The sequence below is a fragment of the Rhinolophus sinicus genome, chromosome 2, assembly GCF_057876585.1.
Source record: "Rhinolophus sinicus isolate RSI-liver-muscle chromosome 2, RSI-T2T, whole genome shotgun sequence".
Taxonomy (NCBI): domain Eukaryota; kingdom Metazoa; phylum Chordata; class Mammalia; order Chiroptera; family Rhinolophidae; genus Rhinolophus; species Rhinolophus sinicus.
In genome coordinates, this window is record NC_142502.1 from 109477348 (window position 1) to 109621526 (window position 144179).

At 39.2% G+C, this 144179-nt stretch overlaps 1 protein-coding gene, 2 non-coding genes and 1 pseudogene across 3 annotated transcripts; 3 read left to right on the plus strand and 1 right to left on the minus strand.

Moving 5' to 3' along the window:
• Positions 1-3409: 3409 nt before the first annotated feature.
• On the minus strand, positions 3410-5202 carry LOC109438959 (small ribosomal subunit protein eS4, X isoform-like; annotated as a pseudogene).
• A 331-nt stretch (positions 5203-5533) lies between these two features.
• On the plus strand, positions 5534-5605 carry TRNAA-AGC (transfer RNA alanine (anticodon AGC)). The gene has a single exon. It is a non-coding gene; the product is annotated as a tRNA-Ala (tRNA).
• Positions 5606-56790: 51185 nt separating this feature from the next.
• Positions 56791-56862, plus strand: TRNAA-AGC (transfer RNA alanine (anticodon AGC)). Its single transcript has one exon. It is a non-coding gene; the product is annotated as a tRNA-Ala (tRNA).
• A 36998-nt stretch (positions 56863-93860) lies between these two features.
• Positions 93861-105102, plus strand: ZSCAN23 (zinc finger and SCAN domain containing 23). Its single transcript, XM_088795916.1, is given in 4 exon segments — positions 93861-97562; positions 99112-99596; positions 99850-99997; positions 100338-105102. Coding segments are annotated over 3 exon segments (1146 nt in total). The 5' UTR covers positions 93861-97562; positions 99112-99188; the 3' UTR covers positions 100928-105102.
• Positions 105103-144179: the final 39077 nt, after the last annotated feature.

The window sequence follows — 144179 nt, forward strand, 5'->3', positions numbered from 1 at the left end:
TTCTGCTTCTAGCATTGGGCAGGTGGGGGCGGGGCGAGCTCTGGGAGGGGAGGGAGGGGGCGGCTAGTCTCAGTGCCTAAGGTTTCTGTTCTCTGCTCGGTAGTGAGGGCTTAAACCACCGTTTTCAGCCTTCTTCCTTTAGTCTTTTCTATTAGGTCTCTGTCATGAGTGTTGGGTTCAGCCGTGTTATATGCTGCCCCCTCAGCCCTGTGGGCCATAAGCGGAGCCCTAGCAGTCCGAGTTCTTCTCTCTCCCGCAGCTGCGGTGGTTCCGGGAAGCAGCGAGCTCGGAGCACTGAGCTAGGTCTGCGTCCTATGCCTGCGCGGCTCCATCTCTGCACTTCTCCCTTTCCTCCTCCCTCGCTCGTGCGATTCTCCCACCTGTAGGTGATTTCGGTAGTGGGCCTCTTCGTCTTGCCTGTCTGCTGTGCAGGGAGTCCTTTGTGGAGTTATTGTTGTTCAATTCATTGTAAATTCAAGGGGAGCTTTACAGAGGCTCACCTCACGCCGCCATTTTGATGACCTGCTTTTGGATAGTTTCTTAGAAATGGGATTTATAGGTCAAAGGGTGAATAAAAATATAATTTATCTAGATACTGCAAATTTCCTTCCCTTAAGATTGTATCACTTCCCTTTCCTATCAGCAGTCCATGAAAGGACCAATTTCTCTGCAACCTTGACAACAGAGTATGCTATCTGACTTTTGGAGTTTAACCAATCTGATGGGTGAAAAATGATATCAGAGTATAAATGTAGATGTATTTCCTTTATTGTGAGGGAACTCTTCTCATATGGATAAGAACCATTTGCATTTCCTTTTTTGTTAACTCTATTCATATCTCTAAACTACTTTTTTCTGTAGGTTTGTTGGCCTTTTCCTTTTTATTAAAATTTTTATTTATATATGAGAAATAGTAACCATTTATCATGATATAAATAGCCAATAAAATTTTCTATCTTATTATTTAAAATTTTCTTTGCTTATTGTGTTTTTCAATTGAAAAGTTTTTTCTTTAAGGTTTATACAATCATATTTATTAATATTTACAATATTGCTTTTAGATTTTGAGCCATATTTAGGCAATTTTGTTACTCCTTAGGTTATAGAGGACTTCATCCACATTGTCTTTTTGTGCTTGTATGGTTTCTCTTTTTTTAACACTTAAAATTTTAATACATTTGGAATTTATCCTGGTGTGCAGGGTGAAGAATGGATTCAATTTTATTCTTTCCCATGTGATTATCCAATTATTTCCACATTACGAATTGAGAAGGTCATCTTTTCCTTGTTGATATGAGGTACTGCCTTTATTATAAACTATTTTTCTTTGCATCTGGGTTTATTATAGGACTTCTATTCTCTGTGCTAATAACAAACTACTGCAATTATAGAGGTTCTATCGTATGCTTTAATGTTTGCTGCCCCCCTCCTGGCTTTTGCTCTTATATTTTAGGGATTTCCTGGATATTATTAATTGCTTGTTCTTCTTTATAAAAATTGCTCAGTTCCAGAAAGAAAAAAGATGTTACTTTTTAATTTTAATTGGGATCGCATTCAATTTATAAATTGTCTTAAGAGAAAGTGTCATTTATATAAAGTTGAGTCTTTTTCTACTGCAATATGGCATGTTTTAAAAACGTTTAATATATATTTGTGACTTCCAGGATTGTATTATAGTTTTCTTCATATAGGTCTTGGAAATTTCTAGTTAAGTTTATAACCAGGAATTTTTGTCTCTTTCTTTCTAAATTTTCTTTCCTTTCCCCCTTTTTTTTGTAGTAACTTTTTTTCATTTTGGGAGATTTTTCAGGTATATAATCATAACTCTGAACCATAATATAGTTTTCCTTGATTCTTTCAATTCTTATGCCTTTACCTGTCTTGTAATTGCTTTTACAACTGTCTCCAACCTGACAATAAATAGCAGTGGTAATAGCTGGCATCCTTAATTTGTTCCTGCCTTTAGTAGCAAAGCCTCTAGTGTTTCCCAATGAATGAAATGCTTGCTTTTGAATATATATATATATATATATATATATATATATATATATATATATACATTCAAAAGAGTATATTTATAAATATACTCTTGGAATACACACACACACACACACACACACATATATATAAAATTGAGAAGTGTCTATCAATTCTTGTCTATTGAGTGCTTTAAGCGTATTTGTATTAGTTTCTTAAGGCTGCTATAACAATTACCACAAACTGGGTGGCTTAAAATAATAGGAATATATTCTCTTACAGTTTTCTAGGCTGGAAGTCCAAAATCAAGGTGGCAGCCGGACCATGCTCCCTCTGAAGTCTCTAGTGAAGAATCCTGTTTTGTCTCATTTTAGTTTTGGTGGCTCCCAGCAATCCTTGGCTTATAGTTGCACGCTTCAGTCTCTGCCTCCGTCATCACATGGCCTTCTTCCCTCTGTGTGTCTCTGTCTCTTTTTATAAGGACATTAGTCATTGGATTTAGAGCTCACCCTAATCCAATGTGACCTCATCTTAACTAATTCTATCCACAAAGATCCTATTTCTAAATAAGGTCAATTTTTAGATTGCAAAGGGACATGAATTTTTGGAGTATATTGTACACCCACTACAATATTAAATATTTGTTGACTTTTGTCAAATCCTTTTCTCCATTTATGGAGATATCATGTATGCTTTTTCTTTTTATCTCTACGATGAATTACATTACTGTTGTTAAAGATAAACCAGAGCTGGACAGTAGCTAAAATGGTCAAAACAGATTTCATTCAGGAATATTGCAATAAGGGAAAAGAGACTTCAGTATAGAACCAGGATCAACTCCAAATACAGCATGGGTAAGTGAGACCTATAGCTGAGTAGCAGGGTGGGGGTCCATGGATAGAACACGACTAAGAGGAAACATCAGGGGTAAGGTAGGATTTTGGACAAACCAATCCAACAGAATCCTGACTGAAGGCAGGCCAAGGTAATCAAACATCGCCTGATGGATGGAAGATGATGAGGAACCCAATTACATATCAAGGGTGATCAGATATGGAGGATGGGGGATTCTGTTCTGTCTTTACTCTTACCCAAGAATTGGACTAGCTAGATAACTTACATGAGTTAAACAGAAATAATTTTACCTAAGACAGATACACCCTCTAGCTAAACCAACTTAGCAGGACTTTTGTTATAACTGGACAACACAGAGATGAAAACAGAAATCCAAAAGTAAAGGGCTAGTTAAAAAAGAGTTCAGGGGACCCTGAATACAGTTTGGTCAAGGAGAGAATCTTTTTCACTGTCTTCCTTAATAATGAGTGATTTTTGTATTTCTGGAATAAACCCAACTTGGACATCCAATATTAGTATTTTTAATATGCTGTTGGGTTCTGTTTGCTAATAATTTTGTTTAATATTTGGGCATTAAGTTTCTTATATTTCATTTATGAAATTGGCCTGTAGTTTTCATTTTTGGTGCAAACTGAAAAAGTTTGTGGTGAGTATTATATTCACTACAAAATTAATTGGAAGTTTTTTTTTTTTTCTATTTCTGCGCTTTGAATAATTTAGGTAACATCATGATTTTCTCATATTTAACAGTTTGGTAGAATTTCCTTGTGAACATATTTGAGTCTGGTGCCCTTTTTCGGGGGCATGCCAATTCAACCATTTCCCCCCCCCCCCAAAGTTATGATTTGTTTGAACTTTCTGTCTCTACAAGGATTAATTTGGGTATGCTGTATTTATCTACAAAATTCACTTCATCTAAGTTTTTAAATCATTTGCTGAGTTATGTTACGATGTTTCTTATGATTTTTAAAAAGATCTGTTTTGATGGTTATTTCCTCTAGTCAGTTCTTTGTATATTTGCACTTTTTTTCCTTTTTGGTTAGGTTGGCTAGAGGTTTGTCTATTTTGACTTTTCAAATATCCAGATGCTTTGCTTATTAGTTCTACTTTTTAAACGATTATTAAGTTCATTGGTGTAACATTGGTTAGTAAAATTAGATAGGTTAGTAAAATGTACAATTCTGTAATACATCATCTACATATTGCATTGTGTGTTCACCACCTAGTCAGTTCTCCTTCCATCGCCATATAATTGATCCTCTTTTCGCTCTTCTACTTTTTTCTTTTTGCTATATTATCTTCAATTAAGTACAAAGACTCTGCTAATCATGTCACCTGGAGATCATTTCACCCACTGCTCTGTTTGGCCGCCAGTCTCGTCTCATCTCTCTCTTCCGCAATGGTGAGGCAGACACCCTTTCCACGGGGAAGAGAAGTCCATGGCTTGTTGTGTTTGCCAATAACAAAAATGTTGGAGAGTTGGGTGGCAAAGCTGTTGCCATTGGCCTCTTCACATGAACCACATCAAAAGAACCAGGGTGTCGCTCTCTGTTGGTGATCACACTACTTCTTCCCAGGTTGGCACCTCCGGTCACCATGCACAGGTTACCAGTGTCACGCTTGATGAAACCAGTAATTTTGCCGGTTTCCAAATCGATATGAATGGTGTCGTTCACCTTGATGAGGGCACCAGGGTAAGGATGGGTCACAAGATGCAGGATTCCTTTTGTGCCCACAAAGATCTTTCTCACTGCACCACTCGAACTTGGCCTCCTTGGGTGTAACACGCAAAGCGACCCTTGGTGTCGCAGGTCAGACGGAAGTTCTCTCCTGTCTTGTGGATGCTGATGACATCCATCCATCAAACCACCGGGGGAGGTTACGTCTGTTCGGACGTTGCCAACAATCTCAATGAACCGCTGCTTGCAGACCTTCTGTACGTCATCTCCTGTTAGGGCACATTCAGTCTGTTTCTTAGGAAGATGGTCAGAGGGAGACATTCTCTCAGCTCGTGGGGACCGGTGGATGGACAAGGAGCACACACATCGGTCAGTTTATCCACGTCCAGTGCTTCGGAGCTGCTACGCGCTCCGGACGCTTATTGGGACCATGAGCCGTGGCTGCGCTGGGTGCAGACAGAGAAAGAGCTCCCTCTCTACTTTTGGGAGGGTGGTTGAACCAGTCCAGCTGCACGGAAGGCTGACGAAGGGTTAACGAGCTTCGCAGGGCTGAGTGGTGGGCCCGCCGGGGGGCGTTCGTCGCGCACGCGTCCTCTCTCCTCTGCCGCAGACACCAACCGCTCTGAGTTTGTCCTTCCGTTTTTCCTCCGCCTCTGGAACTAATATGGTCTCTCGTTTTGTATCCCCGCATTATGCTTTGTGACTTTTTGCAGCTCTTTAAAGCATCCGGGAAAGAGGGGAGGAGAGAGTGAAGACTGGAGAGAAGACGTTTCTCCCCGGGCTCTTGTAGAGGCGGGGGAAGTGAGTCCAGCCTGGCAGGAGCAGACACACGCCAGGACTGCCAACCCGCGCTTCAGGTCTAGGATGCAGTGTACTCTTCTTTCAGCAAGACGGGACATAGGACGTGTATGTAAAATTTCGGAAACGGCAGAATTACGTAGAGCGGATTTTGGCTTGGTACCAACTTGTGCCAAATGGCTGTATTCTGTCTTGAATACATTTCCTGGCGCAGCGCGCTGCCAGGGGGTGTAGCTCAGTGGTAGAGCGCGTGCTTAGCATGCACGAGGCCCCGGGTTCAATCCCCGGCACCTCCAGCTTTAGTCTTCAGTTTTTCACTCTTTTCCTTGCTCACAAGAAAGTGAAATTCTCACCATGATTTGCTACCGGTCTCTGCTCCCCGGGCTGAGCAACACCAATCGCGGCTGCGGGAGCAAAAGGAGGAGATGGAACGAGAAGACGGACTGCGCGCTGACCAGCTCGAGGTTCCGAAACCGTGACGAGCACGTCACCACACGGACCTTTGGTTCCATTTTGCAGTATGATTAATAAATCAGGAAAGAAAAGATAAGGAGGCAAAGATTGAACAAAAGACAAACACAGGCCCTCAGACAATTCGTGTCAGTTTTTTGTTTGTGGTTGTTTTTGTTTTCTGAGCCGCGTTGATCATGATCAGACTGCAGGTTTAGCAAGAAGAAAAGCGGAACCTTCCAAACTGGGAAATAAATTCATCTTCGTCAGTGAATAAGCAGAAATGACACTTCGGCCGAAACAGCCGAACTATATACTTCCATGGGGAAGTATATTTGGCTAAAGATCTCAAAATTCACGGATCAATTTCTCCTTCTGTTCTGTCTTTACTTTCACCGAGAATTGGACTGGCTAGGTAATTTACAGGAGTGAAACAGAAATAAGTTTACCTGAGACAGATGCGCCCTCTATCGGGAAGCAATTTACCAGACCCTTGGTCAGCTGGTCAGCGTGGACCTCGGACCCAAAGAGCTGGTGATACCTGAGAGTGTGTTAGAAATGCAGAATGTCAGCTGCATCCCCGACCTACTAAACTAGAAACCGCATTTCAACAGGGTCTCCAAGTGATCCCTTTGCATATTAAAGTTTGAGAAGCACTGGTTTGAGTGCTGTGACCTGGATTAAGAAGGTATATAATATAAATACATCACTGTATTTTTATTTTTTCCCAATTTCCTATTCCAATGTACAAAAAATAATTGCAAAAATGTATTTCTATTCTTGAACCATTTTTTTTGTTCTAATCATTAAACTTGTTCCCCCCTCCATGGTAATATGATATTAATATTTTTAATCAATATACATAATTGAATTTGATGTGAAGTTTCTTTTGCCTCTTAATACAAATTTTGCAAGTTTTGCAATCAAGATTGTGCTTACTTCCAATATGAACTGGGAAGTTGGTATCTTTTTTTCTGTTTGGCAACATTTTAAACAAGATAAGATTTTGTAATCATTTCAAAACTCAGAGCTGCCTCCTCTTCCTCACCAAATCCTCAGGAACTTTTGTGTTAACCCCCTTTTGTATACTAAATCCTGTGATAGATTTGAAGATCCAAAACCCTTAGCTACTGCAGTGAAAGTGTGGACTGGTAGGGCAAGGACTGGGAAATCCATGGTTCCCTGAGTATAGAAAATGTCAGACCACCCCCTCTCCCTGTGAAGCGATTAGGGAATTTCCAAAGGAGAAATTCAGTTCCAAAAGACATGCTTTCTCAGGTTAAGATGTCTTGGCTTTCAGATTTACTTTTTCAAGGAAAGACTCAGAGCTAGTGCTCAGGAACCAGACTTTATTTAATGGGAGCAACAGGCCATTTTGTGTTCTGTTGAAATATTTTCTCTCCTTTCTTTAAGATTTTTATTAAAAATATAGCTAACATACAATATTATATTAATTTCAGGTATAAACCATAGTCATTCAACATTTATATATCTAAAGAAGTGATCACCATGATAAGTCCAACAACCATCTGACACCGTACCACACTATCACAATATTATTGACTATATTCCCCAAGCTGTACATTTCATCTCCATGACTTATTTGTGTTATACCTGGACATTAGGACTTCTTATTCCTCTTCACCTTCCCCCCCTTTTAAAATTTTTCAATTACAGTTGACGTTCAATTTTATTTTATATTAATTTCAGCTGTACAGCATAGTGGTTACACATTTATGTATGTAATTTAAGAAGTGATAACCCTGATTAGTCTAGTATCCACCTGGCACTATTCATAGTTATTACCATATTATGGACTATATTCCCTATGTTTTGCTTTACATCACCTTGACTATTTTGTAGCTACCAATTTGTACTTCTTAATCCATTCACCTTTTTCACCCTGCCCCCCAACCCCTTCCCAAACTATTACCCCAATAAATCTAGTACCCATTTAACACCATACATAGTTATTACAATATTATTGACAGTATTCCTTATGGTATACCCTACATCTCCCTCACTACTTTGTAACAACCAATTTGTACTTCTTAATCCCCTCCCCCCTTTTCACCCACACACCCCAGCACCCTTCCTATGTGGCAACCATCAAAATATTCTCTCTATCTATGAGTCTGTTTCTGCTTTGTTTGTTAGTTTTGTTCTTAGATTCCATGTATAAGCAAAATCACATTACATCTGTATTTCTCTGTCTGAAACTCTACTAAGCACAACACCCTCCAGGTCCATCCATGCCACCAGAGATGGCCAGAACCCATTCCCTTTCATGGTTGAGCAATATTCCATTGTGCATATGCACCATCTCCTCTCTATCCATTCATCCACTGATGGCACCAAGGTTGTCTCCACATCTTGGGCATTGTAACCAATGCTGCAATGAACATATGGATGCAAAAGACCCCTCAAAGTCATGTTTTGGGTTTCTTCCAGATAAATACCCTAAAGTGGGATTACTGGATCCTTCATTATCTCTTCTTATAGCCTTTGTTTTAAAGTCTATTTTGTCAGGTATAGTATTGCTACCCTAGCGTTTTTGTTGTTGTTTTGTTTTTCCATTTCCATTTTCATTAAATATTTTTTTCCATCCCTTTACTTTCAGTCTGTGTGTGTCTTTTGATGTGAAGTGAGTCTTTTGTAGGCAGCATATGTAAGGGTCATGTTTTCTTATCCATTCAGCCACCCAATGTCTTTTGATTGGAGCATTTAATCCATTTACACTGAAAGTAATTGTTGATATATATGTAGCTATTGCCATTATATTATTCATAATTTTGATTTTTTTCCATCTTAAAGATGTCCCTTTAAGATTCCTTGTAATACTGGTTTGGTGGTGATGAACTCCTTTAGATTTTTCTTGTCTGGGAAGCTCTTTTTCTGTCCTCTGACTTTACATGATAGCCTTGCTGGTTAGAGTAGTCTTGGTTGTAGGCCCTTGCTTTCCATCATGAATATTTCATGCCAATCCATTTGGCCTGTAAAGTTTCTGTTGAGAACTCAGCTGACAGTCTCATGGGAGTTCAATTTTGATTGGTTCTTTTTTATGGTTTCTATGTTCTTTTCTTTAATGTTTCTATGCTAGCTATCTCTTTGTTGAAGTTCTCACTGAGTTCCTTGAGCATCTTTATAACATTTTTTTGAACTCTGTCTCTGGTAGGTTGCTTACGTCCATTTCATTTAATTCTTTTTCTAGATTTTTCTCCTGTTCTTTCACTTGGGACACATTTTTTGTTTCCCCATTTTGGCTGCCTCTGTTCATTTGTTTCTATGTATTAGGTAGATCTATTATGTCTCCCAGCCTTGGCCGAGTGGCCTTATATAGTAGGTGTCTTGTGGGGCCCAGTGGCACAGTCTCCCTGGTCACCTTCTCCAAGTGGTCCAGGAGTGTCCTTTGTGTGGGTTGTGTGTGCCCTCCTGTTATAGCTGAGCCTTGATTGCTATTGGTATGTTAATGGGTGGGATTGACTCTTAGGCTTACTGTCTGTGGGGTTTGGCCACATCCAGAGCTTACCGGCTGCTGTGCAGGAAGCTTACCCCACTGTGTGGGATTTTCCCCAGCAGGCTGTGGTGCCTGTTGAGACCACCCTTTGTGTGTGCCTCTTGTAGGGCTAATTGGGTAGTGCTCTGCTGTGGTGTGATGCCAACTTCCAAATATGTTGGTTCTGGGGCCTCTTGGGAGGGGCTGCAGTGCTGGCCCAGTTCACCCACTGCCTGTGACTGTTGGGGTACTACTTGGTAGGAGCTACAGAGCAAACCACAGTTGTCTTTTTACTGTGCTAAACCTGGAGGTGTGTGGGAGAGGCCATGCTACAAAGCGAGGCTATCTACCACCAGTCCTGGGCCGGGGGCAGCTCCATAAAAAACCAGGACACCTAGATGCCTGCTGCCACCCACTCGCTCCCTTAAGGTCCAGAAACTTATAAAGCCTCATGCAGTCCATGAGTTGGGTGAGGCAGGGTCTCAGGGAGTTACTAGGCTGGGAAGAGTTGTGATAACAGATTAATGTAAATTCTGGTTTGATGCCAGAATTGGAGCTACTCAGTAGAAGTCTCAGAGCACACTGAGGTCAATTGCCACCAACCAGGGGCCTGCAGACCCCAATAGTTTTCCAAGAAAGAGTGCAATGTAGATGGGGCTGGCTGCTTGGGAGAAAGTGCCTCTGGTGCTGGTGGAGTTGGTTGGGGTGCAGTCCCAGTGAGTCAACATTGTGCAGCAGTGGAGCTCACCAGGCCAATCAGATTCAGATTTAGCCATGGTGGGGTCAGGCTCAACACATGAAAGATCATGTCAGCCTGGTGGCTGCATGGGAAAATAAGCTCACAGAGAGAAAATGCTGACTATCTTCCAGTCTTCCCCCCAAATCCACACAACTCAGTTTGCCCTCCTGTAAGTCTCTGATGCCTCCCAAGTCAGTGTCCCTCCACCAGAGCTCAAGGTGAGTGTCTGCCTGTGAGAGAGACTGTGTGCAGCCCCTTTAAGAGGACATCTGGGTTTTCTGCAGCCTTCCTTCCCACCGGTATGGTCAGAATTCCCACTGTTTTCCACAGCCAGATGTTGTGGGGACTCCTCTTCCTGGCACTACTATTCTGGGCTATAGATCCTGGTGTGGGTCTGGGGTCCCTTCCTCCTCCAGGGGGAACCTATACAGCTGAGATATCCCTCCAGATTCTCAACTGCCACATGGAGGTTTGGGGCCTGTTTTGCATCTCCGCCTCTGCTACCAGTCTTGACATGGCTTCTTTATATTTTTAGTCACAGGACTTCTGTTTGGCTAGATTTTAGATGGTTCTCCCGGCTGACTGTTCTATAATTTAGCTGTAATTTTAATGTGTTCATGGAAGGACACAGGCACAGTGTTTATCTATTCTGCCATGTTGGATCTCTTCCTTCTCTCCTTATTTTCAAAGTACAGTTTCACAATGTCTTTTTGCCACTATACCCACAGTGTCAGGGAAAATATTCACATACTCCAACCATGGAAATTCATCAAGTTGAGAAAGAAAATAGATAAAACATTAAAAAGAGTAGTACAAATTATTACCATTGCTTTTTTGTATTATATTCAGGCTCAGGCCCAAATGGAAATACTTTTTTCCCTTTCAACTTCTCCAAAGAAATTCACCTCTGTAATTTAGGAGAGAAAAGGATACAGTGAAAAAACCATAGTATGTATGAAAAAACCAAGTAGTATGAGAAAGCCATAGAAAATATAGGATGAAAATTTCAAAATATTATATGCCAATAAAAACAAATAATGTGACAAATTGAGGTACTTCTTTGAGAGAAAGTTGTGTTTAGTTTTGACCCAGGAAAGAGTGACTTATTTAAAAAAATACAATGTAGATGAATTCTGGAAATTTAACTATGTTTTATTTGGGGGTTTTATCCTTCAACAATCTCATCTTTTGTTTAGCTTTCTTCAGGAAGTAATTAAAGATTAAGAAGCTGTGAGAGTAAAGGGGGTGTGGCCATGTGTGTGAGACCATGTATGAATTTGTGAGAGATGGCAGTTGGGCAAGACCATTGGCTGCCTAGGAATGTGGGAACAGACACTATTCATTAGGCTATTCAGTCTCTCTGACTCAAAAGGCAATGCTTTATTTTCCTCAAAGACATATTTAACAGAGGAAAAAGATTACTGAATCCTTTACTAACTACTTTAGTAGGAGATTCTTCATATTCAATCAAGGTGGAAGCAAAAGAACTAAGCCTCCCTGTCTATGGCAACAAATTGAGATGTTGTAAACACCAAAGCAAAGCATGAGTATGAATTCAAATTCCAGAGAATGACATAAAATCTCTTACATGAAAACTCCACCACTTTTGGTCTGTCAACTTTGTGTATGTGTGTTTTAGCTAAGACCTCTATCATGTCACATAATTATCATTTCTTCTAGTTGTAGGAACAATTAAGATCGAGTCTCTTGACTTTTTCTGTCTGACTTATTTCCCTTAGCATAATAATCTCAAGATCCAACTATGTTGTCACAAATGGCACTATTTCATCTTTTCTTATGGCAGAATAGTATTCTATTGTGTATATAGACCACGTCTTCTTTATCCAATCATCTATCAAAGGACACTTTGGTTATTTCCATGTCTTGGCCCCCGTAAATAAAGCTGTAATGAACATCACTGATATGTAGGATATAAAAACTGAAAACAACAAAGGAGCAAGACAAACAAAGAAAAAAAACTCATAGACACAGACAATTGTTTAGTGGTTACCAGAGGGTAAGGGGGGAGGAGGATGGTAGATGAGGGTAAAGGGGATCAAATATATGGCGATGGAAGGAGAACTGAGTCAGGGTGGTAAACATGCAATATGATATACAGATGATATATTACAGAATTGTACACTTGAAACCTATGAAACTTTACAAACCATTGCCACCCCAATAAAGTTTAATTAAAAAAGAAAAAAGATCTAGTCTCTTAGCAAGCTTAAAGTTTATAGTACAGTATTGTTGTCTGTAATCCCTGTACTGTGTATGAGATCTCTAGGACATATTTATCTCCTAGTTGCAAGTATGTACCCTTAAACAACATCAGCCTCTTTCCCACTCCCCAGTCTTTGGTAACCACCATTCCACTCTCTGTTTCCTCAACTTTTTTTGTTTGTTTGATTCCTGCCCCCCCCTTTTTAAGTTCTACATATAAGGGATATCATAGTGTTTGCCTTTCTCTGTCTGACTTACCTCATATCTTTAAGGTCCATCCATGTTGTTTCAAATGGCAGGATTTCCTTTTTTCCTCATTGCTGAACAGTACATCATTGTATATATACCACATCTCTTTGTCCATTCACCTGGGTCTGTCAACTTTTAAAACACAGCACCCAAACAGTTACAATTTTCTCCCTGGTCTTAGATGCCTTAGAAATGTACTTCATATGTCTTCAGGTTTCCTGAATACAGTGATTGGGTACAAATGTGTTCTATCACTTGAGATAAATGGTTATTTCATCAGAAGAATTACATATTTAGAATTCATCCAACTATTTCCCCGTGAATAAATGTTTCAATCATGCTGCACATAGACAATCTGAATGTTGTCACAGAAAATAAATAATTTTGGTGTTCAGTGTACCTTGGGACAAACAGAATTAAAAAAACAAATCAAAATCTCCTTGTGAGGAACTTCTGGCAATCTAATTGGTAGCTAGGTTTCTTCAGGTGCAATTTAGAGGATAATTACTCAATGATTCTAGAAATTTTCCCACATCAAAAAGCCTAGATAGATATGACATCATAGAAACGGCGGCATGAGGTGAGCCCCTTGAAATTTCCCCTGGAATTTACAACAAATTGAACAGCTATAATTCCACAAAGGACTCCCTGTGCAGCAGAAAGGCAGGACTAAGAAACGCTCAACTGAAATCATCTAAAGGTGGGCAAATTGGGTGAACGGGGAAGGAGTGAAGCGGAAAGTGGGGAGATGCTGGCCACGCAGGTTCAGGACACAAGCTGGAGCTCTCTGCATTCTGGAGCCATGGGAGAGGGAAGAATTGGGACTGCTAATGGCCCACAGTCCGGCCTGAGGGATCAGCATATAACACGGCTGAACCCAAAGCTCACGGCAGAGACCTTGGAGAAAAGACTGAGGAAAGAAGGATGAAAAGGAGGTTTAAGCCCTCACTGCCAAGCAGAGGATGGAAGGCTTAGGCACGGAGCCTAGCCAACCCTTACAGACCCTCCCAGGCTTGCCCCACCCCCACCCTCCCAGTGCTAGAAGTGGAACAGTGTCAGATCAAAGGAACAGAATATTTGCAGTTCTGAGACTGTGGCCCACAGCCAAGGACTTGCAGCCCAATAGTTCTGGTGAAGGGGAGGGAGCCCTGGGTGGAGGACAGGCTCTTCTGGTGGTCACCACCGCAACCTCTCACAACCCACTCCGCTCCCACTTCCACTTATCTGGGGGGATTCCTGTAGGGGTAAACAGAGCTGCTGAGATACACAGTCTCTGAATCTGGTGCAGGAACAGCTTCAGAATTTCAGAAGCTTTCCACATCCTGCAATGGAGGCAGTGCCCTGAGACCCAGACAGGGCTCACAGAGGAGAAGCCCACCTTCCAGGGAATCCCCACATTGTGTGTGAAGCTGGAACAGAGCAGAGAAAATATACCACTACAGCATGAGAGAGAACTAAAGGCTGTAGTTGGGAAAAAAAATAAAGCATTCTACCAACACATACTGGAAAACAAAGAAAAGACCTCTTCCTACCAACCTGTTGCAGAACCCACTCCTGTAGATGCCTAGGATGAGAAATAATAATTCACTAATCGCCATGAATAACCAAGGTAACAAGGTAGCTCAGAAAGAGAATGAAAAGTTCCCAGGAAATGAACTTAAAGACATGGAAATATGTGACTTAAATGACAGAGACTTCAAGATTGTAGTTCTTAAAAAACTCAATGAGATGCAAGAAAACATAGACAGGCAATGCACTCAAGAAATGCACTCAAAGAATAAAATGAACATTTTACCAGAGAGACTGAAATTAAAAAAACAAAAACAAATAGAATTTCTGGAGATGAAGAACTCAATGAAAGAAATGAAGAATGAAATAGCCAGCTTATATGATAGAGCTGACCAGATGGAGGAAAGAATCAGTGACACTGAAGATAGAAATCTGGAAATGACACAAATTGAAGAAAAGAGAGATTTGAGACTTAGAAGTGAAAGAACTCTATAAGAACTTTCTACTTCCATTAGAAAGAGCAATATAAGAATAATGGGCATACCAGAAGGAGAAGAAAGAGAGAAGGGAAAAGAGAATATATTCAAACAAATAGTCGAAGAGAACTTCCCAAACTTGTGGAAAGAACTGGATCCTCAAACCCAAGAAATATACAGAACACCAAATTACCTCAATCCCAACAGGCCTTCTCCAGAGCACATTGTATTGAAGCTATCAAAAATTAACAACAAAGAAAGAATCCTCAAGGCATCCAGGGAAAAGAAGATGGTAACCTACAAAGGAAAGCCCATTAGATTATCATCAGATTTTTCAGCAGAAACTCTATAAGTCAGGAGGGAGTGGAATCAAATATTCAAACTATTGAAAGGGAGAAATTATGACCCAAGAATAATATGTCACATCCTTTAGATATGATGGAGGAATAAAGACTTTTCCAGACATACAGAAACTGATGGAATTTCCTGACACCTAACCTGCACTACAAGAAATACTGAAGGAGGTTTTTCAATCTGAAACAAAAAAGCAAAAGAATACAAAACTATGAGTAGTATTACAAACAGACAAACAGAATCAGGAAATGGCAACCCCTACACCAAATAGGACACTACACACTTAACATAGGACACTATAACATACAGGGTAAAGAAGGAAAACAAAAAAAAACACTTAAAGAAAGAGGAAAAAGGCAGCTTTCTACGACAGTGCAGAAATCAACTCACAGCATAAATAGGGATAATATGTGACAGCAAAAGCATAAAAGGGAGGAGAGCAAAGGTCTAAACTGCCACAAGGGAATGGAGAAAGTAAGTATGCTGAAGAAAATGGAATACTCTAAATGTGAAGCTTTCTTTTACATAAACTTAATGACAACCACTCAAAAAAAATCCAGAACTGAAATATATACTGTAATAAAAGAAGAAACAGGGAAAATCATAGAATACCACCATGCTGAAATAATACACAGCAACAAAAAGGCAAAGAAAGAATGGAGACACAATCTTACAGAAAAGTAAAGACAGAATGATAAGAAATCCTCACATATCAATAATCACCCTAAATGTAAACAGTCTGAACTCACCAATAAAAAGGCACAGAGTAATAGATTGGATCAAAAAAACTAAACTCAACCATATGCTGCCTCCAAGAGACATCTCAGCTACAAGGACAAGTATAGACTAAAGGGAAAGGGTGGAAATTGACACTCCAAACAAATGGTATCCAGAGAGAAACAGGTATAGCTATACCGATATCAGATGAAGCAGACTTCAGGATAAAAAAGGTAACAAGAGACAAAGATGGACATTGTATAATGATGAAGGGGACTGTACAACAGGAAGACATAACAGTCATCAGTATTTATACCCCCAGAAGACACTAATAAATATACCAGGCTACTACTAACAGAACTAAAGGGAGAAGTTGACCAAAATAGAATTATAATAGGGGACCTAAATACAACATTGACATCTATGGATAGATCATCCAAACAGAAAATAAATAACGAAATATCAGCCCTAAGTGACAAATTTGATGAAATGGACATAATTGACATCTATAGAGCACTTCATGCTACAAGATCAGACTATACATCCTTTTCATGTGTACATGGAACATTCTCTAGGATACACAACATATTGGACTTAAAACTAACCTCAGAAAATTTAAGAAGATTGAAATCATACCATGCATATTCTCTGATCACAAGGCTTTGAAATTGGATACCAGATGCAAAAAAAAGCAGGAAAAACCACAAATATGTGGAGATTAAATAACATACTTTTAAAGAACAACTGGATCAAAGAAAAAATTAGAGGAGAGATCAAAAGATACACAGAAACAAATGACAATGAAAATACATCCTACCAAAATTTTTGGGATGCAGCAAAAGCAGTTTTAAGAGGGAGATTTTTATCATTACAGGCCTATCTCAAAAAAACAAGAATAATCACAGGTAGATTAACTCATGTTACACCATAAAGAACTAGAAAAAGTGAAATCACATGGTTCTCTGCTTTTTCTGTCTGACTTATTTCACTGATATGTGGTATATAAACCAAAAACAACAAAAGAACAAGACAAACAAATGAGAAACAGAAACTCATAGACACAGACAATGGTTTGGTGGTTGCCAGAGGGTAAGGGGGGTGGGGGGTGGGAGATGAGGGTAAGGGGAATCGAATATATGGTGATGGAAGGAGAACTGACTCTGGGTGATGAACACACAATGGGATTTATAGATGATGTAATACAGAATTGTACACCTGAAATCTATGTAATTTTACTAACAATTGTCACCTCAATAAATTTAATAAAAAAAGAAAAAAAAAAGAACTAGAAAAAGAATAGGAAATGAAACCCAAAGTCAACAGACTGAAGGAAATAACAAAAATCAGAGCAGAACGAAATGAAATAGAGAACAAAAAGACAATAGAAAAAAATTAATGTGACAAAGAGCTGGTTCTTTAAAAAGATTAACAAAATTGACAAACCCTTGGCTAGACTCACTAAGATAAAAAGAGAGAAGACACTAATAACAAAATCAGAAATGAAAAAGGGGAAGTTATTGGATGACACAGAAACACAAAGCATCATCCAAGAATACTATGAGGACTTTATGCCACCAAATTCAATAACCTAGAAAAAATGGACAAGTTCTTAGAAACATATAGCCTTCCAAGGCTGAACCATGAAGAACTGGAAAATCTAAACAGACCGATCACCAGTAACGAAATTGAATCAGTCATCCAAAACCTTCCCAAAAGCAAAAGTCCGGGACCAGATGGCTTCACTAGTGAATTCTACCAAACCTTCAAAGAGGACCTAATACCAATCCTGCTCAAACTCTTCCAAAAAATTGAGGAAGAGACAGTACTCCCTAACTTATTTTATGAAGCCAACATTACCCTGATACCAAAACTGGCAGGGACAACACAAAAAAAGAGAACTACAGACCAATATCTCTGATGAACATAGATGCAAAAATCCTAAATAAAATTCTAGCAAATCGAATGCATCACGAGCAAGTGGGGTTCATCCCAGGGGCACAAGGATGGTTCAACATATGCAAATCCATCGATGTGATACATTACATAAACAAAATAAAGCACAAAAATCATATAGTTATATCAATTGGCGCAGAAAAAGCATTTGACAAGATGCAACATCAATTTATGATTAAAACACTTAATAAAATAGATATAGAAGGAAAATACCTTAACATAATAAAGGCCATATATGACAAGCCCTCTGCTAATCTCATAATTAATGGAGAAAAACTGAAGCCCTTTGCTCTACGTTCAGGAACACGACAGGGCTGTCCCCTGTCACCTCTACTTTTCAACATAGTGTTGGAAGTCCCTGCCAGAGCAATCAGGCAAGAGAAAGAAATAAAACGTATCCAAATTGGGAATGAAGAAGTTAAATTGTCACTCTTTGCAGATGACATGATGCTATATATAGAAAACCCTAAAGACTCCACCAAAAAGCTATCAGAAACAATCAACGAATACAGTAAAGTTGCTGGCTACCAAATCAACATACAAAAGTCCATTGCATTCCTATATACTAACAATGAAATCTCACAAAAAGAAATAAAAAAAGCCCAATTTCTTTTCCAATTGCAGCAAAAAGAATAAAATATCTACGAATAAACTTAATCAAGGATGTGAAAGAACTATATGCTGAAAACTACAAGACATTTTTAAAAAAAAATTGAAGAAGACACAAAAAAATGGAAAGACATTCTCATGGATTGGAAGAATCAACGTAGATAAAATGGCAGTATTACCCAAAGAAATATACAGATTTAAAGCGATCCCCATCAAAATTTGAATGGCGTTTTTTAAAGAAATAGAACAACAAATCATCAGATATGTTTGGAACAACAAAGACCTGAATAGCTAAAGCAATCTTAAGAAAAAAGAACAATGCTGGATGTATCATACTCCCTGACTTCAGCTTGTACTACAGGGTAACAATAATCAAAACAGCATGGTATTGGCAGAAAAACAGACACATAGACCAATGAAATAGAATTGAGAACCCAGAAATAGAATCACATAAATATTGACAGATAAATGTTGACATAGAAGCCAAAAATATGCAATGGAGAAAAGACAGCCTCTTCAATAAGTGGTGCTGTCAGAATCAGAAAGCCACGTGGAAAAGAATGAAACTGGATTGCTATCTGTAACCATGTACCAAAACTAACTAAAAATGGATCAAAGACTTAAACATAAAACTGGAGACAATAAACTGCATAGAAGAAAACATAGGTTCTAGACTTAAGGACCTTGGGTTCAAAGAGCATTTTATGAATTTGACTCCAAAGACAAGGGAAATAAAGCTAAAATAAACGAATGGGACTCTATGAAACTTAAAAGCTTCTGCACAGCAAAAGAAACTATCAACAAAATAAAGAGGCAAGCAACTGAATGGGAGATTTTCGCAAACAATGCCTCCAATAAGGGGCTAATATCAAAAATATACAAGGAACTCATGCAACTCAACAACAAAAAAGGAAACAGGGTGGGGGGTGGGAGATGAGGGTAAGGGGGATCGAATATATGGTGATGGAAGGAGAACTGACTCTGGGTGGTGAACACACAATGGGATTTATAGATGATGTAATACAGAATTGTACACCTGAAATCTATGTAATTTTACTAACAATTGTCACCCCAATAAATTTAATTAAAAAAAAAAAAAAAGAAAAATGGGCAGAGGACCTAAAGAAACATTTCTCCAAAGAGGACATAGAAATGGCAAATAGATGTATGAAAAAATGCTCAACATCACTAATCATCAGAGAAATGCAAATAAAACCCACAATGAGATATCACCTCACACCAATCAGAATGGCTATAATCAACAAGACAAATAGTAACAAGTGTTGGAGAGGCTGTGGAGAAAAAGGAACCCTCATACACTGTTGGTGGGAATGCAGACTGGTGCACCCACTATGGAAGGCAGTATGGAGGTTCCTAAAAAAATTAAGAGTAGAATTACCATATGATCCCGCAATCTCTCTCCTGCATATCTCCCCCAAAAATCTGAAAACATTTATCCATAAAGACACATGTACTCCAATGTTCATTGCAGCTTTATTTACGGTGGCCAAGACATGGAAACAACCAAAATGTCCTTCAACAGATGAACGGATAAAGAAGTTGTGGTGTATATACACAATGGAATACTATTCGGTGGTAAGAAAAGATGAAATAGGACCATTTGTGACAACATCAATGGATCTTGAGATTATAATGCTAAGTGAAATGAGTCAGACAGAAAAAGCAGAGAATCGTGTGATTCCACTGATATGTGGTATATAAACCAAACACAACACAAAAACAAGACAAATAAATGAGAAACAAAAACTCATAGAGACAATAATTTAGTGGTTATCTGAGGGCAAGGGGGAAGGAGGTGGTAGATGAGGGTAAAGGGGATCAAATACGTGGTGATGGAAGGAGAACAGACTCTGGGTGGTGAACACACAATGTGATTTACAGATGACGTAATACAGAATTGTACACCTGAAATCTATGTAACTTTACTAACAATTGTCACCCCAATGCACTTTAATTTAAAAAAAGTCTTATAGTTTTCAATATATAAGTCTTTCACATCATTGGTTAAGTTTATCCTAGGTGTTTTATTCTTTTTGTAGCAGTTGCAAAAGGAATTGTTTTCTTTATTTCTTTTTCTGACATTTCATTGTTAGTATACAGGAATGCAGTGGACTCTTGTACATTGATTTTATAGGTGGCAACTTTACTGTATTCTTTGATTGTTTCTAATAGCTTTTTGGTGGAGTCTTTAGGGTTTTCTATATATAGCGTCATGTGATCTGCAAAAAGTGACAATTTAACTTCTTCATTCCCAATTTGGATGCCTTTTATTTCTTTCTCTTGCCTGATTGGTCTGGCAGGGACTTCCAATACTATGTTGAAAAGCAGAGGTGATAGGGGACAGCTCTGTTGTGTTCTTGAATATAGAGCAAAGGGCTTCAGTTTTTCACTGTTAATTGTGATAGTAGATGAGGGTTTGTCATATATGGCCTTTATTATTTTGAGGTAATTTTCTTCTATACCCATTTTATTAAGTGTTTAAATCATAAATCGATGTTGTATCTTGTCAAACGCTATTTTTGCTTCATTGATATAATCATATGATTTTTGTCCTTTATTTTGTTTATGTGATCGATTGATCAATTTGCATATGTTGAACCATCTTTGTGCCCCTGGGATGAACCCCATTTGGTCGTGATGGATAATCTTTTAATGCATTGTTGTATTCGATTTGCTAGAATGTTGCTTAGGATTTTTGCATCTGTATTCATCAGAGACATTGGTCTGTAATTTTTTGTGTGTGTTATCCTTACCAGGTTTTGGTATCAGGGTAATGTTGGCCTCATAAAATCAGTTAGGGAGTATTGTGTCTTCTTCAACTTTTTGGAAGAGTTTGAGCAGGACAGATAATAGATATTTGATTGTTTAGTAGCATTCACTAGTGAAGCCATCTGATCCTAGAAATTTGCAATCTTGAAATCTCTGTCATTTAAGTGACATATTTCAATGTTTTCAAGTTCATTTTACCAAAAGTTCTCTTTTTTTTTCCTTAGCTGCCTTTTTACCTTTGTTATTCACGACAATTAATGAATTATTATTTCTCTTCCTGGGCATCAACAGGAGGGGTTCTGCAGTAGGTTGATATGAAGAGATCTTTCTTTTGCCTTCCAGTAGGATTGCAGGAATGTTTTATTTTCTCTCCCACTGCAACCTTTTATTTTCTCTCATGGGATTGACTTTTATTTTCTCTTGTGCTGTTCCAACTTCTAATGTGATGGAAGGTGGGCTTCGCCTCTGTGAGTAGGTCTCCTGGCACCACCTCTGTAGGAGGATGTGGATGGTGATAGAGTTCTGAGCTTCTGAAATTTCAATGCTGCCCCTGCAGCCCGATGCAGAGCCTGTGTGTCTCAGCAGCTCTGGTATCTGCCCTGGTATCTGCCCAGAAATGTGGAGGCAGGGTGAGCTGTAAGAGGTGGCCGGTGCATTTGTGGCTTTGAGGAATGGTGACTACCAGCCCACAGCTCTCTTGCCCTTATAGCTTTTTCCCTATCACCGGAATCAGACAGTCTCACTGTGTATCTGCAGCTGTGGAGACCAGTTCTAAGGGCTATAGATGTTCTGTTCTTTTTCTTTTTTTAATTAAAGATTATTGGGGTGACAATTGTCAGTAAAGTTAAATAGATTTCAGGTGTACAATTCTGTATTACATCATCTATAAATTCCATTTTGTGTTCACCACCCAGAGTCAGTTCTCCTTCCATCACCATGTATTTGATCCCCCTTACCCTCATCTCCCACCCTCCTCTCCCCTTATCCTCTGGTAACCACTAAACTATTGTCTGTGTCTATGAGTTTTTGTTTCTCATTTGTTTGTCTTGTTCTTTTGTTGTTTTTGGTTTATATACCACACATCAGTGAAATCATATGGTTTTCTGCTTTTCTGTCTGACTTATTTCGCTTAGCATTATAATCTCAAGATCCATCGATGTTGTCACAAATGGTCCTATTTCATCTTTTCTTACCACCGAATAGTATTCCATTCTGTATATATACCACAACTTCTTTATCCATTCATCTATCAAAGGACATTTTGGTTGTTTCCATGTCTTGGCCACCGTAAACAAAGCTGCAATGAACATTGGAGCACACATGTCTTTATGTATAAATGTTTTCAGATATTTTTGGGTAGACACCTGTAGTCACACAACAGCCTAGCCAACTGTCCCCTGTGTCTTTCCTTAAGGAAAGAAGAGTCTGTGAGACTGTGCCTTTCTGGGTCATTGTTCCATCCTTATGTTTACACCTTATGTCTCTCTGTCTGGTCCCCAAAAGATAGTTTGCAGCCAAAGACGGGTAAGATATCTCACGGGAGATACAACCTAAGCCAGGCGGAACTGAGTGGGGACCCCCAATGAGCTGCCTTAGAAAAATATGGGAAGGGGCCTTGCCTCCCCTTCTCCCTGCCTGGGAATAGCTGTTGCCAGCCCTGCCTTTTCCCTGGCACCTGTTTGTGAGAGAAATTACAAAAACAATAAAGATCAGTTCTCTCCACTTAGCTCAACAGAACTGTTACAAAATAAGAGACTTGACACTGAGAAGGTACATACCTTAATTAGGACATTGTGGGACCTTGTGCTTCAGCTGTTGACTGACAAAGGGTGATTGAGATAAATATTTTTCTGTTATGATGTATGAGTTTCAGAGACTGTGTAAGAGACAATGTTGCTTTCTCTTGTTTTTGTATACCTATTCAATAAAAACCCCCAGTCGGCCATATTCTGGGCTCCAGTCCTCTGAGACTGAGAGACCCCTGGCCTTCGGAGAGATTTAACTGCATTAAGTCTCTGTTCGTTTCTTTCTTAAAAACTTAACCCAAACCTCCCCTTCTCGCACCCTCATTGCCCGTGTTGCGCTGGACGCGACAGACACCCAGGAGAGGGATTCCTGGGTCTTATGGTAATTCTATTCGTAATTTTTTGAGTAACCTCCACACTGCCTTCCAGAACGGCTGCATCAGTCTGCATTCCCACCAACAGTGGCATCCTTGGTTAAGTTTATTCCTAGGTATTTTATTCTTTTTGTTGCAGTTGCACAAGGAATTTTGTTTTTTTTTGTTGTTGTTTCTTTTGTGAGATTTCATTGTTATTATATAGCAATGCAATGGACTTTTGTATGTTGATTTTGTAGCCAGCCTCATTACTGTATTTGTTGATTGTTCCTAGTAGCTTTTTGTGGAGTCTTTAGGGTTTTCTATATACAGCATCATGTCATCTGCAAAGAGTGACAATTTAACTTCTTCATTCCCAATTTGGATGCATTTTATTTGTTTCTCTTGCCTGATTTCTCTGCCGAGGACTTCCAACACTATGTTGAAAAGCACACAAGCCCTGTCGTGTTCCTGAACGTAGATAAAAGGACTTCAGTTTTTCACCATTAATTATGAGATTAGCTGAGGGTTTGTCATATATGGCCTTTATTGTGTTAAGGTATGTCGGGCGGGAGACCCTGCTCGCTATGCCATTTGTCGTGTGCGGAGGCCTTCTTGCCGTGCCATCTTTCAGGCGGGGTGGCCTGCAGGGTCTCTGCTCCCGCTCCCCACACAAGAACGCAGGATATGGTGAGGCCAAAAAGGAACACCCACGGAGCCATAGGTAGGGGAGTCATACCACCATGGTCTCACTGGAGGCTGGGCCCACCAGACGCCGACCTGCCGTCCGCTTTTCCGCCAACTGACCAACCGACGACTCTTCTCCACTCTCTCCTCTGTTCCTCTCTCTCGGCTCTCCTCTTCCGCTCTCCTCGGCTCTCCTCTTCTGCTCTCTTCAGCTCTGCTCGGCTCTGCTCGGCTCATCGGCAATCCTCGGCTCTCCTTGGCAGTCCTCCGTAGTCGCAGCAGTTATACCAGCGGCCAATTGGCTAACCGGCCACAGCCAACGGCCAATCAGCCACAGCCGACGGCCATTCACCACCCGAGCCAGCACCCCTTCACATGAGGCCGAGAGCCTGTAAACTACTCTCTGGGGCTCTGTCCCCACACTCCACCCCTACAGGGTCTTGCCTCACAATCTACGCGACAAGCGTCTTCCATGAGGGTCCCTGTGCCGTATTAGCCTACTGACACCTACAGACGAAAAGAAACGATAGTCTTAGGAACCAACAACGGCAAATCCCTCCCATCTGGGAGGATACATGCTAGCTTTTTGTCCTGGGAAAGGAGGGTCGCTGCCACTGGCACCTTTCCCGGTTTGTGGTACCAGACCTTTACGGCAGTACTTGGGGTCCCTTGTATAGTTTCAACATGTAACAAAACAGGGGACCCCATAATAGGCCATAGTGAGAGCACATAGTTTCCTCGCAAAATCATCCCGGTTTCGGGACCTCTGTATACTACAGTGACTTGTGGTGGCCATTCAGCCACCACCCCTGGTGTCACTTGCAAATCATGAGTCAAACCAGCCCCCCATGGGGCTATCAGACCCAACCACCGACAGTGGGGGCTTTTGACCTGCCACGGCCAAGTCCATTGCTGCTGTTCCCCTGCTTTCAAGCATGTGGGTGCTGGCAGCAAAATGTTCCCATTTCTGCCGTAGCCTGGCTTTAACAGAGTCTCACTACTGGTAACTTGTAATAACACCCAAAAACTTGACGGATAAGCCAGGGCCTTGGACCTTTTCCTCATTCACTGCCCAGCTGCATGACTTCAGGTGGCGGAGAAGAGAGGGAGCTGCTTGCTCTAAATCAGAAAGAGAATCTGAGGTTAACAGAATGTCTTCAACATAATGAAACAAGGCCACAGAGGATGGGTGATCCCACTGTGCCAAATCCTGGGCCACAAGCCCGTGGCAGATAGTGGGGCTGTGCAAGTATCCTTGTGGAAGGACTTGAAAAGTCCACTGCCGCCCATCCCACGTAAAAGCAAACTGCTCTTGACACTCGGGTGCAATGTCAATGGAGAAAAAAGCACTGGCCAAGTCCACTACATAGTGATATGTCCCCAGGCGGACAGTCAGACGATCCATTAAATCATGAATTGAAGGCACTGCAGCGTGCAAGGGTGGCATCACCTTATTTAACTCCCTATAGTCCACAGTCATTCGCCAGGTCCCATCTGGCTTCTTGACAGGCCATACTGGGGAGTTAAAGGGATTGTGCGTTGGCCTCACTATATGTGTCTTTTTCAATTTCAATATTGTACGACCAATCTCCTCCTGTCCTCCTGGCAGGCGGTACTGTTGCACTGTAACCACACGCCAGGGCTGTGGCAACACTTGAGGAGGGTGGTGAGCATGACCGCGTGTCACCACTTTCACCACCTGGATCTGGAGACGGAACTCTCCTACCGACGTCTGTAAGCTGAGGCCATGTAGCACGTCCACCCCTAGAATATACTCCGGAATGGGGGAGACATAAACCTTGTAGGTACGAGGAGGAAGCTTTCCTATACCCAGTGGTAAGGAAATGGCTTTCACAGTCACAGTTTTTCCCCCGTAGCCATCAATGCAGACTGCTGGTCCAGAGAACAGTTCTGGGTTCCCATAAACGAGACTGCAGTCGGCGCCAGTGTCAACTAGAGCCAAAACCCTCTGTACATTCGAAGGGGACCAATGTATGGACAGTTCCACGTGGGGCCTCCGGTCCCTGCTCGTCCCCTCTGACCAGGTACCTTGGCCCCACCCCTAATCAAGCTGCAAGGGGTCAGCCTCAAGCGGCTGCATGAAGTCCTGGAGGGACACAGGTCGCGTTTTCCCAGGCTCCTCCTTTATGTTTCTCCGGAATTGTTGTTCCGGACGCAACTGTTTCCAAAGTTCCAGCAGGAGTGCATTGGGTTGTTGGTCTATTTTCTTCCTATCAACCCCTGCTGCCACGAGATCACGCCATATCTGTGCGCGTGTTACTCTCTGAGGCCCGCGACCTCGCCCCTTTTACCTTTGGTTTGGGCTTCAACTGTGCGGACCTCCTGTCTTAACTTCCTTCGCCTTCGGCTTTCAACATCCCCTAGGGTGGCCATGGCAGTTGTAACTTCACGGATCCGCCGCCCTACATACGGTGTAAGAATAGCAACCAAGGATCCAAAAGCACTCGCAGGTGCAGTGTCCAAAACCAGATCTCTCATGCTGGCAGTAAAAAGCTCGTCATCTGGGCCCTGCACGTTGAGGTTAAAAATAGCATGTCTCATACCCATTTCATGGATTATTTGCGTAAGTTCTGTATATGACTGCCATTGACTCACAGTGTCTGGCAGCTTGCCAGCCTGTTCCCATATGGTGCGTACCGCAGCTGTGAGCCTCGCCATTAGAGAATGGTTGCCCTGGTTGTTGGCCAATCTATGGCAGTTTTGTAACGTTTGTCGCAGGGACGGATGCACTGTCACGAAGGCTAGCTTTTCCATCTCGCCTGGGGAGCAGAGAATGCTGTCTACTCCCTCATCCCATAAACGTAATAGCCAAGCTGAGACTGGCTCTCCAGGGCTCTGTCTGTACCGCCTCCCTAGCTCCTGCAGCTCAGTGGGAGTGTATGGGGTGTAGGTTGTGAACTCAGTCACAGCTGGGTTGCCGGCAGCAATGCCCCCAGGGCCCAAAGGTTGCTCACGTTTTACCCTTTGCTTAAAGATTGGCTGGGCTTGGGGGTTGGGAGCTACATTGTCTCCACTTGCTTCCTCCGCCTCTGCCTCAGAGTCTCCACTTTGGGGCCCCTGTTCTAACAGGCGTACCTGGGCTTCCAGCGCTTCCAACCGGGACACCTGGTTCGGCACCCGGGCCACTTCATTAAGCCCATTTTCCGTGTTGAGACTCAAGGCCTTGAGGAACATCCAGCCCACGCGGCCGGCTGTAGCCTTCTCCTCCTCCGGCAACCGCTCAGCCAGAGCCTGCAGGGCCCTCTCCACACTGGCCGGAGAGTCGTCCATGTCCTTCCACCCCTCCATGGGGGTCCAACTCCTGAGAACAGTGGCCACCGGACACCATACACTGTGTGGGGGCCATACATCCTCCTGCCCAGAGTCAGACGCCATTCCTACCTGGTCGGAATCCTGCTCACCGTGCCAGGTGTCTGAGTGGGTGGAGGCCTAGGTGTAAGATGTCCACCACCCTCGGAGCTTAAGGCCACAGCAGATCACCAAAATGAAGGCAATGCTGTCCATGGCCAAGAGGGAGGTGTGCCATCTGGAGGCTCGAGTCTCCCAGGCAGATCGTGCCTCCCGCTCCCGGTGTAGCTCCTCGCGGGCATCCTGAAGCTGAACTTTTGTACGCATAAACTGCTCGACCATCCTTCGGTAAGTTTCGGCTAGTACCATACCCTGCTCGCTGCGCCATTTGTCGTGCGCGGAGGCCTTCACGCCGCGCCATCTTTCAGGCGGGGCGGCCTGCGGTGTCTCTGGTCCCGCTCCCCACATAAGAACGCAGGATATGGTGAGGCCAACAAGGAACACCCACGGAGCCATAGGTAGGGGAGCCATACCACTATGGTCTCACTGGAGGCTGGGCCCACTGGACCCGTGACCTGCCGTCCACCTTTCTGCCGACCGACTGACGACTCTTCTCCACTCTCTCCTCTGTTCCTCTCTCTTGGCTCTCCTCTTCCACTCTCCTTGGCCCTCCTCTTCCGCTCTCTTCGGCTCTGCTCGGTTCCTCGGCAATCCTCGGCAATACTTCGTAGCCGCAGCAGTTATACCAGAGGCCAATGGCTAACCGGCCACAGCCGACGGCCAATCAGCCACAGCCAAAGGCCATTCACCACCTGAGCCAGCACCCTTCCACATGAGGCCGAGAGCCTGTAAACTACTTTCTGGGGCTCTGTCCCCACAAGGTATTTTCCTTATATACCTATTTTATTAAGTGTTTTGATCATAAATGGATGTTCCATCTTGTCAAATGCTTTTTCTGCATCAATTGATATAATCATATGATTTTTGTCCTTTATTTTATTTATGTGATGTATCACATTGATGGATTTGCGGATGTTGAACCATCCTTGTGCCCCTGGGATGAACCCCACTTGCTCGTGATGAATAATCTTTTTAACACATTGTTGCAATCGATTTGCTAGAATTTTGTTTAGGATTTTTGCATCTGTAGTCATCAGAGATATTGGTCTGTAGTTTTCTTTTTTTGTGTTGACTTTACCAGGTTTTCGTATCAGAGTAATGTTGGCATCATAAAGTGAGTTAGGGAGTACTGTCTCTTCTTCAATTTTTTGGAAGAGTTTGAGCAGGATTGGTATTAGATCCTCTTTGAAGGTTTGGTAGAATTCACTAGTGAAGCCATCTGGTCCCGGACTTTTGCTTTTGGGAAGGATTTTGATGACTGATTCAATTTCTTTACTGGTGATCAGTCTGTTTAGATTTTCCAGTTCTTCATGGTTCAGCCTAGGAAGGCTATATGTTTCTAAGAACTTGTCCATTTCTTCTCGGTTATTGAATTTGGTGGCATATAGTCCTTCATAGTATTCTTGGATGATCCTTTGTGTTTCTGTGTCATCCAGTAATTTCCCCTTTTTCACTTATGATTTTGTTTATTAGTGTCTTCTCTCTTTTTATCTTAGTGAGTCTAGCCTAGGGTTTGTCAATTTTGTTAATCTTTTCAAAGAACCAGCTCTTTGTCACATTAATTTTTTCTATTGTCTTTTTGTTCCCTATTTCATTTAGTTCTGCTCTGATTTTTGTTATTTCCTTTCTTCTGCTTTTTCTAGTTTCATTTGTTCTTGTTTTTCTAGTGCTTTAAGGAGTAACGTGAGGTTATTTTGTTGGGATTTTTCTTGTTTCTTGAGATAGGCCTGTAATGATATAAGTTTCCCTCTTAAAACTGCTTTCGCTGCATCCCAAAAATTTTAGTAGGATGTATTTTCATTTTCATTTGTTTCTATGTATCTTTTAGTCTCTCCTCTAATTTCTTCTTTGACCCAGTCTTCTTTAAAAGTATGTTGTTTAATCTCCGTGTATTTGTGTTTTTTCCTGCTTTCTTTTTTCAGTTCATATCCAGTTTCAAAGCTTTGTAGTCAGAGAATATGCTTGGTATGATTTCAATCTTCTTAAATTTGCTGAGACTGATTTTATGTCCCAATGTATGGTCTATCCTTGAGAATGTTCCATGTACACAAGAAAAAAATGTATAGTCTGATGTTTTAGGATGAAATGCTCTATAAATATCAATTGTGTCCATTTCATCTAGTGTGTCATTTAGGGCTGCTATTTTGTTATTTATTTTCTGTTTGGATGATCCATCTGTAGCTGTCAATGATGCATTTCGGTCCCCTAGTATAGTTGTGTTTTGGTCAATTTCTCCCTTTAGTTCTGTTAGTATTTGCTTGGTATGTTTTGGTGCTCCCTTCTTGGGGGCACAAATATTGATGACTGTTATGTCTTCTTGTTGTATAGTCCCCTTAACATTATGAAATGTCCATTTTGTCTCTTGTTATCTTTTTCACCCTGAAGTCTGTTTCATCTGATATCATTATGGCTACACCTGATTTTCTCTGGATAGCATTTGCTTGGAGTGTGAATTTCCACCCTTTCACTTTGAGTCTATGTTTGTCCTTACAGCTGAGATGTGTCTCTTGGAGACAGCATATGGTTGGGTTTAGTCTTTTTATGCAATCTGCTACTCTGTGCCTTTTTATTGGTGAGTTCAGTCCATTTATATTTAGGGTGATTATTGATATCAGAGGATTTTCTATCATTCTACCTTTGGTTTTCTGGTAAGATTGTGTCTCCATGGTTTCTTTGCCTTTTTGTTGTTGTCTATTATTTCTGTGTGGTGGTATTCTATGATGTTTCCCTCTGTTTCTTCTTTTATTAGAGTATATTTTTCAGTTCTGAATTTTTTTTTAAATTTATTGGGGTGACAATTGTTAGTGAAATTATATAGATTTCAGGTGTACACTTCTGTATTACATCATCTATAAATCCCATTGTGTGTTCACCACCACGAGTCAGTTCTCTTTCCGTCACCATATATTTGATCCCCCTTACCCTCATCTCCCGCCCCCCACCCCCCTTACCCTCTGGCAACCACTAAACTATTGTCTGTGTCTATGAGTTTCTGTTTCTCATTTGTTTGTCTTGTTCTTTTGTTGTTTTTGGTTTATATACCAAATATCAGTGAAATCACATGGTTCTCTGCTTTTTCTGTCTGACTTGTTTCGCTTAGCATTATACTATCAACATGCATCCATGTTGTCACAAATGTTCCTATATCATCTTTTCTTACCGCCGAATAGTATTCCATTCTGTATATATACCACAACTTCTTTATCCATTCATCTAACGAAGGACATTTTGGTTGTTTCCATGTCTTGGCCACCGTAAACAAAGCTGCAGTGAACATTGGAGCACACGTGTCTTTATCTCTAAATGTTTTCAGAATTTTTGGGTAGATACCCAGGAGAGGGATTGCTGGGTCATATGGCAATTCTATTTGTAATTATTTGAGGAACCTCCACACTGCCTTCCATAACGGCTGCACCAGTCTGTATTCCCACCAACAGTGTATGAGGATTCCTTTTTCTCCACAGCCTCTCCAACATTTGTTACTATTTGTCTTGTTGATGATAGCCATTCTGACTGGGGTGAGGTGATATCTCATTGTGGTTTTGATTTGCATTTCTCTGATGATTAGTGATGTTGAGCATTTTTTCATATGTCTATTTGCCATTTGTATGTCCTCTTTGGAGAAATGTCTCTTCAAGTCCTCTGCCCATTTTTCAATTGGGTTGTTTGTTTTTTTGTTGTTGAGTTGCATGAGTTCCTTGTATATTCTGGATACTAGCCCCTTATCGGAGGCACTGTTTGCAAAAATCTTCTCCCATTCAGTTGGTGGCCTCTTTATTTTGTCAATGGTTTCTTTTGCTGTGCAGAAGCTTTTAAGTTTCATATAGTCCCATTCGTTTATTTCAGCTTTTACTTCCATTGCCTTTGGAGTCAAGTTCATAAAATGCTCTTTGAACCCAAGGTCCATAAGTTTAGTACCTATGTTTTCTTCTATGCAGTTTATTGTGTCAGGTCTTATACTTAAGTCTTTGATCCATTTTCAATTAACTTTGGTACATGGTGACAAATAGCAGTCCAGTTTCATTCTTTTGCACGTGGCTATCCAATTCTCCCAGCACCATTTATTGAAGAGGCTGTCTTTGCTCCATTGTATGTTTTTAGCTTCTTTGTCAAAAATGATCTGTCCATATTTATGTGGTTTTATTTCTGGGTTCTCAATTCTATTCCATTGGTCGATGTGTCTGTTTTTCTGCCAATACCATGCTGTTTTGATTATTGTAGCCCTGTAGTACAAGCCAAAGTCAGGAAGTGTGATACCTCCATTATTGTTCTTTTTCCTTAAGATTGCTTTGGCTATTCGGGGTCTTTTGTGGTTCCAAACAAATCTGATGATTTTTTGTTCTATTTCTTTAAAATATGCCATTGGGATTTTGATGGGGATTGCATTGAATCTGTATATTGCTTTGGGTAATATGGCCATTTTAACTATGTTGATTCTTCCAATCCAAGAGCACAGAATGTCTTTCCATTTCTTTGTGTCTTCTTCAATTTCTTTCAAAAATGTCTTATAGTTTTCAGCATATGGGTCTTTCACATCCTTGGTTAAGTTTATTCCTAGGTAATTTATTCTTTTTGCTGCAATTGCAAAAGGAATTGTTTTTTGTATTTCTTTTTCTGAGATTTTATTGTTAGTATATAGAAGGCAATGGACTTTTGTGCGTTGATTTTGTAGCCAGCGACTTTACTGTATTTGTTGATTGTTTCTAATAGCTTTTTGGTGGAGTCTTTAGGGTTTTCTATATATAGCATCATGTCATCTGCAAAGAGTGACAATTTAACTTCTTCATTCCCAATTTGGATGCCTTTTATTTCTTTGTCTTGCCTGATTGCTCTGGCAAGGACTTCCAACACGATTTTGAAAAGCAGAGGTGATAGGGGACATCCCTGTCGTGTTCCTGAACGTAGAGCAAAGGGCTTCAGTTTTTCTCCATTAATTATGAGATTAGCAGAGGGCTTGTCATATATGGCCTTTATTATGTTAAGGTATTTTCCTTCTATACCCATTTTATTAAGTGTTTTAATCATAAATGGATGTTGTATCTTGTCAAATGCTTTTTCTGCATCAATTGATATAATCATATGATTTTTGTCCTTTATTTTGTTTATGTGATGTATCACATTGATGGATTTGCGGATGTTGAACCATCCTTGTGCCCCGGGGATGAACCCCACTTGGTCGTGATGAATAATCTTTTTAATGCATTGTTGTATTCGATTTGCTAGAATTTTATTTAGGATTTTTGCATCGGTATTCATTAGAGATATTGGTCTGTAGTTTTCTTTTTTTGTGCTGTCCTTACCAGATTTTGGTATCAGGGTAATGTTGGCCTCATAAAATGAGTTAGGGAGTATTGTCTCTTCTTCAATTTTTTGGAAGAGTTTGTGCAGAATTGGTATTAGATCCTCTTTGAAGGTTTGTTAGAATTCACTAGTGAAGCCATCTGGTCCCGGACTTTTGCTTTTGGGAAGGTTTTGGATGACTGATTCAACTTCGTTACTGGTGATCGGTCTGTTTAGATTTTCCAGTTCTTCATGGTTCAGCCTTGGAAGGCTATATGTTTCTAAGAACTTGTCCATTTCTTCTAGGTTGTTGAATTTGGTGGCATATAGTCCTTCATAGCATTCTTGGATGATCCTTTGTATTTCTGTGGTGTCCGTGATAACTTCCCCTTTTACGTTTCTGATTTTGTTAATCAGTGTCTTCTCTCTTTTTATCTTAGTAAGTCTAGCCAAGGGTTTGTCAATTTTGTTAATCTTTTCAAAGAACCACCTCTTTGTCATATTAATTTTTTTTTATTGTCTTTTTGTTCTCTATTTCATTTAGTTCTGCTCTAATTTTTGTTATTTCCTTTCTTCTGCTGACCTTGGGTTTTACTTGTTCTTCTTTTTCTAGTTCTTTAAGGTGTAACATGAAGTTAATTATTTGGGAGTTTTCTTGTTTCTTGAGATAGGCCTGTAATGAGATAAATTTCCCTCTTAAAACTGTTTTCGCTGCATCCCCAAAATTTTGGTAGGATGTATTTTCATTGTCATTTGTTTCTATGTATCTTTTGATCTCTCCTCTAATTTCTTCTTTGACCCAGTCCTTCTTTAAAAGTATGTTATTTAATCTCCATGTATTTTTGTTTTTTCCCCGCTTTCTTTTTACAGTTGATATCCAATTTCAAAGCCTTGTGATCAGAGAATATGCATGGTATGATTTCAATCTTCTTAAATTTGTTGAGACTGATTTTATGTCCCAATATATGGTCTATCCTTGAGAATGTTCCATGTACACTAGAAAAGAATGTATAGTCTGATGTTTTAGGATGAAGTGCTCTATAAATGTCAATTATGTCCATTTCATCTATTGTGTCATTTAGGGCTGCTATTTCGTTATTTTTTTTTTTTTATTTTTTATTTTTAATTAGTTTCAGGTGCACAAGACAAAGCAAAACTTAGACATTTATCATTTATATCCCTCACACTGTGTGAACCCCCCTCCCCCCATCCACTATCCCTCTGTACGTTCCCAAAACCTCTCACCTTCCCCTTATCCCCACCACCCCGCCCCTCTAGCAACCCTCTGTTTTTCCTCCATGTTTCCAAAACTGTTTCTGATTAGTTCATTCACTTATTCTTTTCTTTAGATTCCGCATATAAGTGAGATCATATGGTATTTGTCTTTCTCTTTCTGACTTATTTCACTTAACATAATGTTCTCTAGGTCCATCCATGTTGTTGCAAATGGTAAGATTTCTTTCTTCTTTATGGCTGCATAATACTCCATTGTATAAATGTACCACAGTTTCTTAATCCAGTCATCTACTGATGGGCATTTCGGTTGTTTCCAGGTCTTGGCTATTGTATATAGTGCTGCAATAAACATAGGAGTGCATAAAGATTTTTGAATTGGAGTTTTGGATTTCTCCGGATAGATACCTAGGAGTGGGATTGCTGGATCATAAGGTAGTTCCATTTTCAGATTTTTGAGATATCTCCAAACTGTTTTCCATAGTGGCTGCACCAATCTGCATTCCCACCAACAGTGCACCAGCGTTCCCTTTTCTCCGCATCCACGCCAGCACTTGTTGTTTGTTGATTTATTGATGATAGCCATCCTGACTGGGGTGAGGTGGTATCTCATTGTGGTTTTTATTTGCATTTCTCTAATGGTTAGTGAGGTTGAACATTTCTTCATATGTCTGTTTGCCATCTGTGTGTCCTTTTTAGAAAAATGTCTCTTCATGTCCTCTGCCCATTTTTTAATTGGGTTGTTTGTTTTTTTGGAGTTGAGTTGAGTGAGTTTTTTATAAATTTGTGATATTAACCCCTTATCAGATATATCATTGGCAAATATATTTTCCCAATCAGTAGGATCCCTTTTTGTTTTATTGATGGTTTCCTTTGCTGTGAAAAAGCTTTTTAGTTTGATGTAATCCCACATGTTTATTTTTCCTCTTACTTCCCTCGCGCGAGGGGATATATCAGTAAAAATCTTACTCCGGGTAATGTCTGTGAAGTTTCTTCCTATATTTTCTTCTAGGAATTTTATGGTTTCAGATCTTACATTTAAATCTTTAAGCCATTTTGAATTTATTTTTGTATGTGGTGTAAGGAGGTGATCCAGCTTCATCTTTTTGCATGTGTCTGTCCAAGTTTCCCAGCACCATTTATTGAATAGACTGTCTTTACCCCACCGTACATTCTTGCTTCCATTGTCATAGATTAAGTGGCCATATAGGCATGGATTTATTTCTGGACTCTCTATTCTGTTCCATTGATCTATGGGTCTGTTTTTATGCCAGTACCATGCTGTTTTGATTACTGTAGCCTTGTAGTATAATTTGAAGTCAGGTATTGTTATACCTCCCACTTTGTTCTTATTTCTCAAGATTGTTGAAGATATCCGGGGTCTTTTGTTATCCCATATAAATTTTAGGATTATATGTTCTATTTCTGTGAAAAATGTCGTTGGTAGTTTGATAGGAATTGCGTTGAATATATATATTGCCTTAGGCAGTATGGACATTTTAACTATATTAATTCTTCCTATCCATGAACATGGTATGTGTTTCCATCTATTTGTATCTTCTTTCATTTCTTTCTTCAGTGTCTTATAATTTTCTGAGTACAGATCTTTTACTTCTTTGGTTAAATTTATTCCCAGGTATTTTATAGTCTTTGGAGCAATTGTAAACGGAATTGCTTTTTTAATTTCTCCTTCTGATGTTTTATTATTGGTTTATACAAATGCAACTGATTTCTGAATATTAATTTTGTATCCTGCTACTTTACTAAATTCATCTATCAGCTCTAATAGTTTCTTGGTGGAGTCTTTAGGGTTCTCTAAATATAGTATCATATCATCTGCATATAATGACAGTTTTACTTCCTCCTTACCGATTTGGATGCCTTTTATTTCTTTTTCTTGTCTGATTGCTGTGGCTAGAACTTCCAGCACTATGTTGAATAGAAGTGGAGAAAGTGGGCAGCCTTGCCTTGTTCCTGATTTTAAGGGGAATGGTTTTAGTTTTTCCCCATTGAGTATGATGTTAGCTGTGGGTCTATCATATATGGCCTTTATTATGTTGAGATATGATCCCTCTATTCCCACTTTCTTAAGGGTTTTTATCATGAATGGCTGCTGAATTTTATCAAATGCTTTTTCTGCGTCAATTGATATGATCATATGATTTTTATTTTTCATTTTGTTAATGTGGTGTATCACATTAATTGATTTGCGGATGTTGAACCACCCTTGCATGCCAGGGATGAATCCCACTTGATCATGGTGTATAATCTTTTTAATATATTGCTGAATTCTGTTTGCTAGTATTTTGTTGAGGATTTTTGCATCTATGTTCATTAGCGATATCGGCCTGTAGTTTTCTTTTTTTGTGGTGTCTTTGTCTGATTTTGGGATCAGGGTGATAGTGGCTTCGTAAAAAGTGTTTGGGAGTCTTCCCTCTCTCTGGATTTTTTGGAAGAGTTTGAGGAGAATAGGTGACAATTCTTTTTGGAACGCTCTGTAAAATTCACCTGTAAAGCCATCTGGTCCAGGGCTTTTGTTTGTTGGGAGATTGTTGATTACTGATTCAATTTCCTTGGTGGTAATCAGTCTATTCAGGTTTTCTGTCTCCTCTTGAGTTAGCCTTGGGAGGTTGTATGCATCTAGGAAATTGTCCATTTCTTCCAGGTTGTCAAATTTGTTGGCATACAGTTGCTCATAGAAATTTCTTAGGATTTTTTGTATCTCTGCGGTGTCTGTTGTCACTTCTCCTCTTTCATTACTGATTTTATTAATTTGGGTCCTCTCTCTCTTTTTTTTAATGAGTCTGGCTAAAGGTTTGTCAATTTTGTTTATCTTCTCTAAGAACCAACTCTTGGATTCATTGATCTTTTGTATTGTTTTTCTGGTTTCTATTTCATTTATTTCCGCTCTGATCTTTATTATCTCCTTCCTTGTACTCCCTTTGGGCTTATTTTGTTGTTCTTTTTCCAGATCCCTTAAGTGTGAAGATAAACTGTTGATTAGTGATGTTTCTTGTTTCTTTAAGTAGGCCTGCAGTGCTATGAACTTCCCTCTTAGGACTGCTTTCGCTGCATCCCATAGATTTTGGGTCGTTGTATTTTCATTTTCGTTTGTCTCGAGATATCTTTTGATTTCTTCCTTGATCTCCTGTTTGACCCATTCATTGTTTAGTAACATATTATTCAGCCTCCATGAATTTGTGTGTCTTCCAGTCTTTTTCCTGTAGTTCATTTCTAATTTCATAGCACTGTGGTCAGAGAAGACAATTGGTATGATTTCAATTTTCTTAAATTTATCCAGACTTGCTTTGTGGCCTAACATATGGTCTATCTTGGAGAATGTTCCATGTGCGCTTGAGAAGAACGTGTATTCTGCAGCATTGGGGTGGAATGCTCTGAAAATATCGGTTAAATCCAAGTGGTCCAATGTGTCATTTAAGGCTGTTGTTTCCGTATTGATTTTCTGTCTGGAAGACCTGTCCCTTGTTGTCAGAGGTGTGTTGAAGTCCCCTACTATGATAGTGTTACTGTTGATCTCCATCTTTATGTCAGTCAATATCTGTTTTATATATTTAGGTGCTCCTATGTTGGGTGCATAGATGTTTACTAGAGTTATATCCTCTTGTCGAATTGATCCCTTTATTATTATATAGTGTCCATCTTTGTCTTTTAATATTTTCTTCATTTTAAAGTCTATTTTGTCAGAGATAAGTATTGCAACTCCAGCTTTTTTCTCATTTCCATTTGCATGGAATATCTTACTCCAACCCTTCACTTTTAGCCTGTGTGTGTCTTTTGATCTGAGGTGAGTCTCTTGTATACAGCATATACAAGGGTCTTGCTTTCTTATCCATTCAGCCACCCTATGTCTCTTGATTGGAGCATTTAAACCATTTACATTTAAAGTGATTATTGATAAGTACATAGTTATTGCCATTTTTAAATTTGTGGATAAATTGTTTTCGTCTTTCTTCTATTTACAGAAGTCCTTTTAGTATTTCTTGCAATGCTGGCTTGGTGGTAATGAATTCCTTTAGCTTATTCTTTTCTGGGAAGCTCTTTATCTCCCCATCAATTTTAAGTGATAGCCTTGCTGGATAAAGCAACCTAGGTTGTAGGCCTTTGTTTTCCATCACTTTGAGTATCTCCTGCCACTCCCTCCTGGCCTTCAATGTTTCTGCAGAAAAGTCATTTGATAGTCTTATGGGAGTTCCCTTGTATGTAACCCTCTGTCTTTCTCTTGCTGCTTTTAGGATTCTCTCTTTGTCTTTAATCTTTGCCATTTTAGCTATAATGTGTCTTGGAGTGGACCTGTTTGGGTTTATCCTGGTTGGAACTCTCTGCACTTCCTGGACTTGTATGTTGGTTTCCTTCATCAGGTTAGGGAAATTTTCAGACATTATTACTTCAAATATGTTCTCAATCCCTTGTTTCTTCTCTTCACCTTCTGGTATTCCTATGATGCGCATGTTGTTGCGCTTGATGTTATCCCATAGGTCTCTTAAACCATCTTCATTGTTTTTTATTCTTTTTTCTTTCTGTTGTTCTGTTTGGGTGATCTCTGCTAACTTGTCTTCTAAGTCGCTGATTCGATCCTCTGCTTCATCTAACCTGCTGTTAATTCCTTCAAGTGAGTTCTTTATTTCGGTAACTGTGTTCTTTAGTTCTAACTGGTTGTTCGTTATGATTTCTACATCCTTCTTGATGTCCTCTCTAAGTTCCTTAAACATTCTTATCATCAGTATTCTGAACTCTGTCTCTGACAGTTTGGTTACCTCTGCTTCATTTAGTTCCATTTCTGAAGGTTTCTTCTGCTCTTTTATTTGGGATATGTTTCTTTGTTTCCTCATTCTGGCTGACTCTCTGTGTTTGCTTCGATGTATTAGATAGGTGCCCTGGAGTTCTTAGTTCTTGCTGGATTAGTATATAATAAATGTCCTTTATATTTGACTTGCACTACTTCGTTCTTCTCCCCTGCATGTGCTCTAAAAGTGACTCTTGTGTTGTGTATATTGTCCTGTTAAAGAAGATCCTTAATTGCTTTTCGCTTGTGAGTAGGTGGAGTTAACTCCTAGGCTGACTAGTTGTAAGACTTGGCTTTGCCCACGCAGGGTATTCTGCTGCGTGAGGATTGACCGCTTAGATGTGGTTTGCCCTTTGGCCTCTATGTGCCTGTAAAGAATCCCCTCTGAGTGTGTCACTTGTAGGTCAAACCCGGTAGTACTCTGGCTTGGTCTGGAGTTGGCCGCTGGGTATGTTGAATCTTGTGCCTCTTAAGCTGGGCACTGGTAGGGCAATTACAGAACAAAGCAAATCACCAAGCACAACAATAACAACAAGGAAAAAGTCAAATACATTCACATGTAAAAAAACAATCGACAACCCCCTCTCGACATAGGCAAAGATGTCAAAAATATAAAGACAAATCAACACCGAACAAAAACAAACAAACAAACAAAAAACAAACAAACAAACAAACAAAAAACACAGCGCCAGTTGTGGCTTAAGCCCACCAAGTAATCTCCAAGTTGTTCTCTGCTGTAGCACAGAATCCCCACTCGACACAGGCAAAGATGTCAAAAATATAAAGACAAATCAACACAGAACAAAAACAAACAAACAAACAAAAAACAAACAAAAAGCAAACAAACAAACAAAAAACACAGCGCCAGTTGTGGCTTAAGCCCACCAAGTGATCTCCAAGTTGTTCTCTGCTGTAGCACAGAATCCCCACTCGACACAGGCAAAGATGTCAAAAATATAAAGACAAATCAACACAGAACAAAAACAAACAAACAAACAAAAAACAAACAAACAAAAAACAAACAAACAAACAAAAAACACAGCGCCAGTTGTGGCTTAAGCCCACCAAGTAATCTCCAAGTTGTTCTCTGCTGTAGCACAGAATCCCCACTCGACACAGGCAAAGATGTCAAAAATATAAAGACAAATCAAAACAGAAAGAAAAGAAAGAAAAAGAAAAAAAAAAAAAAAAAAAAAAAAAAAGACAGCGCCAGTTGTGGCTTAAGCCCACCAAGTAATCCCCTGCGTATTGTGCAGGTAGAGCCGGTCACCTGATGCCCAGAGTGACTCTGAGGCTGCAGCTTTAGATGCGTGGGGCTGAGGGGTCTGGACAGTAGGTTTTACAAAGTCAGTGCAGTTTCTGCCCTTGCCGGCACATATGCACACCGAGAATAGCACCACCAGCCCTGTGTCCAGCTCTCCTGAGTCTTAGGGCACCTCTTCCCTGTGTGTGTGTGTGGCCGGCAGGGAATTCCTCAGCTGCTGAAAGCTGAGTGCTGTATATACCACTTACTGCTGATCCCTGGGAGTGCCTCCGCCGATGTAATTGCCACGCCCTAGGCAGGCCAGAAAGGGTGGGGGCTGGGGATGGAAAGAGGGGTCTTCTCTTTCCCAGCCCAGCTGTGTCACACCCCACCCACAGGCCAAAAACGGTGGTATCTGGGGGTGGATGAGTCTTCTGTCTCCTAGTCCAGGGCAAACCACACTCTTCTCAGCCTCTTCCCTGGACCAAAGCCAGCGGCCAGTCTTCCCTTAGCCCAAACCCCAAGGCTCCTCTGTAATCTGACACTGCTCTTCAGATCAGGAGCCAGTTTAAGTCTCTGGAAGGGTGGGGGTAGGATTGGAAGAGCGGGGGGAGGGGCCCAGGTATGGAGTTTAATAGTCTCAAATGCTAGATATCCTCCCTCTGCGGGAGGGAGAGGTCTGCTCTGGGACGCAAAGTAGAGTCCGGCACTTGGCTTTTGTGTTCTCTCTTTTGTCCTGGGAACCCCTGCGTCTCTGCAGCTGGGGATGTGTTTACCCCGCTCTAGGCTGGCTAGAAAGGGTGGGGGCTGGGGATGGAAGGAGGGGTCTTCTCTTTCCCAGCCCCGCTGTCTTAACACTCTTCCCGCAGGCCAGAAAAGGTGGTGGCTGGGGGCGGAAGATTCCCAGCTCCTAGCCTCCTCCCTGGGCCCGCCTGTCTTCCCGGAGCCGGGGCTCCAAGGCGCCTATGTAATCTGCCGCTGCTCCTTAGTGCAGAGGCTAGATCAAGTCTCTAGAAAGGCGGGGGCAGGGTCAGAAGAGCGGGGGAAGGTGCCCAGGCACGGAGTCTGTGTTCCTTGTCCGGCCCAAGGACCAACTGAGGTTATTAGCTGAAGTTAATGCTGGATATGCTGCCCCTGCAGCGGGAGAGGTCCGCTGTGGGACGCAGGGCAAAACGCCCACCTCGTGGCTTCCGGGCTCTCCTCCGTCCTGGGATATCCTGCGTATCTGTAGCCGTGGGTGTGGGCTGGAATTTCACAGGCACAGGTGCGGAGCAGATTTCCACAACCCGAGGGTGGGGGCCGAATTTCTACCGCCACAGGTGTGGACCGCGATCCCAACCCGCGTCCCCACCGCCGCCGCAGGTGCGGCGCGTCTCCGCTCCGCTCCTTTCCTTCTTCCCCTGCTCGCCCAATTTTTCCCCACCTGCAAGAAATCCCTGCGCGAGTCTCTTCGCTGTTCTGCGTGATGAGCAGAGAGTCCTTTGATGGGTTATAAGCTTCCCGTTTCTGATAAGATCCGACGGAGAACTCAAAAAGTGCGCCCCGCTGCCGCCATTGCTATGACGTCACTCTCCTCGTTATTTATTTTCTGTTTGGATGATCTGTCCATAGCTGTCAATGATGTATTTAAGTCCCCTAGTATAATTGTGTTTTGGTCAATTTCTCCCTTTAGTTCTGTTAGTAGTTGCTTGGTGTATTTCGGTGCTCCCTGATTGGGGGCATAAATATTGATGACTGTTATGTCTTCTTGTTGTACAGTCCCCTTCACCATTATGAAATGTCCATCTTTGTCTCTTGTTATCTTTTTCACCTTGAAGTCTGTTTCATCTGATATCATTATGGCTACACCTGATTTTCTCTGGGTACCATTTGCTTGGAGTGTCAATTTCCACCCTTTCACTTTGAGTCTATGATTGTCCTTGTAGCTGAGATGTGTCTCTTGGAGACAGCATATGGTTGGGTTTAGTTTTTTGATCCAATCTGCTACTCTGTGCCTTTTTATTGGTGAGTTCAGTCCATTTACATTTAGGGAGATTATTGATATGTGAGGATTTCCTGTCATTCTATCTTTAGTTTTCTGGTAAGGCTGTGTCTCCATGGTTTCTTTGCCTTTTTGTTGTTGTCTATTATTTCTGAGTGGTGGTATGCTATGATGTTTCCCTCTGTTTCTTCTTTTATTTCAGTATATATTTCTATTCTGGATTTATTTTGAGTGTTTACCCTTAAGTTTATGTAAAAGAAAGTTTGATATTTAGAGTATTGCATTTTCTTCAGCACGCTTACTTTCTCCATTCCCATATTCCGGTTCAGGCCTTTACTCTCCCCCTTTTTGAGTTGTGGTTGCCACAAATTGTCCCTGTTGATGGTGGTCGAATAGCCTCCTTTAGTATTTCTTGTAGTGCAGGTTGTGTATTAGAAAATTCCCTCAGCTTCTCTATGTCTGGAAAGGTCTTTATTCCTCCTTCATATCTAAAGGATATCTTTGCTGGATTATTATTCTTGGCTCATGGTTTCTCTCTTTCAATAGTTTGAATATTTGGTTCCACTCTCTCCTGGCTTGTAGAGTTTCTGCTGAAAAATCTGATGATAATCTAATGGGCTTTCCTTTGTAAGTTACCGTCTTCTTTTTCCTGGCTGCCTTGAGGATTCTTTCTTTGTCGTTGATTTTAGACAGCTTCAATACAATGTGCCTTGGAGAAGGCCTGTTGGGGTTGAGGTAACTAGGTGTTCTATTTGCTTCTTGGATTTGAGGGTCCAGTTCTGTCCAGAAATTTGGGAAGTTCTCATCGACAATTTGTTTGAATATATTCTCTGTTCCCTTCTCTCTTTCTTCTCCTTCTGGTATGCCCATTATTCTTATATTGCTCCTCTGATGGAGTCAGAAAGTTCTTGTAGAGTTCTTTAATTTCTTTTAAGTCTCAAGTCTCTTTCTTCTTCTTTCTGTGTCATTTCCAGGTTTCTATCTTCGATGTCACTGATTCTTTCCTCCATCTGGTCAACTCTACTACCTGAGCTGGTTATTTTATTCTTAATTTCTTCTATTGAGTTCTTAATCTCCAGAAATTCTATTTGGTTCTTTTATAAGATTTCAATCTCTTTCATTAAATGCTCATGCTGTTCTTTGATTGAGTTTCTGAGTTCATTTAACTGCCTATCTGTGTTTTCTTGTATCTCGTTGAGTTTTTTCAGAACTGCAATCTTGAATTCTCTGTCATTTAAGTCACATATTTCGGTATCTTTAAGTGCCTTCTCTGGAGATTTTTCACTTTCTTCTGAGCTATCTTGTTGCCTTGGTTATTCATGGCGATTACTGGTTTACTATTTCTCTTCCTAGGCATCTACAGGAGTGACTTCTGCAACAGGTTGATAGAAAGCGGTCTTTCTTTTGTTTGCCAGTACTTGGTAGAATATTTTATTATTTCTCCAACTGCAACTTATTTTTCTTCTCCCACATGGTAGTGGTATGTTTTCTCTGCACTATTCCAACTTCTCACACAATGGGGGGATTCCCTGGGAGACGGGCTTCTCCTCTGTTAATAGTTCATCTAGGTCACAGGGCGCAGTGTCCCGGTGGGTATGCGCAGATCTTTTGATGTTCCAAAGCTCTTCCAGCTCCTGATTCAGAGCCCGTATGTTTCAGCAGTTCTGTTTACTCCTGCAGGGATCCGCCCAGATAGGTGGGGTCAGGGGCGGGGTGAGTTGTGAGAGGTGGCCCAGAGCAATGGCGGCAACCACCACCACAGCCGGTCCTGCTTCCACAGCTCTCTCCCCTTTGCTGGAACTAGTTGGGCTGTGAATTTGTGTTTGCGGTCCACAGTTCTCAAAACAGCAAATTTTCTGTTGTTTTGATCTGACACTGCTACTGTTTCGCTTCTAGCACCGGGCAGGTGGGGGCGGGGTGAGCTCTGGGAGGGGAGGGAGGGGGCGGCTAGTCTCAGTGCCTAAGGCTCCGTTCTCTGCTCGGCAGTGCGGGCTTATACTACCGTTTTCAGCCTTTTTCCCTCAGTCTTTTCTCCGAGGTCTCTGCCGTGAGCGTTGGGTTCAGCCGTGTTATATGTTGTCCCCTCACCCCTGTGGAGCCCTGGTGGAGCCCTAGCAGTCCGATCTCCCTCCGCTGCGGTAGTTCCGGGAAGCAGCCAGCTCGGCGCACTGAGCGAGGTCTGCGTCCTGCACCCGCGCTGCTCCATCTCCGCGCACTTCTCCCTTTACTCTTCCCTCCACTCGCGCGAATCTTCCACCTGTAGGTGATTTCAGTGGGTCGTGGGCCTCTTCGTCTTGCCTGTCTGCTGTGCAGGGAGTCCTTTGTGGAGTTATTGTTGTTTGATTCTTTGTAAATTCCAGGGGAGCTTTACAGAGGCTTACCTCATGCCGCCATTTTTCCGGAAGTCCCCACATTAGTATTTTCTATGGTCTTTTTGTTCCCTATTGCATTTAGTTCTGCTCTGATTTTTGTTATTTTCTTTCTTCTGCGTTTTCTAGTTTCATCACTTTCTTGATTTCTGTTTCTTTTTTAACCGTTCGCTGCCCCTTCTCATTCTCTCACTGCCCGTGTTGCGCTGGACATGACACTTTCCCTCTCTTGAAGATGGCTATTTCTCATTGTGGCATAATAAGAAATACATTTGTCCTTTGTCCCAGGTTCCTAGTAATGAGCTCCTAAAACCCTTGTAATTTCCTACATTAGAGGAATGTCTTTTGTTACTCATAAGTTCTTTTTTTTGAGCACACATGAGTTTATGCTAGTAAAGTGAGTTAGGATGAGGCTGGTCACCAGAAAGACTGAGTGATTATAGGGTTGCAAATTTCAGCCCTCTCCACCAGCTTCTGAGAGGGTGGGGGCTGGATACTAAACTGTATACAAACTCTTGAAAAAAAAAAAAAAAAAACCAACCAAAACTCTTGATCAATTAGATTTAAATTTTCATGTTAGGTTTGTGAATTCATCCATATGCTAGGAGGGTGGTGAACCTCAATTCCATGGAGATAGAAGTTTTTGCTCTTAAGACTCTTTCAAACCACATACTATGTGCCTCTTCATCTGGATGTTAATCTGTATTCTTTATAATATATTTTATGGTAGATGTTTCTCTGAGTTCTGTTAGGTGATTTAGCAAATTAATTGAATCCAAGGAGGAGGACATGGGTACTTCCAATTTACACCAGTCAGTCAGAAGCAGAGGTAATAATCTGGACTTGTGACTGGCATCTGAAGTGGGGGCACTCTTGTGGAACTGGGCCCTTAACCTGTGTGATCTGACACTAACTTCAGGAGATAGTGTTAAAGCTGAATTAAATTTGTCGGACACTCAGTCAGTGTCCACTGAGAATTGGAGAATTGCTTGGTGGTATTGGAAAAACACACATCAGACTCATTTTTACTTTCACTCTTAATATATCCTACATTTTTTCCCTTTCACCTTTCATACTCAATTGATGTCCTAGCTTTGTATATTATTGTAAAAAAAAAAAAAAAAAAGAAGCAATTAAGTAGAAAGCTTCTTATCTTCCCATTATGAACATCTATAAAGATATACTCTGCTTCTCTGCTGTTACTGTGCACAAAATATATTATGATTTTTTGAAAGTTATACTTGTGTTTCTGACCCTACTCTCTGTTTAGTTATGAAGAATATCTTCCTGTAATTATTTGTTTTCTTTCCTATTTTTTATCAGTTTCTCCCTGCACAAACACATGCTCTCATACTCTTACCTAAAAACAAACCAAAATCAAACAAAACAAAGAAAAAAAGCAAAACAAAACTCCACTGACTCTACATTTGCCTCTAGATACTGTTTCATATCTCTTCTCTTTCTTTTGTTTTTAAACTAATAGATTTTATTTTTTAGGGACAGTTTTAGGTTTACAGAAGAAATAAGCAGAAAGTACAGAGAATTTCTACATCCTCTTTTATCTCTCCTCCCCCGGCAAATTTCTCCTATTATTAATAGCTTGTATAAGTGTGGTATATTTGTTATAATTGATGAGCCAATATTGATACATTATTATTAACCAAAGTCAATAGTTTACATTAAGGTCTGTTTTTTTGTGTTGTACATTCTATAGGTTTTGACCAATGTATGACATGTATCCACCATTGCAGAAAGTTTTACTGCCCTAAAAACTTCCTGTGCTCTACATATTCATCAATCCTCTCTCTCCCTGAACACCTGGCAATCAGTGATCTTTTTATTGTCTCCATAGTTTTGCCTTTTCCAGAATGTCATATAGTTTCAATCATACGGTATGTAGCCCTTTCAGATTGGCTTCTATTATTTAGTGTTATGCATTTAAGATGCACTACTCTATGCCTTTTCTTGGTTTGATAACTCATTTCTTTTTAGCACTGAATAACATTCCATTATATGGGTTACCACTGTTTATTTATACATTCACCTACTGAAGGATACCTTGGTTGCTTTCAAGTTTGGGCAGTTATGAATAAAGCTGCTATAAATATTTGTATGTGGGTTTTAATATGGATGTGAATTTCAAACTCATTTTGGTAAATACCAAGTAGTATGAATGTTGGATTATATGAGGTCTGAATTAAGTTCACAAACTTGTTGCAATGGTGTTTTTAGCCTTTTTGATATCAGAGGGATTATTCTTTATGAATTTGTACCAACTGGACCAACAGTTAACCAAGTTTACTGCGAAAGTGCTGAAAAGGCTGCGTGAAAGTTAGATGAGAGCGACCCGAACTTTTTGCCAACAATTCATGGCTCTTGCATCACAACAATGCACCAGCTCACACGGCACTGTCTGTGAGGGAGTTTTTAGCCAGTAAACTAATCACTGTATTGGAACACCCTCCCTACTCACCTGATCTGGCTCCCAATGACTACTTTCTTTACCCAAAGACAAAGGAAATATTGAAAGGAAGACATTTGATGACATTCAGGACATCAAGGGTAATATGACAAGAGTTCTGATGGCCATTCCAGAAAAAGAGTTCCAAAATTGCTTTGAAGGGCAGACTAGGCTCTGGCTCGGTGCATAGCTTCCCAAGGGGAGTACCTCAAAGGTGACCGTAGTGATATTCAGCAATGAGATATGTAGCACTTTTTTTTCTTTTTTTTTTTTTAAGATTTTATTGGGGAAGGGAAACAGGACTTTATTGGGGAACAGTGTGTACTTCCAGGCCTTTTTTCCAAGTCAAGTTGTTGTCCTTTCAATCTCAGTTGTGGAGGGTGCTGTTCAGCTTCAAGTTGTTGTTCTTTCAGTCTTAGTTGTGCAGGGCGCAGCTCAGCTCCAGGTCCAGTTGCAGTTGCTAGTTGCCGGGGGCACAGCCCATCATCCCTTGCGGGAGTCGAATCGGCAACCTTGTGGTTGAGAGGATGCGCTCCAACCAACTGAGCCATCCGGGAGCTCAGCGGCAGCTCAGCTCAAGGTGCCGTGTTCAATCTTAGTTGCAGGGGGCGCTGCCCACCATCCCTTGCAGGAGTCAAGGAATTGAACTGGCAACCTTGTGGTTGAGAGCCCACTGGCCCATGTGGGAATCGAACCGGCAGCCTTTGGAGTTAGGAGCACGGAGCTCTAACCGCCTGAGCCACCGGGCCGGCCCCATGTAGCACTTTTTCTAGGATGAGTTTGCGAAGTTAATTGTCTGACCTTCATATAGTGAAAGTATGTTTACTTTATAAGAAATCACCAAACTGTCTGTGGCTATATAATTTTGCATTCCTATCAGCAATGAATGAGGGTTCCTGTTCCACATTGTTTCCAGCATTGGTATTGTCAGTGTATTAGATTTTGGCCACTCTAATAGGTTTGTAATAGTATCCCATTGTTTAATTTGCAATTCCTTAAAAACAAATGATATTGATCAGCTTTTCATATGCTTATTTGCCATCTATATGTCTTCTTTCCTTTTCATTAAAGTTTATTGAGGTGACAATCGTTAGTAAAGTAACATAGATTTCAGGTGTACAATTCTGTAATACATCATCTATATATCACATTGTGTTTTCACCACTCAGAGTCATTATATATCTTCTTTGGTGGGTACCTGTTCAACACTTTTGTCTACTTTTAAATTGGGAGGTTTGCTTTATTGTTGAGTATTAAGATTTATTTGTATATTTTGTATACCAGTCCTTTATCAAATATGCGTTTTGCAGATATTTTCTCCCAATTTATGGCTTGTTTCTCATTCTCTTAACAATGTCTTTTTCAGTGTAAAAGTTTTAAAATTAAATGGATCCAAAATGTAAGACCACATTGGTCTGGTAAAATCTGCACATGTGCATCACCTTCACAATGTCCTGATCCCTGCCCTGAACAGCTAGTGCTGCATTGCCCAGGGGCACTCTTGGCTACTGAGCAGCCAGCACCACCCCCACAATCTGTGAAAGGCTTTTCAGCAGTGGAAGGCCCACAGTAGTCCGGGGAACATTTGGTGGTGGGCAGTGAGCTACCACTTGCATTGCAGCCTCTCTTGGGCAGCTCTCAGGAATCTCTGAGCCCAATGTGAGTGGTGGCTGGCTACAGTCTTCTCAGGGCATTTTGCAAAGCTGTCACAGGCCAGGCACTGGCACAAGAACTGAATCCACATTAACCTTGTAAAAACCACTGGAAACGCCTGTGACTCCCTGGGACTCCACTCTGCCCAGCTACTGCTGCATCACCAAAGGCATTGTCAACACCAAGTCCAACAGCTCAGCTTGCGCATCTGAGGAAGCTCTTCCAACAGCTGGGCCTTATGACAGTTGGCAGGTGACAAAAGACCTAGGGAGCCCTGGGCCTTTTGATAAGCTACCCTAGGCCCAATACTACTGTAGGCAGCTGGTCTTAGTTCACAGTGAGGCCACCCCCACATGTCTCCAGGTCCAGCACAGGCAGCAGCCAACCACATATAGCTTTGTGGCTCCTACCACGTAGCTGTGGGCCAGGAACAGGCAAGGCTGAAATTGGCCTGTATGGGGCCCCTCCCAAGAGACACCAGAAACAACACACCTAGAGGTCAGCTTTAGATCTTACCAGAGCACTATCTGGTTAGCACTAAAAGGAGCATACACAAAGGGTGGTTTCAACAGGCAAAAGGGCCCACAAGATCAAATCATCCTCTAAGGGGACAGCCACACACAGCAGCTCATGTGCTGTGAGTGTATCCAGTTCTCACAGTCAGTCAGCCTGGAAGTCAGTCCCACCCACTGATGCACCAATGGCAATCAGGGCTCAACTACAACAGGAAAATACAAACAATACACACAACGGACACTCCTGGAACACACATACATAGGAGACTATGGCACTGGACCACACAGGAAATCTACTACATTAGGACACACAGCAAATACTGAGAGACATAAGAGATCTACCTAATACATAGAAGCAAACACAGAGATGCAGCCAGAATGAGGAAACACAAAGCATGTCCCCAATAAAAGAAAATGAGAAACCTCCAGAAATAAAACTAAATGAAATGGAGGCAACCAATCTATCAGAGACAGAGTTTAAAACACTGGTTATAAGAATGCTTAATAAACTTAGTGAGAATTTAAAAAAAGATATAGCATATAAAAAGATTTAGAAACCATACAAAGGAACCAGTCAGAAATGAAGAATACAATCATTGAAATGAAGAATACACTAGAAGGAATCAATGGCAAATTAGATGGAGCAGAGGATCATATCAGCAATTTAGACAACAAGGTAGCAGAAAAGACCCAATCAGAACAATAACAACAACAAAGGAATAAAAAAAATGAAGGTAGTTTAAGGGACTAGTGGGACAACATTAAGTATAACAACATTCACATCATAGGGGTACCAGAAGGAAAAGAGAGAAAGCAAGGGATCGAGAACCTATTTGAAGAAATAATGACCAAAAACTTCCCTAACGTGGTGAAGAAAATAGACATACAAGCCCAGGATCCACAGAGATGCCCAACAAGATGAACCCAAACAGGCCCACATATAGACACATGGTTTCACAGGTGAATTTTACAAAGCATTAAAAAAATAATTAACACCTATTCTCCTCAAACTATTCTAAAAAATCCAAGAGGAAGGAAGGCTCCCAAACTCATTTTATGAGGCCACCATTACCATGATTCCAAAACCAGACAAAGACATTATAAAAAAAGAAAACTATAGGTCGATATTCCTAAAGAAAATAGATGCAAAAATCATCAACAAAATATTAGCAAACAGGATTCAGCAATGCATTTAAAAAAAAAATCATACACCACGCTCAAGTGGGATTCATTCCTGGTATGTAAGGTTGGTTCAATATCTGCTAATCAATCAATATGATACACCACAGAAACAAAATTAAAAACAAAAATCATATGGTCAGACCAATAAATGCAGAAAGAGCATTTGACAAAATCCAGCATCCATTTATTATTAAAAAAAAAAAATCAAAACAACAACACTCAGAAAAACTGGACTAGAGGGTGCTTATCTCAACATAATAAAGGCCATATATGACAAACCCACGGCTAATATCACACTCAATGGGAAAATCTAAAAGCAAGTTTTCTTAAGATGAGGGACAAGACAAGAATGCCCACTTTCACCACTTTTATTCAACATAATACTGAAGTCCTAGCCACAGCAATCAGACAAGAAAAAGAAATAAGAGTCATCGAAATGGGAAATGAAAAGGTGAAACAGTCATTATTTGCAGATGACATAATACTATATATAGCCAACCCCAAAGATTCCACCAAGAAACAATTAGAACTGATCAATGAATGAAGTAAAGTATCAGGATACAAAATTAACATTCAGAAATCCATTGCATTTATATACACCAATAATGAACTATTAGAAAGATAAATTTTTAAAAATCTTATTTATAATTGAATAAAACAATAAAATACTTAAGAATAAATTTAACCAGGGAACTAAAAGACCTGTGCTCAGAAAATTATAAGACACTGAAGAGAGAAATTTAAAAATAAATACAAATAAATGGAAACATATACCATGCTCATGGATACAAAGAATTAATATAGTTAAAATGTCTGTACTACCAAAAGCAATATCTGGATTCAATGCAATCCCTATCAAAACACCAATGGCATTTTTCACAGAACTAGATAAAGTAATTCTAAAATTTATATGGAACCATAAAAGATTAGCCAAAGCAATTATGAGAAAGAAGAACAAAACTGGAGGTATCACACTAGCTGATATCAAACTACACTACAAGGCCTTAGTAATCCAAACAGCATGGTATTGGCATTAAAAACAGACACATGGATCAATAAAACAGAACAGAGAGCCCAGAAATAAATTCATGCCTATATGGTCATTTAATCTATGACAAAAGAAGCATTGAGATCAAGACAACCTATTTAATGAATGGTGCTGGGTAAACTGGATAGATACATGCAAAAAAAATAATGTGAAATTGGACCATCTTCTTAGCCATATACTAGCATAAACTCAAAATGGATTAAATACTTATGTAGGACCCAAAACCATAAAACTCCTAGAAAAAAATATAGGAAGTGAACTCTCAGATATTAGTCTTAGTAATATTTTTACCGATATATCTCTTTTTTTTTTAATTAAATTTATTGGGGTGACAATTGTTAGTAAAATTACATAGATTTCAGGTGTACAATTCTGTATTACATCATCTATAAATCCCATTGTGTGTTCATCACCCAGAGTCAGTTCTCCTTCCATCACCATATTTACCGATATATCTCCATGGGCAAAGGAAACAAAAGAAAAAAATGGAATACAACAAACTAAAAAGTTTTTTCACAGCAAAGGAACCCATCAACAAAACGAAAAGAAATCCTATTGAACGGAAAAAGATATTTAACAATCACACATCTGATAAGGGGTTAATATCCAAAATTTATATGTATAAAAAAAACCTCATACAACTCAACACCAAAAAAACAAACAATTCAATTAAAAAATGAAGAGGACCTGAATAGACATTTCTCCAAAGAGGATAGATAGATGGCCAATAGGCATGAAAAGATGCTCAGTGTCACTAATCATCAGAAAAATGCAAATCAAAACCACAATGAGATACCACCTTACTCCTGTCAGAATGGCTAGCATCAATAAATCAAAAAACAACAAGCGTTGGCGAGGTTGTGGACAAAAAGGAACCTTTGTGCACTGTTGGTGGGATTGCAAATTGGTGCAGCCACTATGGATGTTCCTCTGAATATTAAAAATGGAACAACCTTAACCAGCAATTCCACTCCTGGGTATTTATCCAAAGAAATCCAAAACACTAAGTCAAAGAAATATATGCACCTTCATGTTTACTGCAGTGCTATTCACAATAGTCAAGATATGGAAACAACCAAAATGCACCTCAATAGATGATTGGGTAAAGAAATTGGGGTACATTTATACAACGGAGTAATACTCTGCCATAAAAAAGCATGAAATCTTACCATTAGCAACACCATGGATGGACCTAGAGGATATTATGCTCAGTGAAATAAGTCAGTCTGAGAAAGACAAATACCATATGATCTTGCTTATGTGTGGAATATAAAGAACAGACTAAATTAACAAACAAAACAGAAATAGTCTCATAGATACAGAGAGCAAACTGATGGTTGATAGAAGGGACAAGGGTTGGCGGGATGGGTGAGAAAGGTAAAGGGATTAGGAAGTAAAATCTGGGAGTCACAAAATAGTCACGGGAATGTGAAGTGCAGTATGAGGAATACAGTCAGTAATGTAAAAACTATGTATGGTGTCAGACTTTTTTTGGGGTACTAAACTTATTGGGGGGATGACTTCATAAATTACATAAATGCCTAACCACTGCACTGTATACCTGAAACTAATAAAAGATAATGTTGAACAACAACTATAATTTAAAAATACATATATAGTCACAGGATACAAAGTACAGCACAGGGAATACAGTCAATGTTATTGTAATATCTATGTACAGTGTCAGAGGGGTAGTAGACTTGTCGGGGTATCATTCTGTGAGGTGTGTAAATGTCTAACCATTATGTTTTTTTGTACACCTGAAACTAAAAATTAATTAATTTATCAATTTTTTTTTCATGGATTGTGTTTGGGCCAAACCTAGATACCTACATTTTCTTCTACTCATGTGTTATCTTCAAGTTTTATAATTTTGAAATTTAGAATTAAGTCTATAACCCATTTTAAGTTAATTTTTGTGAAAAGTATAATGTCTGTGTTGTGTTATTTTTTTGCATGTGGAAGTCAACCTTGTTTCAGCACCATTTGTTGAAAAGACAATCCTTTCGCTGTTGTACATCCTTTGCTCTTTTGTTAAAGATCAGCTGACTATATCTCTGCATCTTTTTATGACAAAAAATTCTTGAATCAATTGTTTATAATTAATGTCTCCTTTTCCTTACCTCATTGTCTCCACAAAGTACTCCACCATCGCTTCTATTTCCTCTTTTTAAATTGAGTTCAAGGTGTTAGAGAAAAAATTCAACCAAGTAAATGTGAAGATCTAATTAGCTTTATTAAGTGATTCATGAAACAAGCAGCATCCCATCTAGCAGATAGAAAAGAGGTCCAAAGAGCTGTACAAAATGGGAGATGTTTATAAGCAGAAATGGGGCAAAATGAGAAAGTTAAAAAAGGTGGATCATTTTAGGCAAGGTCACCTTGGTTTGTGGGAAGACAGAGGCTCTTATGAGGCAGATTACCTCACTATTTCTTTTTCTTTAAAAAATTTTTAAAAAATTTTAATTTAAAAATTTTAATTAGTTTCAGGTGTACAAAATAATGTAATAGTTAGACATTTACACCCCTCACAAGTGATAGCCCCCCAATCTACTACCCCTCAGACTTCGTATATAACTGTTAAAATTCCATTGACTCTATTACCTATGCTGTACTCCACATCCTATAAAATTATAGTTGACATTCAGTATTATTCAGCTTCAGCTTCAGGTGTACACTGCAGTAGTCAGGCATCTACACTGTCCATGAAGTGGTCTCTCTATAAGACAAGTGCCCATCTGACACCGTACAAAATCTTTACAATATTATTGATTGTATTTCCCAAAATGTCTTTTGTATCCCCATGGCAATCTTGTGGTTACCAATTTGTGCTTTCTAATCCCTTCTCCCTCTACTTCAGTATTGACCAGGAAATTCCAGACTGATTGGCTTACAATACCACTCATGGGAGAAACTGCAGTTAGGTTAGGTATTAAGTGTTGGTGGGGCTTATCACAGTGACTCCATGATGACATATGGTCATATCTTTGTGTCTATTTCACTAAACCTGCATTTAAAGAAGTTGTCACTCATTCTCTTTTTTTCTGTTTATATATACAAGGTCAGACATTTAAGTTCGCGAACTCATCCTAGAAAAAGTGATACATACCTCATTGCTGAATATCACTACGGTCACCTTCTAAGTACACCCCTTGGGAAGCTATGCACTGACAAGTGCCTAGTCTACCCTTCAAAGCAATTTTGGAACACTTTTTCTGGAATGGCCATCAGAACTGTTATTGTATTACCTTGATGTCTTGAATGTCATCAAAATGTCTTCCTTTCAGTATTTCCTTTATCTTCAGGTAAAGAAAGAAGTCATTGGGGGCCAGATCAGGTGAGTAGGGAGGGTGTTCCAATACAGTTATTTGTTTACTGGCTAAAAACTCCCTCACAGAGAGTGCTGTGTGAGCTGGTGCATTGTTGTGATGAAAGAGCCATGAATTGTTGGCATAAAGTTCAAGTCGTCTAATGTTTTCACACAGCCTTTTTAGCACTTCCAAATAGTAAACTTGGTTAACTGTCCAGTTGTTACAAATTCATAATGAATAACCCCTTTGATATAAAAAAAGTTTAGCAACATCATTTTAAGTCTTGATTTGGACTGATGGAACTTTTTTGGTTATGGAGAATTGTCTGACTTCCATTGTGCACTTTGACACTTTGTTTCAGGGTCGTACTGGTATATCCATGTTTCATGACCAGTGATAACATGGCTCAAAACATTGCCAAAAGGTCTTGGCAAACTTCAACTCTCCTTTGCTTTTGTTCATTGGTGAGCTCCTTCAGGACCATTTTTGCACACACCTTTCTCATGCCAAGATGTTCAGTTCAGATTTTCCTGTTTCTCTATCGATGTTTACTCGGTCTGCTGTGCTTCTCACAGTTAGCTGACAATTCTGACGCACAATTCGATGAATTTTTGGAATGTTTTCATCAGTTCTGCTCATTACTGGCTGCCCTGACCTCTCTTCATCAGTGATGCATTCTATCTCCTCAGAAAAATGTTTAATCCATTTGTACACTGCCGTTCTCTTCATGGCATTATCCCCATAAACTTGGACTAACATGTCCCTGATTTCACTTCCACTCTTGTGATGTTTAACAAGAAATTTAATGTTTGTTTGCTGCTCTACTTCAAGCTCAGACATTTTCGCCAAGGCACACAAAAACATGCAACAAGAGTAATGAATGCCACTCAACAAGATACCGGCACACGTCGACACGAACACAGCTGTGAGACACTGATATAACAAGGTTATGAAACCTTACCGAGCTGTTTGTACAGTGCTGCCAATGTAAGCACACGGTGGCTAGTTCATGAACTTAATTGTCAGTCTTTATATATGAGGAGGAACTGAGGCCTCCTACTGACATAGGAATGAGCCATTTTAGAAGCAGATCCTCCAAACATAAGCCTTGAGAGGACTGCATGTCTTGCAGTTACACTAAGTTCAATTTCATGAGACTCCTGGGGCGGTAACAATTCAGTCAAGCTACTCTGGAGTTTCTGACCTACAGAATGTGTAAAATAATAAACATTTATTTTTTAAATTTTGGAGTATTAGTCAGCAGTAGATCACAATAGATACTCACAGCAAGCCATTTTTCACATTACTCTTAGAAATATAATTGTTATTTACAAAAAAGATAATTTTTATCTGTTCTCTTAAGATTCCAGATTGTTGTGAGAAACCCCATTCCTTGAAAATCAAATAGGAACGCTAAATTAAAATGTGTCTCTCCTGTCATGTTTCTCTTTTTATCTTGAAAAAAAAAATCTGAAGTCTTTAGGTAGACCTTGTAATATGTCTAATCCACCAGAGGATCACGGACCTACCATTAAAACATTCACTGGCAAAAGGAAATGGAAAAACTATAATTATTTTAGGCCACTCAAGACTTACACAAACTGTCTGGGCACATAATCTCTACTACATGAATACAATTTAGGTTCTCTTAGTAACGTAAAAGAATGAGAAGTGCTGGTGTAATCTTGTCAAGCTGACCACTCCAGCCTCCTCCCCACCTTGCTCCTCCTCCCAACTCCTACCTTTCTGAATTAGTAACCTCCACTCCTGTACGCATGTTGTGTCTCCTCAGCTCTCCCTCTCGTTTTCCCTTGGCGTTCCTATCCATTCTTCCAGATTTGCTCACAAGTCAGCGTATTCGGTAACCTTTCTGAACTAGGCAGTGATAAAACCTTCTCGATGAGAGTCCCTTGGTGAGAAATGGGTCCGAAAGTTCAGAGAACCATTCCCTCCGCAGAAAATAAAGCACCACTTGAGTAGAGGTTTAAACTCAATCTTAGAAGCAACGCGTTTCTAACTTCCTACCAAAGAATCAGAACACGACCTGAGGATTCGTATTCTCTGGATTTGATTTGTATTCCTTGGATCAAATGAGTTTCAGAAGGCCGCAGGAAGCAATTCAGCATCTTTGCCTTTTAGCCCTCCCAGTTGCTAAGAGGAGAAGGGATTTATTTTTGCAATCCCTCCGTTAGCTTCTTGTTTTCTAAGAAAACGGTTTCTGGCATGCGGGAATGCGGTGCAGAAATGGGGAGGGAAATTTGGTGTCATTTGGTAGGTTTCATAGTTAATTACAGTCATTGGCAAAGCATTTTTTAATTTTCCTGTAAGGATTTGCTTTTGTCCTGCCTGTCTTTTGAAAAAAGAGAAAAACACTCAGAAAAGGAGGGTCCAGTAGAATGTTTTTTACTGAGATTTCCGATCCCATTGTGTTCTCATCAGTCACTGAATATCTGCAAAATACAGGGTAATCAGAATTACTTGGTAATAGATTCCTATGAAATAGAGGTATAAAAATTGTAATTTTTGTTTGCAAGAGAGCAAATTAAATTTTCTTTAGAAAAAAAAGTAAATTTCTGTTTTTATTTCATGAAAGTAGGATAGAAAACAAAAGTTCCAGCCGAAGGGGATGTAGCTCAGTGGTAGAGCGCATGCTTAGCATGCATGAGGTCCTGGGTTCGATCCCCAGCATCTCCAGCTTTTCCTTCTTGCTTGATTACTCAGGAAACATCTTTCTTCTATGTTACAACCACAGACCCATTTCTGTAGAATCTGAAAATTAATCATCTTGCCTCCAAGTACTTATAATTTGCTCTAGCTGTGCTTGTAACACTGTCCTTTTAAAATTTGATTCCTGTCCATCCTCAGCAGGGTTTACATACAGTCTTCCACACCCCGAAATCAAGAGTGACTGGTCCCTATTCCATGAACAATAATTATTGACATTTATCCATGTAAACTAAACTAGAAGATTTGCGAACGAATTAGTATTTTCCAGTAGTTTTCGTGCTGGGGTTTTGGGTGGGGGGTGAGGCGGTAGGCTGAGCTCCTATTTCTGGTTTCACATTTTGAGGCTGTCAAAAGAAATAATAAATAGAGCCACTTTAAAATGGAGCCAGAGCTGCCATGCTGGAGGAACTGCTTTGCACATCTCATGTCTCAAACCTTTGGAATGTTAAACCAGGACAAAATAACCTTTGGACTGGACCTAGGGCAACATTGTTCCAAAAACTGCTTACAAGATAACAGGATAGCAGTTATGATGACTACTGGACTGAAAATTAAAAACATTGTTTAGAATTAACATCACTATGTTATGTGCACCAATAGAAATGCCTTCCTTCTACTGATGTAACTGTCCCCCTCTTTCCCTTCTCATAAATACGCATTGCCTTTGTCTCCTATTTGGGCTTCTGCCTGAATTAGTGCTTCCTGAATAGATATTCTTACTGATCTCAAATAAATTGCTGATTTCCTTTCAATTTGAAAAATATTTCTATTTTTAGGTAGCAAGACCAAAAAGCAGAAAGATGGATTTTAACAGGAGCTTTCTAGAAAGAAAATATACATTTCCCAGTTCAGAGACTATGAAAATATTGGACAAATCTAGTTCCTGAGAACATAACGTTTCTCTCAGAAATTGAAGACGTAGGAGTGAAATAGAAGCATTCCAAAACAAACATGCTTTTCCCTTAGTACATTTTGTCATTGAGTGCCTAATGTTCACATTGTGGGGGATTGGAACACTTCTGTCCTGATCTCTTGTAATCTCAGGGTTTGCCTCACTGATTCTAACACAACTCACTTCCATTCTCTCAAAAAAAAGTCCACTTCTCTTTCTAAACCAAATCCACAGAAAACTGTTTTCTAAATTTCCTTCACTTGCTAATGTGACAGGGTGTCACAGATTGGAAGTTGAGACAAAAGAACCAACATACAAGAGATGCTGCGTTCCACCAGGTAATGACTTTCAACAAAATACACGTAGTTAGCCAAAGAAAACCCTTTCCCACACGTGTCCTTTTTTTCTCAGACAGGCCGCCTAGCTGCTCCAGGGTTGTAGGAGGCCCTTGCCTGCCTGTGGTTAAGCCAAAGGCTCATGAACTCGACTGGGAGGAGGTACTAAAGTCTTACAGGTACAGGAGCTCAGTGCCAAAAAATAATAATGGCTATCATCCTTTCTGTTAGACTCTTTAATGGTTATTTTATTTTTTATTTTATTAAATTTATTGGGGTGACAATTGTTAGTAAAATTACAAAGATTTCAGGTGTACAATTCTGTATTACATCATCTATAAATCCCATTGTGTGTTCATCACCCAGAGTCAGTTCTCCTTCCATCACCATATATTCGATCCCCCTTACCCTCATCTCCCACCCCCCACCCCCCACCCAACTTACCCTCTGGAAACCACTAAACTATTATCTGTGTCTATGAGTTTCTGTTTCTCATTTGTTTGTCTTGTTCTTTTGTTGTTTTTGGTTTATATACCACATATCAGTGAAATCACATGGTTCTCTGCTTTTTCTGTCTGACTTGTTTCGCTCAGCATTACTCTCTCAAGATCCATCCATTTTGTCACAAATGTTCCTATATCATCTTTTCTTACCGCCGAATAGTATTCCATTGGGTATATATACCACAACTTCTTTGTCCATTCATCTATGGAAGGACATTTTGGTTGTTTCCGTGTCTTGGCCACCGTAAACAAAGCTGCATTGAACATTGGAGCAATGTGTCTTTATGTAAAAATGTTTTCAGATATTTTGGGTAGATACCCAGGAGAGGGATTGCTGGGTCATATGGCAATTCTATTCGTAATTTTTTGAGGAACCTCCACACTGCCTTCCATAACGGCTGCACCAGTCTGCATTCCCACCAACAGTGTATGAGGGTTCCTTTTTCTCCACAGCCTCTCCAACATTTGTTACTATTTGTCTGGTTGATGATCGCCATTCTGACTGGGGTGAGGTGATATCTCATTGTGGTTTTGATTTGCATTTCTCTGATGATTAGTGATGTTGAGCATTTTTTCATATGTCTATTTGCCATTTGTATGTCCTCTTTGGAGAAATGTTCTTCAAGTCGTCTGCCCATTTTTCAATTGGGTTGTTTGTTTTTTCGTTGTTGAGTTGCATGAGTTCCTTGTATATTCTGGATACTAGCCCCTTATCGGAGGCACTGTTAGCAAAAATCTTCTCCCATTCAGTTGGTGGCCTCTTTATTTTGTCAATGGTTTCTTTTGCTGTGCAGAAGCTTTTAAGTTTCATATAGTCCCATTCGTTTATTTCAGCTTTTACTTCCATTGCCTTTGGATTCAAGTTCACAAAATGCTCTTTGAACCCAAGGTCCATAAGTTTAGTACCTATGTTTTCTTCTATGCAGTTTATTGTGTCAGGTCTTATGCTTAAGTCTTTGATCCATTTTGAATTAACTTTGGTACATGGTGACAAACAGCAGTCCAGTTTCTTTCTTTTGCACGTGGCTATCCAATTCTCCCAGCACCATTTATTGAAGAGGCTGTCTTTGCTCCATTGTATGTTTTTAGCTTCTTTGTCAAAAATGATCTGTCCATATTTATGTGGTTTTATTTCTGGGTTCTCAATTCTATTCCATTGGTCGATGTGTCTGTTTTTCTGCCAATACCATGCTGTTTTGATTATTGTAGCCCTGTAGTACAAGCCAAAGTCAGGAAGTGTGATACCTCCATTATTGTTCTTTTTCCTTAAGATTGCTTTGGCTATTCGGGGTCTTTTGTGGTTCCAAACAAATCTGATGATTTTTTGTTCTATTTCTTTAAAATATGCCATTGGGATTTTGATGGGGATTGCATTGAATCTGTATATTGCTTTGGGTAATATGGCCATTTTAACTATGTTGATTCTTCCAATCCATGAGCACGGAATGCCTTTCCATTTCTTTGTGTCTTCTTCAATTTCTTTCAAAAATGTCTTATAGTTTTCAGCATATGGGTCTTTCACATCCTTGGTTAAGTTTATTCCTAGGTATTTTATTCTTTTTGCTGCAATTGCAAAAGGAATTGTTTTTTGGATTTCTTTTTCTGAGATTTCATTGTTAGTATATAAGAAGGCAATGGACCTTTGTGCGTTGATTTTGTAGCCAGCAACTTTACTGTATTCGTTGATTGTTTCTAATAGCTTTTTGGTGGAGTCTTTAGGGTTTTCTATATATAGCATCATGTCATCTGCAAAGAGTGATAATTTAACTTCTTCATTCCCAATTTGGATGACTTTTATTTCTTTCTCTTGCCTGATTGCTCTGGCAAGGACCTCCAACACTATGTTGAAAAGCAGAGGTGATAGGGGACATCCCTGTCGTGTTCCTGAACGTAGAGCAAAGGGCTTCAGTTTTTCTCCATTAATTATGAGATTAGCAGAGGGCTTGTCATATATGGCCTTTATTATGTTAAGATATTTTCCTTCTATACCCATTTTATTAAGTGTTTTAATCATAAATGGATGTTGTATCTTGTCAAATGCTTTTTCTGCATCAATTGATATAATCATATGATTTTTGTCCTTTATTTTGTTTATGTGATGTATCACATTGATGGATTTGCGGATGTTGAACCATCCTTGTGCCCCGGGGATGAACCCCACTTGGTCATGATGAATAATCTTTTAAATGCATTCTTGTATTCGATTTGCTAGAATTTTATTTAGGATTTTTGCATCGGTATTCATCAGAGATATTGGTCTGTAGTTTTCTTTTTTTGTGCTGTCCTTACCAGGTTTTGGTATCAGGGTAATGTTGGCCTCATAGAATGAGTTAGGGAGTACTGTCTCTTCTTCAATTTTTTGGAAGAGTTTGTGCAGGATTGGTATTAGATCCTCTTTGAAGGTTTGGTAGAATTCACTAGTGAAGCCATCTGGTCCCGGACTTTTGCTTTTGGGAAGGTTTTGGATGACTGATTCAATTTCGTTACTGGTGATCGGTCTGTTTAGATTTTCCAGTTCTTCATGGTTCAGCCTTGGAAGGCTATATGTTTCTAAGAACTTGTCCATTTCTTCTAGGTTGTTGAATTTGGTGGCATATAGTCCTTCATAGCATTCTTGGATGATCCTTTGTATTTCTGTGGTGTCCGTGATAACTTCCCCTTTTACGTTTCTGATTTTGTTAATCAGTGTCTTCTCTCTTTTTATCTTAGTAAGTCTAGCCAAGGGTTTGTCAATTTTGTTAATCTTTTCAAAGAACCAGCTCTTTGTCACATTAATTTTTTTTTTTTTTTATTAAATTTATTGAGGTGACAGTTGTTAGTAAAATTACATAGATTTCAGGTGTACAATTCTGTATTACATCATCTATAAATCCCGTTGTGTGTTCATCACCCAGAGTCAGTTCTCCTTCCATCACCATATATTCGATCCCCCTTACCCACATCTCCCACCCCCCACCCCCCACCCCCCACCCCCCTTACCCTCTGGCAACCACCAAACCATTGTCTGTGTCTATGAGTTTCTGTTTCTCATTTGTTTGTCTTGTTCTTTTGTTGTTTTGGTTTATATACCACATATCAGTGAAATCACATGGTTCTCTGCTTTTTCTGTCTGACTTATTTCGCTTAGCATTACACTCTCAAGATCCATCCATGTTGTCACAAATGTTCCTATATCATCTTTTCTTACTGCCGAATAGTATTCCATTGTGTATATATACCACAACTTCTTCATCCATTCATCTATCGAAGGACATTTTGGTTGTTTCCATGTCTTGGCCACTGTAAACAAAGCTGCAATGAACATTGGAGCACACGTGTCTTTATCTCTAAATGTTTTCAGATTTTTTGGGTAGATACCCAGGAGAGGGATTGCTGGGTCATATGGCAATTCTATTCGTAATTTTTTGAGGAACCTCCACACCGCCTTCCATAACGGCTGCACCAGTCTGCATTCCCACCAACAGTGTATGAGGGTTCCTTTTTCTCCACAGCCTCTCCAACATTTGTTACTATTTGTCTTGTTGATGATGGCCATTCTGACTGGGGTGAGGTGATATCTCATTGTGGTTTTGATTTGCATTTCTCTGATGATTAGTGATGTTGAGCATTTTTTCATATGTCTATTTGCCATTTGTATGTCCTCTTTGGAGAAATGTCTCTTCAAGTCCTCTGCCCATTTTTCAATTGGGTTGTTTGTTTTTTTGTTGTTCAGTTGCATGAGTTCCTTGTATATTCTGGATACTAGCCCCTTATCGGAGGCACTGTTTGCAAAAATCTTCTCCCATTCAGTTGGTGGCCTCTTTATTTTGTCAATGGTTTCTTTTGCTGTGCAGAAGCTTTTAAGTTTCATATAGTCCCATTTGTTTATTTTAGCTTTTACTTCCATTGCCTTTGGAGTCAAATTCATAAAATGCTCTTTGAACCCAAGGTCCATAAGTTTAGTACCTATGTTTTCTTCTATGCAGTTTATTGTGTCAGGTCTTATGCTTAAGTCTTTGATCCATTTTGAATTAATTTTGGTACATGGTGACAAATAGCAGTCCAGTTTCATTCTTTTGCACGTGGCTATCCAATTCTCCCAGCTCCATTTATTGAAGAGGCTGTCTTTGCTCCATTGTATGTTTTTAGCTTCTTTGTCAAAAATTATCTGTCCATATTTATGTGGTTTTATTTCTGGGTTCTCAATTCTATTCCATTGGTCTATATGTCTGTTTTTCTGCCAATACCATGCTGTTTTGATTATTGTGGCCCTGTAGTACAGGCCAAAGTCAGGAAGTGTGATACCTCCATTATAGTTCTTTTTTCTTAAGATTGCTTTGGCTATTCGGGGTCTTTTGTGGTTCCAAACAAATCTGATGATTTTTTGTTCTATTTCTTTAAAATATGCCATTGGGATTTTGATGGGGATTGCATTGAATCTGTATATTGCTTTGGGTAATATGGCCATTTTAACTATGTTGATTCTTCCAATCCATGAGCACGGAATGTCTTTCCATTTCTTTGTGTCTTCTTCAATTTCTGTCAGAAAAGTCTTATAGTTTTCAGCATATAGGTCTTTCACATCCTTGGTTAAGTTTATTCCTAGGTATTTTATTCTTTTTGATGCAATTGTAAAAGGAATTGTTTTTTGTATTTCTTTTTCTGAGATTTCATTGTTGGTATATAGGAAGGCAATGGACTTTTGTGCGTTGATTTTGTAGCCAGCAACTTTACTGTATTCGTTGATTGTTTCTAATAGCTTTTTGGTGGAGTCTTTAGGGTTTTCTATATATAGCATCATGTCATCTGCAAAGAGTGATAATTTAACTTCTTCATTCCCAATTTGGATGCCTTTGATTTCTTTCTCTTGCCTGATTGCTCTGGCAAGGACTTCCAACACGATGTTGAAAAGCAGAGGTGATAGGGGACATCCCTGTCGTGTTCCTGAACGTAGAGCAAAGGGCTTCAGTCTTTCTCCATTAATTATGAGATTAGCAGAGGGCTTGTCATATATGGCTTTTATTATGTTAAGGTATTTTCCTTCTATACCTATTTTATTAAGTGTTTTAATCATAAATGGATGTTGTATCTTGTCAAATGCTTTTTCTGCATCAATTGATATAATCATATGATTTTTGTCCTTTATTTTGTTTATATGATGTATCACATTGATGGATTTGCGTATGTTGAACCATCCTTGTGCCCCGGGGATGAACCCCACTTGGTCGTGATGAATAATCTTTTTAATGCATTGTTGTATTCGATTTGCTAGAATTTTATTTAGGATTTTTGCATCGGTATTCATCAGAGATATTGGTCTGTAGTTTTCTTTTTTTGTGCTGTCTTTACCAGGTTTTGGTATCAGGGTAATGTTGGCCTCATAAAATGTGTTGGGGAGTACTGTTTCTTCTTCAATTTTTTGGAAGAGTTTGTGCAGAATTGGTATTAGATCCTCTTTGAAGGTTTGGTAGAATTCACTAGTGAAGCCATCTGGTCCCGGACTTTTGCTTTTGGGAAGGTTTTGGATGACTGATTCAATTTCGTTACTGGTGATCGGTCTGTTTAGATTTTCCAGTTCTTCATGGTTCAGCCTTGGAAGGCTATATGTTTCTAAGAACTTATCCATTTCTTCTAGGTTGTTGAATTTGGTGGCATATAGTCCTTCATAGTATTCTTGGATGATCCTTTGTATTTCTGTGGTGTCCGTGATAACTTCCCCTTTTACGTTTCTGATTTTGTTAATCAGTGTCTTCTCTCTTTTTATCTTAGTAAGTCTAGCCAAGGGTTTGTCAATTTTGTTAATCTTCTCAAAGAACCAGCTCTTTGTCACATTAATTTTTTCTATTGTCTTTCTGTTCTCTATTTCATTTATTTCTGCTCTAATTTTTGTTATTTCCTTTCTTCTGCTGACCTTGGGTTTTACCTGTTCTTCTTTTTCTAGTTCTTTAAGGTGTAACATGAGGTTATTTATTTGGGAATTTTCCTGTTTCTTGAGATAGGCCTGTAATGAGATAAATTTCCCCCTTAAAACTGCTTTCGCTGCATCCCAAAAATTTTGGTAGGATGTATTTTCATTGTCATTTGTTTCTATGTATCTTTTGATCTCTCCTCTAATTTCTTCTTTGACCCAGTCCTTCTTTAAAAGTATGTTGTTTAGTCTCCATGTATTTGTGTTTTTTCCCGCTTTCTTTTTACAGTTGATATCCAATTTCAAAGCCTTGTGATCAGAGAATATGCATGGTATGATTTCAATCTTTTTAAATTTGTTGAGACTGATTTTATGTCCCAATATATGGTCTATCCTTGAGAATGTTCCATGTACACTAGAAAAGAATGTGTAGTCTGATGTTTTAGGATGAAGTGCTCTATAAATGTCAATTATGTCCATTTCATCTAATGTGTCATTTAGGGCTACTATGTCGTTATTTATTTTCTGTTTGGATGATCTATCCATAGCTGTCAATGATGTATTTAAGTCCCCTAGTATAATTGTGTTTTGGTCAATTTCTCCCTTTAGTTCTGTTAGTAGTTGCTTGGTGTATTTCGGTGCTCCCTGACTGGGGGCATAAATATTGATGACTGTTATGTCTTCTTGTTTTACAGTCCCCTTCACCATTATGAAATGTCCATCTTTGTCTCTTGTTATCTTTTTCACCTTGAAGTCTGTTTCATCTGATATCATTATGGCTACACCTGATTTTCTCTGGGCACCATTTGCTTGGAGTGTCAATTTCCACCCTTTCACTTTGAGTCTATGCTTGTCCTTGTAGCTGAGATGTGTCTCTTGGAGACAGCATATGGTTGGGTTTAGTTTTTTGATCCAATCTGCTACTCTGTGCCTTTTTATTGGTGAGTTCAGTCCATTTACATTTAGGGTGATTATTGATATGTGAGAATTTCCTGTCATTCTATCTTTAGTTTTCTGGTAAGGCTGTGTCTCCATTGTTTCTTTGCCTTTTTGTTGTTGTCTATTATTTCTGTGTGGTGGTATTCTATGATGTTTCCCTCTGTTTCTTCTTTTATTTCAGTATATATTTCAGTTCTGGATTTTTTTTGAGTGGTTACCCTTAAGTTTATGTAAAAGTAAGTTTGATATTTAGAGTATTCCATTTTCTTCAGCACGCTTACTTTCTCCATTCCCATATTCCGGTTCAGGCCTTTATTCTCCCCCTTTTTGAGTTTTGGTTGCCACAAATTGTCCCTGTTGATGGTGGTCGAATAGCCTCCTTTAGTATTTCTTGTAGTGCAGGTCGTGTATTAGAAAATTCCCTCAGCTTCTGTATGTCTGGAAAGGTCTTTATTCCTCCTTCATATCTAAAGGATATCTTTGCTGGATATATTATTCTTGGCTCATGATTTCTCTCTTTCAATAGTTTGAATATTTGGTTCCACTCCCTCCTGGCTTGTAGAGTTTCTGCTGAAAAATCTGATGATAATCTAATGGGCTTTCCTTTGTAAGTTACCGTCTTCTTTTCCCTGGCTGCCTTGAGGATTCTTTCTTTGTCGTTGATTTTAGACAGCTTCAGTACAATGTGCCTTGGAGAAGGCCTGTTGGGATTGAGGTAACTAGGTGTTCTATTTGCTTCTTGGATTCGAGGGTCCAGTTCTGTCCACAAATTTGGGAAGTTCTCATCGACGATTTGTTTGAATATATTCTCTGTTCCCTTCTCTCTTTCTTCTCCTTCTGGTATGCCCATTATTCTTATATTGCTCTTTCTGATGGAGTCAGAAAGTTCTTGTAGAGTTCTTTCATTTCTTTTAAGTCTCAAGTCTCTTTCTTCTTCTATCTGTGTCATTTCCAGGTTTCTATCTTCGATGTCACTGATTCTTTCCTCCATCTGGTCAACTCTACTACCTAAGCTGGTTATTTCATTCTTCATTTCTTCTATTGAGTTCTTAATCTCCAGAAATTCTATTTGGTTCTTTTTTAAAATTTCAATCTCTTTCGTAAAATGCTCATGCTGTTCTTTGATTGAGTTTCTGAGTTCATTTAACTGCCTATCTGTGTTTTCTTGTATCTCGTTGAGTTTTTTCAGAACTGCAATCTTGAATTCTCTGTCACTTATGTCACATATTTCTGTATCTTTAAGTGCCTTCTCTGGAGATTTTTCACTTTCTTTCTGAGCTATCTTGTTGCCTTGGTTATTCATGGCGATTACTGGTTTACTATTTCTCTTCCTAGACATGTACAGGAGTGACTTCTGCAACAGGTTGATCGGAAGAGGTCTTTCTTTTGTTTTCCAGCGCTTGTTGGTAGAACGTCTTATTATTTCTCCAACTGCAATTTATTTTTCTTCTCCCACACGGTAGTGCTCTTTTCTCTGCACTGTTCCTGCTTCTCACACAATGGGGGGATTCCCTGGGAGACGGGCTTCTCCTCTGTTAATAGTTCGTCTAGGTCACAGGACGCAGTGTCCCGGTGGGTATGCGGAGAGCTTTTGATGTTCCAAAGCTCTTCCAGCTCCTGATTCAGAGCCCGTATGTTTCAGCAGTTCTGTTGACTCCTGTAGGTGATTTCAGTCGGTAGTGGGCCTCTTCCTCTTGCCTGTCTGCTGTGCAGGGAGTCCTTTGTGGAGTTTCTGTTGTTCGATTCATTGTAAATTCCAGGGGAGCTTTACAGAGGCTCACCTCACGCCGCCATTTTTCCGGAAGTTGACTCTTTAATGTTTTGAACTGACAGCCTTGGGTGGATCCAGTGCTGTGCCACTTGACTCTTTAAGAAAAAACACAAAATTAGTGTGTGGGTCTTAAATAGGCCTGTGAAAATGGGGTGCCCTGAAGCTTACACTCTGTTAGCTGCTATTAACTTCATGCTAAGTCATCCTGTGCTGTCATTCATTGAGTAATTTTTCTGCCTTAATTGTAATTATTTTTGTTTAAGTAATTGTTTATTACAGGCCTGTACTAGTGTGTCTCTAACATATCTTTAAAGATATTAGAACACTTTGAACTAATTTAAAATAGTAGCCATAGCATCTACCAACTAAGAAGTCAATAGGAAATAGTTCACAGACTTTTTCCTTGCTTTTTCGTCATGTTTTCAAAGTGGCTTATTATCCACAATCAAGGCCAGCAGTTGTGAAATACCAAGGGTTTCACATAGTATCCTGCTCTGAATTGTAATTATTCCTCTCCCCACTTCATTCTCCACCTTGTAGTGTCTTTTGTTGTCACTTTAGGTTATCAGACTATGATCAACTTGATTGAAGATTGTTTTTAAGGTTTCTCTATTCTAACACATGAGAAGACTCTCCTTTAATTTAATCAATAAAAAAAAGTTTTAGGTACAATTTAAGAATAGTGCCTTAACTAAATTATTTTATCTGGTAGGTAAGGTGTGTGCTGGGTAATGAGAGGAATAAAATAAAACAGAAACCAATATAGTTTCCCTGAGCCCTCAGGTTTCTTTAAACCTGAAGCAGTGGTTCTCCAACTTGGCTGCACACTGGAATCACTTGCCGAGCTCTAAAATTTCCCGATGCCTGGATCTCACTTTGAGAGATTCTAGTTTCATTTGTCTGGAGTATAGAATGGACACTGGCATTTAAAAAATTGCCCTCAGTGATTTGAATATGCAGTCAAGGTTGAGAACCACTGGCCTAGAAAGCCTCTATTTAAATTATTTCCAAATACCTATACAGGTAGGAGGAGGCATAAGGGATGTACATCTGCCAGGTTTATTCCTTTCTCAGTTAGGTTAAGCTTATGTAGAGACACTGACCACTCAGATAGTCACAGATACATGACTGATGTAGTCAAGGGCAGAGGAAAGTGGCCAACGGGATGTAACTTAAACTAATTACTCCACATACAGTTCTATGAAGTAGACAGAAGTCAGTCTCTCTCTCTCTCTCTCTCTCTCTCTCTCTCTCTCTCTCTCTCTCTCTCTCTCTCTCCTACTACAGTTGCCCAAGGACTATGAAATGAGAACTGCCGCTCTCTGAGATCCCTGGTTTGCAAAGCTAATCCCTGGGAATAAAGTGGATCATGTAATAATTCGGAGCCTTCTGGGATATACTCTAAGCCCTGCTCCCCCAAACGTAAATCTGGAGATTATGTCTATTGCCTGAGAGACTCTGACCTAGACTTAAAGCAAGGAAAAACAATAAATTTCCTGAAATGAAGTTACCTCATGGAAAAGGAAAAGTTGAGATTGATAACTTGGGGCTAAGACTTGTTTTAGTTTATCATATGACTCTAGGTCCCTGGTAGGAAAATAATGTTTTTAACAACATTTTAAGAGATGACTATTTTAACTAGGTAAAACCAGACCTCATTTTCTGTAGTTTTTCTTCCTAAAGAATATTGAGGAGCAAATGTAGAAAGAAAGGAGGCTATTTTCTCTGAACACAGAAATGAGCAGAGAGCTGAAAGCTGGGGAAAATTCTTCTATTTGCTGATCTTTATTCCTTGGCATTGAAGAAAAAGGCTAAAAAGACTCCTTTTACTTACCAGCACTGAAACCTTACTTTGTGTCAGGGCGCGAGTGTGTGTGTTTGTGTGTGTGTGTGTGTGTGTGTGTGTGTGTGTGTGTAGGGAGGCTGGGAAGGGGAGAGAGAGAGAGAGAGAGAGTGAGAGAGAGAGAGAGAGAGAGAGAGAGAGAGAGAGAGAGAGAGAGAGAAGTTTGTTTTAAGGAATTGGCTCACACAATTGTGGGAGCTGCAAGTCTGATATCGGCAAGGCAGGCTGACAAGCTGGAAATTCTGGAAAGAGCTGATGTTGCAGTCTTGAGTCTAAAGGCCATCTGGAGGCATATTTTCTTCCTCTTTGGAGGAACTCTGTCTTTTCATTCAATTGATTGGCTGAGGCCCACTCACATTATGGAGGGCAATCTACTTTACTCAAAGTCTATTGATTTAAGTATTAATCACATCTAAAAAAATGTTTTCACAGCAACAATTAGACTGGTTTTTGACCAAACAACTGGACACCATAGCCTAGCCAAATTGACACATAAAATTAATCTATCACACTATCATACTGCAATTTTCTTGTGTAATATTTTATCTTCCAAAAGATTGCCAGTTCTCTAACCGAAGCAATAATCCCTGAATTTATGAAGAAATAAGAATCATGTTAAGGAGGAATAGAACACTTTCAAAATATATTAATATATTTCCAGTTCTTGTAGCACAACGTTGTTACTTAAGAAAACATTCATCTGTGGTAAAGACTAATATATATATGTGTATATACATATATATATTTATTTTTTTTACTTTACTTTGCTTTCAAATACTCCAGGGAAAAAAAGTATTAAGATAGATTAAATAAGAATGGCAACATCTGGATAGTTCAAGATGATGATGGGCAAATGCAATTCTTTATATGACTCTCTTCTTTTTTGTTTGAAAAATTTTATAATAAACTGCTTAAAAAGAAACAATGAAGAAGCAACAAACTACTATTACAAATGATAGGAGAATTCAGAAAAGTGGATGAGTAATAATATTAAAAAATGTATTATCTTAATATTTTAAAAATATTAGAATATATATTTGAAGGAAAGAGCCCTTTGTTTCAGTTAGGAAATCATTTAGCTAAAAGTAATAGGAAAGCAAACTAGCAGGAGTTTAGTTTTCTTACATGGCACAAAGTATAGAAATGTTGGCTGCAGATAAGTGTAACTAAAAAAAAATTCAGAATGTCAAAAAGAACATAAAGTCAAAATACATATGTAAACTGGAAAACATCTTTTACTGATACAGATTCAGCAGCTCAATGACATCAGTAGAGGTGTCCCGTAGAAATGTCTTTCCATCATAACCACAAGATGGATACTGAATCTCCACATATCATTACTACATTCAAGGCAGGAAGGAATGGGGGAGGAGTTGACACCACTCACATATATATTATCTTTATCAGGAAAGAAAAGGGTCTCCCCAAAATCTCCCAGTAGACTTTAACTTATATATTTTGGGCCAGAACTAGACACATGGCCACCCCTTGACATAAGGGAGGCTGGAAGAATGGACATCTCATTTTTTGAGTTCACAGAGTGTGAGGTGATCAAAGGAGAAGAGGATTGAAATATGGGGATTGCAATAGCCACTTTACAGTTTCTACCCACTTAACATTGCAACAGAAGGATTAGCTTCCCAGTAATGAACAAAGTAGCAAACGTGCTAGGTGCATAAAAAAGCAATATTCATATTTTGGTATTCTAAATAAGCTATTCACCAAAAAATAAAAAATTAAAGTAAATGTAGGAGACAGAGAAAAATTATACTGGAGAGAACTAATATGCTCAGATAAAATTTCCTGTGCTTAATCCATAAAGGGTCTTATTTTTTCCCCCAAAGTTTTCTTTTAGGGAAAATTCTAAGTTATTTGGAATGGTTGTTTCACAAAGTGAGGAAATTTTACATTGTTATGCCAAGTCATTGTCTATACTTTCCCATTTTTATTTGTATTATCTTTTAAAAAGATTTTTATAAAAAATATAGCTAACATACAATATTATATTAGTTTCAGGTGTACACCATAAGTATTCAACATTTATATACCTAACTAAGTGATCACCCTAAGTCCAGCAACCATCTGACACCGTACCCCGCTATTATAATATTATTGACTATATTCCCTATGCTATACACCCCCATGATGTATTTGTTTTATACCTGGAAATTTGGACTTCTTGTTCCCCTTCACCTACCCTCTTTTTAAAATTTTAAATTACAGTGGACATTCAACATTATTTTACATTAATTTCATGTGTACACTGTATATACTTATTACCATATTATTGACTATATTCCCTATTCCTTAATTAACATCCCCATGACTATTTTGTAACTACCAATTTGTACTTCTTAATCCCTTCCCCCTTTTTACCCTTCCCTCAACCCCTTTTCCATCTATCACCCTGATAAATCTAGTACCCATCTGACACCATATAGTTATTACAATATTATTGACTATATTCCTTATACTATACCCTACATACCCATGACTACTGTGTAACAGGTACTATTTGTACTTCTTAATTCCTTCCCCTTTTTTCACCCACCCACAACCACCCTCCCATTTGGCAGCCATCAATATATTCCCTGTATCTATGAGTTTGTTTCTGTTTTGTTTGTTTGTTTATTTGTTCTTTAGATTCCGCTTATAAGTGAAATCACTATGCATCTGTCTTTCACTGTCTGACATACTCCACTCAGCATAATACTCTCCAGGTCCATCCATGCTGCTGAGGATGGCAAGAACCCATTCCCTTCTGTGGTCAAGCAATATTCCATTGCATATGTGTACAACCACCTCTTTATCCATTCATCCATTGATGGACACCCAGGCTGCCTCCTTGGCCATTGTAAACAATGCTGCAATGAACATGTGGGTTCACTTGTCCCCTCAAAGTAGCATTTTGGGTTTCTTCGGATAAGCACCCAGAAATACGATAACTGGGTCTTTCTTTGTCTCTTGTTATAATCTTTGTTTTAAAGTCTTAAATAATTTTTTTTTTCATCTTAAAGAAGGCCCTCTAACATTTCTTGTAATACTGGATTTGTGGCCATGAACTTCTTTATTTTTTTCTCGTCTGGAAAGCTCTTTCTGTCCTTCAATTTTAAATGATAACCTTGCTGGGTAGGATAGTCTTGGTTGTCGGTTATTGCTTTTGATCACTTTGAATATTTTCTGCTTCTCTTTTCTGACCTGCAAATTTCCTTTTGAGAAATCAGCTGACTATCTTAAGTGAGCTCCCTTATAAGTATCTAGTTGACTTTCTCTTGCTGCTTTTAAGATTTTCTCTTTGTCTTTCACCTTTGGCATTTTAATTATGATGTGTCTTGGTGTGGGACTGTTTAGATTCATCTTGTTTGGGACTCTATGCACTTCCTGGTCTTGTATGTCTATATCCTTCACCAGGTTAGGAAAGTTTTCAGTCATTATTTCTTCAAATAGGTTCTTAATCCCTTCTTCTCTCTTTTCTTCTGGTACCCCTATGATGTGAATGTTGTTATGCTTGATGTTGTCCGAAAGGTCTCTTCAACTGTCCTCATTTTTTTAAACTCTTTTTTTTTTTTTTTTTGCTGTTCTGATTGGGTGTTTTCTGTCACCTTGTCTTCCAAGTCACTGATTTGATCCTCTGCTTCATCTAGTTAGATCTGCTGCATTTCCCAGTCTTTGCGGAGTTACTTTATGTAGTAGGTGCCAGGTGGGGCACTGGCATAGTCTCCCTGATCACCTGCTCTGGGTCCTCCAAAAGTGTCCCTTGTGTGGATTGTGTGTGCCCTGTTATAGTTGAACCTTGATTTCTATTGGCATGTCAGATGGTGGGATTGACCCTCAGGCTGACTACATCCACAGTTTATGGGCTGCTGTCGGGTGGGCTAACACACAGAGTGGGATTTGTGCCAGTGGGATCTAGTGTCTATTGAGATCACCCTTTAGGTTTGCCACTTGTGGGGCTAATTAGGTGGTGCTCTGCTGTGGTCTGAAGCCAACCTCCAAGAATGTTGGTTCTTGGGCTTCTTGGGAGGGGCTCTGGTACAGGTCAAGATCAGCCACTGTCTGTGACCAGCTGGGGACTACCTTGTAGGAGCTACAAAGTGATTCATGGTTGGTCACTGCCTGTGCTCAACCCAGAAGCAAGTGGGTGAGGCAACTGCTGAAGATGGCTGTCACCTGTACTGGGCCTGGGGTAGCTCTGCCAAAAGCCGGAACACCGCAAGGCCTGCTGCCACTTGTCGGCCCCCATAAGGTTCAGCCACTTTTGATAAAGGCTTGTGAAGTATGTGAGTTGGGTGATGCAGGGTCTAGGGAGTTACCAGAGTAAAGTGAGCGGAGCTCACCAGACCAATTCAGATTCAGATTTGGCCATGAACATGGGGGGAGAGCTCAACACAGGAAAGATGGCACCCACCTGCTGGCTGCACGGAGGGGGACCCCACACAGAGAAAATGGCAACTGTCCCTACAGTCCTTGCCCTGAAGCCAGACAACTCAGTTTCTCCCCATATGTCTCTGACATCCCCTAAGTCACTGTCCCTCTGCTGGAGCCCAGGGTGAGTGTCTGTGAGTGAGTGAGTCTGTGCACTGGCCCTTTAAGAGGACATCTGAATTTTCCACAGCCTTACATTCCACCTGTTTGGTCAGAAACTCCACTATTTTTCACTGCCAGATGTTGTGGGGACTCCTTTTCCTGGCACCAGTACTCGGGGCTGGGGAGCCTGGTGTGGGGCTGGGGTCCCTTGCTTCTCAGGGGAATCTCTGGGGCCAAGGATCCCTCCTGATTCTCAACCACCATATGGAGGTTTGGGGCCCGTTTCGCATTTCTGCTGCTTTTACCAGTCTCTATTTGGCTTCTTGTTTATATCTTTAGTTATAAAATTTCTGTTCAGCTAGACTTCAGACAGTTCTCCAGATTGATGGTACTCCAATTTAGTTGTAATTTTTACATGTTCATGGGAGAATATTATAATCGATGTCATGTACCTATTACCTAGATCTTTCTTTTTCTAAGAACATGATTTAGAAGTATGGTTGAAGCATTACCCCTCACTTTCCATTCTCCTTCCTCTCTCCATAAAAATAACCACCGTCTTGAGGTCTATATGTATCCTTTCAGTCTACATTTTTATCTTTTACTATGTGTACGTATATCTATAAAAATTTTACAGCATTTACTGAAGTCACACTGTACATATTTGTTACAATATCCTTTTTATTCATCATTATGTGTTTAATGCAAATTCCTTATGATAGGAGATACATCTTATTTACTTTAATTGTATAATCTATTGAAGAACATATCATTTTATTTCCAATATTGCTTTACAAGTAACAAACATCATTGTACATATCTCCTTGGATAAACTTATAAGGAGTTGCTAAGTTATACATCTAAAAGTGAAATGCTGAATCATAAAGTAAGGATACCTTCTGCTTTTCTATACTAATAGTACACATTTATATTCTTGAAAACAATCTATGATAATATCTATCTCCCACTATCTACCAACCCTTAGCATTATTGAACTTAAAAAATATTGCCAATAGATGAAGATGGAAACATCCTTCAAATTTGCATTCTCAGATTGCTAGTGAGATTTGATACATCTCATATATTTATTGGCCTTTTATGTTTCTTTATCTGGGGATTGAGTCTTTATATCCTTTGTCCAATTTTCTTTTTTTTTTTAATTTTAATTTTATTTTATTAAATTTATTGGGGTGACATCACCAATTTTCTGTTGATTGTTAAACTCTATATTTACATTATCCTTCATTAGTTTACTAAGTGATGAATGCCTCTTTGTCTTAAAATTACACTACAGTTTCGTCTTGCTCTGCCACCTGAATGTTAACATTGAAATTCATTGGGCTTTTCATTAGACACGGTGAATGCTGAGGTCTCCCCAGTGCTGATTCACAATAGAGGTGTTTCATCTACTGAGCATGATCAATATCTCACTTCTCTTGTTCAACAATACAGTGATTGTTAAATGTTTTAATTACAGATATTGACCTACAAATTTCCATGACATTGTTGCTAACACTTTCGATCTCTCTTATTCTTTTTAAAGTCATCCGAGTATTATTTACTATCATAATTTAAATTAATGTATCTTTAAAAAATTAGCTACAGATTTTTCTATTTGTTTAGCTCACCATTGTTTTTTACATCTCAATGCTTCTTGTTCAGTTCATGTTTTTTCTTAGGATAAATTATTTCACGTTTATCTCAAGTAAGGTCTTAATTTATGGCACATTTTAAAAAGTCTTTATTTAATCCTTATTCTTGGTTAACTGTTTAGCTGGATATAGAATTTTATCCTCAAAGTCATCTTTCCTTAGCACTGTATTCATGTTATTACATCATTTTATTTGTTGTTATCCTCTTTTAGTTTCTAGTGCTACTGATGAAAAACCCACTATAAATCTAGCTATTATTTCCTTTATTATAAAGAAAACTATGTAGGGTGGCTCAGGTGGCTGGAGCTCCTGGAGCTGCGGTCACCAGTTTGATTCCCACGTGGGCCCGTGGGCTGCACCCTCTGCAGCTGAGATTATGAAGAGCAGCTCTCCCTTGAGCGGGGCTGCTGTGCGTGGCCAAAGGTTGGCGTGTGCTGTCGAAGGCTGCTGTGTGCTGTCAGGGGCTACTGTGTGCCACTGGGAGCTGCTGGCAGCCAGTGTGAGTGGCAGGCAGCCGTTGAGAGCTGCCCTGAGCTGCTGTGAGCAGCTTGATGGACGGACAACTGGCGACCGACTGCGGAGTGGGCGGGAGAAGCAGAAGAAGGGGAGTGGGAGAATAAATAAATTAATTAATTAAAATAAATAAATAAATAAATAAATAAATAAATAGGAAAAAAAAGGAAACTATGGTAAATTTAAAAATAAGATCAGATTATGAGATTCTCCCATAAAGTATGATGAAAGCTTATAAGAAGCTAGTGCTTGCCAGCAAGAAGAAACAGAAAAATAAATGTTTCAAAGCAAGTATATTTTCAGTTTCCCTATAACAGAAGCCATTTTTCACTGAGCTCATTCTGTAGGGCCCCCCTCTGCAACCACCACACATACCTTTTATTTCTATATTTGCCTTCAAAATACCTTCTCCTGCCTACCGACTCTTCCTACTCTGTCCCCATATCTCTAAATCGAGCCCCCAACCCACCTTAATCTTAGATCTCATCTACTTTTCTTATTTCCCCCATTCTCTCACTTCCTGCTCTTAAAACCCTCTCTCCGGCTCCAGCTTGCTTTGTGCTCTTATCTCACAGTCTTTGCTTTTACTCCCTCTTTAGTATTAAAGAGGTTTTCAAGTACTACTTGAACAGTATATATATATATATATATATATATATATATATATATATATATATATATATATATCCTTTTTCTAGCAAAAATAAAATAAATTAGAGGAAATGACAAAAAATGTATTAAATTGGGCAGTGTGCACAGTATTATGTCTAAATCATATTACCAGCCTCTGTTGGTGCTCATCTATCATCTTGTACTTCTTTTATTATGATACTTATAACATTTATTAAAATTTCTTGTTTTTTTTAAATCATCTGCAGCCAACTTGTACCTACTTCTGATAGGGTAGGCAGATAGATAGAAATGAGCAGAAGAAGGAGAAATTTAGCCCCAGTTAGAAAGCCTCTTGCTGTGCCTCCTACTTGGTCATGACCCTTTGCAGCTGCATAGCAGGATTCCAGGCTTATGCATACCCCTTAAATGATGTGATTACACATGCCTCTAAATCAAAGGGGTATGTTTGCACACGCCCCTACATAAAAGAAATGCATTGTTAAATGCCAAAAAAGAGAGTACTAGTCACCTATGGGGGGCGGGGGGAGAGATAAGAGAAGGGAGAGGGGGAGGCATTTCCACCCCTAGAAATAAAAGCCTTCGTGCAATGTAAGGTGAGGCTTCTTCCCTCTCTTGGGTCAGCCCGTTCCATGTCATGGAGTGTACTCTCTTTCACTAATAAACTTCTGCTGTTCATGCTGCACAAAATTCTGTCTCTTGATTGAATTTGTTCCTTCAAGAAGATGAAGAGCCGAGGTTCAATGTCATTTCCTCGTAATACTTATACCCTTAGAACTGAGGATGAAAAAGGGGCCACAGGTTAAACCTGACAAGGTCAGGAGATGGAAAATAACCACACAAGATGGTGTGAACATAAAAATAAATCATAACTAAGATGGGCCATGGCGGGAAGTCACATCTTTAGCCTGAAGCTTCATAAAACTTCATAAAGTCAATCTTCACCTTAAGTGAGTCTGTCTATTTTCTTTTTGCACCTAAGATGACATCCTTGGAATGTCAGCAATCCCTTTTTCCAGAGCAGGAAAGTACTGAATCCCTCATTATTATTCTTGTCCCTGGATTAACATCTCTATAAGAACTATTAACTATCCTGTACCCTCCTGTGTGAAAGAAGTACCTGTCTCCCCAATTTACTTTTATCCAATCCCAGAGATTTCCCTGCTTTGCTTTCTCCCACCCCCTTAATCTACCACCAGTGGACTTCATGTAACTCTCCTCCTTTGATTCTATGTATAAAATAAGATGCAAACCGCCATTTTCCAGAGGATTTTATCAATCCGTTGAGACTTTGCTTCCCAACGATTGTTGTCAGTTTGGCTCAAATAAACTCTTTTAAGTTTTCTCTTAGGCTGAATGTTTTCTCGTTGACATGATTTGGCAGAGTGGGCAGGATTCCAAAGAAGCCCACCCAGGACTACCCTGCAGACCTGAATTCCAAGCTAGGTACCAGCAGGAGCAAATTGTGCCCCACCAGCTCCCTGCTTCCAATTGGGTGAACTTGGGTGAGCTTTTTTTTTGGAATTCCAGACCTCACTGTTTTAAGGGAGGAGGCCCTGACTTTATTTGAGCTGTTTCTTTTCTTTTTTTTTCATTCTTTTTTATTTTATTTTATTAAATTTATTGGGGTGACAATTGTTAGTAAAATTACATATACTTCAGGTGCACAATTCTGCATTACATCATCTATAAATCCCATTGTGTGTTCATCACCCAGAGTCAGTTCTCCTTCCATGACCATATATTCCATCCCCTTACCCTCATCTCCCACCCCCCACCCCCCGCCCCCCTTACTCTCTGGCAACCACCAAACTATTGTCTGTGTCTATGAGTTTCTGTTTCTCATTTGTTTGTCTTGTTCTTTTGTTGTTTTTGGTTTATATACCACATATCAGTGAAATCACATGGTTCTCTGCTTTTTCTGTCTGACTTGTTTCGCTCAGGATTACTCTCTCAAGATCCATCCATGTTGTCACAAGTGTTCCTATATCATCTTTTCTTACTGCCGAATAGTATTCCATTGTGCATATATACCACAACTTCTTTATCCATTCATCTATCGAAGGACATTTTGGTTGTTTCCGTGTCTTGGCCACCGTAAACAAAGCTGCAGTGAACATTGGAGCACACGTGTCTTTATCTCTAAATGTTTTCAGAATTTTTGGGTAGATACCCAGGAGAGGGATTGCTGGGTCATATGGCAATTCTATTTGTAATTATTTGAGGAACCTCCACACTGCCTTCCATAACGGCTGCACCAGTTTGCATTCCCACCAACAGTGTATAAGGGTTCCTTTTTCTCCACAGCCTCTCCAACATTTGTTACTATTTGTCTTGTTGATGATAGCCATTCTGACTGGGGTGAGGTGATATCTCATTGTGGTTTTGATTTGCATTTCTCTGATGATTAGTGATGTTGAGCATTTTTTCATATGTCTATTTGCCATTTGTATGTCCTCTTTGGAGAAATGTCTCTTCAAGTAGTCTGCCCATTTTTCAATTGGGTTGTTTGTTTTTTTGTTGTTGAGTTGCATGAGTTCCTTGTATATTCTGGATACTAGCCCCTTATCGGAGGCACTGTTTGCAAAAATCTTCTCCCATTCAGTTGGTGGCCTCTTTATTTTGTCAATGGTTTCTTTTGCTGTGCAGAAGCTTTTAAGTTTCATATAGTCCCATTCGTTTATTTTAGTTTTTACTTCCATTGCCTTTGGATTCAAGTTCATAAAATGCTCTTTGAACCCAAGGTCCATAAGTTTAGTACCTATGTTTTCTTCTATGCAGTTTATTGTGTCAGGTCTTATGCTTAAGTCTTTGATCCATTTTGAATTAACTTTGGTACATGGTGACAAATAGCAGTCCAGTTTCATTCTTTTGCACGTGGCTATCCAATTCTCCCAGCACCATTTATTGAAGAGGCTGTCTTTGCTCCATTGTATGTTTTTAGCTTCTTTGTCAAAAATGATCTGTCCATATTTATGTGGTTTTATTTCTGGGTTCTCAATTCTATTCCATTGGTCGATGTGTCTGTTTTTCTGCCAATACCATGCTGTTTTGATTATTGTAGCCCTGTAGTACAAGCCAAAGTCAAGAAGTGTGATACCTCCATTATTGTTCTTTTTTCTTAAGATTGCTTTGGCTATTCGGGGTCTTTTGTGGTTCCAAACAAATCTGATGATTTTTTGTTCTATTTCTTTAAAATATGCCATTGGGATTTTGATGGGGATTGCATTGAATCTGTATATTGCTTTGGGTAATATGGCCATTTTAACTATGTTGATTCTTCCAATCCATGAGCACGGAATGCCTTTCCATTTCTTTGTGTCTTCTTCAATTTCTTTCAAAAATGTCTTATAGTTTTCAGCATATAGGTCTTTCACGTCCTTGGTTAAGTTTATTCCTAGGTATTTTATTCTTTTTGCTGCAATGGCAAAAGGAATTGTTTTTTGTATATCTTTTCCTGATATTTCATTGTTAGTATATAGGAAGGCAATGGACTTTTGTGCGTTGATTTTGTAGCCAGCAACTTTACTGTATTCGTTGATTATTTCTAATAGCTTTTTGGTGGTGTCTTTAGGGATTTCTATACATAGCATCATGTCATCTGCAAAGAGTGACAATTTAACTTCTTCATTCCCAATTTGGATGCCTTTTATTTCTTTCTGTTGCCTGATTGCTCTGGCAAGGACTTCCAACACGATGTTGAAAAGCAGAGGTGATAGGGGACATCCCTGTCGTGCTCCTGAACGTAGAGCAAAGGGCTTCAGTTTTTCTCCATTAATTATGAGATTAGCAGAGGGCTTGTCATATATGGCCTTTATTATGTTATTTTCCTTCTATACCCATTTTATTAAGTGTTTTAATCATAAATGGATGTTGTATCTTGTCAAATGCTTTTTCTGCATCAATTGATATAATCATATGATTTTTGTCCTTTATTTTGTTTATGTGATGTATCACATTGATGGATTTTCGTATGTTGAACCATCCTTGTGGCCCGGGGATGAACCCCACTTGGTCGTGATGAATAATCTTGTTAATGCATTGTTGTATTCGATTTGCTAGAATTTTATTTAGGATTTTTGCATCGGTATTCATTAGAGATATTGGTCTGTAGTTTTCTTTTTTTGTGCTGTCCTTACCAGGTTTTGGTATCAGGGTAATGTTGGCCTCATAAAATGAGTTAGGGAGTACTGTCTCTTCTTCAATTTTTTTGAAGAGTTTGTGCAGAATTGGTATTAGATCCTCTTTGAAGGTTTGTTAGAATTCACTAGTGAAGCCATCTGGTCCCGGACTTTTGCTTTTGGGAAGGTTTTGGATGACTGATTCAATTTCGTTACTGGTGATCGGTCTGTTTAGATTTTCCAGTTCTTCATGGTTCAGCCTTGGAAGGCTATATGTTTCTAAGAACTTGTCCATTTCTTCTAGGTTGCTGAATTTGGTGGCATATAGTCCTTCATAGTATTCTTGGATGATCCTTTGTATTTCTGTGGTGTCCTTGATAACTTCCCCTTTTACGTTTCTGATTTTGTTAATCAGTGTCTTCTCTCTTTTTATCTTAGTAAGTCTAGCCAAGGGTTTGTCAATTTTGTTAATCTTCTCAAAGAACCAGCTCTTTGTCATATTAATTTTTTCTATTGTCTTTTTGTTCTCTATTTCATTTAGTTCTGTTCTAATTTTTATTATTTCCTTTCTTCTGCTGACCTTGGGTTTTACTTGTTCTTCTTTTTCTAGTTCTTTAATGTGTAACATGAGGTTATTTATTTGGGAGTTTTCTTGTTTCTTGAGATAGGCCTGTAATGAGATAAGTTTCCCTCTTAAAACTGCTTTCGCTGCATCCCCAAAATTTTGGTAGGATGTATTTTCATTGTCATTTGTTTCTATGTATCTTTTGATCTCTCCTCTAATTTCTTCTTTGACCCAGTCCTTCTTTAAAAGTATGTTGTTTAGTCTCCATGTATTTGTGTTTTTTCTCGCTTTCTTTTTACAGTTGATATCCAATTTCAAAGCCTTGTGATCAGAGAATATGCATGGTATGATTTCAATCTTCTTAAATTTGTTGAGAGTGATTTTATGTCCCAATATATGGTCTATCCTTGAGAATGTTCCATGTACACTAGAAAAGAATGTATAGTCTGATGTTTTAGGATGAAGTGCTCTATAAATGTCAATTATGTCCATTTCATCTAATGTGTCATTTAGGGCTACTATTTCGTTATTTATTTTCTGTTTGGATGATCTATCCATAGCTGTCAATGATGTATGTAAGTCCCCTAGTATAATTGTGTTTTGGTCAATTTCTCCCTTTAGTTCTGTTAGTAGTTGCTTGGTGTATTTCGGTGCTCCCTGATTGGGGGCATAAATATTGATGACTGTTATGTCTTCTTGTTGTACAGTCCCCTTCACCATTATGAAATGTCCATCTTTGTCTCTTGTTATCTTTTTCACCTTGAAGTCTGTTTCATCTGATATCATTATGGCTACACCTGATTTTCTCTGGGTACCATTTGCTTGGAGTGTCAATTTCCACCCTTTCACTTTGAGTCTATGCTTGTCCTTGTAGCTGAGATGTGTCTTGGAGACAGCATATGGTTGGGTTTAGTTTTTTGATCCAATCTGCTACTCTGTGCCTTTTTATTGGTGAGTTCAGTCCATTTACATTTAGGGTGATTATTGATATGTGAGGATTTCCTGTCGTTCTATCTTTAGTTTTCTGGTAAGGCTGTGTCTCCATTGTTTCTTTGCCTTTTTGTTGTTGTCTATTATTTCTGTGTGGTGGTATTCTATGATGTTTTCCTCTGTTTCTTCTTGTATTTCAGTATATATTTCAATTCTGGATTTATTTTGAGTGGTTTCCCCTTCAGCACGCTTACTTTCTCCATTCCCATATTCCGGTTAAGGCCTTTACTCTCCCCCTTTTTGAGTTTTGGTTGCCACAAATTGTCCCTGTTGATGGTGGTCGAATAGCCTCCTTTAGTATTTCTTGTAGTGCAGGTCGTGTATTAGAAAATTCCCTCAGCTTCTCTATGTCTGGAAAGGTCTTTATTCCTCCTTCATATCTAAAGGATATCTTTGCTGGATATATTATTCTTGGCTCATGATTTCTCTCTTTCTTTTTTTTGTTTTTTAATAACAAATGTTGGAGAGGCTGTGGATTTCTCTCTTTCAATAGTTTGAATATTTGGTTGCACTCCCTCCTGGCTTGTAGAGTTTCTACTGAAAAATCTGATGATAATCTAATGGGCTTTCCTTTTTAAGTTACCGTCTTCTTTTCCCTGGCTGCCTTGAGGATTCTTTCTTTGTCGTTGATTTTAGACAGCTTCAATACAATGTGCCTTGGAGAAGGCCTGTTGGGATTGAGGTAACTAGGTGTTCTATTTGCTTCTTGGATTCGAGGGTCCAGTTCTGTCCACAAATTTGGGAAGTTCTCATCGACAATTTGTTTGAATATATTCTCTGTTCCCTTCTCTCTTTCTTCTCCTTCTGGTATGCCCATTATTCTTATATTGCTCTTTCTGATGGAGTCAGAAAGTTCTTGTAGAGTTCTTTCATTTCTTTTACCTCTCAAGTCTCTCACTTCTTCCATCTGTGTCATTTCCAGGTTTCTATCTTCGATGTCACTGATTCTTTGCTCCATCTGGTCAACTCTACTACCTAAGCTGGTTATTTCATTCTTTATTTCTTCTATTGAGTTCTTAATCTCCAGAAATTCTATTTGGTTCTTTTTTAAAATTTCAATCCCTTTCGTAAAATGCTCATGCTGTTCTTTGATTGAGTTTCTGAGTTCATTTAACTGCCTATCTGTGTTTTCTTGTATCTCGTTGAGTTTTTTCAGAACTGCAATCTTGAATTCTCTGTCATTTATGTCACATATTTCTGTATCTTTAACTGCCTTCTCTGGAGATTTTTCACTTTCTTTGTGAGCTATCTTGTTGCCTTGGTTATTCATGGAGATTACTGGTTTACTATTTCTCTTCCTAGACATCTACAGGAGTGACTTCTGCAACAGGTTGATAGAAAGCGGTCTTTCTTTTGTTTGCCAGTACTTGTTGGTAGAACGTTTTACTTTTTCTCCGACTGCAGGATTTTTTTTTTTTTCCTCTCTCACAAGGTAGTGCTATGTTTTCTCTGCACTATTCCAGCTTCTCACACACTGGGGGGATTCCCTGGGAGACGGGCTTCTCCTCTGTTAATAGTTCGTCTAGGTCACAGGGCGCAGTGTCCCGGTGGGTATGCGGAGAGCTTTTGATGTTCCAAAGCTCTTCCAGCTCCTTATTCAAAGCCCGTATGTTTCAGCTGTTCTGTTTACTCCTGCAGGGATCCGCCCAGATAGGTGGGGTCAGGGGCGGGGTGAGTTGTGAGAGGTGGCCCAGAGCAATGGCGGCGACCACCACCACAGCCGGTCCTGCTTCCACAGCTCCCTCCCCTTTGCCAGAACTAGTTGGGCTGCGGATCTGTGTCTGCGGTCCACAGTTCTCAAAACAGCAAATTTTCTGTTGTTTTGATCTGACACTGCTACTGTTTCGCTTCTAGCACCGGGCAGGTGGGGGCGGGGCGAGCTCTGGGAGGGTAGGGAGGGGGCGGCTAGTCTCAATGCCTAAGGCTTCCGTTCTCTGCTCTGCAGTGATGGCTTAAACCACCATTTTCAGCCTTTTTCCCTCAGTCTTCTCTCCGAGGTCTCTGCCGTTAGCTTTGGGTTCAGCCGTGTTATATGCTGTCCCCTCAGACCTTTGGAGCCCTGTTGGTGCCCTAGCAGTCCGAGCTCCTCCCTCTCCTGCAGCTGCGGTAGTTCCGTTAAGCAGCGAGCTCGGCGCACTGAGCTAGGTCTGTGTCCAGTGCCCTAACGGCTCCGTCTCAGCACACTTCTCCGTTTCCTCCTCCCCCCACTCGCACGAATCTCCCACCTGTAGGTGATTTCAGTTGGTAGTGGGCCTCTTCGTCTTGCCCGTTTGCTGTGCAGGGAGTCCTTTGTGGAGTTTTTGTTGTTCGATTCTTTGTAAATTCCAGGGGAGCTTTACAAAGGCTCACCTCACGCCGCCATTTTCCTGGAAATCCTATAGTTTTTCAATTTGTTGTAAATTCCAGGGGAGATTTCCAGAGGCTCATCTCATGCTGTCATTTTGATGACTGAGATAGGTTATCACTTTATGAGGGTTGTAAATGTCTAACTATTACATTGTTTTGTACACCTGTAACTAATTAAAACATACAAACAAATAAATAAATATTCAGTCACTGTTAAAAAACAAAAATGCGCACAGGATCTAAACAGACACTTCTCCCAAGGAGACGTACAAACATCCAATAGATGCATGAAGAAATGCTCAACTTCACTTGCTATTAGAGAAATGCAAATCAAAACCGCAATGAGATATCATCTCACACCTGTTAAATGGCTATTATCAACAACACAAATGATAACAAATGTTGGAGAGGCTGTGGATAAAAAGGAACCCTCATACACAGCTGGTGGGAATGTAAATTGGTACAGACACTATGGAAAACAGTATGGAGGTTCCTCATTAAATTAAGAATAGAGTTACCATATGATCCAGCAATCCCTCTCCTGGGTACCTACTCAAAAAATCTGAAAAAATTTATCCATAAAGATTTATGTACCCCAATGTTCACTGCAGCATTATTTACAGTGGCCACCTAGAGTGTATGTAATATTCATACCAATTTTTAGATCATAACTTCAGGGGAACTAAAAAGATAACTAAAAGCTCTGCACAGCAAGAGAAACCATTAACAAACAAAGAGGCAACCAACTGAATGGGAGAAGATATTTGCAAACAACACCTCTGATAAGAGGCTGATATCCAAAATATATAAAGAACTCATACAACTCAACAACAAACAAACAATTCCATTAAAAACATTTATCCATAGCTATAACCAATAGATACAACATATATATATATATATATATATATATATATATATATATATGACAATAACCAATAGATAATCAATAGATGATTGGATAAAGAAGATGTAGTCTGACAATTAAGTTTGCTAACTGGTTGCAAGATGTTGCTAACCTTTTTCGATATCTGAGGGATTATTTGTTATGTATTTGTGTCAACTGGACAAATAGTTACCCAAGTTTACTATTTGGAAGTGCTGAAAAGGCTGCATTAAAAAGTTAGATGACCTGAACTTTTCCCCAACAATTCATGGCTCTTGCATCTTACAAGACACTGTCTGTGAGGGAGTTTTTCATCAGTAAACAAATAACTGTATTGGAACACCCTCTCTACTCACCTGATATGCCCCCCAATGACTTCTTTATTTACCCAAAGATAAAGGAAATATTGAAAGGAAGACATTTTGCTCCGAGCTCGCTGCTTCCCAGAACTACCGCAGCTGCGGGAGATCGGACTGCTAGGGCTCCGCCAGGGCTCCACAGGGCTGAGGGGACAGCATATAACACGGCTGAACCCAATGCTCACGGCAGAGACCTTGGAGAAAAGACTGAGGGAAAAAGGCTGAAAACGGTAGTTTAAGCCCGCACTGCCGAGCAGAGAACGGAGCCTTAGGCACTGAGACTAGCCGCCCCCTCCCTCCCCTCCCAGAGCTCGCCCCGCCCCCACCTGCCCGGTGCTAGAAGCGAAACTGTAGCAGTGTCAGATCAAAACGACAGAAAATTTGCTGTTTTGAGAATTGTGGACCGCAAACACAAATTCACAGCCCAACTAGTTCCAGCAAAGGGGAGAGAGCTGTGGAAGCAGGACCGGCTGTGGTGGTGGTCGCCGCCATTGCTCTGGGCCACCTCTCACAACTCACCCCGCCCCTGACCCCACCTATCTGGGCGGATCCCTGCACGAGTAAACAGAACTGCTGAAAAATACGGGCTCTGAATCAGGAGCTGGAAGAGCTTTGGAACATCAAAAGCTCTCCGCATACCCACCGGGACACTGCGCCCTGTGACCTAGATGAACTATTAACAGAGGAGAAGCCCGTCTCCCAGGGAATCCCCCCATTGTGTGAGAAGTTGGAATAGTGCAGAGAAAACATAGCAATACTGTGTGGGAGAAGAAAAATAAGTTGCAGTTGGAGAAATAATAAAACATTCTACCAACAAGTACTGGCAAACAAAAGAAAGACCGCTTTCTATCAACCTGTTGCAGAAGTCACTCCTGTAGATGTCTAGGAAGAGAAATAGTAAACCAGTAATCTCCATGAATAACCAAGGCAACAAGATAGCTCACAAAGAAAGTGAAAAATCTCCAGAGAAGGCAGTTAAAGATACAGAAATATGTGACGTAAATGACAGAGAATTCAAGATTGCAGTTCTGAAAAAACTCAACAAGATACAAGAAAACACAGATAGGCAGTTAAATGAACTCAGAAACTCAATCAAAGAACAGCATGAGCATTTTACGAAAGGGATTGAAATTTTAAAAAAGAACCAAATAGAATTTCTGGAGATTAAGAACTCAATAGAAGAAATAAAGAATGAAATAACCAGCTTAGGTAGTAGAGTTGACCAGATGGAGCAAAGAATCAGTGACATCGAAGATAGAAACCTGGAAATGACACAGATAGAAGAAGTGAGAGACTTGAGACTTAAAAGAAATGAAAGAACTCTACAAGAACTTTCTGACTCCATCAGAAAGAGCAATATAAGAATAATGGGCATACCAGAAGGAGAAGAAAGAGAGAAGGGAACAGAGAATATATTCAAACAAATTGTCGATGAGAACTTCCCAAATTTGTGGACAGAACTGGACCCTCGAATCCAAGAAGCAAATAGAACACCTAGTTACCTCAATCCCAACAGGCCTTCTCCAAGGCACATTGTATTGAAGCTGTCTAAAATCAACGACAAAGAAAGAATCCTCAAGGCAGCCAGGGAAAAGAAGACGGTAACTTACAAAGGAAAGCCCATTAGATTATCATCAGATTTTTCAGCAGAAACTCTACAAGCCAGGAGGGAGTGGAACCAAATATTCAAACTATTGAAAGAGAGAAATCATGAGCCAAGAATAATACATCCAGCAAAGATATCCTTTAAATATGAAGGAGGAATAAAGACCTTTCCAGACATACAGAAGCTGAGGGAATTTTCTAATACACGACCTGCACTACAAGAAATGCTAAAGGAGGCTATTCGACCACCATCAACAGGGACAATTTGTGGCAAGCACAACTCAAAAAGGGGGAGAGTAAAGGCCTGAACCGGAATATGGGAATGGAGAAAGTAAGCGTGCTGAAGAAAATGGAATACTCTAAATATCAAACTTTCTTTTACATAAACTTAAGGGTAACCACTCAAAATAAATCCAGAATAGAAATATATACTGAAATAAAAGAAGAAACAGAGGGAAACATCATAGAATACCACCACACAGAAATAATAGACAACAACAAAAAGGCAAAGAAACAATGGAGACACAACCTTACCAGAAAACTAAGAATAGAATGACAGGAAATCCTCACATATCAATAATCACCCTAAATGTAAATGGACTGAACTCACCAATAAAAAGGCACAGAGTAGCAGATTGGATCAAAAAACTAAACCCAACCATATGCTGTCTCCAAGAGACACATCTCAGCTACAAGGACAAGCATAGACTCAAAGTGAAAGGATGGAAATTGACACTCCAAGCAAATGGTACCCAGAGAAAATCAGGTGTAGCCATAATGATATCAGATGAAACAGACTTCAAGGTGAAAAAGATAACAAGAGACAAAGATGGACATTTCATAATGGTGAAGGGGACTGTACAACAAGAAGACATAACAGTCATCAATATTTATGCCCCCAATCAGGGAGCACCGAAATACACCAAGCAACTACTAACAGAACTAAAGGGAGAAATTGACCAAAACACAATTATACTAGGGGACTTAAATACATCATTGACAGCTATGGATAGATCATCCAAACAGAAAATAAATAACGAAATAGTAGCCCTAAATGACACATTAGATGAAATGGACATAATTGACATTTATTCAGCACTTCATCCTAAAACATCAGACTATACATTCTTTTCTAGTGTACACGGAACATTCTCAAGGATAGACCATATATTGGGACATAAAATCAGTCTCAACAAATTTAAGAAGATTGAAATCATACCATGCATATTCTCTGATCACAAGGCTTTGAAATTGGATATCCACTGTAAAAAGAAAGCGGGAAAAAACACAAATACATGGAGACTAAACAACATACTTTTAAAGAAGGACTGGGTCAAAGAAGAAATTAGAGGAGAGATCAAAAGATACATAGAAACAAATGACAATGAAAATACATCCTACCAAAATTTCTGGGATGCAGCGAAAGCAGTTTTAAGAGGGAAATTTATCTCATTACAGGCCTATCTCAAGAAACAAGAAAACTCCCAAATAAATAACCTCATGTTACACCTTAAAGAACTAGAAAAAGAAGAACAAGTAAAACCCAAGGTCAGCAGAAGAAAGGAAATAATAAAAATTAGAGCAGAAGTAAATGAAATAGAGAACAAGAAGACAATAGAAAAAATTAATATGACAAAGAGCTGGTTCTTTGAGAAGGTTAACAATATTGACAAACCCTTGGCTAGACTTACTAAGATAAAAAGAGAGAAGACACTGATTAACAAAATCAGAAACGTAAAAGGGGAAGTTATCACGGACACCACAGAAATACAAAGGATCATCCAAGAATACTATGAAGGACTATATGCCACCAAATTCAACAACCTAGAAGAAATGGACAAGTTCTTAGAAACATATAGCCTTCCAAGGCTGAACCATGAAGAACTGGATAATCTAAACAGACCGATCACCAGTAACGAAATTGAATCAGTCATCCAAAACCTTCCCAAAAGCAAAAGTCCGGGACCAGATGGCTTCACTAGTGAATTCTACCAAACCTTCAAAGAGGATCTAATACCAATTCTGCACAAACTCTTCCAAAAAATTGAGGAAGAGACAGTACTCCCTAACTCCTTTTATGAGGCCAACATTACCTTGATACCAAAACCTGGTAAGGACAGCACAAAAAAAGAAAACTACAGATCAATATCTCTAATGAATACCGATGCAAAAATCCTAAATAAAATTCTAGCAAATCGAATACAACAATGCATTAAAAAGATTATTCATCACAACCAAGTGGGGTTCATCCCCGGGGCACAAGGATGGTTCAACATTCGCAAATCCATCAATGTGATACATCACATAAACAAAATAAAGGACAAAAATCATATGATTATATCAATTGATGCAGAAAAAGCATTTGACAAGATACAACATCCATTTATGATTAAAACACTTAATAAAATGGGTATAGAAGGAAAATACCTTAACATAATAAAGGCCATATATGACAAGCCCTCTGCTAATCTCATAATTAATGGAGAAAAACTGAAGCCCTTTGCTCTACGTTCAGGAACACGACCGGGATGTCCCCTATCACCTCTGCTTTTCAACATCGTGTTGGAAGTCCTTGCCAGAGCAATCAGGCAAGAGAAAGAAATAAAAGGCATCCAAATTGGGAATGAAGAAGTTAAATTATCACTCTTTGCAGATGACATGATGCTATATATAGAAAACCCCAAAGACTCCACCAAAAAGCTACTAGAAACAATCAACGAATACAGTAAAGTTGCTGGCTACAAAATCAACGCACAAAATTCCATTGCCTTCCTATATACTAACAATGAAATGTCAGAAAAAGAAATCCAAAAAACAATTCCTTTTGCAATTGCAGCAAAAAGAATAAAATACCTAGGAATAAACTTAACCAAGGATGTGAAAGACATATATGCTGAAAACTATAAGACATTTTTGAAAGAAATTGAAGAACACACAAAGAAATGGAAAGACATTCCGTGCTCATGGATTGGAAGAATCAACATAGTTAAAATGGCCATATTACCCAAAGCAATATACAGATTCAATGCAATCCCCATCAAAATCCCAATGGCATATTTTAAAGAAATAGAACAAAAAATCATCAGATTTGTTTGGAACCACAAAAGACCCCGAATAGCCAATTGGATAGCCACGTGCAAAAGAATGAAACTGGACTGCTATTTGTCACCATGTACCAAAGTTAATTCAAAATGGATCAAAGACTTAAGTATAAGACCTGACACAATAAACTGCATAGAAGAAAACATAGGTACTAAACTTATGGACCTTGGGTTCAAAGAGCATTTTATGAACTTGACTCCAAAGGCTTTGGAAGTAAAAGCTGAAATAAACGAATGGGACTATATGAAACTTAAAAGCTTCTGCACAGCAAAAGAAACCATTGACAAAATAAAGAGGCCACCAACTGAATGGGAGAAGATTTTTGCAAACAGTGCCTCCGATAAGGGGCTAGTATCCAGAATATACAAGGAACTCATGCAACTCAACAACAAAAAAACAAACAACCCAATTGAAAAATGGACAGAGGAGTTGAAGAGACATTTCTCCAAAGAGGACATACAAATGACAAATAGACATATGAAAACATGCTCAACATCACTAATCATCAGAGAAATGCAAATCAAAACCACAATGAGATATCACCTCACCCCAGTCAGAATGGCTATCATCAACAAGACAAATAATAACAAATGTTGGAGAGGCTGTGGAGAAAAAGGAACCCTCATACACTGTTGGTGGGAATGCAGACTGGTGCAGCCATTATGGAAGGCAGTGTGGAGGTTTCTCAAAGAATTACAAATAGAATTGCCATATGACCCAGCAATCCCTCTTCTGGGTATCTACCCAAAAAATCTGAAAACATTTAGAGATAAAGACACGTGTGCTCCAATGTTCATTGCAGCTTTGTTTACAGTGGCCAAGACATGGAAACAACCAAAATGTCCTTCGATAGATGAATGGATAAAGAAGTTGTGGTATATATACACAATGGAATACTATTCGGCAGTAAGAAAAGATGATATAGGAACATTTGTGACAACATGGATGGATCTTGAGAGAGTAATGCTGAGCGAAACAAGTCAGACAGAAAAAGCAGAGAACCATGTGATTTCACTGATATGTGGTATATAAACCAAAAACAACAAAAGAACAAGACAAACAAATGAGAAACAGAAACTCATAGACACAGACAATAGTTTAGTGGGTGCCAGAGGGTAAGGGGGGCAGGGGTGGGGGGTGGGAGATGAGGGTAAGGGGGATCGAATATATGGTGATGGAAGGAGAACTGACTCTGGGTGATGAACACACAATGGGATTTATAGATGATGTAATACAGAATTGTACACCTGAAATCTATGTAATTTTACTAACAATTGTCACCCCAATAAATTTAATGAAAAAAAAAAAGAAAAGAAAAGAAAGGAAGACATTTTGATGACATTCAGGACATGAAGGGTAATATGATGACAGCCCTTATGGCTATTCCAGAAAAAGAGTTCCAGAATTGCTTTAAAGGGTGGATTGGGTGCTGGCATTGGTGCATAGCTTACCAAAGGGAGTACTTAGAAGGTGACTGTAGTGATATTCAGCAATGAGGTATGTAGCACTTTTTCTGGGATGAGTTCCTGAACTTAACTGTCAGACCTCTGTATATACATAATGGAATACTACTTGGCCATAAGAAAAGATGAAATACTGCCATTTGCGACAACATAGATGGATCTTGATATTATGCTAAGCAAAATAAGTCAGGCAGAAGAAGTCAAGAACCCTATACTTTCACTCACATGTGGGATATAAAACAACAAAGGAACAAGACAAACAAAGAAACAAAAATTCATAGACACAGTTTAGTGGGTACCAGAGGATAAGGGGGAGGGTTAGTAGAAGACTGTAAAGGGGGTCAAATATATGGTGATGGAAGAAGAACTGCCTCTGGGTGGTGAGCACACAATGTGATATATAGATGATGTATTATAGAAATGTACACTTGAAACCTATATAATTTTACTAACCATTGTCACTCCAATAAATAAAAAATTTTGAAATGATGAAAATACACTCTCTTCTGAATGATGTTTTTAAACAATTTGAGATATCTTTATGTTCTTTTAATAATGATGAAATTAAGATAGGGTTGTTGCCAACATTTTTATTACCTAAGTAGCCTAAGGAAATTTTAATAAATGAGGATTGTGATATTTCTAAATATGTTTTATTGTGCAAAAAACCAAGAGTCCTTTTGTTGCTAACATCTGCAATATATAGATGATGTATTATAGCATTGGACACTTGAAACCTATATACTTTTACTAACCAATGTCAGCGCAATTTAATAAAAATTATAAAAAGAAATTGAAAAACAAATAGAAACAAATGATCTTAACTGTACATCATGTTTCTTACGTAACTATACAAATAAAATAATGAATTCAAATAAGATTTGTATACAGTGCTCTGACTATATTCCCCTAATTGGATATAATTTAAGAACAAATAAACAAATAAAGCCAACAAAGACAATTTGAACTACATGTAGTAGGTGTATTGTTGCTAGTAATAATTGGTATTGTAATGTTGAAAACTGTTTTGTTTATATTGAAAGGTAGAGCAAATTGTGTGAATATAGTGATACTATTGGGAACAAAGGTTTTCACTGTGGGAGAAAGGAAAAACAAATTGTGGCTGGCGGTCCAATTGAGAAAATGAAAAAAAAAATTCTGTGGTGTTGTATTTGAATTGAAGATTTATTGTAAAATCCTGAAAAAATATGATATATATATATATATATATATATATATATATATATAATTGAATATATATAATTATATAATTCTGGCTTTTAAGTCCACTGATATGGCCTGGAAGCAATGAAAGAGCCAGTACCAACAGGTCTAGTACCAATGACTTTTTTTTCTATTGCCCTAAACCCAGATCTTGCGTTCTGTATACCATTGACCACTAAAAGGAAGCTGAGCTTCATGAAAAAATGGTGGATTCCAGATCTAGGGCAGGAAAAGTATAAAATGAGCCTGAACTATATTGTGCAAGTAAGTATAGTGCACAAAAACTTACTTTGCAGGAAATAGCAACTAATAAATGTAGAAGGAATGTGCCTCAGTGTTTCTCATCTGTTAAATGGGATTAATTGTGCCTAACTTGCAGGGCTGTTTTGGATAATAAATGAGTTAATATGTGTAAAACACTGTTAGCTGTTATTATGGTGGACCCTTAAGCAACGCGGAGGTCAGGTGCGCCCACTTTCCCTGCAGGAGAAAATCCGCGTATAGCTACGCATATTGCTTCTGTTCCCCAAGAGAGTATGCCACTTGGCGCTTCACTACACCTACAGAAGGGATCAGCGAGGCGACCACAGAGGTGCGGAAACCTCCAAGATTACTAGAAGGAACGCGGCCAGACCGCTGTTACCCTGGAGAGCGACTAGGTGTGACGCACTTCCTGCCTTTGTGGTTTATCCTGCCGTGAGCTGCGATTGTCAAGGACTGAGGGGTGCGTTGTGGCTGGCGAGCCCCTGCTCCCACGGAGACCCAGTGAGCTCTGGAGTCCCGCCACCGCGGAGGGCCGGTGCGAGGTCGGGTCCGTGCGCGCCGCCCCTGGCTGGCTGTGGGGAGGAAGCATCCAGGGCTTCTTGGCTCACGCGGGACGGGACGGGAGGGGAGAGGAGGCTGCCCGGTAATCTGAAGGGCCTTGCGAGTTAGAAGGCAGCGTCCTGCCCCACCCCCCACCTCCTCCCCCAGTGTGTTTCAGAGCTCTTCAACCAGCCTGCCCTAGTAACGGTGCCCCTTTGAACTCTTTCTCTCCGAAGCTTAGGATAAGAATAGGTACAGATACCGAGGGATGTCTGTGTTTTCCGACGTCTATCATTCTCTACTAAGGACTTTAGACAGCGAACAAGGATAGCTTTATAATACGCCACAGCCTCCTAGTGTGATTCACATAGTGCAAAGGCTCATCTCATCTGTTGCTTTTATCTTTCAAATGAGTGTTTAAATAGCACGTATGTGCCAGGCAGTCACTGTTCAAAGCACTTTCCAAGTATGAACTTATTTACTTCTCATCACTATATGATATAGGCACCGTTATTTTGTAACCTCCCCCCCGCCCCCCCCCCCGCCCCACTTTTAACATCAAGAAGAAAAAGAGGTTGAGTGACTTGCTTAGGGTCATACAGCTGGTAAGGGGTGTAGTTAGGATTCAGATCTAGGCAGCTGGGCAGTTTGGCTCCAGAGTCTATTTTTTAAACCCTTTGCTGTGGTAATTATGCTTTTTTTCTGTATTAGCTTTACAGCCACAACCCAGGAAATTACTTCTCTCATTTGAATCTGATCCTACTCCTTTTGGACCTCAGTAGTTCTGGGCCTCTAGTTAGGATTTAAGATTAGAGAGAAGTATATGCTCAAAGACATGCATATCTGTCTGCAAATCTGATGAAACAGCCATTTTGTTTGTTTCTGTATACGTTTCCCCACCACTCACCCATGTTGTGCTTTGGGCAATAGAAAAGATTACAGTCTTGGTGCTAAAGGTAGGTATTGATTAAGCCACCTGAACCAAAAAGTGTGTGTTATCTCGTTAAGAGGTGGTTAATTTGCATGTTTATTATGCGCCAAGCTTTGTGCAAAACCCCTTTATATGCATTATCTCATTTAATACTCTACAACTTTGCAAGGAGGTTGTCCTCATTTAATACATGAGGAGATTGAAGCTCAGAAAAATGAATCAAATAACTTGTCCAAGGTCACATTGTTAGTAGGTCAGAATTTACAACTAGATCTGCCTGTCTATGTTGTCTGCTACCTCTTACTACCTTCTACTTAACTCAGACTAATAGGAAAACTATGGGCTATGTTTTGTGTGTGTGTGTGTGTGTGTGTGTGTGTGTGTGTGTGTGATTGCAGATGCATAGACAAGGATACATTCGAATCTAACAGCATCTATTTTTCAGAGTAGAACTTGGTGAGGGAATTATATATTCTGTACTTTCTGAATTTTTTTTTAAATATGAGAAGTAACTGCAAGAGAGATTGTGACTGAGGGTAGAAGTTGGGGCACATGAAATAAGAGCTGGAAGGAGGAAGGGATTGGACTGGAATGGTGGAGGAAAACTTTAGAGAGGATGTGAGATTCGAATCAAGCTGCAGAGACTGGGTAAGGTTTGAATATGTGCAGAAGGCAAGAGCAAGGACATGGAACTAAAGAATAGTGAGAAAAAAAGCCCAGGTGGAGCTGACAGTGTTTGCATGGAATAGAGGAAAACAAGAGTGGGGCCAGAGGTCTGATTGGTCTTGAGCCAGACTTGAGAGTTTGGGAATTCATCCAGTAAGTAAAGGGGAGCCATAGATGGTGACAGCAGTGGAGAGAGTGGGGGAAAGTATTATGATAAAGGTACATTTGCATGGTGTGCTACATAGTCTTCACCTACATGCATTTCTTTGGTAAAGTTCATCCCTCTACAAGAATGATGGTAGATTTAGGGATGTTGAACTTGCTGAGGCCCTAGGAGAAACCAGCTTTAAAATGTAGATGTTTGTTTTTTAAGGTGGGAGAGATTATTACGCTAATTATATAATTGACGTATACAGTGGGGTGGTGATCCTGAATGAGAGATTAATAACTATGTTTGTGACCAGGAGGGCAGGGTTATAAGACACTTGGGAAGCCTTCAGAGACACTGAGTTCAAAGAACTACGATGTGCTGCTGGTGTGAGGCCATGGGTATTCAGGCCACCAGGTAAAAGAAAAATCAGGGAAAGGAAAGCAAAAGGACCCTAGGATATAAAGAGAAATTGATCTTAGTGAAACCGAGTAAAGATTTGAAACACCATATATGAGAAGTGGGCAGAGCTTAAAACTTTAGCTTCATCACCTGTGAACAGAAAACCGTTGACTTGAAACCTAGGTGAATAGGCAACAAATAGGAAAAAGACATTTTTCCAAGGTCCTAAAAGGTTGAAAAAGAGCATGAGTGGCTTTTAACCCTTTGAACCCATGCTAGGTTAATTGAGTAATGTGAAAGCACATATTCTCAATTCACCTATTTGATATCTGCACCCTAAAACTCTAGATCCCTAGAACAAACTCAGCCAACCATCATCTCTTCCCTAGCTTATTGCCGTAACTTTTCTCCCTGGTTTCACTTTTCCCCATGACCTATTATCACAGCAGCCAGTTATTATTAGTTTTCATATTTAATGTAAATAACAATTTGTAACCCCTCTGCTGCAAAACTCTTATGGCTTTCCATGTCTCTTAGAGTACAAGACAGAATACTTGCAATGGCTTTTCATGATCTGACTTCTGTCACTGTCTCTTTTGCTTGCTCTGTCCCAGCACATTATTCAACTAGCTGTTCCTTGAAGAATCCAGGCCATTTCCTACCTCCAAGAACTCAATGTTCCCTTTGCATGTAACAGTCTTTTTCCAGATCATTTTGTACTTGCTCCTCACTTCCTCCAGATCCTGCTCAAATACTGTCTTATCAACAAGGCCTTCTCTGTCTGCCCCACATAAAATAGAAACCTTCCTTCACCCTTTCTATCTTCTTTACCTTTATTTGTCTCTATAGCATTTATTACCACTTGACATATATTTAATTACTGTCTGTCCTCTGTGGACCCCTTCGCTCATCTTGTCCCTTTCTTTCCTCTACATAGAGGAGAGATAGTAGCATAATGGTTGAGACTATGAATTCTGAGGTTAGATTTCCTGGGTTTGAATTGTACTTACTACCTGTGAAACCTTGGGCAAGTGACTCTTTGTGCCTCAGTTTTGTTATCTGTAATAGGATAATAATAATACCTTACTCATAGTTATTTTGAGGATTAAGTGACGTAATATATGTAAAGCACCAGAACAATGCCTGGTATCTTAAAACTACTATAACTGCGAGCTATTATTAATATTGTTATTAGATTGTAAAATGCATGAGACTAGGCACTTTTTTTGTTTGCAGCTTATCCACACTGTCTAGAACAGTACTTGGACTATGGTAAGCTCTGAATAAATATTTGCTAAATGAATGAGTATTGTATGAAAAGTTTTGGCAGAAAAACATAATGTGGTAGTCACAGTGGTAGTGAGTAGGCCCTGAGAAAAACTGGGGGAAAAACATGAACTCAAGGACCCTGTCTTTGCAGGGAAAAACCTGTCTACTCTTCCCGGGGTAGTGACTATAGAAGTCAACCAAGCCAAAGATGTGAGAAATTTGTGAAGAGGATTATATTTGCAGATTACCCAGGAGGATGCTGCCCCGCCCCAGTGTTTTTTTCCTCCTTGACAGGTATAACCAGTAGTAACAATATGAATTTATCTTCTAGTTGTAGTGTGATCCGTGTTCACTTGTAATTTAAATATCCTATTCTTAGCTTTTAAAATTTTGCAATGCCTGCCAATACCTAAGAATAGTGTAGGGTTATTTTTACAGTGAATTACAATGATTTTATTTAAAATTGAAAAACATTTACAGGTTATGATCCCATTATGTGGGTCATGAAATCTATGTGTAGGGCTATGACCAGGGTTTTTGTTTTTTGGGTTTTTTTTTTAAATAGGATTAAAAACAATAGTATATACGGTAGCACATAAAGTAACAATACACAGTGTTCTGTGAAATAATTATTTCAGTTATTTGTGTGTGTATCTTATTCATGCACATTCATTCATATGCACAGGAATGCCTGTTCTGGGCCTTAATATAAGATATTTGTTGCTGACAGTCCTGGTCAAAAAAGTTTGAAAGCCTCTGCCCCAAAATGACGCTTGGAAATCAGTAGATCACATAATTATTTTTCTTACAGAAAATTGCCTTTGTTAATTACTATCCTGGTTAAGATTGTTTATAAGCTTAAAGAAGTCATAGACATTTGTTTTTATTTACACTCATTTTATTTTACATATAGTCACTCACTCTCCATCCTCAAGGAGTTTAAAAAAAAATGATTTCCAAAACATTGAAGGGCAAGAAAGAGCTCAAACTCTACCCCTGTTTTAAAATATTAGAACTAATGTCTTTTAATTTTAAAATTTAATACTTCATTTAATATTTTAATAAAACTTGTAAGAAAAATAACAATAGTGGTAACTTACAGTACTTTGGAGTTTACCAAGCTGCCAGCTTCTTGAGCTCTTTATCCATGGTCTTATTTTATCTTTATATCAACCTAGAAAGATAGGCAAGTTTGGCTTTAGGATTGTTATTTTACAGATTGAGTAGACTAAGCTTCAAAAGGTGAAGCCCAAGCCTTCAGAAGGTGTACCTGGCAGATCATGTCTCAATCCCAGATTTTCACCGGTCCAAACAGATTTATTTCCTCCACACCTCACCTGATTAAAGGAACTCTACCTCTCCTCTCAATTGTGCATTTCCTTTGTTCCTCGTTATGTCTTTTTATCTCCTTTACTTTCTCTCCCTCCTCCATTTTCCTTCCCTTTTTTCCTTGATTCTTATTTGGACCACTTGGGACCAAAGTGCTTGTTTACCTCCATTCAACTAAAAACTTATTATGAGTCTAGTCTCTTGCCATTCAAATGGAAACCTAATATATTCCAGCTGATTTATTTGAGCTGATTTCATTCCGGATGATCAAAATGGTCTCTTCCTTCAATAAAACTGTGTGTGTGGTGGTACGTGTGTGTATGTGTGTTGTGTGGCGGGGAGTTGTTTCTGTTTTCCTTCCTGTATTATCTGCATCAGCATTATTTAGTCCTCATGCGTTCAGTGTTCTTCATTAGACAGGGTGACTGATTTTGGTATAAATACTGCCAGTACATGTCAGCAGGAAAGATTTTTCTACATTTTAATATTTTTTTCTCTGCATATTATTTTTTAGTTTTTGGGATTTCCAGAAGAAAAGATCAAGGGGGAATTATCAAGAATACATTCTTTTTCTGAGTAGTTAAGCCTAAAATGACCACAACCTTGGCCCTTCAGACTCCACAGATGCAGGAGGGACTTCTGTCAGTGAAAGTAAAAGAGCAAGAAGAAGACCGTGTCTGTGGGCAAGAATCTGGCCTGTCAAGAGATAACCCTCATACCAGAGAGTTCTTTGGTAGACGTTTCAGGCAGTTCTGCTATCAGGAGACTCCTGGGCCCCGAGAGGCTCTTCGAAGACTCTGGGAGCTCTGCCATCAGTGGCTGAGGCCTGAGCTGCACACCAAAGAGCAGATCCTGGAGCTGCTGGTGCTGGAGCAGTTTCTGACCATCCTGCCTGAGGAGCTCCAGGCCTGGGTGAGAGACCACCACCCAGTGAGTGGGGAAGAGGCAGTGACTGTTCTGGAGGATTTGGAGAGAGAGCTGGATGAACCAGGAGAGCAGGTGGGAAAATAGGAGAACAGAAGTTTGTACCTATAGGATCAAATATGGGTTTTTAGTGTGGAGAAAGAGGAGGAGGATTTCTTTATGTCTGGTTGTGGGCTCTTAATCTCTGTGGGTTTTTTTTGTTTTGTTTTGTTTTGTGTTTTTTTTTTAACCAGTTTCTTGCTCCTTTTCTTATCCAGTGGCTCTGAGAAGGCCTCCTTGCAATGTTTTCCATGATATTTGATTACCAACTGTCCTTAATTTCCACCAGGTCCCAACCTATGTTCATGAACAGGAAGTGTTTGTGAAGGAGAAAGCAACTCTAGGACCAACCCAGAAATCGTCAGTTGGCCAGATCCAAACCTTGGAAGAGCAGTGTCAATGTAATTTGTGAGAGGTGTGCCTGGTACAAGACATTGGTGAGGATTATTAGCATTTCCTCGGGAAGCCTATCTCAGTCCCTCAGTGTTCATCAATTCAATACATTTATTTAGTGTCAGTACATTTATTTATGTGCCAGGCACTGTGCTAGGTTCTAGGGCTACAGTGATGAGGAAGGTAGACATGGTCCCTACCCTCATGAAGTCTGCAATCTTGTAGGAGACGCAGTTATAATACAGTGCATCTTCTCCCTGAGGTCTGGGTATAATTGCTAGAGTGGGAAAGTCAACAGAAAACATGGTTGCTTGTGTCCTTCCACTCTCTTCCCAGTTTTTTCTTTAGAAACATAACATTCATGTGATCCATTTATTATTTCAGATAATGAGGCTGGGGCTTGGAATGAGCTTTCCAAAGAAATGAAATCTCTTGTGGAATTACCTGGAAAATTAAATGGGGATATTCAGATGCCTGAAAGTGGAGGCACCTGTGACCATGAGGGCAGATTGGAAAGGCAAAGGGTAAGCTCTTCAGTGGAGAGACCCCATATCTGTGGTGAATGTGGAAAAAGCTTCACTCAGAATTCCATCCTTATCGAGCACCAGAGAACACACACAGGTGAGAAGCCCTATGAGTGTGATGTGTGCGGGCGGGCCTTCAGCCAGCGTTCAGGCTTGTTCCAGCACCAGAGACTGCACACCGGGGAGAAGCTCTACCAGTGCAACATTTGTGGCAAAGCCTTCAGCCAGAATGCTGGGCTTTTCCATCATCTCAGGATCCACACTGGGGAAAAACCTTACCAGTGTAATCAGTGCAGTAAGAGCTTTAGTCGACGTTCTGTCCTCATTAAGCATCAGAGAATTCATACTGGAGAAAGACCTTATGAATGTGAAGAATGTGGTAAGAACTTCATTTACCATTGCAACCTCATCCAGCATCGGAAAGTCCATCCTGTGGCAGGATCCCGCTAGCTCCTTGGAACAGGTAGGGCAAACTTTTATGATATCAGATCACAAGGCAAGGTAGCAAGGTTGGTTCTTTCTTTGTTCCTGAGAGAACACTAACGGCTTAATCGTTTAGTATAGGAAGCTCGAAGGGAAGCCAGTGAAAATTTCCTTATTTATTTTTTCAATTTTTTCTTTTAACTTTATTGGGTGACAATGGTTTCAAGTGTACAATTCTGTAATACTTCATCTATATATTGCATTATGTGTTCACAACCCAGAGTCAGTTCTTTTTCCATCATCATATATTTGATCCCGTTTACCCTCTTCTACCATCCCACTCCCCCCTTACCCTTGTAACAACTAAACTGTTGTCTGTGTCTATGACTATTTGTTTTGTTATTTGCTTGTCTTGTTCCTTTGTAGCTTTCAGTTTTAATCCCACATATCAGTGAAATCATATGGTTCTTGACTTTTTTTGTCTGACTTCACTTAGCATAATAATCTCAGGATCCATCTATGTTGTCACAAATGGCAGTATTTCATCTTTTCAAGGCAGATTAGTATTCCATTGTGCGTGCATACCACAGCTTTATCCAATCATCTATGGAAGGATACTTTGGTTGTTTCCATGTTTTGGCCACTGTAAATAATGCTGCAATGAACATTTATGGATAAATGTTTTCAGATTTTTTTGATAGATGCCCAGGAGAGGGATTGCTGGGTCATATGGTAATTCTATTATTAATTATTTTGAGGAATGTCCATACTGTTTTCCATGGTGGCTGTATCAATTTACATTCCCACTAATAGTGTTTGAGGGTTCCTTTTTCTCCACAGCCTCTCCAACACTTGTTATTATTTATGTTGTTGATGATAGCCATTCTAACAGGTGTGAGGTGATACTCATTGTGGTTTTGATCTACCTTTCCCTAATAGCTAGTGAAGTAGAGCATTTCTTCATGCATCTGTTCGACGTTTGTATGTTTTCTTGGGAGAAGTTTCTGTTCGTGTCCTCTCCCCATTTTGTAATTAGATTGTTTGTTTTTTTGTTGCTGAGTTGTATGAGTTCCTTATATATTTTGGATATTAGCCCCTTATCAGAGGTGTTTACAAATATCTTTTCCTATTCGGTTGGTCGCCTCTTTGTTTTGTCAATAGTTTCTTTTGCTATGCAGAAGCTTTTTAATTTGATATAGTCCCATTCATTTATTTTAGCTTTTACTTCTCTTGCCTTTGAGGTCAAACTCATAAAATCCTCTTTGAACCCAAGCTCCATAAGTTTCGTATCTATGCTTTCTTCTCTTCAGTTTATTGTTTCAGGTCTTATATTTAGATCTTTCATCCATTTTGAGTTAATTTTGGTATGTGGTGACAGATAGTAGTCTAGTTTCATTCTTTTGCACGTGACTTTCCAATTCTCCCAGCACCATTTATTGAAGAAGTTTTATTTTCTCCATTGTATGGTTTTGGCTCCTTTGTCGAAAATTATCTGTTCATGTTTATGTGGGTTTCTTTCTGGGTTTTCAGTTCTATTCAATGGGTCTATGTGTCTATTTTACTGTCAATACCATGCTGTTTTGATTATTGTCACCCTGTAGTACAAGCTGAAGTCAGAGAGTGTGATACTGCCAGCCTTATTCTTTTTCTTAGGAATTCACAACAAATTGATCAACTATAATTCCACAAAGGACACCCTGTGCAGCAGATAGGCAAGACGAAGAGACTCACAACTGAAATCATCTAAAGATGAGCAAATTGAGTGAGCGGGGAAGGAGGAAAGGGGGAAGTGTGGAGACATGGGGCTGTGCATGCAGGACGCAGACAGAGCTCGGAGCTCCAAGCTCCCTGCATTCCAGAGCTATCACAGTCACAGGAGAGGGAAGAATTCGGACTGCTAGTGCTCCACTTATGGCCCACAGTCCCGACTGAGGGGTCAGCCTATAAAACAGCTGAACCCAACACTTGTGGTAGAGACCACGGGGCAAAGACTGAGGGAAGAAGGGTGAAAACGGTGGTTTTAAGACCTCACTGCCAAGCAGAGGACCGGAGCCTAGCTGACCCCTCCCCAACCTCCCAGAACTCACCCCACCCCCACATGCCCAGTGCTATGAAGCAGAACAGTAGCAGCATCAGATCAAAAGAAGAGACTATTTGCAGTTCTGAGAACTGTGGCTAGCAGCCACGGACTTGCAGCCCAATTAGTTCCAGCAAAGGAGAGAGAGCACTGGGCGTAGGACTGGCTGTGCTACCATGCATTCACTCAGGGCTACCTCTCACAACCCAGCCTGATCCTGTCCCCACCTATCTGGGGAGTAAATGGAGCTGCTGAAACACACAGGCTCTGAAACTGATGCAAGATGAGCTTTGGAACTTCAGAAGCTCTTCATATCCCCCCACGGAGGTAGTGCCCTGTGACCCAGGCTACCTGTTCACGCAGGAGAAGCACACCTTCCAGGGGATACCCCCACCCATGTTGTGTGAGAAGCTGGAGCAGTGCAGAGAATATATAACACTATAGCATGAGAGAGAATAAAAGGCTGCAGTTGGAGAGAAAATATTCTAACAACACCTACTGAAAAGCAAAAGAAACACTGCTTCCTATCAACCTGTTGCAGAACCCTCTCTTGTAGATGCCTAGGAAGGTAAATAATTCATTAATTGACATGAATAACCAAGGTAACAAGACAGATCAGAAAGAAAATGAAAAGTCTCCAGAAAATGAACTTAAACACATGGAAATATGTGACTTAAATGTCAGAGAATTCAAGATTGCAGTTCTTAAAAAATTGAATGAGATGCAAAAAATCACAGACAGGCAGTTTAATGAACTCAGAAACACAATCAAAGAACAACATGTACATGTTACCAAAGAGATTGAAATTTTAAAAAAGAACCAAATAGAATTTCTGGAGTTAAGAACTCAATAAAAGAAATGAAGAATGAAATAGCCAGCCTAGGTAGTAGAGTTGACCAGATGGAGGAAAGGATCAGTGACATCGAAGATAGAAACCTGGAAATGAAACGGATGGAAGAAGAAAGAGACTTGAGACTTAAAAGAAATGAAAAAACCCTACAAGAACTTTCTGACTCCATCAGAAAGAGCAATATAGGAATAATGGTCACACCAGAAGGAGAAGAAAGGGAGAGGGGAACAGAGAGTATATTCAAACAGTCAAAGAGAGCTTCCTAAGCTTGTGGAAATAACTGGATCCTCTGTTGTCACACAACAGCCTAGCCCAGGGATGTCCAAACTGCAGCCCGCAGGCCAACTGCGGCCCGCAATCCGTTTTTAATTGGCCTGCAGCAAATTCCAAAAATATATTTAGTTTACTTAAATAAACCAGGTGAGGCAATACGTACTTCACCTCGAGTGAGTGGCCTGACTGTTTGTGTATTTTACCGCATATGGCCCTTGGTGAAAAATGTTGAAAAAAGTTTCGACACCCCTGGCCTAGCCGATTGTCCCCCGTGTCTTTCCTTAAGGAAAGAAGAGTCTGTGAGACTGTGCATCTCTGGGACTGTATATTTCTCTCTATTTAGTCTCCAAAGGAGGGTTTGCAGCCAATGACGAGTAAGATTCCCCACGGGGGGAGTGGGACAACTCAAGCCAGGTGGAACCCTGTGGAGACCCCCCCGATAAGCTGCCTTAGAAAGATTTGGGAAGGGGCCTTGTCTCCCCTTCCCCCTGCCTGGGAAAAAACACTGCTGACTCTGGTTTTTCCCCTCTCACCTAATTGTGCGAAAAGTCTTTAGAGCGATAAGATCAAGCCCTCTCTGTTCAGCTCTATAAAACAGTCTCAACATGTGATATATGTCCTTTAGTGTGGGGAGCCATGGTTTCTTGCAACCCTGAACCTTGCAGACTGGCTCGGTTTCTGCCCCCATAACATTGCCTCTGCTTTATCTGAGAGGCGCCTAACGGCTGCTGAGGAATGTGGTGGAAACGGCCAGTTCCCAGACACAGAAAACTAAGGGCTTTCTGGACAATTGGTAGGTTCTGTCTCCTTGAGATATTTACTTTTGTGAGTTTCAGTGACCTTGTATCTTCTATGTCAAAGTAAAGTTGAGGCTGGAAAGATTTACTTTCGCTGAGATAATGCATATCTTCTTCGTTTAACTGCACGTACTCAAACTGTATATATTGGTTAGAGATAATAAACTCAGGGCTTCAGCATGACTGAAGACCGGCCGCATTAGCATTTGTGTGTGTCTTTTATTTCATTCCCACTCCCCCGTTCAGGTACTGATCGACTCGTGGCGGCTGGCCCGTCACACTTGGCGCCCGAACAGGGAACTGAATACAGGGGATAACAGTGAGGAACACCGCGTGGCAAGGGCCCAGCTCGTATAAGAGCTAATTTCAGTGGATGCGTGGTGAGTAAGGCACAATACCCCTCGGTCGAATGAATGTGTGAGTGAGTGATAGTTCCACGACTTCTTGTCACGGAGCTTGCTTGGGCCCTAATCTGCGGTTCCGGTTCTGTCATACGGCATAACGGCAACTGGACTTCTGTCCACCTGTTCGGGAGCTATACCGAAGCGCCTTAGCCAAGACAGATTTAGCTCTGCGAGGGGCACAGCCAGACGGGCATCAGAGTGTTTTCCTTGTTGATTGAAGGGCCGAGTTAGGGTGAAGGATGGGTCATGCTAGCAGCAAGGACCTGTATGTTAGAGGACTTAAGAAATTGCTTGCCGCCCGTGGCAGTCGGGTGAGCAGGGAACAGTTAGATAAGTTTTTAGAATTTGTAAAAGAAGTTTGTCCATGGTTTCCAGAAGAAGGCACTGTCAGTCTGGAAACTTGGGAGAAAGTTGGAGAGCAGTTACAAGATTATTATGCTGCCCACGGACCTCAGCAGATCCCTGTAGAAACATTCGGGTTGTGGACCTTGATTAGAGATTGTTTAGATCTCAGGCGTAAGAGCTGTAAACTAGAGAAAGTGAAACAAGCTGGCAATGAAGAAATTCTTTCATCTGCCGCTTCTCTGGCAGAGAGAGAAAAGGGGGAGGAAGCCAAAACCACAGAAGAACTTTTTAAAGATACAGAGCCTATTTATCAGGAACCTCCGGTCGAGGACTGGGAAGATTTAGACCCTCAGGATCAGGAAGACTCAGAGGATGAAGCAGCCAAATATAATAGGAACAAATACCCTCCTTTGGTGGCTATGGCTCAAGAAGGCAGACAACCTGCAGGCACTACACTTTCTCTTGCAGATCAGATAAAGATGATTCAGGGACAGCTGATTGAACTTAAAGTTGCTGTGGACGGAGGAAATTGTCCTCGGGGTCCCCAGATTCCTTTTAGAGAGCAATGGAATCCTCGGGGCAAAGATCTCCCCATAGTTATTCCCTTTGCACCACCTCCTGAGGAGCTCTGTATGTGGGGTCCTCCGTTGCAGCCCCCAGTTTGGGACATGCCTACTAAGCCTCCGCCGGATTATGTTAAACCAGGATCGGACTCTAATGTGCGTTCCCCTCTTCAAATGACTTGTAAAGAAGCTCACAAGCAGGGGGAATCCACAGAACAATTTGGAGTATATCCTCTTTTTGACAGGCTTGACCAGGAAGGAAATAGGTTTAGAGAATGGAGGCCATTTCAATGGAAACAATTAAAAGAGTTAAAAGAGGCTTGTGTATAGTACGGCCCTATTGCCCCTTTCACCATGGCAATTCTGGATGCTTTGTCTAATGAAGCTACTCCTCCAGAGGATTGGAAGCATATTGCTCATGCTTGCCTTTCCGGGGGCGATTATCTTTTGTGAAAATCCGAGTTTTATGAAAATTGCAAGGAGAAAGCTAATCAGAATGCCTTAAGACAAATTCCCATCACTTTTGACATGTTAACAGGAGAAGGCATATATGCTGAATTAAAAAATCAGATAGACTTTGTGGCAGGAGCTTATGTTCAGACCACTGCTGCAGCAAAAGATGCCTGGCGTATGCTGCCAGATACTTCCCGCAAAGAGGAACATGTTTCTCAGATAAGGCAAGGACCCAATGAGCCCTTTCAAGATTTTGTATCTCGCCTCAATACAGCTACAGGGCGGATTTTTGGGCCATCAATGGCCACTCAGTCCTTTATAACACAGCTTGCCTATGAGAATGCTAATTCTGCATGTCAAGCTGCTATTAGACCATTCAAAAAAAAGGGAACCTTATCCGATTATATTCTCTTGTGCTCTGATGTAGGTTCCTCTTTTACACAGGGCATAGCCATAGCGGCTGCTCTTCAGGGAAAGCCTATGAAAGAAATACTGTATCAACAAGCAAGATTTAATGCAGGAAGTCGCTCTGGAGTTTGTTTTACTTGTGGCAAAAAGGGACATCGAGCTGCTCAATGCCCTCATAAAGGGGAATCTGAGAACTCGGCTGCTCCTGTGAGAAAGCCTCCAGATGTGTGTCCTAAATGCAGGAGAGGAAAACATTGGGCCAATGAATGCAAATCCAAAACAAACAAAAATGGAAAGCCGATTCAGGGAAACTGGGTGAGGGGCCAGCCCCAGGCCCCGAATCAACAATGTTATGGGGCACTGCAGGTCCCAGAACAGATGCAGGGACAGAAAGGGAACGAACCTCTGAGAGGAAATACATCACAAATTTATTTCAGGCCACCTCAGGTAGCGCAGGATTGGACCTGTGTTCCACCACCGACATTGTACTAACTCCCGAGATGGGAATGCAAGCATTGCCCACAGGAATCTTTGGGCCACTACCACCAAAAACTGTAGGTTTATTATTAGGAAAAAGCAGTACCACTATAAAAGGGATTCAGGTTTCCCTGGGAGTTATTGATGAGGATTTTACCGGAGAAATTAAAATCATGACTCATTCACCCTTGAATGTTTCGACCATACCTGCTGGAACTCGCATAGCTCAGCTAATTATTTTGCCTCGTGTAAAAATAGGAAAAAATAGGCAAAATCAGGAACGTGGAGACCGAGGATTTGGTTCCTCTGATGTTTATTGGGTTCAGGAAATAAAAAGAGATCGACCTGTTTTGCAGCTTAAAATTAGTGGAAAAAGTTTTCAGGGACTTTTGGATACTGGCGCTGATGTCTCCTGTATATCTGCACAACACTGGCCATCTAACTGGCCGATGCAAAGCACTATTACAGATTTACAGGGCATAGGACAATCTCATTCCCCTAAACAAAGCAGTAATTTGTTGTCATGGCAGGATGAGGACGGACATCAAGAGACTTTCCAGCCATATATTATTCCCGGCCTGCCTGTTAATTTGTGGGGACGAGATATTATGAGTAATATGGGAGTCTATCTTTATAGCCCAAGCACTCAAGTAACTCAGCAAATGTTTGATCAAGGGCTTCTCCCAGGACAAGGCTTAGACATTAAGGGACAGGGACGTCAGAAACCTATTTTGCCTAACCCTAATTTACAAAAAACAGGTCTGGGATATTTTCCCCAGGGGTCATAGATTTATCTGTACTCCCCCAAAAAACTACAAAAACAATAACTTGAAAATCTGATATGCCTGTGTGGATAGATCAATGGCCCCTTACTAAAAAAAAAATATTAGCCGCTCAAGCGCTAGTACAGGAACAGCTTGATAAAGGCCATGTAATTGAATCTACGTTGCCCTGGAATTCACCCATTTTTGTAATTAAGAAAAAATCAGGGAAATGGAGATTATTGCAAGATTTGAGGAAAAGTAAATGAAACTATGGAAGTTATGGGTGCTCTCCAGCCAGGGTTACCTCATCCTTCTGCTATTCCAAAGGATACTTATAAAATAGTGCTAGATTTGAAAGACTGCTTTTATAATATACCACTCCATCCCCAAGATTGTAAGAGATTTGCCTTTAGCATTCCTAGTCCAAACTTCCAGAAACCTGTAAGAAGGTATCAATGGAGAGTCCTTCCCCAAGGTATGGCCAATAGCCCTACCTTGTGTCAGAAGTTTGTTAGTAAAGCAATTGATAACACCAGAAAACAGTTTCCTTCTGTGTATATCATTCATTATATGGATGACATCTTATTGGCTTGTAAGAAAGAAGGAATGTTGTTAGCTTGCTTTGCAGATATGAAAAAGAACCTTCTAGCCTCAGGTCTTATTATTGCACCTGAAAAAGTGCAAAGAAGTGAGCCTTATTCTTACTTGGGATGGCAGTTATTTGCTCAGTATTTCACTCCACAAAAAATAGAGCTTAGGAAAGATCATCTTAAATCTCTTAATGATTTTCAAAAGCTGTTGAGAGATATTAATTGGCTACGTCCTTCTTTGGGATTAACTACTGGAGATCTTAAACCACTGTTTAAAATTTTAAAAGGAGATTCTGATCCGACCTCCTCCAGGTCTCTTACTGAGCCTACAAGGAAGGCTCTTTCTAAGGTTGAAAAAGCCATTCAGCAACAGCATGTTTCCTTTTTAGATTATTCTAAACCTCTATATGTGTATGTTCTGGACACTAAGCATACACCCACAGCGGTGTTATGGCAAGAAGGACCACTTAGATGGATACACCTCCATGTGGCTGCTCAAAAGAATCTTACTCCTTATTATGAATTTGTGGCCAGTTTAATTCAGGAGAGCCGCTTAGAAGCTCGAAAATATTATGGAAAAGAGCCAGATTCTATTGTTATCCCTTTTACAAAAACACAAATTCAAGGCCTGATGCAGTTTACAGTTTTCCTATTGCATTGGCTCATTTTGTGGGAACTTTAGATAATCATTATCCCAAACATAAATTGCTTCAATTTTTTCAACATCATGATCCAATTTTTCCTTCAATAGTGTCACATACTCCTCTTCCTGCTGTACCTAATATTTTTACTGATGGATCTAGCAATGGTGTAGCTGTTTATGCGCTCAATGAAAAAGTCATCAAAAGAGTACAGACACCTCCTGCCTCAGCTCAGATAGTTGAGCTTCGAGCAGTTCATATGGTATTGCTTGACTTTGCTTCTCAGTCTTTTAATTTATTCTCTGACAGCCATTATGTGGTTCGTGCCATCAGAAATTTAAAAACGGTACCTTTTATTAACACCAGTAATCCTGTTATTCAGGACCTGTTTCTTCAGATACAACAGGCCATTCAGCTACTCTGTAAGAAATTTTACATTGGCCATATTAGAGCTCATTCTAATCTTCCAGGTCCTTTAGCCTCAAAAAATCAAATTACAGACTCTGCTACTCAGCTCATTGCCTTGACTCAAATAAAAAAGACACAAAAGGCTCATAGCCTCCATCATCAAAATAGCCAGAGCTTGAGACTACAGTATAAAATAACCAAAAAAAACAACACGTCAGATAGTAAAACAGTGTCCGGATTGTTCACATCTCCAACCTGTGCCTCATTATGGAGTCAACCCTCGAGGCCTGCGTCCTAATGACTTATGGCAAATGGATGTGACTCATATACCTGAATTTGGAAAGTTAAAATATGTTCATGTCTCTATTGATACCTTCTCCGAATTCGTTGTGGCCACGGCTCAGACTAGAAAAGCCACGTCCCATGTTATCAGACATTGTCTTGCTACATTTGCCATGATTGGAACCCCTAAAAAACTTAAAACAGATAATGGCTCAGGTTATACCAGCAAAAAATTTTCTCTATTTTGCCAGCAATTTTCGATCAATCATGTTACTGACATTCCTTACAATCCCCAAGGACAAGGGATTGTTGAGCGCACTCATGGTACATTGAAAGTTAATTTGCATAAAATAAAAAAGGGGGAGTTATATCCCCTGATGCCTCATAATTATCTGTCTCATTCTCTCTTTATTCAAAATTTCTTGACCTTGGATGCCCATGGTAAAAGTGCTGTGGAACGCTTTTGGCATCCTTCTACTGCCCCTCAGGCTTTAGTCAAATGGAAAGATCCACTTACGGGCTCTTGGCAAGGCCCAGATCCAGTCCTCATATGGGGACGAGGACATGTATGTATTTTTCCACAGGATGCAGAAGGCCCTCGGTGGCTGCCAGAACGATTGGTGCGACATGTGGACCCTCTACCTACTGATGAGGCTGATAGTCCTCAGCAATGCAGAAGACGACCAGACGTATTGGGCCTATGTACCTGATCCACCAATCCTCCACCCCGCAGTGTGGGATGGTCCTGAGATTCCAGTCTATGTTAATGACACCCATGCCTTAGGACTGCCCTCTGATGGACACATGAAACAGCATTTGGAAAAGAAGTTCACTTATAATGGTATAGGAATAGGTTTGCCTATTTGTATTGTAAAAAAAATAGGTCTACATCTGGGTGCTTGCGCAGTTCTCCTGTCACTATGCACATTAATGACTCTTTAGTTGGATGGACTATTCGTCTTAACATGCTAGGCGATTGGTCTGGAGGATACAAGATAAATCTGCCCGTCCCTCCATCGCGTCCATCTTACAATAAAAGATTGAAATTGAATATTGAGACTGTCCCATGGAGAGACTGTCCTGGCAATGATCCTATTCGTTATGACATCCCCGGGACAAACAGATATATCATGGACTGGTCAAAAAGTAACCGGTCAGGATGGGCCAGAGAACTGACTTCTGGACTTTGGACTTCTGATACGCAGTATCAGCAAAATTCACTATGGAGGCTTATGGGAGCAATGGATAAGGTTGAAACCAGGCTCTCTCTGCCCATGAGGATTTTGGAAGACGGAACTAGGGATTGGACTATTGTTACTGAGACTGTTAATGTATCTGCTTGTGTTCCTTCTCCTTATGCGCTGTTGATTGAAAATGTTAATGTACACTTTGTAGGAAATCAATTTAATGTATCTTGTAGCAATTGTTCTTTAGCAAATTGTATTTCTTGGGTACCATCAGGAACTCATGTTATGATACTTAAACAACCATCTTTTGTTATGCTTCCTGTTAATATTTCTGGACCTTGGTATACTGAAAAAAGTTTACAGATTTTCAAAGAAATTGAGTATGCTTTGAGTAGGCAAAAGCGGTTTATTGGACTTCTAATTACAGGAATTATGGCTTTGGTTACTATTATTGCAACTGCTGCTACAGCAGCTGTGGCTCTTTCTCAGACTATTCAAAATGCTCATTATGTTAATACTCTTTCAAAAAATGTTACTTTAGCTTTAGGGACCCAAGAAGCTATTGATGAGAAATTAGAGCAAAAAGTGAATGCCCTTTATGATACGGTTCAGTATATGGGAAATGTCATTCAGGGTATGAAAGTTAAATCTCATTTAGAATGTCATGCAGAATATCATTGGATATGTGTTACTTCTAAAAAGTATAATAGTAGTCAATATGATTGGAATCGGGTTCGTTTACATCTTCAAAAAATTTGGCATAATGCTAATTTGTCTTTAGACATGCTTCAGCTTCATGATAAAGTTCAAAGTATGAGAGAAGCTGAACCCTTAAAATTTGATGCAGCTCAGGCTGCTTCTGAGTTTGTTAGTGTTCTTAGGAATGTTTTGCCCTCTATGCCTTATATTACTCATTCTGTTATAATATTTCTTACATTGGGCATCTGTGTCTGTTTGGTTCTGTGCCTACTCCCCATCCTCATCAGATGTTTCATCAGCAGGATGTTAGACTTACGAGCTGACATCCATCAGCTTGAGCTTAAGGCAAGCCATAAGCTTCTCTCCCCTGTGCATTTATGAGGGACGGGTTAGTCAGCGACGGGTAAATACTTGGGAGCCGCTTCAACACCTAAGACAGGGCTTGTATGATAAAATATGAGTACCAATGACGGGTAAGTTGAGGCTGGCGTCCTAGGACACCTAAGACAGGCTCCGTCACCTCGCCATCCTGGCTGGATGGACTTTGCTTTTATAAAATAAAAAAGGGGGAGATGTGGGGAGCCATGGTTTCTTGCAACCCTGAACCTTGCAGACTGGCTCGGTTTCTGCCCCCATAACATTGTCTCTGCCTTATCTGAGAGGCGCCTAACGGCTGCTGAGGAATGTGGTGGAAACGGCCAGTTCCTGGACACAGAAGACTAAGGGCTTTCTGGACAATTGGTAGGTTCTGTCTCCTTGAGATATTTACTTTTGTGAGTTTCAGTGACCTTGTATCTTCTATGTCAAAGTAAAGTTGAGGCTGGAAAGATTTACTTTCGCTGAGATAATGCATATCTTCTTCGTTTAACTGCACATACTCAAACTGTATATATTGGTTAGAGATAATAAACTCAGGGCTTCAGCATGACTGAAGACCGGCCGCATTAGCATTTGTGTGTGTCTTTTATTCATTCCCACTCCCCCATTCAGGTACTGATCGACTCGTGGCGGCTGGCCTGTCACACTTTAGGGAGTCACATACCTCACCTCAGTCATCATAGGACTTTTTGCTTTGGCTGTTTGGGGACCAACATAATTGGTTTGGGTTATTTCTATAACGTGATAGATGAGTCTCACAGACTGTGGCAGAAACAATAACACTCCATTGTATGCTTATCAATAAAAGCCACCAGTCAGCTTTATTCTGGGCTCCAGTCTTTCAGAACTGTGAGACCCCTGGCCTTCTGAGATTTAACTGCATTAAGTCTCTGTTTCGTTCTTAAAACTTAACCCAAAGCCGCCCCTTCTTGCACCCTCACTGCCCGTGTTGCACTGGACGTGACAATCCTTGAATGCAAGAAGCAAAAGGAATACCTAATTAAATTACCTCAATCCCAACAAACCTTCTCCAAGGCATATTGTACTGAAGCTGTCAAAAATTAACAACAAAGCTGCCAGGGAAAAGAAGACAGTAACCTGCAAAGGAATGCCCACTAGGTTATCATCAGATTTTTCAGCAGAAACTCTACAAGTCAGGAGGGAGTGGAATCAAATATTCAAACTATTGAAAGAGAGAAATTATAAGCCAGGAATAACATATCCAGCAAAGATATCCTTTAGATATAAAGGGGGAATAAAGACCTTTTCAGACATACAGAAGCTGAGGGAATTTTCTAACATACGACCTGCTCTACAGGAAATACTGAAGGAGGCTATTCGACCTGAAACAAAAAAGTAAAAGAATACAAAACTATGAGAACTATTATGAACATACAGAAGCAGGAAGTGGCAACACCTACACCAAATAGGACACTATACACTTAAACATAACTTACAAGGTGAAGAAGGGGAAAAAAAAACACAGCACTTAGAAAAAGAAGAAAAAGACAACTTGCTATTGCAGCACAAAAATCAACTCACAGCAAAAATAGGGATAATTTGTGACAACAAACACATAAAAGGAGAGAGAGTAAAGGTCTGAACTGGCAAAAGGGAGTGGAGAAAGTAACCTACTGAGTAAAATGGAATACTCTAAATATGAAACATTTTAAAAAAATAAACAATGGTAACCACTCAAAAAAAAAAAATCCAGAACTGAAAAATATAACATAAAAAAGAAGAGGGAAAAGTCGTAGAATACCACCACACTGAAATAATAGACAGCAACAAAAAGGAAAAGAAACAATGGAGGCACATTTCTATCATAAAACCAGAAATAGAATGATAGAAAATTCTCATATATCGATATCACTTTAAATGTAAATGGACTGAACTCACCAATAGAAAGGCACAGAGTAGCAGATTGGATAAAAAAACTAAACCCAACCATATGCAATCTACAAGAGATACATCTCAGCTACAAGGACAAATATAGACTCAAAGTGAAAGGGTGGAAATTTTCTCTGAATACCATTTGCTTGGTGTGTCCCAGGGACACAAGGATGATTCAACATATGCAAATTGATCAATGTGATATACACCACATAAACAAAGTGAAAGACAAAAAACATATGATTATATCAATTGATGCAGAAAAAGCATTTGACAAGATACAACATCATTTATGATGAAAACACTTAATAAAATAGGTATAGAAGGAAAATACCTTAACATAATAAAGGCCATATATGACAAACCCTCAAGTAATACCATAATTAACAGTGAAAAACTGAAGCCCTTTGCTCTATGTTCAGGAACACAACAGGGCTGTCCTCTATCACTTCTGCTTTTCAACATAGTATTAGAAGTTCTAGCCAGAGCAACCAGCAAGAGAAAGAAATAAAAGGCATCCAAATTTGGAATGAAGACGTTAAATTGTCACTTTTTGCAGATGACATGATGCTATATATAGAAAACCCTAAAGACTCCACCTAGAAGCTATTAGAAACAATCAACAAGTACAGTAACATTGCCGGCTACAAAATCAATGTACAAAAGTCCATTGCATTCCTATATACTAACAATAAAATCTCAGAAAAAGAAATAAAAAAAACCCCCACAAAAAACAATTCCTTTTGCAATTGCAATGAAAATAATAAAATACCTAGTAGTACATTTAACCATGGTTGTGAAAGACTTATATACTGAAAATTATAAGACATTTTAAAAAGAAATTGAAGAAGACACAAAGAATTGGAAAGGCATTCCTTGTTCATGGATTGGAAGAATCAACACAGTTAAAACGGCCATATTACCCAAAACAATATACAGATTTAATGCAATTCCCATCAAAATCCCAATGGCATTTAAAAAAAAGAAATAGTAGAAAAAATCATCAGATTTATATGGAACCACAAAAGACCCCAAGTAGCCAAAGCAATCCTAAGAGTAAAGAACAATGCTGGAGGTATCACACTCCCTGACTTTAGCTTGTACTACAGGGCAACAATAATCAAAACAGTATGCTACTGGCAGAAAAACAGATACACAGACCAATGGAATAGAACTGAGGACCCAGAAATAACCCCGCATAAATATAGACAGATAATTTTTGACAAAGAAGCAAAAAACATGCAACGGAGAAAAGACAATCTCTTCAATAAATGGTGCTGGGAGAATTGGAAAGCCATGTGCAAAAGAGTGAAACTAGACTGCTATCTGTCACCATGTACTAAAATTAATTAAAAATAGATCAAAGACCTAAACATGAGACGTGAAAGAATAAGCTGCATAGAAGAAAACATTGGTACTAAACCTATGGACCTTGGGTTCAAAGAGCCTTTTATAAATTTGACTCCTAAGGTAAGTAAAAGCTAAAATAAATGAATGGGACTGTATCAAACTACAAAGTTTCTGCACAGCAAAAGAAGCCATTGACAGAATAAAGAGGCAACCAACCGAATTGGAGATTTTTGCTAACAATGCCTCTGATAATGGGCTACTATTAAGGTTTTATTTTTTTTTTTAAACCTTAATCCTTTTCTCTTTGTGCATATACACAATCATCTTCTCACTGGTTCTCTGTTTGCCCGTAAGTAGACCAGGGCTCAAAGTCTGCTTGGTTGTCCCAAAACCCTACACTCTTCTTGAGAAGGTACTATTCTTTGCTTGGTTTCCTGTGTCTTTTTGTTGGTCTTTGTTCTGTTGCATAGTATTTAATAAAGATATTTTAAACTATTTGCTCATTATGGTAGAAAGATAAGTGTATCACTTTTGCTTCTTTCTAGAGTTAGCCTTCCATTTCATTTGCAAATAAAAAGAAAAATTTGAATAGAATTACCTTATGACACAGCAATCCCTCTCCTGAGTATCTACCCCAAAAATCTGGAAACATTTATTCGTAAAGATATATGTGCTCCAGTGTTCATTGCAACTTTATTTCCAGTGTCCAAGACATGGAAACGACCAAATTATCCTTCAATAGATGATTAGATTAAAAAGTTGTGGTATATATACACAATGGAATACTGTTCTGCCATAAGATGAAATAGTAGCATTTGTGACAACATGGATGGATCTTGAGATTATTATGCTGAGCAAAATAAGTCAGACAGGAAAAGTCAAGAACCATATGATTTCACTGATATGTGGTATATGAAACAAAAACAACAAAAGAACAAATGAGAAACAAAAACTCATAGACACAGACAATAGTTTAGTGGTTACCAGAGGGTAAGCGGGGAGGGGGGTGGTAGATAAGGTAAAGGGGATCAAATATATGGTGATGGAAGGAGAACTGACTCTGAGTGGTGAAGACACAATGGGATATATATAGATGATGTATTACAGAATTGTACACCTGAAATCTATGTAAATTTATGAACAATTGTCATCCCAATAAACTTTAATTAAAAAAAAAAAAAAGAATGTGGGTAAACAGAATAAAGCTTTCCTTCTCCTCTTGAGTTTTGTAAATTATGTTTAACTGTTCAAGCAAATATTATAACTGGTGTGGTTCTAAATGTATTTATAGGAAATATTTAAAGAGAATTATAAATGGAAAAGGTAAGGAAAGTAAGGTTCCTATACTTCACTTAAACTGGTAAATGATGACATCACTAGAATGTGATAAGTTGTGTACATATACTGTGATACCTGGAATAATGACTAAAAAGACTATATAGAGAGATATACTCATGAATAAATAAAAGCTACATAGAGAGACATACACAAGAATAAATCAAAATGCATTTCTAAAAAAAATTCAAATAACCTACAAGAAGGCAAGAAAAAAGAAATATGAAATAACAAACATAAAAAAATCAGATTGACTCCCTAATATATCAATACATACATTAGACAAAAGTGATCTAAAATATACTAGTTAAAAGACAGAGATTGGCAAGGTGGATTAAAAAACATGACCCAACTATATGTTGTCTACAAGAAACTCACTTCAAATATGGCATATAGAAAGCTGAAAATATAAGGATGGGAGAGGATGTATTATGCAAATAATAATCAAAGGAAATCAGGAGTAGCTATATTAATATCAGATAAAGTATACCTCAGAGTAAAGGAAATTACTATAGAGGGACATTACATAATGATAAAAAGGACCAATCCATCAAGAATACATGGCAAGCCTAAATACATATGCACTGAACAGAAATACAAAATATGTGAGGCAAAAACTGATAGAACTCAAAGGAAAAATAGGCAATTATAGTTAAAGATTTCAACAGCCTTCTCTTAACAATTGCTAGAAGAAGTAGAAAAAAATCATCAAGGATATTGAATAACTCAATACAATCAATCAACAGGATTCAATTGACATTTATAGAATATGCCATCCAACAAGAGCAGAATATACATTCTTTTCAAGTGCCAAAGAACATATAACAAAATTGACCAAATGCAGATTCATGAAGCAAACCTTAACAAACTTATAAGATTGAAATCATATAGTGTGTTCTCAGACAATAATTGAACCAAACTTGAAATTAGTCTCCGAGAGATAATAGTTCTAATAATCCATGGATTTTAAATAATCTAAATAATTGATGACTCACTTCTAAATAATCCATGGGTCTGGGTCAAGGAGAAATCTTAAGGAAAAAAAAATTAAAATACAATGAAATGAAAGAAAATGAAAATGCACCATAGCAAAATTTGTGAGACAGGGCTAAAATAGTCTGTGAAGGAAATGTATACTATTAAATGTATACATTAGAACAAAGAAAGGTTTTAATTCAATAATCAAATCCTATACGTCAAAAACCTTTAACAAGAAGAAAAAATGTAAAACCAAAGCAAACAGGAGAAAAGAAATAATAAAGATAAGGGAATCAATGAAGTTGAAACCAGAAAAAGAATAGAGAAAAATTAATGAAACAAAGAAGTATTCTTTTAAAAGACTGATAAAATTAACAAGTCTCTAGACAGCAAAAAAAAAAAAAACAAAAAACCCACCCACACACACAAAAACAACAACAATCAAAAACAAAACAAAAAGAGAGGGGGAGAAGATGCAAATTATCAATACACATATGAAAGAGGGGTTGTCAGTGCTGATCTCATTGGCATTAAAAGGGAAATAAAGGAATACTTTGAATTACTCAATGCTCATAAATTTTTTTTCTTAAATTTTATTTTATTAAATTTATTGGGGTGACAATTGTTAGTAAAATTACATAGATTTCAGGTGAAATCGAACAGTTTCTTGAAAAATAAACTCCCGGGACTTCCGGAAAAATGGCGGCGTGAGGCAAGCCTCTGTAAAACTCCCCTGGAATTTACAACAAATCAAACAACAAAAACTCCACAAAGGACTCCCTGCACAGCAGACAGGCAAGATGAAGAGGCCCACTACGGAATTCACTGAAAGGTGGGAGAATCGCGTGAGCGGGGAAGAAGGGAAGGGATAAGTGCAAGGAGATGGAGCCGCGCGGGCCCAGGATGCAGACCTAGCTCAGTGCTCCGAGCTCGCTGCTTCCCGGAACCACCGCAGCTGCAGGAGAGGGAAGAACTCAGACTGCTAGGGCTCCGCCTGGGCTCCACAGGGCTGAGGGGACAGCATATACCACGGATGAACCCAACGCTCACGACAGAGACCTCGGAGAAAAGACTGAGGGAAAAAGGCTAAAAATGGTGGTTTAAACCCTCACTGCCGAGCAGAGAACGGCGCCTTAGGCACTGAGACTAGCCGCCCCCTCCCACCCCTCCCAGAGCTCGCCCCGCCCCCACCTGCCCGGTGCTAGAAGCGAAACAGTAGCAGTGTCAGATCAAAACAACAGAAAATCTGCTGTTTTGAGAACTGTGGGCCGCAGACACAAATTCACAGCCCAACTAGTTCCGGCAAAGGGGAGGGAGCCGTGGAAACAGGACCGGCTGTGATGGTGGTTGCCGCCATTGCTCTGGGCCACCTCTCACAACTTACCCCGCCCCTGGCCCCACCTATCTGGCTGGATCCCTGCAGGAGTAAACAGAACTGCTGAAACATACGGGCTCTGAATCAGGAGCTGGAAGAGCTTTGGAACATCAAAAGCTCTGCACATACCCACCGGGACACTGCGCCCTGTGACCTAGACGAACTATTAACAGAGGAGAAGCCCGTCTCCCAGGGAATCCCCCCATTGTGTTAGAAGCAGGAATAGTGCAGAGAAAACAGCACTACCGTGTGGGAGAAGAAAAATAAGTTGCAGTTGGAGAAATAATAAGACATTCTACCAACAAGTACTGGAAAACAAAAGAAAGACCTCTTCCTATCAACCTGTTGCAGAAGTCACTCCTGTAGATGTCTAGGAAGAGAAATAGTAAACCAGTAATCGCCATGAATAACCAAGGCAACAAGATAGCTCAGAAAGAAAGTGAAAAGTCTCCAGAGAAGGCACTTAAAGATACAGAAATATGTGACTTAAGTGACAGAGAATTCAAGATTGCAGTTCTGAAAAAACTCAACGAGATACAAGAAAACACAGATAGGCAGTTAAATGAACTCAGAAACTCAATCAGAGAACAGCATGAGCATTTTACGAAAGATATTGAAATTTTAAAAAAGAACCAAAGAGAACTTCTGGAGATTAAGAACTCAATAGAAGAAATTAAGAATGAAATAACCAGCTTAGGTAGTCGAGTTTACCAGATGGAGGAAAGAATCAGTGACATCGAAGATAGAAACCTGGAAATGACACAGATAGAAGAAGAAAGAGACTTGAGACGTAAAAGAAATGAAAGAACTCTACAAGAACTTTCTGACTCCATCAGAAAGAGCAATATAAGAATAATGGGCATACCAGAAGGAGAAGAAAGAGAGAAGGGAACAGAGAATATATTCAAACAAATTGTCGATGAGAACTTCCCAAATTTGTGGACAGAACTGGACCCTCGAATCCAAGAAGCAAATAGAACACCTAGTTACCTCAATCCCAACAGGCCTTCTCCAAGGCACATTGTATTGAAGCTGTCTAAAATCAACAAGAAAGAAAGAATCCTCAAGGCAGCCAGGGAAAAGAAGACGGTAACTTAAAAAGGAAAGCCCATTAGATTATCATCAGATTTTTCAGCAGAAACTCTACAAGCCAGGAGGGAGTGGAACCAAATATTCAAACTATTGAAAGAGAGAAATCATGAGCCAAGAATAATATATCCAGCAAAGATATCCTTTAGATATGAAGGAGGAATAAAGACCTTTCCAGACATACAGAAGCTGAGGGAATTTTCCAATACACGACCTGCACTACAAGAAATGCTAAAGGAGGCTATTCGACCACCATCAACAGGGACAATTTGTGGCAAGCACAACTCAAAAAGGGGGAGAGTAAAGGCCTGAACCGGAATATGGGAATGGAGAAAGTAAGCATGCTGAAGAAAATGGAATACTCTAAATATCAAACTTTCTTTTACATAAACTTAAGGGTAACCACTCAAAATAAATCCAGAATTGAAATATATACTGAAATAAAAGAAGAAACAGAGGGAAACATCATAGAATACCACCACACAGAAATAATAGACAACAACAAAAAGGCAAAGAAACAATGGAGACACAGCCTTACCAGAAAACTAAAGATAGAATGACAGGAAATCCTCACATATCAATAATCACCCAAAATGTAAATGGACTGAACTCACCAATAAAAAGGCACAGAGTAGCAGACTGGATCAAAAAACTAAACCCAACCATATGCTGTCTCCAAGAGACACATCTCAGCTACAAGGACAAGCATAGACTCAAAGTGAAAGGGTGGAAATTGACACTCTAAGCAAATGGTACCCAGAGAAAATCAGGTGTAGCCATAATGGTATCAGATGAAACAGACTTCAAGGTGAAAAAGATAACAAGAGACAAAGATGGACATTTCATAATGGTGAAGGGGACTGTACAACAAGAAGACATAACAGTCATCAATATTTATGCCCCCAATCAGGGAGCACCGAAATACACTAAGCAACTACTAACAGAACTAAAGGGAGAAATTGACCAAAACACAATTATACTAGGGGACTTAAATACATCATTGACAGCTATGGATAGATCATCCAAACAGAAAATAAATAACAAAATAGCAGCCCTAAATGACACATTAGATGAAATGGACATAATTGACAATTATAGAGCATTTCATCCTGAAACATCAGACTATACATTATTTTCTAGTGTACATGGAACATTCTCAAGGATAGACCATATATTGGGACATAAAATCAGTCTCAACAAATTTAAGAAGATTGAAATCATACCATGCATATTCTCTGATCACAAGGCTTTGAAATTGGATATCCACTGTAAAAAGAAAGCGGGAAAAAACACAAATACATGGAGATTAAATAACATACTTTTAAAGAAGGACTGAGTCAAAGAAGAAATTAGAGGAGAGATCAAAAGATACATAGAAAAAAATGACAATGAAAATACATCCTACCAAAATTTTTGGGATCCAGCGAAAGCAGTTTTAAGAGGGAAATTTATCTCATTACAGGCCTATCTCAAGAAACAAGAAAACTCCCAAATAAATAACCTCATGTTACACCTTAAAGAACTAGAAAAAGAAGAACAAGTAAAACCCAAGGTCAGCAGAAGAAAGGAAATAATAAAAATTAGAGCAGAAGTAAATGAAATAGAGAACAAAAAGACAATAGAAAAAATTAATATGACAAAGAGCTGGTTCTTTGAGAAGGTTAACAAAATTGACAAACCCTTGGCTAGACTTACTAACATAGACACAGACAATAGTTTAGTGGTTGCCAGAGGGTAACGGGGGCGGGGGGTGGGCGGGTGGGAGATGAGGGTAAGGGGGATCGAATATATGGTGATGGAAGGAGAACTGACTCTGGGTGGTGAACACACAATGGGATTTATAGATGATGTAATACAGAATTGTACACCTGAAATCTATGTAATTTTACTAACAATTGTCACCCCAATAAATTTAATTAAAAAAAAAAAGATAAAAAGAGAGAAGACACTGATTAACAAAATCAGAAACGTAAAAGGGGAAGTTATCACGGACACCACAGAAATACAAAGGATCATCCAAGAATACTATGAAGGACTATATGCCACCAAATTCAACAACCTAGAAGAAACGGACAAGTTCTTAGAAACATATAGCCTTCCAAGGCTGTACCATGAAGAACTGGAAAATCTAAACAGACCGATCACCAGTAACGAATATGAATCAGTCATCCAAAACCTTCCCAAAAGCAAAAGTCCGGGACCAGATGGCTTCACTAGTGAATTCTACCAAACCTTCAAAGAGAATCTAATACCAATTCTGCACAAACTCTTTCAAAAAATTGAAGAAGAGACAGTACTCCCTAACTCATTTTATGAGGCCAACATTACCCTGATACCAAAACCTGGTAAGAACAGCACAAAAAAAGAAAACTACAGACCAATATCTCTAATGAATACCGATGCAAAAATCCTAAATAAAATTCTAGCAAATCGAATACAACAATGCATTAACAAGATTATTCATCACGACCAAGTGGGGTTCATCCCCGGGCCACAAGGATGGTTCAACATACGCAAATCCATCAATGTGATACATCACATAAACAAAATAAAGGACAAAAATCATATGATTATATCAATTGATGCAGAAAAAGCATTTGACAAGATACAACATCCATTTATGATTAAAACACTTAATAAAATGGGTATAGAAGGAAAATACCTTAACATAATAAAGGCCATATATGACAAGCCCTCTGCTAATCTCATAATTAATGGAGAAAAACTGAAGCCCTTTGCTCTACGTTCAGAAACACGACAGGGATGTCCCCTATCACCTCTGCTTTTCAACATAGTGTTGGAGGTCCTTGCCAGAGCAATCAGGCAAGAGAAAGAAATAAAAGGCATCCAAATTGGGAATGAAGAAGTTAAATTATCACTCTTTGCAGATGACATGATGCTATATATAGAAAACCCTAAAGACTCCACCAAAAAGTTATTAGAAACAATCAACGAATACAGTAAACTTACAGGCTACAAAATCACCGCACAAAAGTCCATTGCCTTCCTATATACTAACAATGAAATCTCAGAAAAAGAAATACAAAAACAATTCCTTTTGCAATTGCAGCAAAAAGAATAAAATACCTAGGAATAAACTTAACCAAGGATGTGAAAGACCTATATGCTGAAAACTATAAGACATTTTTGAAAGAAATTGAAGAAGACACAAAGAAATGGAAAGGCATTCCGTGCTCATGGATTGGAAGAATCAACATAGTTAAAATGGCCATATTACCCAAAGCAATATACAGATTCAATGCAATCCCCATCAAAATCCCAATGGCATATTTTAAAGAAATAGAACAAAAAATCATCAGATTTGTTTGGAACCACAAAAGACCCCGAATAGCCAAAGCAATCTTAAGAAAAAAGAACAATAATGGAGGTATCACACTTCCTGACTTTGGCTTGTACTACAGGGCTACAATAATCAAAACAGCATGGTATTGGCAGAAAAACAGACACATAGACCAATGGAATAGAATTGAGAACCCAGAAATAAAACCACATAAATATGGACAGAGAATTTTTGACAAAGAAGCTAAAAACATACAATGGAGCAAAGACAGCCTCTTCAATAAATGGTGCTGGGAGAATTGGATAGCCACGTGCAAAAGAATGAAACTGGACTGCTATTTGTCACCATGTACCAAAGTTAATTCAAAATGGATCAAAGACTTAAGTATAAGACCTGACACAATAAACTGCATAGAGGAAAACATAGGTACTAAACTTATGGACCTTGGGTTCAAAGAGCGTTTTATGAACTTGACTCCAAAGGCAATGGAAGTAAAAGCTAATATAAACGAATGGGACTATATGAAACTTAAAAGCTTCTGCACAGCAAAAGAAACCATTGACAAAATAAAGAGGCCACCAACTGAATGGGAGAAGAATTTTGCAAACAGTGCCTCCGATAAGGGGCTAGTATCCAGAATATACAAGGAACTCATGCAACTCAACAACAAAAAAACAAACAACCCAATTGAAAAATGGGCAGAGGACTTGAAGAGACATTTCTCCAAAGAGGACATACAAATGGCAAATAGACATATGAAAAAATGCTCAACATCACTAATCATCAGAGAAATGCAAATCAAAACCACAATGAGATATCACCTCACCCCAGTCAGAATGGCTATCATCAAGACAAATATTAACAAATGTTGGAGAAGCTGTGGAGAAAAAGGAACCCTCATACACTGTTGGTGGGAATGCAGACTGGTGCAGCCGTTATGGAAGGCAGTGTGGAGGTTCCTCAAAGAATTACAAATAGAATTGCCATATGACCCAGCAATCCCTCTCCTGGGTATCTACCCAAAAAATCTGAAAACATTTAGAGATAAAGACACGTGTGCTCCAATGTTCACTGCAGCTTTGTTTACGGTGGCCAAGACATGGAAACAACCAAAATGTCCTTCGATAGATGAATGGATAAAGAAGTTGTGGTATATATGCACAATGGAATACTATTCGGCAGTAAGAAAAGACGATATGGGAACATTTGTGACAACATGGATGGATCTTGAGAGAGTAATGCTGAGCGAAACAAGTCAGACAGAAAAAGCAGAGAACCATGTGATATCACTGATATGAGGTATATAAACCAAAAACAACAAAAGAACAAGACAAACAAATGAGAAACAGAAACTCGTAGACACAGACAATAGTTTAGTGGTTGCCAGAGGGTAAGGGGGGCGGGGGTCGGGGTGGGAGATGAGGGTACGGGGGATTGAATATATGGTGATGGAAGGAGAACTGACTCTGGGTGATGAACACACAATGGGATTTATAGATGATGTAATACAGAATTGTACACCTGAAATCTATGTAATTTTACTAACAGTTGTCACCCCAATAAATTTAATAAAATATAAATAAATAAATAAACTCCCAAAACTCACAGAAGGCGAAGTAGCTAAGAGGAAGTTTCTGCATTGGCCTTTGTATTAAGAGAACTGAATTGATATTTAATATGAAAACAACTCAGCATCAGGAACAGATGTTTTCACTGGTGAATTCTACCAATCATTTAAGGAAGAAATTATAGAAATTCTCTACAATCTATTCAAGAAAATATGTCATGTAAACACTTGGTAACTCATTCCATGAGGCCAATGTTAACCTAAAACCAAAACCAGATAAAGACATTACAGAAAGGAAAATTGCAGACCAGTATTTTTCATGAATATAGATGCAAACATCCTTAACAAAGTATTAGCAAATAGAATCCAATAATGTATATAAAAAATTATACACCATGAAGAAGTGGAATTGATTTCAGGTACGCAAAGACGGTTCAACATTTGAAAATCAATTGATGTAATCTGCCACATTAAAATGCTAACAAAGAAAAATAATAACGATGCAGAAACAGCTTTTGACAAAATCCCATGACTGTTTATGATTAAAAAAAAAAAAAAACTCTAAGAAAACTAGGAATAGATAGAGGGGAACTTCCTCAGGTTGACAAAGAGCATCAGAATACAAACAAACAAAAAAACCATATACGGGCGGCCCAGTGGCTCAGACAGTTGGAGCGCAGTGCTCCTAATTGCCAAAGGCTGCAGGTTCGATTCCCACATGGGCCAGGTAGCTGTATCCTCTACAGCTAAAACTAAAGAGTGGCTCTCCCTAGAATTCCCTAGAGTTGGGCTGCCGTGAACAGCCGGAGGTCGGTGTGAGCTACTGTGTGCTGCCATGGACTGCTGTGGGCTGCTGTGAGCTACTGTGGGCTGCCGGGGTCTGCTGTGTGCTGATGTGTGCTACCGTGAGTGGCCCACAGCCATGAGTGGCTGGCAGCCATTGTGAGTTGCTGGCAGCCGAGGAGACCTGTCGTGAACTGCTTTGAGCAGCAACCAACAACCGGCTACCGACTGCATCAGCCCAGTGGAGTGCAAGGCTCATAATACCAGCATGGGCCAGGGAACTGCGCCCTACAACTAGACTGAGAAACAATGGCTTAAAAACCTGGGGGTGGGGGCAAAAAAAAAACAAAACAAACAAAAACCCCTACAGATAACAGTATACATATTGGTGAAATATTGAATACATTTCATCTACAACTGGAAACTCGGCAAGGATGCCCAATATCACCATTTTTATCCAACCTAAAACAAGAAGTTCTAGTTCAATGAGATAAGAAAGGAGATAAGAAAGGAAATTAAAGATATAAAGTACAAAAAAGGTAACTGTCCCTAATTGCAGATGACATGATTATATACTCAGAAAATCCCAAGGAAACTACAAAACCTCCTAGCACTAATAAGTGAGTTTATCAAGTTCACACAATACAAGATCATCATACAAAAATCAATTGTATTTCTTTTTTATTTGTTTTTATTAATTTCAAGTGTACAAAATAACATAATGATTAGACATTTACACTTAATCACAAAGTGATAACCCTTCAAGTCTACTACCTCTGTGCCATCATTCATAGCTATTACAATGCCGTTGATGATATTCCATATGCTGTACTTTATATCCTGTGACTATATGTATGCATATATATGAGGTGTGATAAAAAAACATGAACGTTTAAAAAAATTTATTACAGTAAAAGACACATTGCCATTAACACCCCTCAAAATACTCCCCCTCACTTTGAACACACTTATCCCATCATTCTTGCCACTTTCTGAAGCACTTCTGGAAGTCCTCTTTCTTGAGTAACTCTAATTGCGCTATTGTGGTTGCCTCAATGTCCTGAATCGATTGAAAACATTTACCTTTCATGGTTGTTTTTGACTTTGAGGAAGAACCAGAAGTCGCACGGTGCCAGATCTGGTGAATAAGGTGGATGAGGACATACCATAGTATTTTCATTTGACAGAAATTGCCGTATACCAGAAGCGATGTGTGACACAGAGCATTGTCATGATAGATGATGAAACTATTTGTCCATTTCATGTTAATGCGTTGTTTGTGATTCATGATTTATGGACACTCAAAAATACACCTTGTCTTAACCATAGCTTACACCAAGTTGACTGCACCAAACAAGTTGAAACTTGTCACACATTGTTACTAAGGTTCTATGTGCCGCTTCCTGTTTTGAAAATCCTTGCCTTTCTCTTGGATGGCACTAGGCAGCTGTCACGTCTAGCACGACGAGGGTTGTGGGGAGCGAAGAGGGTGGTGCAGGGTTAAGAAAAGACAGTAGCCATGAATAGAGTTAAGCAGGGCCAAGGGACTTGCAGCCTCAAGGACTGAGCACGCCTAATTCGGCCCACACACTAGCTTTTATTAGTTAGGTGGGGAAGTAAAAGAGATAAACCTTGTCAATCTCAAGATCTTTGAATCCTATGCATCATAATAGGAAACTGATTCAAGCCAAACACTCTTGCCTGCAGGAAGCTGAACCATAAGTCTCAGAATGTATGTACTTCCCTAAGGGACAAAGCCTTTATGCATATGAATAGATGGAGAGCACATCATCGAATCTCTTCCCTTGCAGGTTGTGGGAAGGAATGCAGCCACAGAGGCAGAGGCTCTCCTTAGCCTGGGGATGGTGGGGGGCTGTGCCCACCTCTATGAACCCTGTGGGTTCTCCTATTGGTCCCCACTCAACTGCGCCTGGCTTGAGTTGTCCCCCCCATGGGGAATCTTACTCGTCATTGACTGACCAACCATCTTTTTGGGGCCAAACAGGGAGACATAAGGTGCAAACACAAAGGTGAAGCAAAGTCCCTGAAAGGATCCATCTCACAGACTCTCCTTTTTTGGGGGGCAAGTACAAGGAGACAGACGGGTAGGCTGCAGCATGGCAGCAGGCAGTAGCATTCACTGTATGTTTTGATCACCATATATATATTTATGGTTGATATTCAATATTATTTTATATTACTTGGTGTATAGGGCAATGGTTAGGCATATAAATAATCTATGACGACCTGACAATTAAGTTTGTGAACTCATCCTAGAAAAAGTGTTACATACTTCATTGGTGAATATCACTATGGTCACCTTCGAAGTACTCCCCTTGGGAAGCTATGCACTGATGCCAGTGCCTAGTCCACCCTTCAAAGCAATTTTGGTATTCTCTTTCTGGAATGGCCATCAGAGTTATCCTTGATGTCCTGAGTGTCATCAAAATGTGTTTCTTCCAATATTCCCTTTATCTTCTGGTAAAGAAAGAAGTCATTGGGGCCCAGACCAGGTGAGTAGGGAGGGTGTTCCAATACAGTTATTTGTTTACTGGCTAAAAACTCCCTCAAAGACAGTGACGTGTGAGCAGGTGCATTGTCATGATGGAAGAACCACGAGTTGTTTGAGAAAAGTTTAGGTCATCTAACTTTTTCACGCAGCCTTTTCAGCACTTCTAAATAGTAAACTTGTTTAACTGTTTGTCCATTTGGTACAAATTTGTAATGAATAATTCATCTGATATAAAAAAAAAGGTTAGCAACATCATTGCAACAAGTTCGCAAACTTAATTGTCAGATCTCGTAGGAAGTGATTCCCCCGATAATTCCAGACCCTTCTGACACCATGCATACTCTTTACAACTTTATAGACTATATTCCCCATACTGATTTCACATCCAGTGACTATTTTGTGACTACCAATTTGTACTTCCTAATCCCTTCACCTTTCTTACCCATCCCTCAGCCCTCCTCCCATCTAGCAACCATCAGTTTGTTCTCTGTATCTATGACTCTTTTCTGTTTTATTTACTGATTTGTTCTGATCTTTAGATCTGACATAGTGAGATCATAAGGTGTTTGTCTTTCTCAGTATGACTTATTTCACTTAGCATAATATCCTCTAGGTCCATCCATGTTGTTGCAAATGGTAAGATTTCCCTCTTTTTTATGGCAGAGTAATACTCCATTGTATAAATGAACCCCAATTTCTTTATCCAGTTGTCTATTGATGGACATTTCAGTTGTTTCCATATCTTGGCTATTGTGAATAGTGCTGCAATAAACATGGGGATGCATATGTTTTTTCAAATTAGTGTTTTGGATTTCTTTTTGGCTAAATACCCAGAAGTGGAATTGCTGGGTTATAAAGTAGTGCTATTCTAAATTTTTCTGAGGAACATCCATACTGTTTTCCATAGTGGCTGCACCAATTTGCAATCCCACCAACAGTGCATGAGAATTCCCCTTAGTCCACATCCTCACCAGCACTTGTTGTTTGTTGATTTATTGATGATAGTCATTCTGACAGGTGTAAGGTGGTATCTCATTGTGGTTTTCATTTGCATTTCTCTGACGATTAGTGATGTTGAGCGTCTTCTCATATGTCTATTGTCCATCTGTATGTCCTCTTTGGATAAACGCCTATTCAGGTCTTCTGCTCATTTTTTAATTGGATTGTTTGCATTTTTTTGATGTTGAGTTTTATGAGTTGTTATATATATGATACTAATCCCTTATCAGATGTATCATTGGCAAATACCTTCTTCCATTTAGTAAAATGTCTTTTTGTTTTCTTGATAGTTTCCTTTGCTGTGGAAAAACGTTTTAGTTTCATGTAATCCCATTTGTTTATTTTTTCTTTTGTTTCTCTTGTCTGAAGGCATACATCAGTGAAAATATTACTAATTGAATATTACTAAAATATTAAAATATTACTAATGTCTGAGGGTTTACTTCCTATATTTTCTTCTAGGAGTTTTATAGTTTCTGGCCTTCCATTTTAGTCTATAATCCATTTTGAGTTTATTCTTGTATATGACATAAGAAGGTGGTCCAGTTTCATGTTTCTGTACTTTTCTGCTCAGTTTTCCCAGGACCATTTATGAAATAGACTGTCTTTACCCCAGTGTACATTCTTGCTTCATCATAGATTAGAGACCATATAGGCATGGATTTATTTCAGTGCTTTCTATTCTGTTCCACTCATCTACGTGTCTCTTTTTGTGTCAATGCCATGCTGTTTTGATTACTATAGCCTTGTAGTATAATTTGATAACAGGCAGTATTATTCTTTTATTGGAATAAAGCATTACTTATGGAATAAAGCATTATTACAGTTTTATTCTTTTGAAGGGGATTAATGGCAATATGTATTTTACTGTAATAATTTTTAAAAATTTATTCAGTCACAGTAGTTTTTGATCACACCTCATATATATTGCTTTAGGTAGTATGGACATTTTAGCTACATTAATTCTTCCTATCCATGAGCATTGTATATATATTTCCATTTATTTTCATCTTTAATTTCTCTCTTTAACATCTTATAATTTTCTGAGTACAGTTCTTCTACTGCCTTGGTTAAATTTATTCCTAAGTATTTTTTTTTTTATGCAGTTGTAAATGGGATGGTTTTTTTTTTTTTTTTTTTTTTTTTTAATTTATTGGGGTGACAATTGTTAGTAAAATTACATAGATTTCAGGTGTACAATTCTGTATTACATCATCTATAAATCCCATTGTATGTTCATCACCCAGAGTCAGTTCTTCCATCACCATATATTGGATCCCCCTTACCCTCACCTCCTCCCCCCCCACCCCCCTTACCCTCTGGCAACCACTAAACTATTTTCCGTGTCTATGAGTTTCTGTTTCTCATTTGTTTGTCTTGTTCTTTTGTTGTTTTTGGTTTATATACCACATATCAGTGAAATCACATGGTTCTCTGCTTTTTCTGTCTGACTTGTTTCGCTCAGCATTACTCTCTCAAGATCCATCCATGTTGTCACAAATGTTCCTATATCATCTTTTCTCACTGCCGAATAGTATTCCATTGTGTATATGTACCACAACTTCTTTATCCATTCACCTATCGAAGGACATTTTGGTTGTTTCCATGTCTTGGCCACCGTAAACAAAGCTGCAATGAACATTGGAGCACACGTGTCTTTATCTCTAAATGTTTTCAGATTTTTTGGGTAGATACCCAGGAGAGGGATTGCTGGGTCATACGGCAATTCTATTCGTAATTCTTTGAGGAACCTCCACACTGCCTTCCATAACGGCTGCACCAGTCTGCATTCCCACCAACAGTGTATGAGGGTTCCTTTTTCTCCACAACCTCTCCAACATTTGTTACTATTTGTCTTGTTGATGATGGCCATTCTGACTGGGGTGAGGTGATATCTCATTGTGGTTTTGATTTGCATTTCTCTGATGATTAGTGATGTTGAGCATTTTTTCATATGTTTATTTGCCATTTGTATGTCCTCTTTTGAGAAATGTCTCTTCAAGTCCTCTGCCCATTTTTCAATTGGGTTGTTTGTTTTTTTGTTGTTGAATTGCATGTGTTCCTTGTATATTCTGGATACTAGCCCCTTATCGGAGGCACTGTTTGCAAAATTCTTCTCCCATTCAGTTGGTGGCCTCTTTATTTTGTCAATGGTTTCTTTTGCTGTGCAGAAGCTTTTAAGTTTCATATAGTCCCATTCGTTTATATTAGCTTTTACTTCCATTGCCTTTGGAGTCAAGTTCATAAAACGCTCTTTGAACCCAAGGTCCATAAGTTTAGTACCTATGTTTTCTTCTATGCAGTTTATTGTGTCAGGTCTTATACTTAAGTCTTTGATCCATTTTGAATTAACTTTGGTACATGGTGACAAACAGCAGTCCAGTTTCATTCTTTTGCACGTGGCTATCCAATTCTCCCAGCACCATTTATTGAAGAGGCTGTCTTTGCTCCATTGTATGTTTTTAGCTTCTTTGTCAAAAATTATCTGTCCATATTTATGTGGTTTTATTACTGGGTTCTCAATTCTATTCCATTGGTCTATGTGTCTGTTTTTCTGCCAATACCATGCTGTTTTGATTATTGTGGCCCTGTAGTACAGGCCAAAGTCAGGAAGTGTGATACCTCCATTATAGTTCTTTTTTCTTAAGATTGCTTTGGCTATTCGGGGTCTTTTGTGGTTCCAAACAAATCTGATGATTTTTTTGTTCTGTTTCTTTAAAATATGCCATTGGGATTTTGATGGGGATTGCATTGAATCTGTATATTGCTTTGGGTAATATGGCCATTTTAACTATGTTGATTCTTCCAATCCATGAGCACGGAATGCCTTTCCATTTCTTTGTGTCTTCTTCAATTTCTTTCAAAAATGTCTTATAGTTTTCAGCATATAGGTCTTTCACATCCTTGGTTAAGTTTATTCCTAGGTATTTTATTCTTTTTGCTGCAATTGCAAAAGGAATTGTTTTTTGTATTTCTTTTTCTGAGATTTCATTGTTAGTATATAGGAAGGCAATGGACTTTTGTGCGTTGATTTTGTAGCCTGTAACTTTACTGTATTCGTTGATTGTTTCTAATAGCTTTTTGGTGGAGTCTTTAGGGTTTTCTATATATAGCATCATGTCATCTGCAAAGAGTGATAATTTAACTTCTTCATTCCCAATTTGGATGCCTTTTATTTCTTTCTCTTGCCTGATTGCTCTGGCAAGGACTTCCAACACTATGTTGAAAAGCAGAGGTGATAGGGGACATCCCTGTCGTGTTCCTGAACGTAGAGCAAAGGGCTTCAGTTTTTCTCCATTAATTATGAGATTAGCAGAGGGCTTGTCATATATGGTCTTTATTATGTTAAGGTATTTTCCTTCTATACCCATTTTATTAAGTGTTTTAATCATAAATGGATGTTGTATCTTGTCAAATGCTTTTTCTGCATCAATTGATATAATCATATGATTTTTGTCCTTTATTTTGTTTATGTGATGTATCACATATATGGTCTATCCTTGAGAATGTTCCGTGTACACTAGAAAAGAATGTATAGTCTGATGTTTTAGGATGAAGTGCTCTATAAATGTCGATTATGTCCATTTCATCTAATGTGTCATTTAGGGCTACTATTTCGTTATTTATTTTCTGTTTGGATGATCTATCCATAGCTGTCAATGATGTATTTAAGTCCCCTAGTATAATTGTGTTTTGGTCAATTTGTCCCTTTAGTTCTGTTAGTAGTTGCTGGTGTATTTCGGTGCTCCCTGATTGGGGGCATAAATATTGATGACTGTTATGTCTTCTTGTTGTACAGTCCCCTTCACCATTATGAAATGTCCATCTTTATCTCTTGTTATCTTTTTCACCTTGAAGTCTGTTTCATCTGATATCATTATGGCTACACCTGATTTTCTCTGGGTACCATTTGCTTGGAGTGTCAATTTCCACCCTTTCACTTTGAGTCTATGCTTGTCCTTGTAGCTGAGATGTGTCTCTTGGAGACAGCATATGGTTGGGTTTAGTTTTTTGATCCAACCTGCTACTCTGTGCCTTTTTATTGGTGAGTTCAGTCCATTTACATTTAGGGAGATTATTGATATGTGAGGATTTCCTGTCATTCTATCTTTAGTTTTCTGGTAAGGCTGTGTCTCCATTGTTTCTTTGCCTTTTTGTTGTTGTCTATTATTTCTGTGTGGTGGTATTCTATGATGTTTCCCTCTGTTTCTTCTTTTATTTCAGTATATATTTCAATTCTGGATTTATTTTGAGTGGTTACCCTTAAGTTTATGTAAAAGAAAGTTTGATATTTAGAGTATTCCATTTTCTTCAGCATGCTTACTTTCTCCATTCCCATATTCCGGTTCAGGCCTTTACTCTCCCCCTTTTTGAGTTGTGCTTGCCACAAATTGTCCCTGTTGATGGTGGTCGAATAGCCTCCTTTAGCATTTCTTGTAGTGCAGGTCGTGTATTGGAAAATTCCCTCAGCTTCTGTATGTCTGGAAAGGTCTTTATTCCTCCTTCATATCTAAAGGATATCTTTGCTGGATATATTATTCTTGGCTCATGATTTCTCTCTTTCAATAGTTTGAATATTTGGTTCCACTCCCTCCTGGCTTGTAGAGTTTCTGCTGAAAAATCTGATGATAATCTAATGGGCTTTCCTTTTTAAGTTACCGTCTTCTTTTCCCTGGCTGCCTTGAGGATTCTTTCTTTGTTGTTGATTTTAGACAGCTTCAATACAATGTGCCTTGGAGAAGGCCTGTTGGGATTGAGGTAACTAGGTGTTCTATTTGCTTCTTGGATTCGAGGGTCCAGTTCTGTCCACAAATTTGGGAAGTTCTCATCGACAATTTGTTTGACTATATTCTCTGTTCCCTTCTCTCATTCTTCTCCTTCTGGTATGCCCATTATTCTTATATTGCTCTTTCTGATGGAGTCAGAAAGTTCTTGTAGAGTTCTTTCATTTCTTTTAAGTCTCAAGTCTCTTTCTTCTTCTCTCTGTGTCATTTCCAGGTTTCTATCTTCGATGTCACTGACTCTTTCCTCCATCTGGTCATCTCTACTACCTAAGCTGGTTATTTCATTCTTAATTTCTTCTATTGAGTTCTTAATCTCAAGAAATTCTATTTGGTTCTTTTTTAAGATTTCAATCTCTTTCGTAAAATGCTCATGCTGTTCTTTGATTGAGTTTCTGAGTTCCTTTAACTGCCTATCTGTGTTTTCTTGTATCTCGTTGAGTTTTTTCAGAACTGCAATCTTGAATTCTCTGTCATTTATGTCACATATTTCTGTATCTTTAAGTGTCTTCTCTGGAGATTTTTCACTTTCTTTCTGAGTTATCTTGTTGCCTTGGTTATTCATGGCGATTACTGGTTTACTATTTCTCTTCCTAGACATCTACAGGAGTGGCTTCTGCAACAGGTTGATAGAAAGCGGTCTTTCTTTTGTTTGCCAGTACTTGTTGGTAGAATGTTTTATTATTTCTCCAACTGCAACTTATTTTCCTTCTCCCACACAGTAGTGCTATGTTTTCTCTGCACTATTCTAACTTCTCACACAATGGGGGGATTCCCTGGGAGACGGGCTTCTCCTCTGTTAATAGTTCGTCTAGGTCACAGGGCGCAGTGTCCCGGTGGGTATGCGGAGAGCTTTTGATGTTCCAAAACTCTTCCAGCTCCTGATTCAGAGCCCGTAGGTTTCAGCAGTTCTGTTTACTCCTGCAGGGATCCGCCCAGATAGGTGGGGTCAGAGGCGGGGTGAGTTGTGAGAGGTGGCCCAGAGCAATGGCGGCAACCACCACCACAGCCGGTCCTGCTTCCACAGCTCTCTCCCCTTTGCTGGAACTAGTTGGGCTGTGAAATTGTGTTTGCAGTCCACAGTTCTCAAAACAGCAAATTTTCTGTTGTTTTGACCTGACACTGCTACTGTTTCGCTTTTAGCACCGGGCAGGTGGGGGCGGGGCGAGCTCTGGGAGGGGAGGGAGGGGGTGGCTAGTCTCAGTGCCTAAGGCTCCGTTCTCTGCTCGGCAGTGCGGGCTTAAACCACCGTTTTCAGCCTTTTTCCCTCAGTCTTTTCTCCGAGGTCTCTGCCGTGAGCGTTGGGTTCATCCGTGTTATATGCTGTCCCCTCACCCCTGTGGAGCCCTGGCGGAGCCCTAGCAGTCCGAGCTCTTCCCTCTCCCGCAGCTGCGGTAGTTCCGGGAAGCAGCGAGCTCGGCGCACTGAGCTAGGTCTGCGTCCTCCGCCCGCGCGTGTCTGTCTCCGCGCACTTCTCCCTTTCCTCCTCCCTCCACTCGCGCGAATCTCCCACCTGTAGGTGATTTCAGTAGGTAGTGGGCCTCTTCGTGTTGCCTGTGTGCTGTGCAGGGAGTCCTTTGTGGAGTTTTTGTTGTTCGATTCGTTGTAAATTCCAGGGGAGCTTTACAGAGGCTCACCTCACGCCGCCATTTTTCCGGAAGTCTGGGGATGGTTTTTTAAATTTCTTTTTCCGATAGTTTGTTATTGGAGTATAAAAATGCAATTAATTTCTAAATATTAATATTGTATCCTGCTATTTTCCTAAATTCATTTATCAGTTCTAATAGTTTTTTGGTGGAATCTTTGGGGTTCTCCATATATATTATCATGTCATCTGCAAATAATGACAATATTAATTCCTCCTTTTCAATTTGGATGCCTTTTACTTCTTTTTCTTGTCTGATTGCTGTGGCTAGAATTTCCAGTACTATGTTGAATAAAAGTGGTGAGAGTGGGCATCCTTGTCTTTTTCCTGATCTAATGAGAATGCTTTTAGCTTTCCCATTGAGTATTCTGTTATCTGTGTGTTTGGCATACGAGGTCTGACAATTAAGTTTGCGAACTTGTTGCAACGATGTTGCTAACCTTTTTTGATAGCAGATGGATTATTCATTGTGAATTTGTGCCAATTGGACAAACAGTTAACCAAGTTTACTATTTAGAAGTGCTGAAAAGGCTGTGTGAAAAAGTTAGATGACCTGAACTTTTCTTGAACAATTCATGGCTCTTCCATCATGACAATGCACCAGGTCACACGGTACTGTCTGTGAGGGAGTTTTTAGCCAGTAAACAAATAACTGTATTGGTACACCCTCCCTACTCACCTGACCTGGCCCCCAATGACTTCGTTCTTTACTCGAAGATAAAGGAAATATTGAAAAGAAGACATTTTGATGACATTCAGGACATGAAGGGTAATATGATGACAACTCCAATGGCCATTCCAGAAAGAGAATTCCAAAATTGCTTTGAAGGGTGGACTAGACACTGGTGTTGGTGCATAGCTTCCCAAGGTGAGTACTTTGAAGGTGACTGTAGTGATACTCAGTAATGAGGTGTGTAGCACTTTTTCTAGTATGAGTTCACGAACTTAATTGTCTGACCTCATATATGGCCTTTATTATGTTGAGATATATTCCTTCTATTGCCAGTTTGCTGAGAGTTTTTATCATAAATGTATGCTGGATTTTGTCAAATGCTTTTTCTGCATCTATTGATACAACCATATGCTTTTTATTTTTCATTTTGTTTTTTTTTGTGTGTTTTGTTACCTAAAGTTTATTGGGGTGACAATTGTTAGTAAAGTTACATAGATTTCAGGTGTACAATCTGTATTACATCATCTATAAATCCCATTGTGTGTTCACCACCCAGAATCAGTTCTCCTCCCATCATGTTAATTGATTTGTGACTATTGAACCAACCTTGCATACCATGAATGAATCCCACTTGATTGTGGTGTATGATCTTTTTAATGTATTGCTGAATTCAGTTTGGTAATATTGTGTTGAGGATTTTTGCATCTATGTTCATTAGGGATATCAGCTTATAGTGTTCTTTTTTTCTGTAATGCCTTTGTCTGGTTTTGGAATCAGGGTTATTGTTGTCTCATAAAATGAGCTTGAGAGATTTCCTGCATTCTTCCTGCATTCTTCCCTCTTCCTGCATTCATTCCCTCTTCCTGCATTCTTTTGGAATCGTTTGAGGAAAATAGGTGTTAATTCTTTTTTGAGTGTTTGGTAAAATTCACCTGTGAAGCCATCTGGTCCGGGACTTTTGTTTGTTGGGAGCTTGTTGATTACTGATTTAATTTTTTTGGTAATAATCAGTCTATTCAGATTTTCTGTTTCTTCTTGATTTAGCCTTGGAAGATTGTATGCTTCTAGGAATTTATCCATTTCTTTCAGACTGTCCAAATTGTTGGTGTATATTTGCTCATAATATTTTCTTAAAATTGTAATATTTTCACAAAATTGTGGTGTCAGTTGTAGCTTCTCTTTCACTTCTGATTTTATTTATATGCACCCTCTCTCTTTTTTTCTTGATGAGTCTTGTTAAAAGTTTGTCAATTTTGTTTATCTTTTCAAAAAATTAGCTCTTGGTTTCATTGACTTTGGGGTCTCTATTTCATTTATTTCTACTCTAATCTTTATTATTTCCTTCCTTGTACTCATTTGGGGCTTTGTGTGCTGTTCTTTTTCCAGTTCACTTAGGTGTAAAGATAGATTGTTGATTTGAGATTGTTTGTTTCTTTATGTAGGCCTGCATTGCTATGAATTTCCCTCTTAGTACTGCTTTCACTGTGTCCCATAGATTTTGCGTCATTGTATTTTCATTTTTTATTTGTCTCAAGGTATCTTTTGATTTCTTCCTGGGTCTCATTGTTGACCCATTCATTATTTAATAGTATGTTATTTAGCTACATGTGTTTGTGTGTTTTTCAGTTTTTTTTCTTGTAATTGATTTCTAGTTTTATAGCACTGTGGTCAGAGAAGATGATTGATATATGCTTTCAATCTTCTTAAACTTATCAAGACTTGTTTTGTGGCCTGACATGTGGTCTATCTTTGAAAATATTCCATATTCACTTGAAAAGAATGTATATTCTGCTGCTTTGGAGTGAAATGCCCTAAAAATACGAATTAAAACAATCTGGTCTAGTGTGTCATTTAAGGCCGCTGTTTCCGTGTTGATTTTCTGTCTGGAGGATCTGTCCATTAGTGGGGTATTAAAGTCTCCTACTACGATTGTGTTACTGTTGATCTTTGCATTTATGTCTGTCAATATTTGTTTTATATATTTAGGCGCTCTTATGTTGGGTGCAGAGATGTTTACTAGGTTTATGTCCTCTTGTTGAATTGATCCCTTTATTATTATGTAATGTCCTTCTTTGTCTCTTATTATAGTCTTCATTTTAAAGTCTATTTTGTCTGATATAAATATTGCCACCTTAGCTCTTTTCTCATTTCCATTTGACTGAAATATCTTTTTTCATCCCTTTACTTTCAGCCTGTGTGTGTCTTTCAATGTGAGGTGGATTTCTTTTAGACAGCATACACATGGGTCTTGTTTTCTTATCCACTCAGCGACCCTATGTCTTTTGATTTTAACATTTAATCCATTTACATTTAAAGTGATTATTGATAGGTGCATAATTATTGGCATTTTATTATCCATATTTTTGATCTTTGTTAGTGTGGGTTTTTTTGTTTTCTCCTTTATTCTGCTTAAAGAAGTCCTTTTTACATTTCTTGTAATACTAAGTTAGTGTTAATTAATTCCTTTAGTTTTTTCTTATCTGGGAAGCTCTTTATCTCTCCTTCAATTTTAAATTGATAGCCTTGATGAGTAGAGCAGTCTTGTTTGTAGGCCCTTGTTTTTCATCTCTTTGAATATTTCCTGCCACTCCCTTCTGGCCTACAAAGTGTCTGTTGAAAAATAAGCTGATAGTCTTATCGGAGCTCCCTTGTGAATAACTAGTTGTCTTTTTTTTAAAAATTTATTTTATTAAATTTATTGGGGTGACAATTGTTAGTAAAATTACATAGATTTCAGGTGTACAATTCTGTATAACATCATCTATAAATCCCATTGTGTGTTCATCACCCAGAGTCAGTTCTCCTTCCATCACCATATATTCGATCTCCCTTACCCTCATCTCCCACCCCCCACCCCCCACCCCCCTTACGCTCTGGCAACCACTAAACTATTATCTGTGTCTATGAGTTTCTGTTTCTCATTTGTTTGTCTTGTTCTTTTGTTGTTTTTGGTTTATATATCACATATCAGTGAAATCACATGGTTCTCTGCTTTTTCTGTCTGACTTATTTCGCTCAGCATTACTCTCTCAAGATCCATCCATGTTGTCACAAATGTTCCTATATCATCTTTTCTTACCGCCGCTGCTTTTAGGGTTCTCTCTTTGTCCCGAACCTTTGCCATTTTAATTATGATGTTTCTTGGTGTGGGTTTGTTTGGGTTCATCTTGTTTGGAACTTTCTGTACTTCCCGGGTTTGTATGTCTATTTCCTTCACCAGGTTAGGGAACTTTTCAGTCAATTCTTCAAATAGGTTCTCAATCCCTTGCTCCCTCTTTTCTTTTAGTACTCAAATGATGTGAATGTTTTTCTTTTTTTTTTTGGAATCCAATGTGATTTTTTTTTTTTAATTAAATTTATTGGGGTGACAATTGTTAGTAAAATTACATAGATTTCAGGTGTACAATTCTGTATTACATCATCTATAAATCCCATTGTGTGTTCATCACCCAGAGTCAGTTCTCTTTCCATCACCATATATTCGATCCCCCTTACCCTCATCTCCCACCCCCCACCCCCCACCCCCCTTACCCTCTGGCAACCACTAAACTATTGTCTGTGTCAATGAGTTTCTGTTTCTCATTTGTTTGTCTTGTTCTTTTGTTGTTTTTGGTTTATATACCACATATCAGTGAAATCACATGGTTCTCTGCTTTTTCTGTCTGACTTGTTTTGCTCAGCATTACTCTCTCAAGATCCATCCATGTTGTCACAAATGTTCCTATATCATCTTTTCTTACTGCCGAATAGTATTCCATTGTGTATATATACCACAACTTCTTTATCCATTCATCTATCGAAGGATATTTTGGTTGTTTCCATGTCTTGGCCACCGTAAACAAAGCTGCAATGAACATTGGAGCACACGTGTCTTTATCTCTAAATGTTTTCAGATTTTTTTGGTAGATACCCAGAAGAGGGATTGCTGGGTCATATGGCAATTCTATTCGTAATTCTTTGAGAAACCTCCACACTGCCTTTCATAACGGCTGTACCAATCTGCATTCCCACCAACAGTGTATGAGGGTTCCTTTTTCTCCACAGCCTCTCCAACATTTGTTATTATTTGTCTTGTTGATGATAGCCATTCTGACTGGGGTGAGATGATATCTCATTGTGGTTTTGATTTGCATTTCTCTGATGATTAGTGATGTTGAGCATTTTTTCATATGTCTATTTGCCATTTGTATGTCCTCTTTGGAGAAATGTCTCTTCAAGTCCTCTGCCCATTTTTCAATTGGGTTGTTTGTTTTTTTGTTGTTGAGTTGCATGAGTTCCTTGTATATTCTGGATACTAGCCCCTTATCGGAGGCACTGTTTGCAAAAATCTTCTCCCATTCAGTTGGTGGCCTCTTTATTTTGTCAATGGTTTCTTTTGCTGTGCAGAAGCTTTTAAGTTTCATATAGTCCCATTTGTTTATTTTAGCTTTTACTTCCATTGCCTTTGGAGTCAAGTTCATAAAATGCTCTTTGAACCCAAGGTCCATAAGTTTAGTACCTATGTTTTCTTCTATGCAGTTTATTGTGTCAGCTCTTATGCTTAAGTCTTTGATCCATTTTGAATTAACTTTGGTACATGGTGACAAATAGCAGTCCAGTTTCATTCTTTTGCACGTGGCTATCCAATTCTCCAAGCACCATTTATTGAAGAGGCTGTCTTTGCTCCATTGTATGTTTTTAGCTTCTTTGTCAAAAATGATCTGTCCATATTTATGTGGTTTTATTTCTGGGTTCTCAATTCTATTCCATTGGTCTATGTGTCTGTTTTTCTGCCAATACCATGCTGTTTTGATTATTGTAGCCCTGTAGTACAAGCCAAAGTCAGGAAGTGTGATACCTCCATTATTGTTCTTTTTCCTTAAGATTGCTTTGGCTATTCGGGGTCTTTTGTGGTTCCAAACAAATCTGATGATTTTTTGTTCTGTTTCTTTAAAATATGCCTTTGGGATTTTGATGGGGATTGCATTGAATCTGTATATTGCTTTGGGTAATATGGCCATTTTAACTATGTTGATTCTTCCAATCCATGAGCACGGAATGTCTTTCCATTTCTTTGTGTCTTCTTCAATTTCTTTCAAAAATGTCTTATAGTTTTCAGCATATAGGTCTTTCACATCCTTGGTTAAGTTTATTCCTAGGTATTTTATTCTTTTTGCTGCAATTGCAAAAGGAATTGTTCTTTGTATTTATTTTTCTGAGATTTCATTGTTAGTATATAGGAAAGCAATGGACTTTTGTGCGTTGATTTTGTAGCCGGCAACTTTACTGTATTCGTTGATTGTTTCTAATAGCTTTTTGGTGGAGTCTTTGGGGTTTTCTATATATAGCATCATGTCATCTGCAAAGAGTGATAATTTAACTTCTTCATTCCCAATTTGGATGCCTTTTATTTCTTTCTCTTGCCTGATTGCTCTGGCAAGGACTTCCAACACTATGTTGAAAAGCAGAGGTGATAGGGGACATCCCTGTCGTGTTCCTGAACGTAGAGCAAAGGGCTTCAGTTTTTCTCCATTAATTATGAGATTAGCAGAGGGTTTGTCATATATGGCCTTTATTATGTTAAGGTATTTTCCTTCTATACCCATTTTATTAAGTGTTTTAATCATAAATGGATGTTGTATCTTGTCAAATGCTTTTTCTGCATCAATTGATATAATCATATGATTTTTGTCCTTTATTTTGTTTATGTGATGTATCACATTGATGGATTTGCGGATGTTGAACCATCCTTGTGCCCCGGGGATGAACCCCACTTGGTCGTGATGAATAATCTTTTTAATGCATTGTTGTATTCGATTTGCTAGAATTTTATTTAGGATTTTTGCATCGGTATTCATTAGAGATATTGGTCTGTAGTTTTCTTTTTTTTGTGCTGTCCTTACCAGGTTTTGGTATCAGGGTAATGTTGGCCTCATAAAATGAGTTAGGGAGTACTGTCTCTTCTTCAATTTTTTTGAAGAGTTTGTGCAGAATTGGTATTAGATCCTCTTTGAAGGTTTGTTAGAATTCACTAGTGAAGCCATCTGGTCCCGGACTTTTGCTTTTGGGAAGGTTTTGGATGACTGATTCAATTTCGTTACTGGTGATCGGTCTGTTTAGATTTTCCAGTTCTTCATGGTTCAGCCTTGGAAGGCTATATGTTTCTAAGAACTTGTCCATTTCTTCTAGGTTGTTGAATTTGGTGGCATATAGTCCTTCATATTATTCTTGGATGATCCTTTGTATTTCTGTGGTGTCCGTGATAACTTCTCATTTTACGTTTCTGATTTTGTTAATAAGTGTCTTCTCTCTTTTTATCTTAGTAAGTCTAGCCAAGGGTTTGTCAATTTTGTTAATCTTTTCAAAGAACCAGCTCTTCGTCATATTAATTTTTTCTACTGTCTTTTTGTTCTCTATTTCATTTAGTTCTGCTCTAATTTTTGTTATTTCCTTTCTTCTGCTGACCTTGGGTTTTACTTGTTCTTCTTTTTCTAGTTCTTTAAGGTGTAACATGAGGCTATTTATTTGGGAGTTTTCTTGTTTCTTGAGATAGGCCTGTAATGAGATAAATTTCCCTCTTAAAACTGCTTTCGCTGCATCCCAAAAATTTTGGTAGGATGTATTTTCATTGTCATTTGTTTCTATGTATCTTTTGATCTCTCCTCTAATTTCTTCTTTGACCCAGTCCTTCTTTAAAAGTATGTTGTTTAGTCTCCATGTATTTGTGTTTTTTCCCGCTTTCTTTTTACAGTTGATATCCAATTTCAAAGCCTTGTGATCAGAGACTATGCACGGTATGATTTCAATCTTCTTAAATTTGTTGAGACTGATTTTATGTCCCAATATATGGTCTATCCTTGAGAATGTTCCATGTACACTAGAAAAGAATGTGTAGTCTGATGTTTTAGGATGAAGTGCTCTATAAATGTCAATTATGTCCATTTCATCTAATGTGTCATTTAGGGGTGCTATTTCGTTATTTATTTTCTGTTTGGATGATCTATCCATAGCTGTCAATGATGTATTTAAGTCCCCTAGTATAATTGTGTTTTGGTCAATTTCTCCCTTTAGTTCTGTAAGTAGTTGCTTGGTGTATTTCGGTGCTCCCTGATTGGGGGCATAAATATTGATGACTGTTATGTCTTCTTGTTGTACAGTCCCCTTCACCATTATGAAATGTCCATCTTTGTCTCTTGTTATCTTTTTCACCTTGAAATCTGTTTCATCTGATATCATTATGGCTACACCTGATTTTCTCTGGATACCATTTGCTTGCAGTGTCAATTTCCACGCTTTCACTTTGACTCTATGCTTGTCCTTGTAGCTGAGATGTGTCTTGGAGACAGCATATAGTTGGGTTTAGTTTTTTGATCCAGTCTGCTACTCTGTGCCTTTTTATTGGTGAGTTCAGTCCATTTACATT